Here is a 108,144-nt window from a genome sequence, read left to right as displayed (position 1 = left end):
CTGTTCTCATGATCATTGCAACTCCACGAGGTGTGATCTTGCATGGAGCCCCAGGCCGAGGGAGATTGACAGTTCTTTTATGTTTCTTCCATTGGCGAATAATCGCACCAACTGTTGTTACCTTCTCACCAAGCTGCTTGGCGATGGTCTTGTAGCCCATTCCAGCCTTGTGTAGGTCTACAATCTTGTCCCTGACATCCTTGGAGAGCTCTTTGGTCTTGGCCATGGTGGAGAGTTAGGAATCTGATTGATTGATTGCTTCTGTGGACAGGTGTCTTTTATACAGGTAACAAACTGAGATTAGGAGCACTCCCTTTAAGAGTGTGCTCCTAATCTCAGCTCGTTACCTGTATAAAAGACACCTGGGAGCCAGAAATCTTTCTGATTGAGAGGGGGTCAAATACTTATTTCCCTCATTAAAATGCAGATTCGTAACAGATTCAAAACTCCAAACATACAACCAAATTTTGGACTAAATTACCTGGAAGGATTACTACTACCAAGGATGTATTTTTCCAAGCTGTACAGAGGTTGCACTGGCAAAACAAACAGCAGAGACCTGAGGACACCATCCAACCTGGAACTGAGACAGACCAGATACAACTTCAATTCGCACTGCGATGTGAAGTGAAATGAGAGGTGTTGAAGCCTTTGAGCCAAACAAATGGCAGGAGTTTCTCACAGCCCACCCCAACCAAATCCAGAGGCCTCTGAAGCCCCCTCCCGCTGTTCAAAGACCATCCACTGGCATTTTCTACAAGAAATATGCCTCCAGAAATAAAAGCTTCTCCCACACCTACTCCCGTTGCCTGCTGCACGGATTCCACCTGGCGATCTGTTCACCGTCTGCCCTGGCCTGTCTCCCCCTGTCTGGTACAGGTACCCCCACCACACTCCCCCCTCTCTCCCAAGCTTTTACTCGCCTTCAGCACACACGCACTGTTGGGGCGAGTGACTATGAACCTACAATGGCTAGCCCCAAGTTGTTGTTTTTTTCTTGTCCATTTTGCTATTTTCCACAAGAGTCCTGCATGCTTTGTATGAACTTTCTTGTTTATAGGACAGACTGTTTGTTCCCACACTTGGGACTCTGACTCTCTATTGGTTACATGGACTCTTGGCCTCCCATCCTATTCTAACCACCTCTCGCCGGCTTTGTATTCATTTTACCTGATGAAATTGCTGTACAATATGATCCTGTTCCCATCTAATCAACACTGCAGAGCTCTCCCTGTCCTCTGCTGTGCCTTGATTGTATTACTCCTGATGATATCTGGAAATGTGCATGTACACCCTGGCCCATCTACTGTTGCTCGCCCCAATTCAGACTTGTGCTCTGATATCTGCTTGACTGATTTCTGCTCTCGTAAAAGCCTGGGTTTTCTGCACGTTAACACTAGAAGCTTATTACCTAAAATGGATCAATTGAAAGTGTGGGTTCACAGCTCCAATCCAGATGTGGTGGTCATTACTGAGACATGATTAAGAAAGAGTGTTTTGAAAATTGATGTTAACCTTTCTGGTTATAACCTTTTTCGGCAAGACAGATCTTCCGAATGTGGGGGAGGGGCAGTCATTACAAAGGAACACCTTCAGCGCTCGGTTGTCTCCACCAAGTCCGTCTCCAAACAATTTTGATTTGCTGGTTTTAAGCGTTAAACTTTCAAATAGCTCTTTGTTGACTGTTGCTGGGTGTTATCGTCCTCCATCTCCACCGGCCTGTACCCTACCTGCCCTAAGCTCTCTCCTGGCCCCTTACACTAAGTCTGAATTTGTTCTGCTGGGTGACCTGAACTGGGAAATGCTTAAACCACCTGACCAAGTCCTAAAGCAATGGGACTCTCTAAATCTTTCTCAGATTATTACCAATCCCACAAGGTATGACTCCAAACACCCAGAAAAGGCTACTCTCCTCAACGTTATCCTCACAAATAATCCTGATAGGTATCAAGCTGGTATTTTCTGTAATGACCTTAGTGATCACTGTTTTACAGCCTGTGTTCGTAATGGCTGCTCAGTGAAACGACCTGTCCTGATTTGTCATACATGCTTGCGTGATCTTGCAGAATTACTCCACCTCAAGAATTGCATTTGGTGAAAGGCTCGGCATAATTAGGTTGACTGGCTCTCATTCAGGCAAATGAGAAATAAGTGCACTCATGCTATCCGGAAGGCCAAATTGAGTTACTTAAGTAGCAGTTCTCTCTCTGTGCGTCTAACCCCAAGAAGTTCTGGAAAATGGTTAAAGACCTGGAGAATAAACCCTACTCCTCACAGTTGCCCATGTCCCTTAATGTTGATGTGGTTGTTACTGACAAGGAGCACATGGCTGAGCTCTTTAATCACCACTTCGTTAAATCAGGATTACTATTTGACTCAGCCATGCCTCCTTGCCCGTCCAACATTTCCTCATCTCTCATCCCTTCTAGAAGGAGCAATGGTGGCTCTAAACCCTCAGAGCAGGTTTTCTTAATTGAACTAAGTTCTCTATTGAGGAATTTCTTTCTTCTTAAACACTCCAACACAATCAACGTTGATCTCCCAAGGAAAACACAAATCTTATTTTTTTCAAGAACAAGGAACAGAGAGTATATTTAACCTGTTGGGGGTAGGGGGCAGTATTGACACGGCCGGATAAAAAACGTACCCGATTTAATCTGGTTACTACTCCTGCCCAGTAACTAGAATATGCATATAATTATTGGCTTTGGATAGAAAACACCCTAAAGTTTCTAAAACTGTTTGAATGGTGTCTGTGAGTATAACAGAACTCATATGGCAGGCAAAAACCTGAGAGGATTCTGAACAGGAAGTGGCCTGTCTGACAAGTTGTTGTTCATCTTGGCTCTTTTTATTGAAGACTGAGAATCTTTGCTGTAACGTGACACTTCCTACGGCTCCCATAGGCTCTCAGAGCCCGGGAAAAAGCTGAATGATATCGAGGCAGCCTCTGGCTGAAACACATTATCGCTTTTGGCAAGTGGCCGATCAGAGGACAATGGGCTTAGGCGCGTGCCCGAGTCGACCCCATGCTTTATTTGCTTTCGTCTGTTTACCTAAATGCAGATTCCCGGTCGGAATATTATCGCTTTTTTACGAGAAAAATGGCATAAAAATTGATTTTAAACAGCGGTTGACATGCTTCGAAGTGCGGTAATGGAATATTTAGAAATTTTTTGTCACGAAATGCGCCATGCTCGTCACCCTTCTTTACCCTTTCGGATAGTGTCTTGAACGCACAAACAAAACGCCGCTATTTGGATATAACAATGGATTATTTGGGACCAAACCAACATTTGTTATTGAAGTAGAAGTCCTGGGAGTGCATTCGGACGAAGAACAGCAAAGGTAATAACATTTTTCTTATAGTAAATCTGACTTTGGTGAGTGCTAAACTTGCTGGGTGTCTAAATAGCTAGCCCTGTGATGCCGGGCTATCTACTTAGAATATTGCAAAATGTGCTTTCACCAAAAAGCTATTTTAAAATCGGACATATCGAGTGCATAGAGGAGTTCTGTATCTATAATTCTTAAAATAATTGTTATGCTTTTTGTGAACGTTTATCGTGAGTAATTTAGTAAATTTTTTGTAAATTCACCGGAAGTTTGCGGGGGGTATGCTAGTTCTGAACGTCACATGCTAATGTAAAAAGCTGGTTTTTGATATAAATATGAACTTCATTGAACAAAACATGCATGTATTGTATAACATAATGTCCTAGGTGTGTCATCTGATGAAGATCATCAAAGGTTAGTGCTGCATTTAGCTGTCTTCTGGGTTTTTGTGACATTATATGCTAGCTTGAAAAATGGGTGTCTGATTATTTCTGGCTGGGTACTCTGCTGACATAATCTAATGTTTTGCTTTTTAAAGCCTTTTTGAAATCGGACAGTGTGGTTAGATTAACGAGAGTCTTGTCTTTAAAATGGTGTAAAATAGTCATATGTTTGAGAAATTGAAGTAATAGCATATCTAAGGTATTTGAATAACGCGCCACGGGATTCCACTGGCTGTTACGTAGGTGGGACGAAATCGTCCCACTGGCCCTAGAGAAGTTAAACTATAACATAAATCACAGGTGTGTCATCGCCTTAACGATCCATCCGTGGAGAGCTCCTTTCGGGTGGTCGTCCGGATCCGTAGTGACCCTCCCCAAGAGGTGGTGGGTCCCCTTCTCCCTTCCGAAAGGTACGTCCTCTCCTTTGTAGAAGCAAACACTCTTTTCTTTCTCCCCTCTCTGCTGGTTCCCTCCTCGTTCTTGTAGGGGAAAGAGAATAGCTCATTAGTACTGTCAGCTGTGCTTAATTGCCTCTGACCACCTCTGATCACATGCCGGGCTGGGCTACTGTCCATGGGAGCAGCCTGCTATCCCCGATGCTCCTCCCTCTTTTTCGCCTGCCCCTCTACAAAATTTCTCCCTGCAGGCAGTCACTGAGTCCGAGATGCTAAAGGAGCTCCTGAAACTTGACCCCAAAAAAACATTTGGGTCAGATGGTTTAGACCCTTTCTTCTTTAGAGGTTGCTACCCCTATCATCGCCAAGCCTATATCCAACCTTTTTAACCTGTCTCTCCTTTCTGGGGAGGTTCCTATTGCTTGGAAGGCAGCCATGGTTCGTCTTTTATTTAACGGGGGAGATCAAGCTGATCCTAACTGTTATAGGCCTATTTCTATTTTGCCCTGTTTATCAAAAGTGTTGGAAAAACTTGTCAATAATCAACTGACTGGCTTTCTTGATGTCTATAGTATTCTCTCTGGTATGCAATCTGGATTCCGCTCAGGTTATGGATGTGTCACTGCAACCTTAAAGGTCCTCAATGATGTCACCATTTCCCTTGATTCTAAGCAATGTTGTGCTGCTATTTCTATTGACTTGGCCTTTGCTTTTGATACAGTAGACCATTCCATTATTGTGGGCCAGCTAAGGAGTATTAGTGTCTCTGAGGGGTCTTTGGCCTGGTGTGCTAATTACCTCAAAGAGTGCAGTGTATAAAGTCAAAACATCTGCTATCTCAGCCACTGCCTGTCACCAAGGGAGTACCCCAAGGCTCGATCCTAGGCCCCACGCTCTTCTCAATTTACATCAACAACATAGCTCAGGCAGTAGGAAGAACTCTCATCCATTTATATGCAGATGATAGTCTTGTACACGGCTGGCCCCGCCCTGAATTTTGTGTTAAACACTGTACAACAAAGCTTTCTTTGTGTCCAACAAGCTTTCTCTGCCATGGACCATGTTCTGAATACCTCCAAAACAAAGGTCATGTGCTTTGGTAAGAAGAATGCCCCTCTCCCCACAGATTACTACCTCTGAGGGTTTAGAGCCACCAATGCTCCTTCTAGGACACATCACTGTACTCTACTCCTCTGTAAACTGGTCATCTCTGTATACCCGTCGCAAGACCCACTGGTTGATGCTTATTTATAAAACCCTCTTAGGCCTCACTCCTCTCTGAGATATTTACTGCAGCCCTCATCCTCCACATACAACACCTGTTCTGCCAGTCACATTCTGTTAAAGGTCCCCAGAGCACACACATCCCTGGGTCGCACGTCTTTTCAGTTCACTGCAGCTAGCGACTGGAACGAGCAGCAACAAACAGTCAAACTGGACAGTTTGATCTCAATTTCTTCATTCAAAGACTCAATCATGGACACTCGTACTGACAGTTGTGGCTGTTTTGGGTGAACGTAATTCACAACAGTCTTGCAATTCAAAGATTGCATGTTCGCGTCGCGTTGGGGACAACTGTAGCATTTTAGCTGACCCTTCTTAACCTAACCCTAATTCTAAATGTAATCCAATTCACCTAACCTGATATGTAAATTCTCCCTGTAATTCTCCTTTGTTCTTATGCTACAACAAGCAACCTGGTCTCAGATAACTGTGAGCAGACCAAGTACTTTGAGGTTGCTCTAAAGCGGAAAGGTGGAATAAACGAGTCAGGAGCAGGTTTTCTTAATTGAACAAAGTTCTCTATTGAGGAATTTCTTTCTTCTTAAACACTCCAACACAATCAACGTTGATCTCCCAAGGAAAACACAAATCTTATTTTTTTCAAGAACAAGGAACATAAGGAGAGTATCCGTAGTGACCCTCCCCAAGAGGTGGTGGGTCCCCTTCTCCCTTCCGAAAGGTACGTCCTCTCCTTTGTATAAGCAAACACTCTTTTCTTTCTCCCCTCTCTGCTGGTTCCCTCCTCACTCTTGTAGGGGAAAGAGAATAGCTCAATAGTACCATCAGCTGTGCTTAATTGCCTCTGATCACCTTGACTCACATGCCGGGCTGGGCTACTGTCCGTGGGAGCAGCCTGCTTTCTGGTGATCCTTCCACATAATGATATGCAATACTTTACATCCTCCAAGATGGTAAGATATATCCACTAATTCGTATGATATTGTACGATCGCTATTCCATTCATAATGTATCCTAATGTACTGTAACGTAACATATATCATACTAAATCGAGTTTCGCAGATTTACTTACAGAATCATATGAATTGCCCTGAGATCACGTTGTAGAGATGTGAAACAGGATATGTGTTTTACTTTTCTTCATGGTCCTCTAAAGACAACTTATCAGATGGTGAATTGAAGACTGTGTTCCTGACCTTTCTTTTCATAATATCATTGCAGGTATGGTTCTATTATCGAAGAATTACCACTTTATGATCTTTGTATTGAAAACGGTTTATTATTTTATTCTTTACATTGTGGCTATATGTATAAATTGTATGAATGATTGTGGAGTTCGTGATCACACAGAGAGAAATAACTTGTCAGATGTTACAATGAAGACTGTGTTCCTGTCCTGTCTTTTCATAATATCATTGCAGATCCACATAAAGGTCCTAAAAGACAGCCGTGGTGTCACTCTTCATTTCTAGATGGTTCTATGGTGCATATAAAGACTGCTAGCTACATCCGCCAAATTAGATTAACAGCTGTGGTTGCACTGGTTGACAAGTTTCTATAATAAGTTAAACTCTTAAAACCACATTTCTGTTGTGAATCTGCCCTACCTTACTGCAGCCTGCAAGAGAATGACATTGGCTTTTCGCCTCCCTCCTCACTTCCTACCAGACAGCCTGACACATGTAAAGCCGCTTTGCTGATACCCTGCTATCCTACACAGCGCCTCTGAATAAATCAAATGTTATTTGTTACATGCGCCAAATACAACAACCTTACCGTGAAATGCTTACTTACAAGCCCTTAAGCAACAATGCAGTTAATAAAATAATTGCTAAATAAACTAAAGTAAAAAAATAGTAACACAAGAAATGTACATAATAATAACGAGGTTATATACAGGGGGTGCCGGTGCCGGTACCGAGTCAATGTGCGGGGATACAGGTTAGTCAAGGTCATTTGTAAAGTGACTATGCATAGATAATAAACAGCGAGTAGCAGCAGTGTAGTATATACAGTTGAAGTCACAAGTTTACATACACTTAGGTTGGAGTCATTAAAACTCATTTTTCAACCACTCCACAAATTTCTTGTTAACAAACTATAGTTTTGGCAAGTCGGTTAGGACATCTACTCCTGCATGATACAAGTCATTTTTCCAACAATTGTTTACAGACAGATTATTTCACTTACAATTCACTGTATCACAATTCCAGTGGGTCAGAAGTTTACATACACTAAGTTGACTGTGCCTTTAAACAGCTTGGAAAATTGGACCACGCAGCCGTCATACCGCTCAGGAAGGAGACGCGTTCTGTCTCCTAGAGATGAACATACTTTGGTGCAAAAAGTGCAAATCAATCCCAGAACAACAGCAAAGGACCTTGTGAAGATGCTGGAGGAAACAGGTACGAAAGTATCTATATCCACAGTAAAACGAGTCCTATATCGACATAACCTGAAAGGCCTCTCAGCAAGGAAGAAGCCACTGCTCCAAAACCGTCATAAAAAAGCCAGACTACGGTTTGCAACTGCACTCTGGTCTGATGAAACAAAAATAGAACTGTTTGGCCATAATGACCATCGTTATGTTTCGAGGAAAAAGGGGGAGGCTTGCAAACCAAAGAACACCATCCCAACCCGTGAAGCACAGGGGTGGCAGCATCATGTTGTGCGGGTGCTTTGCTGCAGGAGGGACTGGTGCACTTAACAAAATAGATGGCATCATGAGGGAGAAAAATTATGTAGATATATTGAAGCAACATCTCAAGACATCAGTCAGGAAGTTAAAGCTTGGTCGCAAATGGGTCTTCCAAATGGACAATGACCCCAAGCACACTTCCAAAGTTATGGCAAAATGGCTTAAGGACAACAAAGTCAAGGTATTGGAGTGGCCATCACAAAGCCCTTACCTCAATCCTATAGAAAATTTGTGGGCAGAACTGAAAAAGCGTGTGCGAGCAAGGAGGCCTATAAACCTGACTCCGTCACACTAGCTCTGTCAGGAGGAATGGGCCAAAATTCACCCAATTTATTGTGGGAAGCTTGTGGAAGGCTACCCGAAACATTTGACCCGAAGTTAAACAATTTAAAGGCAATGCTACCAAATACTAATTGAGCGTATGTAAACTTCTGACCCACTGGGAATGTGATGAAAGAAATAAAAGCTGAAATAAATCATTCTCTCTACTATTATTCTGACATTTCACATTCTTAAAATAAAGTGGTGATACTAACTGACCCAAGACGGGGCATTTTTACTCTGATTAAATGTCAGGAATTGTGAAACACCTTAGCCAAATACATTTAAACTCAGTTTATGTAAACTTCCGACTTCAACTGTATGTCCTGGATGTCAGCTAGCTTGGCCCCCATGATGTACTGGGCCGTACGCACTACCCTCTGTAGTGCCTTACGGTCATATGCCGAGCAGTTGCCATACCAGGCGGTGATGCAACCGGTCAGGATGCTCTCGATGGTGCAGCTGTAGAACTTTTTGAGGATCTGGGGACCCATGCAAAATCTTTTCAGTCTCCTGAGGGGGAAAAGGTGTTGTCGGACCCTCTTCACAACTGTCTTGGTGTGTTTGGACCATGATAGTTTGTTGGTGACGTGGACACCAAGGAACTTTAAACTCTCGACCCACTCCACTTCAGTCCCGTCAATGTTAATGGGGCCTGTTCGGCCCTCCTATTCCTGTAGTCCACAATGAGCTCCTTTGTCTTGCTCACATTGAGAGAAAGGTTGTTGTCCTGGCACCACAGTGCCAAGTCTCTGACCTCCTCCCTATAGGCTGTCTCATCGTTGTCTGTGATCAGGCCTACCACGGTTGTCGTCAGGAAACTTAATGATGGTGTTGGAGTCGTGCTTGGCCACACAGTCGTGGGTGAACAGGGAGTACAGGAGGGGACAAGGCACGCACCCGAGGGGCCCCAGTGTTGAGGATCAGCATGGCAGATGTGTTGTTGCCTACCCTTACCACCTGGGGGCGGCCTGTCAGGAAGTCAAGGATCTAGTTGCAGAGGGAGGTGTTTAGTCCCAGGGTCCTTAGCTTAGTGGCACTATGGTGTTGAACGCTAAGCTGTAATCAATGAACAGCATTCTCACATATGTGTTCCTTTATAGGTACACTGTGTGCGAAGTTAGCGTGTTTTAATGTTTGCGAGGTGAGAGTACAGATAAAGGCGGGCAGGAGTGTTAGGTCAGTAACCCAAAGGTTGCTGTATCGAGTCCCCGAGCTGCGGAGATAAAAATCTGTCGTTCTGCCCCTGAGCAAGGCAGTTAACCCACTGTTAACCCGAGCGCAGATGACGTTGATGTCGATTAAGGCAGCCCCCCCACACCTCTCTGATTCAGAGGGGTTGGATTAAATGCGGAAGACACATTTCAGTTGAATGCATTCAGTTGTACAACTGAATAGGAATCCTAATTTCCCTTTCCCTAAAGAGAGAGACAGACAAAGAGGAAGCATGCAGGACTGTGGCCAGTCTTTGCCTATTTCAGTATACCTATTAATTTTCTGGCGCAGGCGTTCCGCTAGTGACCCACCTCGACAACACCCGGTGAAATTGCAGAGCGCCAAATTCAAAATACAAAAATAGTCATAATAAACATTCATAAAAAATACAAGTGTTATACATCGGTTTAAAGATTAACTTCTTGTTAATCCAGCTGCTGTCAGATTTCAAAAAGGCTTTACGGCGAAAGCATACCATGCGATTATCCGAGGACAGCGCCCCGCTTACAAAAGCATACAAACATTTTACAACCAAGTAGAGGAATTACAAAAGTCAGAAATAGCGATAAAATTATTCACTTACCTTTGAAGATCTTCATATGGTTGCAGTCACAAGAGTCCCAGCTACACAATAAATGTTCCTTTTGTTCGATAAAGTCCCTCTTTATATCCCAAAAACTCAGTTTTGTTGGCGCGTTTTGTTCAATAATCCACTGGCTCAAAGGCGGTCAAAACATGCAGACGAATACATCCTAATAGTACCGGTAAAGTTCGTCGAAACATGTCAAACGATGTTTATAATTAATCCTCAGGTTGTCAATTGTCTAAATAAATTGATAATATTTGAACCGGACAATAGCGTATTTGATAGAAAGGAAAAACAACGAAGGGCGCGCACTCGGTCACGCGCGCAAACCAGCACTGCATGATTCTACAGTCTACTGAAAGGTCTCATTCATCTTCATTTTTCAGAAAACAAGCCTGAAACCATGTCTAAAGACTTGACATCTAGTGGAAGCCATAGGAGCTGCAATCTGGTTCCTAACCCATTAAATACTCTATAGGCATTCAATTGAAAATACCCACATCAAAAAAATCCCACTTCCTGGATGGATTTTCCTCAGGTTTTCGCCTGCCATATTAGTTCTGTTATACTCACAGACATTATTGTAACAGTTTTGGAAACTTTAGAGTGTTGTCTATCCAAATCTACCAATTATATGCATATCCTAGCTTCTGGGCCTGAGTAACAGGCAGTTTACTTTGGGCACGCTTCTCATCCAGATGTCGAAATACTGCCCCCAAGCCATAAGAAGTTAACACACCAGAGGAAGACCACTGTTGGCTGATTAGCTCACAAGCCTGTCCTCCCTGTCGTCTCGCTCTCCCACAGATAAACACAGCGTGTTGTCGTTGCGTGCTATATTGCTCTGTGCTTCTCCATTGTGGCATGTGTTGTGTTCTGTCACTGTGTTCTAATCTAAAACTCGGCCTATTCAGAAAGTTGATTATTATCTAATTTCATAGCATAATTTTGAATTCCATCACTTTGGACTTGTCCTATTTCCTTGTAGTCTTTTGTGGTGTTGTGTCATGGCCTTCTTTCTCCGTGCTCTCTCTCTCATAGTGTTGCTCCTCTGTTGTTTTGCCAGCCCATTAAGCATCAGACTGCAGCAGCATAAGATAAGCCCCCAAGGCACAAAGTCATCACATGATATATGATCCAGCCCATAATCATTTGAGCAATCTGTGTCTGCCAGCATGCGATCCTCCTTCCCCATCAAAGCAGGGATGGTCGTCTGGCCGACTCTTTCCCCAAATCAGATGTCTAGGGGTTCCATGTTGTTTCTGACTAGTTAAAGTTTATGTTAAGGTGAAAGGTCACTCAGCCAGAGTGTAATTGATGTCAAACTTCAAAGGCTTTCTTAACTCACCTCATAGTGATTATTGAATAACAAATGCTGTATCCAGGGCTCTGAGGAAGATGCAGGTGTCTCTGACCAGTGTCTTTTCGTTTAAATAAATGTGAGGGGTGCTCCAGTATTAATACTCTATATTTGTCAACAAAAAAAGACAAACAGTATTTTCTGCCCCTGTGCTCTAAGACCTATTTGGACCGCCTACCACATAGATTCCTAGCTAGTAACAGACTTGGTCTAAAGAGACTGGTAGGTGAAGCTCAAGTATTAAGGGCAGCCATATATACTGTATTTCTTTAAAGACATGCTCCGGAGCGTTTACGAAAATGTTGTATTTTATTTAACCTTTATTTAACTAGGTAAGTCAAAAGGCAAAAGGCCTTCTGCAGGTACGGGGGCTGGGATTAAAAATAAAAACATCTATAAAATATAAATATAGGACAAAACACACATCATGACAAGAGAGACGACACTACATAAAGAGAGACCTAAGACAACAACATAGCAAGGCAGCAACACATGACAACACAGCACGGTAGCAACACAACATGGTAGCAGCACAAAACATGGTGCAAACATTATTGGGCACAGACAACAGCACAAAGGGCAAGAAGGTAGAGACAACAATACATCACGCAAAGCAGCCACAACTGTCAGTAAGAGATTGAGATCAAACTGTCCAGTTTGAGTGTTTGTTGCAGCTCGTTCCAGTCGCTAGCTTCAGCAAACTGAAAAGACGAGCGATCCAGGGATGTGTGCGCTTTGGGGACCTTTAACAGAATGTGACTTGCAGAACGGGTGTTGTATGTGGAGGATGAGGGCTGCAGTAGATATCTCAGATAGGGGGGAGTGAGGCCTAAGAGGGTTTTCTAAATAAGCATCAACCAGTGGGTCTTGCGACGGGTATATAGAGATGACCAGTTTACAGAGGGTTATATAGTGCAATGATGTGTCAAATAAGGAGCATTGGTGGCAAATCTGATGGCCGAATGGTAAAGAACATCTAACCGCTCGAAAGCACCCTTACCTGCCGATCTATAAATGATGTCTCCGTAATCTAGCATGGGTAGGATGGTCATCTGAATCAGGGTTAGTTTGGCAGCTGGGGTGAAAGAGGAGCGATTACGATAGAGGAAACCAAGTCTAGATTTAACTTTAGCCTGCAGATTTTATATGTGCTGAGAGAAGGACAGTGTACCGTCTAGCCATACTCCCAAGTACTTGTATGAGGTGACTACCTCAAGCTCTAAACCCTCAGAGGTAGTAATCACACCTGTGAGGAGAGGGGCATTCTTCTTACCAAAGCACATGACCTTTGTTTTGGAGGTGTTCAGAACAAGGATAAGGGTAGAGAAAGCTTGTTAGACACTAAGAAAGCTTTGTTGTAGAGCATTTAACACACAATCCGGGGAGGGGCCAGCTGAGTACAAGACTGTATCATCTGCAAATAAATGCATGAGAGAGCTTCCTACTGCCTAATGCTATGTTGTTGATGTAAATTAAGAAGAGCGTGGGGCCTAGGATTGAGCCTTGGGGTACTCTCTTGGTGACAGGCAGTGGCTGAGATAGCAGATTGTTTTACTTTATACACTGCACTCTTTGAGACAGACAGTTAGCAAACCAGGCCAAAGACCATTCAGAGACACTAATACTCCTTAGCCGGCCCACAAGAATGGAATGGTCTACTGTATCAAAAGCTTTGGCCAAGTCAATAAAAATAGCAGCACAACATTGCTTAGAATCAAGGGCAATAGTGACATCATTGAGGACCTTTACGGTTGCAGTGACACATCCATAACCTGAGCGGAAACCAGATTGCATACCAGAGAGAATACTATAGACGTCAATGTTGAGTTGATTATTGACAAGTTTTTCCAAAACCTTTGATAAACAGGGCAAAGTGGAAATAGGCCTATAACAGTTAGGATCAGCTTGATCTCCCCCGTTAAATAAAGGACGAACCGTGGCTGCCTTCCAAGCAATGGGAACCTCCCCAGAAAGGAGAGACAGGTTAAAAAGGTTGGATATAGGTTTGGCAATGATAGGGGCAGCAACCTTTAAAGAAGAAAGGGTCTAAACCATCTGACCCAAATGTTTTTTTGGGGTCAAGTTTCAGTAGCACCTCCGACTCAATGACTGCCTGCAGGGAGAAATTTTGTAGAGGGGCAGGGGAAAAAGAGGGAGAAGCATCGGGGATAGTCGCATTAGAAGGGGTGGAAGATGAGGAAATGTTGGACGGGCAAGGAGACATAGCTGAGTCAAATAGGAATCCTGACTTAATGAAGTGGTGATTAAAGAGCTCAGCCATGTGCTTCTTGTCAGTAACAACCACATCAACTTTAAGGGACATGGGCAACTGTGAGGAGGAGAGTTTATTCTCTAGGTCTTTAACTGTTTTCCAGAACTTCGTGGGGTTAGGCCCACAGAGAGAACTGCTCCTTAAAGTAACTAACGTTGGCCTTTCGGATACCTGTACCAGACAGGGGGAGACAACCGGGGCAGACAGTGAACAGATCGCCAGGTGGAATCCAAGCAGCAGTGCCTCAGGCAACAGGAGTAGGAGTCACACCCACTTGGGAGAAGCTGTTATTTCTGGAGGCAGATTTGTTGTAGAAAATGCCAGTCTCTGAACAACAGGAGGGGTCTTCAAGGCCTCTGGGTTTGGGTGGGGTAGCCTGCCATTTGTTGGGCTCAAAGGCTTCGACACCTCTCGCTTCACACGTCAGTACTAATTGAAGTTGTATCTCCATGTCCTAGCAAGCTTGGTAGCCTTAGCATTCAGTCCTTATAAAGTAAAATATACAAAGTATTTTTTTAACCTCCCGCTTTGTGCTGGATGTGTCAGTGTGTAGTTCATACATGCATAATCTATGAGCAGAATTACTGTTTTAACTCAATTAGCCACAAAATGGAAGCTGTGCTGCTCCATATTCCCATCATTTCCCTCCAAGTGGCCCAGCCTTGTAGAAATGTGAGTTCTAGCCCTTGCCATTTGAGTGACAGCTAGTAAAATGCACACACAGCAGAGCAAGACAGAGAGCAATGACGTGCTATACATATCTGCACGCATGTGACATAGTACTCAATTTTCAGGGGCCAATTTTGGCTTGTGAGTGCTACTTGCAGAACTACTGGCTAAAAAGTATACAAAAATATTGGAGAATCTCTTTTAGGGAGTCTGTTGTGTAGAGAGTATAGCTTGTCAACAGATGGTTGTAGGTTCAAAGATCATAGTTCAAAGATCTCAATTTAATCTCTAAATGATGTAACAGCTTTCATAAAAGAATCTTACATCTTCTGAGATGTTGATCGTAGGAAACATAAGGGGGCATTATGCAATTAAAGAAGGCACTCTCAAACCCCATGAAAGCCCTGGGACAAATGTCTATCATGCTGAGAGAACTTGGCCCAAATGTCAAGAGACAGCGGCTAGAGAGAAAAAGCTTTTTGTTCACTCAGCTTTGGGAGAAAACACACAGCTTTTTTTATACAGTCTCTGATCATCTTCCAAGAGGTCTACTAACTAGATGGCTGTGAGTTGGTGGTGCTGTACAAGTGTTGCTGCTGGATATGTGCACCTACTACATGTTTTATCTGAAAAAAAGATAAAAAGGTAAGATTAGATCCACATTTATTTTAGACTGATGGTCCACTGTCATTTCTACATTTTAAACTACTAAGTTGCCGTTCTACATTTTAAAGGAGGCAAGATCTGTGTTGTTGTCTTGGGGGGGGGTGTAAGTTATGTCATGTCATTTTTTGAAGTGGGAGGAAAAGTAAAGAATTTGTTGCAGTAAACCATTGCTAAAGGACGTTAGTAAATACCAATAGTAGTTAGTAGCATAATTTGGGTGTGAAACCACAGGGCATTTGTTAAGCCTGAAATACAGGGAGGGACAGCTAGAAGCCATAGACAACTTTCTAAGCCACAGCATTGAGGATTACATAAAAGTAAACCTACGCAACTAATAATAGTAACACATGAGATTGAACTTACCGTTCAACTTTAAAGTGGAAAGAAAGTAAACCGAATGATCCCCTCACGCTTTTAAGCCTCTGGAGTGGCTTATACTGAAGCATGTAATCTGTGTGACTATGCTGTCAGATAAATCTCTCTTGTCAAGAGACAGGGATCCACCACTCAGGACGACAATATGTCACTATTACAGGCCAGCCTAAAAAGAAAGCCTATTTTGAGAGTAAAAAAATACATTGAAGATGATGATGCTCTCCCAAGATCATGTGATGAAAAGTAGGGTTACGGAGCATGAGCATGAGTCATGAATGTTGCCAAAGCATACATTCCTTCTAGGATTAATTGTATAGTTATATTATACAGTGGCTTGCATATGGCTGCTTATAAATTAAGCTGAACCCGCTCACATTTAAATTAACTGCAATCGGCCATCTCGATGCTTGCCCTGTGGTCACATCTAGGGCCATTTTGAAGAGAGATTTTTGAAATGTAATTTTAGCAAGGAAATTAACTATTGTACATGTATAATGGAGACTACATGTAGCGCATTCTCAATGAACATTAACAGTCAGGTGATCTTATAGTAAACTTGTTGCAAACCACCTTCAATTGGGGCAATTTTGTGTAAGCCCTGTTCAGCAAATATTTCATGTTCTATGGATGGAGATGGATGTTTAATGGATGATGCTGAGGTAACTGAGCAGTAGTAGAGGGCATTATCTGCCTGCCAACAGAGAACACTCTCATGAGGGCAGCTCTGATATGTTAACATGTTGTTGGACACAAGTGCCTATATCCTCTCACTAATCTGGCTGGCCCTGATGGAAAACATTGGATGTCCAGATTGTGTTTCTTGACTGATTCAATATTAATAGATCAGTGTGTGATATTACTATACATCATAGGGCAGAGCAGATGCCTTTTTCATCCTGGCCCTGAGCCCAATATAGGATGGGCCTATAAATGTCACATACATCACTTGGCTGCTCAGAGGATAACTGAATTAGGAGTGTAATCCGAGCAGGTGAGAGTATAGATATCCTGAGCTCCAACAATCTGTGCCAGCAGCAACATTTGGTCAAATAGCCTATGCTGTGGCCCTTAGCTACAGTAACGCATAGATCTATGTCCATTGGTATTTCTCTAAAAGGTTTTGACATGAGAATTTCTGAAGTCTATCTCAAGAAGTAAGTTGTGTGAGCAGGAAACCACAATGTGAAAGCACAGAGACATTTTTGAATCAACTAGGCCATCTCTCAAATCATAGGCCTACCCTCTCTGTAGTTGAGGGTCGATTTAAAAAGGCAATACATTGCCATACATTTCTAATGGCAAATAATGGTGTATTTAACAACTGCCAGAACAGACCTGTTTATAATTGACATTTTGTATGGTAACAAAATATGTGCATGTCAAGCAAAAGCTATAGATAGTGTAGGCTACAATGCAACAAATACATTAAATCTCTATTGTTCCACGTGAACCATCCAGTTAGATAGCTAAAACGTTGAAAGGACGATGGGGACAATGAAAGGATTTTGATGCTACCATCGGGTACATAAAGGCAAACTGCAAACATTGCACACGCAACGGCCGAATATAATGTAAAAGCTGACTGGGAGAGTGCCACGTGAAGGTTTGAACAAATGAAAAGGTGCATTCAAGCATTCAACTCAATTGAAGTACTGGAGATAATCGCAAACGCAACATAACCATGTGACAGACCTACCATTGAGTCAGAGTTGCTTGGAGAGAAGAGAAGGGGCGCGAGCAATATGGGAGGGTGATTCTCGAACATCTTCAGCTAGCAGTTCTCATGATGATGGTCGGAAAAGTAGGGGCAATACGGTTGCGACCTTTTCGTTTTTTAAACTAGCGCTAGCTACGTCTAGCCTTTTCTACAAGAGGCAGTTCTGAAAAAGGGACGATAAGGTAACTACCATAAACATTAAAACGAATGTTTTTTTTGTAGCCTACTCTACGTTTTGAGAACGTCCTGTTTTTATACGACGTTGTGGTGAATGTTGTCTGGCTAGCTACGTTGTAACGTCTGCTAGCTAGTTAACGTTATCCAGTTTATCTTAGACAACCGCTATCTTGCATTGTTTCCAATCCATCTCATTGTCGTCTTCTAGCCAGCTATCTAAAGTAGCTAACCTAGGTAGCTAGCTATGTTTTTGTAAATTACTCAATCGTGTATCCAGTTTACATTCGTCGTTCCTAACCCTTGGTTGTGGTGATTTCGATAGCTAGCTAACGTTCAATCTTTAAGGCATAGAAACTGCACAAAACCCAACCGCGATTTCCAGGTTAGCAGGAGTGCCAATTTAACCTGTTACTGTTAGCTACAGTAACTAGTTATAAGAAGTTAGCTATCCGCCGTCTTATCTTTGTTGTGAGTTTTGGTGGATACAAACGTTTTTGAATTGTCTTGATAACTCGACTGTCAGGGAAATCAAATTTGTCTAACTAGCTAGCTAAGTTTACTATATGCATTGATGTTTGTATTGCAAAACGGCTGCATTCTGTATAGCGAAATGGGATTATGGGACCAAACAATACCGTTATTTTCCCTACGTGCTAGCAAGGCGAACCAGCCAACAAACCAGGCAGCTAGCGAGTTGCTTATGGCTCTGACGTTAGACTGGCAGTCAAGAACTATAGTAACGTTAATCATCAGGTACTTTATCTAAGGTTGGGTGAATATCCTCTCCCTGTAGTTCTCCCTCGTAACCATTACATCAACATTACCCAGTAGCTACTCCCTGTATTAAAGCTGTAATATGTAACTTTTTGGGCGACCCGACCAAATTCACATAGAAATGTGTTATAGATTTGTCATTCTCATACAGTGCGACCATTTTACTCGCATATGCGCCTACATATTTTGATGTGCGACCTGGAATTTTTATTTTGGAGCACCAGTGCGCCTAGAAAAATGTAGTTATTCTAGCTTTAATACCCCAAATATTTGTAATTGTTCTCCTAAATGTTGTATGCCTACATTTTTTTTCTTCTTCACATGTGCTCCTTGTAAAAAGGGTCAGCTTAGAGCCCTGTAGGCAACAGTATAGATAATAGACAGTTGTAGCAGAAGTGTGTGTGTGTGTGCCAGCTTGATGTTGGAGTTGTGCACAGCCACGCACTCATGGATGAAACGTGTAGTTGGTCAGCGTGGTAAATGTGTTGTTGCCTACCCTCACAGCTTTGGGGTGGCCAGTAAGGAAGTCCAGGATCCAGGTGTTCAGGGAGGTGTTCAGTCCCAGGGTCCTGAGCTTAGTGATGAGTTTGGAGGGGACTATGATACTCAAGTGCTGAGCTGTAGTCAATGAACAGCATTCTTATGTGACTCACCACCTGGATTCGGTTTTATGTAGCAACATTTGAATTTCATTTTTATTTTTTACATTGGATAAAAGTAGAGACTCAGCGCTACAAAATTGTATATCATACACTGCATTTTAGGAAACAATGGGAAAGTAATTCTGCTTTGAAAGTTCATCAATTTATAAACTCACTTTTGAGAGAACCGTCTTTCAATGTTTTGGTACTACTATTGGAGAGCCCTTCTTTGTCTACACCCATTCAGCATTATTCACACCCTCTTAAGCCTTAGCCCCACCCATCTCTTTAAGGGTTGATCCAACCGTTCTGTACTAACTTGCCAGCTACTTCCAGACATCTAAGAGAGCGAGCACAGCTCACTGAACATTACTCGCCCTATCGCTCTGTGGTTTCGCGTTCAGAGAGCACACTGGACACTCTGGCCAATAAGTAGGGTTGTTCCGAAAGCTCTGACCCCACAACTACAGTCAAGCACCCAAGCTAACATTGGCTAGCTACTCCCAGACACATAATGAGAGAACACCTCACTCTGACCATTTTACTCACCCTAGCAGAGCTAACGTTAGCTAGCTAAAAGTACACTTTAACTTGACATTAAGTTTATGCAGTTTTACTACGCAATATTTTTTTTTTTTAAAGCCGCGTTTGACACAATTACCTAGACATACTGACCAGCTCCAATAGAAAGACACGTGCTATGTGATAGACCAATTCAAACCCATCTCGGCATGTCCAGCCCACTCAATATCTCAGCCAATCATGGCTAGCGGGAAGATTGCTCTCTCTTTCTGGGGCTAAACCAACTGTGCTCGTAATTTAACAATTTTATTCATATTTACAGATGGCATACAAATTTGATATTAAGGCACATGAAAGTTCACATGTTAGAGAAGGCATTTCTGCCAAAAAATGCATTTTGGTTAAAAATAATTACGTTCAAACAGCTCTCCTGTGAAGTTGTGACTTGCGACATACGCCTAGTTTCCTTAATCAGGTTATATATAGGTACTATATATAGGTACTGTTCAGGGCCTGGTTTTCCAAAGCATCTTAAGGCTAAGTTAATCGTTAGAACCTTCATAGGAGCATCGTAAATCTCTGAGCTGTTTCCCAAAACCATAGTTAATAAAATTCACTTGAAAATGCTTATAATCTAACGCCTGCATCAGACCACTCGAAGAACAGCTAAGTGCGTTGTTTGATGCTTTTTTTGCCCTTACGTGTCACTTTATACGCAAGATATCCGCTTAACATAGAATCACATGGTTTGTCTCACTGTGACCACCGATAACTTCAGAACGAAGTTGACTACAAGTACAAAGTTGCCAATGTCTTTGCAATTAATTCAAACAAGCAATGTATAAAAATGTAATGGTTGATCAGTCGTCAGTATTGTGAAATATTTCTAATGTTAAGGTAAGATTTTAATTGAGAAAGCTGATCAGAGAGCAGCTGCCTTTCTTTTGATCCCCTCAGTATCGACACATGCTCCGACGATGCACTGTTCTCTCTGCGCGGTGTTTCTGGAAACGCATGTTACATCTTTGGCCATTGGAGGAAAGATGCATCGTTAAAACAGTCAATAGCCTAATTTCCATCGCTAGCAGGAGACCCGGTTTGGTGAGGGAATTATGGAGTGCAATAGAGATTGCATGATCTGTTGGGAATTGGAGTTGGTCCAGGGTGTCTGGGATGATGGTGTTGTGAGCCATGACCAGCCTTTCAAAGCATTTCATGGCTATAGATTTGAGTGCTACAGGGCAATAGTCATTTAGGCAGGTTACCTTGGCATTCTTGGGCATGGGGACTATTGGCGGTCTACTTGAAACAAGTTAGTATTACAGACCGGGTCAGGTAGAGGTTGAAAATGTCAATAAAGACACTTGCCAGATGGTCAGCCCTTGCTCTGAGTACGCGTCCTGGTATTCTGTGTGGTCCCACGACCTTGGGAACGTTAACCTGTTTCAAAGGTCTTACTAGCATTGGCTACGGGGCAAGTGCGATCACTGTCGTCTGGAACAGCTGGTGCTCTCATACATGGTTCAGTGTTGCTTGCGTCAACGAGAGCATATAAGGCTGTACATTTATAAAGCTGTCTTACGAAAACTCCTGCTGTACCTAATGTTATTGATATACAGTGCCAATTTGGACACAGCTCCTCATTCAAGTGTTTTTCTTTATTTTTACTATTTTCTACATTGTAGAATAATAGTTAAGACATCAAAACTATGAAATAACATATAGAATCATGTAGTAACCAAAACAAATTGTTCAACAAATCAAAATATATTTTATATTACAGATTCTTTAAAGTAGCCACCTTTTGCCTTGATTACAGCTTTGCACACTCTTGGCATTCTCTCAACCAGGTTCATGGGGAATGCTTTTCAAACAGTCTTGAAGGAGTTCCCACACATGCTGAGCACTTGTTGGCTGCTTTTCCTTTACTCTACGGTTCAACTCATCCCAAACCATATCTATTTGGTTGAGGTCGGGTGATTGTGGAGGCCAGGTCATCTGACGCAGCACTCCCCTTGGTCAAATAGCCTGGAGGTGTGTTTTGGGTCATTGTCCTGTTGGAAAACAAGTGATAGTCCCACTAAGCGCAAACCAGATGGGATGGCGTATCGCTGCAGAATGCTGTGGTAACAATGCTGGTTAAGTGTGCCTTGCATTCTAAATACAGTGGAAAGAAAAAGTATGTGAACCCTTTGGAATTACCTGGATTTATGCAGAAATTTGTCATAACATTTGATCTGATCTTCATCGAAGTCACTATTTTTTAAATTGTTTTATTTCAACTTTATTTAACCAGGTAGGCTAGTTAAGAACAAGTTCTCACTTGCAACTGCGACCTAGCCAAGATAAAGCATAGCAATTCGACACATACAACAACAGAGTTACGCATGGAATAAACAAAACATACAGTAGAAAAAAAGAGAACAAGTCTATATACAGTGAGTGCAAATGAGGTGAGTTAACCTGTTTGGGCTAGGGGGCAGTATTGAGAATTTTGGAAAAAATATGTGCCCATTTTTAACTGCCTCCTACACCAACTCAGAAGCTAGAATATGCATATTATTCTTCAGGTTTGGATAGAAAACACCCTAAAGTTTCTAAAACTGTTTGAATGGTGTCTGTGAGTATAACAGAACTCCTATGGCAGGCAAAAACCTGACAAGGTTTCATGCAGGAAGTGGCCTGTTTGACAAGGAGTCGTGCGTCTTGCATCTGTTTATTGAAGAGTAAGGATCTTAGCTGTAACGTGACAATTCCCAGGGCTCCAATAGGCTCTCAGAAGCCGGGAAAATCATGAAGGTTGACGAGGCAGCCTCAGGCTGAAACAGATTATCGCCTTATTCAAGTGTCCCATTAGGTGACAATGGAATGAGGCGCGTCGCAATTAGCCCCCCCGTGGAGTATTTTCATTAGGCTGTTTAGTTTATTGCAGATTCCCGGTCGGAATATTATCGCTTTCTACGAGATAAATGGCATAAAAATTGGTTTTAAACAGCGGTTGACATGCTTCGAAAGTACGGTAATGGAATATTTAGACATTTTTTGTCACGCCATGCGCCATGCGCACGACCGTGGATTACCATTCTGATAGTGTCTAGAACGCACGAACAAAACGCCGCTATTCGGATATAACGATGGATTATTTTGGACCAAACCTACATTTGTTATTGAAGTAGAAGTCCTGGGAGTGCATTCTGACGAAGAACAGGAAAGGTAAGAACATTTTTCTTATAGGAAATGTGATTATGGTGAAGGCTAAACTTGCTGGGTGTCTAAATAGCTAGCCGTGATGGCTGGGCTATGTACTTAGAATATTGCAAAATGTGCTTCATCCGAAAAGCTATTTTAAAATCGGACATATCGAGTGCATAGAGGAGTAATGTATCTATAATTCTTAAAATAATTGTTATGCTTTTTGTGAACGTTTATCGTGAGTAATTTAGCAAACTGTTAGTAAATTCCCCGGAAGTTTGCAGGGGGTATGCTTTTTCTGAACGTCACATGCTAATGTAAAAAGCTGTTTTTTGATATAAATATGAACTTGATTGAACAGACATGCATGTATTGTATAACATAATGTCCTAGGTGTGTCATCTGATGAAGATCATAAAAGGTTAGTGCTGCATTTAGCTGTGGTTTGGGTTTTTGGTGACATTATATGCTAGCTTGAAAAATGGGTGTCTGATTATTTCTGGCTGGGCACTCTCCTGACATAATCTAATGTTTTGCTTTCGTTGTAAAGCCTTTTTGAAATCGGACAGTGTGGTTAGATAAACGAGAGTCTTGTCTTTAAATAGCTGTAAAATAGTCATATGTTTGAGAAATTGAAGTAATAGTATTTCAAACGATTCAAAAATCGCGCCACTGGATACAGGTGGCTGTTACGTAGGTGGGACGAATTCGTCCCGCCTAGCCCATAGAGGTTAAGGCAATAAATAGGCCATGGTGGCGAATTAATTACAATATAGCAATGAAACACTGGAATGGTAGATGTGCAGAAGATGAATGTGCAAGTAGAGATACTGGGTGCAAAGGAGCATGATAGATAAATAAATACCGTATGGGGATGAGGTAGATAGATGGGCTATTTACAGATGGGCTATGTACAGGTGCAGTGATCTGTGAGCTGCTCTGACAGCTGGTGCTTAAAGCTAGTGAGGGAGATACGAGTCTCCAGCTTCAGAGATTTTTGCAGTTCGTTCCAGTCATTGGCAGCAGAGAACTGGAAGGAAAGACGACCGAAGGAGGAATTGGCTTTGGGGGTGACCAGTGAGATATACCTGCTGGAGCACGTGCTACGAGTGGGTGCTGCTATGGTGACCAGTGAGCTGAGATAAGACGGGTCTTTACCTAGCAGAGACTTGTAAATAACCTATAGCCAGTGGGTTTGGCGACGAGTATGAAGCGAGGGCCAACCAACGAGAGCGTACAGATCGCAGTGGTGGGTAGTGTATGGGGCTTTAGTGACAAAACGGATGGCACTGTGATAGACTGCATCCAATTTGTTGAGTAGAGTGTTGGAGGCTATTTTATAGATGACATCGCTGAAGTTGAGGATCGGTAGGATGGTCAGTTTTACGAGGGTATGTTTGGCAGCATGAGTGAAGGATGCTTTGTTGCGATACAGGAAGCCGATTCTAGATTTAATTTTGGATTGGAGATGCTTAGATGCTTAATGTGAGTCTGGAAGGAGAGTTTACAGTCTAACCAGACACCTAGGTAGTTGTCCACGTATTCTAAGACAGAGACGTCAAGAGTAGTGATGCTGGACAGGCAAGCAGGTGCGGGCAGTGATCGATTGAATAGCATGCATTTAGTGTTATTTGCATTCAAGAGCAGTTGGAGGCCACGGAAGGAGAGTTGTATGGCATTGAAGCTTGTCTGGAGGTTAGTTAACAGTGTCCAAAGAGGGGCCAGAAGTATACAGAATGGTGTCGTCTGCGTAGAGGTGGATCAGAGAATCACCAGCAGCAAGAGCGACATCATTGATGTATACAGAGAAGCGAGTCAGCCCGAGAATTGAACCCTGTGGCACCCCCATAGAGACTGCCAGAGGTCCGGAAAACAGGCCCTCCGATTTGACACACTGAACTCTATCAGAGAAGTAGTTGGTAAACCAGGCGAGGCAATCATTTGCGAAACCAAGGCTGTCGAGTCTGCCAATAAGAATGTGGTGATTGACAGAGTCGAAAGCCTGGGCAAGGTCGATGAATACGGCTGCACAGTAATGTCTCTTATCGATGGCGGTTATTTGCGACTGACAATAGACAGTCTGCTTAAACTAATAACACAAACAATTATACATTTTCATGTCTTTGTTGAACACAGTGTGTTCAACAAAGAAAAATTAAAGGAGAGCCGCACACTCTAGGAGCTCAGATGCAATAATCGAATAACCTAATATCCAACGTTTCAACAGACAAGCTGTCTTCATCAGGGTATAATGACAAACGCTGCGGGGTGACTAGTTTATATAGTGTCAAAGGACACACAGGTGTCTGTAATCATGGCCGGGTGTGGCCTGATCATTGGTTAATTGTCATATATTAAAATTGCATACAAAAAAACACAAATGGATAGCATACGATCATAGATACAATTTGGCTTCATAAGCCTACAAACATTTACAATGAATAGCAAAATCACAATAATCACAAGAATGGCTTCAGATCAAGGTCTACGTTGAGACCAAAGGGAGCAGGGGTCTTTAAATTAAAGATCCAGGCAGCCTCTTGTTTTACCAAATTGTCGAGGTTACCCACTCTCCTAGGGAGGGTGACATGTTCGATGCCAATATAACGTAGGGAGGAAATCGAGTGGTTTGCTTCCTAAAAGTGGGCCGCAACTGGGTAAGTCGAGTTTTTGCACCTAATGGTGCTCCGAGATTCGTACTTTTAATTCGCATTTTGTTTGACCCACACATTTTTACCACAAGGACAAGTTTTAAGATAAATAACTTCCTTAGTGGAGCATGTGATAACACCTTTGATTGGGATCTGTTTCCATGTTTGGGGGAGTTTGAGTGCCATTGCATTGAGCACAGCCATTACACATGTAGTTTCCATCCAGTAGGGGCGCAAATAGATGTTGGGCAGGGATATCTTGGGGTGGTAAATCAGAGTTTACCTATTGATTAATGCCCCGCGAGAATACGACCAAGGGAGGATCCGAAATCACATTACCAATACTGTCATCGGATCTTAGAATGTGCCAGTGTTTGTGAACGATTCCGTTAATTTGTTCAGAGCACTTTGAATAACGGGTAGTTAGAACGCCAGAATGCTTCTTTTTGCGAGACTGTCTGTTTGTCTCGCTCTCTATGTCCCAAGAAGGAAGTTACCCTACCTAAATAATGTAAAAGTTACATTTTGATTGCAGGATGCTGTCAGCCAGTAAAGGGGGCAGCGGACCATTTTGTGGTGCTGAAACGTAATGCTTCAACCGCAGCGCAATCAATAGGTGAACAGCGCCTGGTGCTGAAAATAAAGTTAACTTTAACTTTTTTTTGCACAGCAACAGATGGGGGGGGAAAAAACTATACCAGTCGAGTAATTCCTTTCAACAATCTTCATTTTAATTAGACTTTACAAACAACAAGGGGGCTTAAATGGAGTCCATTTCTTCCGAGCCTAGGTCTATATAAAATAGCCTACCTCAGCCAGTTAAGTTATGAGGCTCAACACCATTTTTCACAATAATAATAAAAAAACAAATATATATATATATATATATACACACACACTAAGTGGGATTTTTTTTAAGGCCTATTTACAATTGCACCTGGCTAAAAATGTAGCATCCTACATAAAACAATAATTTAAAGAAAAAAGCGATGTCTTGATCGGGATAGCCTGCAAATTAACGACAAAACAAACAGAAATTACTGTCAGCTTGAGACCCACTCACAATAATGTTTGTATTTACTAAATATAGTCATATAGGCTACTAAGTGACTTACTCAATGGGAAAAGTTGACGCGTGAGATGGGTGTGATTTTGATGGGCAGGCAGTCCTCGATTGACTTATGTGAATGCCGGTTCCTGTCGTGAGTCTATATTGTGTTCATAGAGGAAAATGAGTACTTGCAGGTGTAAGTCGATCCAAACGTTGTTAGCACACAAAATACAAGTTTCTTTATTGTGCTGTATTCCTCTGAGCATGCCACCCAAAACGCACACAAGGATTCGGCACTCCTGAGCACATCCCTGATGTGCTGAAGTGCAAGTAGCTTTCCAGATGGAAAGTCCAAATCGAACAACTCAAACTTCTTAAAGGCCTCACGTTTTTCCACCATGCCCACGACTGTTTTCCATGTAACTGCAGATTTAACCCATTTTAAGTGACAGAATATGTCAGGCCAAAAAGCTGTGTGTGTAGCTTGCACTTAACGCTTCAATGTTTCTGTGTCAGGCCTCTGTCTGGGGCAGGAAGGCCACTTTGAAAGTTCCATGCTTAGATTCAAAAAGATTTCTGAGATTGAAGTCTTTGTAAACAGCAACATTTTCATTGAAAATAAGACACACTGGCTTGGTATTAGGAAAAGATGGTAAGATTAACACACATCTCTCTGTACATTATTCTTTTGATATTTTTGACTTTTTTTTTTTCTTTTGACATTTTCTCTTGCTATTAGAGGTCGACCGATTATGATTTTTCAACGCCGATACCGATTATTGGAGGACCAAAAAAGCCGATGCCGATTTATTTAATAAATAAAAAAATAATAAAAAAAACTTTTTTGTAATGACAATTACAACAATACTGAATGAACACTTATTTTAACTTAATACATCAATAAAATCAATTTAGCCTCAAATAAATAATGAAACATGTTCAATTTGGTTTAAATAATGCAAAACAAAGTGTTGGAGAAGAAAGTAAAAGTGCAATATGTGCCATGTAAAAAAGCTAATGTTTAAGTGCCTTGCTCAGAACATGGGAACATATGAAAGCTAGTGGTTCCTTTTAACATGAGTCTTCAATATTCCCAGTTAAGAAGTTTTAGGTTGTAGTTATTATAGGAATTATAGGACTACTTCTCTCTATACGATTTGTATTTCATATACCTTTGACTATTGGATGTTCTTATAAGCACTTTAGTATTGCCAGTGTAACAGTATAGCTTCCGTCCCTCTCCTCGCTCCTACCTGGGCTCAAACCAGGAACACATCGACAACAGCCACCCTCGAAGCAGCGTTACCTATGCAGAGGAAGGGAAACAACTACTCCAAGTCTCAGAGCGAGTGACGTTTGAAACGCTATTAGCGTGCACACGGCTAACTAGCTAGCCATTTCACATCGGTTACACCAGCCTAATCTTGGGAGTTGATAGGCTTGAGGGGGTGGGTATAATTTGTGGAACGTTCCAACAGGAATCTGTTCCAAAAAACGTAAAGTAAAAGGTTGCCAACCAACAATGCATACAAAGTAGCAATGCATACAAACCTAGCTAACTAGCTGCCGAATAGGCAACAACTCACCACGTAGCTTATTCTTAATGTTTGTCCATAGGCAAACGGACATGTGAGGACAGACATTTTTCGGAATAAACGTGATGAGTGAAAAACGCAATGAAATAGACCACTCCCTACCCGGTATCTTATTCTGCCGCTATACAATTTTGTATGCGTTGTTTTTTGGGAACCTTGTTATATACGAAGTTTTTGGAATAGATTCCTGTTGGATCGTTCCACAAATTATACCCACCCAGGTTGAAGTCATAAACAGCGCAATGCTTGAAGCACAGCGAAGGGCATTTACTTCCATGATCTAGCCCTGTTTATTATTAAGATTTAAAATAATTTAAAAGACCATAATTCATGTTTTGTGGAGCTTTTTATTCTAATATATTATCACGCCGATTTGTATGCGTGTTTGTATGCACTTCCAGTAATACTGTGTATGGTACATAAACAGTATGACGTATGAAAATCTGGATACCGCCTAACCCTGCCGTAGTCTTCTGAAAAATAAGGTTTTAGGTTTTCAGCAGGACATATACTCACATGCCACAGACACACCAGAACGGCTTTCCAAGAGGTGGTGAGTTTCCAAGGGGGTGTGTAGACTTTCACTAGCAACTGTATATTTAGCTCTAAATGATGTGCACATGTTTTATGCTTAAATTCTAGCCTAGGCAAGACCTCGGTCTTTCCTTTACAGACTTGTTCACAGTCCTCATTTCAGGACTAAAGTCTAGGCTAAGACTACACACTGTGGGATGACCAGCTTCTTCATAGGTGTCAATCAGTTGTGCGTGGCAGCAGTCATATCTGGTGCTTTTCTGGGGATTGAGTGTGTTTGTGTTGAGTAACTTTGATTAGAGAACGCTGATGTGCACACTGGCTGGAATGTTCTGTTTTGACTCAACTGTTTCTGTGAGAAACAACTCAAAGCGGTGTCTGAGTCAGTTTACACCGTTTATTGAACATATGCTATGAGCAAGACCGAGAGACAAAGTTGTGTTATTAGTCGTTTTTTTTATGAATAGGTGCTGCTATATGAGAAGCCTAATCCTGCTATGAATAGTCCTGTCCTATAGAATCTTCTAGTCATAACTATAGAATCAGGATACAGTATGCCTTTTCTTTTAACCCCTGGAGAACATCTGTTGCTCTTTACATTTTATGCTGCTCCATCTCTGTTATAGTGGTTGCTGGGAAGAGGTAATGTAATCATATTTCTACACTAATTCAGCTCAGTGCACGTTGCCTCGCTCCACCTGGTTTTTAAAACCACCGTTAGCACATGCCTCCAGCTGTTCGAAGAGAGGAAAAAAAACACTGAAATGGAATTTGAATTGAGGTTCAGTTTTACATGTCACATCCCACAAATCCAAGGCATAATGTGTCTCCACAGGTTCTGTGCTAGTGTTGCACGGTATACTGAAACTTAAGTACTTTTTCAATAAATAAATACACTTTTTGGCATTAGAATTTGTTACGTTCAGTACTACTGTCAAATGTGTCTCACGTGACTGAGAGGATTAAGACTATCAATCAGTGCAGCCCCTTTATAGAGTAAAGAGCAGAGTGCCTGTGCCACCTACTCATTCATTGCTAGAGCTGTCTGGGCTACATTGTTAGCGCCCCCACTCATGCTGCACAGAAGTTAACCCACTTGATTAATGCAACACTGCATGTAGAAATGTTGAAACTGTTCATTACAGTTTGCAAAACAATGTCCATACAGGCTAGAACACTACAAAATAAGTCCTAAAACAAGCTCAACTCAATGCATGCACTGTGAATAGACCTAGACTACATCTTGATTTACCCAGTTTATCAAAAGATTTACCAATCAAATAAATGATTACGTTTATGAAATAAACATTTTGCATTATGTTTTGCTTTACAAAGTACTAGGGTAGTGAATTCAGCTGAAAGTTAAATTTGTTTTTAACCAAAGTCAAATTGATTGTATAAGCATTTCTCTACCCCTACCCCGGTCAACTGCCCAGCACCCTCCACAGGAACCCGTCAAAGCCCCCACCATTTCTCCTTCACCCAAATCCAGATAGCTGATGTTCTGAAAGAGCTGCAAAATCTGGACCCCTACAAATCAGCCGGGCTAGACAATCTGGACCCCATCTTTATAAAATTATCTGCCGAAGTTGTTGCAACCCCTATTACTAGCCTGTTCAACCTCTTTCGTATCGTCTGAGATTCTCAAAGATTGGAAAGCTGCAGCTGTCATCCCCCTCTTCAAAGGGGGTGACACTCCAGACCCAAACTGCTACAGACCTATATCTATCCTACCCTGTCTTTCTAAGGTCTTCGAAAGCCAAGTTAACCAACAGATTACCGACCATTTCGAATCTCACCGTACCTTCTCCGCTATGCAATCTGGTTTCAGAGCTGGTCATGGGTGCACCTCAGCCACGCTCAAGGTCCTAAACGTTATCTTAACCGCCATCGATAAGAGACATTACTGTGTTCATCGACCTGGCCGAGGCTTTTGACTCTGTCAATCACCACATTCTTATTGGCAGACTCGACAGCCTTGGTTTCTCAAATGATTGCCTCGCCTGGTTTACCAACTACTTCTCTGATAGAGTTCAGTGTGTCAAATCGGAGGGCCTGTTGTCCGGACCTCTGGCAGTCTCTATGGGGGTGCCACAGGGTTCAATTCTCAGGCCGACTCTCTTCTCTGTATACATCAATGATGTCGCTCTTGCTGCTGGTGATTCTCTGATCCACCTCTACGCAGACGACACCATTCTGTATACTTCTGGCCCCTCTTTGGACACTGTGTTAACCTGTCTGGGAACGTGGGACGCTTGCGTCCCACCCTAGTCAACAGCCAGTGGAATCGCGTCGCGCGAAATAAAAAAACTCATAAATGCTATAACTTCAATTTCTCAAACATATGACTATTTTACACCATTTTATAGATACACCTCTCCTGAATCGAACCATGTTGTCCGATTTCAAAAAGGCTTTACAGCAAAAGCAAAACATTAGATTATGTTAGAGTACCCTGCCAAAAACAATCACACTGCCATTTTCAAAGCAACTAGATGCATCACAAATACCCAAAACACAGCTAAATGCAGCACTAATCTTTGACAATCTTCATCAGATGATACTCCTAGGACATCATGTTACACAATACATGCATTTTTTTGTTCGATAAAGTTCATATTTATATATTAAAAACAGCATTTTACATCGGCGCGTGACGTTCAGAAAATATTTTCCCTCAAATGCTTCCGGTGAATCAGCGCTACAATTTACAAAATTACTAGTCGAAAACATTGTTAAAATTTAATATTGTCATTCAAAGAATTATAGATTAACATCTCGTGAATGCAACCGCATTGCCAGATTTAAAAAGAACTTTACTGGGAAATCACACTTTGCAATAAACAACGTGGTATGCTCAGAAAAATAGGCTAGGCGATACATGTTAGCGCCATCTTGGAACCATCTAAAATCAAATATACTATTGTAAATATTCCCTTACCTTTGATTATCTTCATCAGAAGGCACTTCCAGGAATCCCAGGTCCACAACAAATGTAGTTTTGTTCGAAAAAGTTAATAATTTATGTCCCAATAGTTCCTTCTTGTTAGCGCATTCCGAAGGCTACTCATAATGTACTGAAGCGCGCGGGACTTGTCGTCACGAATGTGCAAAAAATATATATTTCCGTTCGTTCAAACGTTGTATAACATAAATCTTTAGGGCCTTTTTCAACCAGAGCTTCAATAATATTCAAGGCGGACGATTGCATTGTCTTACTAAACATTTCGGAACAAAATGTTCCCATGGGCGCCCGCGTCATAGTAGTAATGGCCCTCCCCCTGTGACCAACTTCCCAAGCCTCTCTTTGGGTCAGTTTCTACCATAGAAGACTCAAACAACTTTGTAAAGACTGTTGACATCTAGTGGAAGCCTTAGGAAGTGCTAAATGATTAATAAGTCCCTATGTGTTTCAATGGCAAAGGTTTGAAGTGATTCCACACATCAGATTTCCACTTCCTGTTAGGATTTGTCTCAGGGTTTTGACTGTCATGAGTTCTGTTATACTCACAGACACCATTCAAACAGTTTTAGAAACTTTAGTGTTTTCTATCCAAATCTACTAATTATATGCATATTCTAGTTACTGGGCAGGAGTAGTAACCAGATTAAATCGGGTACGTTTTTTATCCGGCCGTGCAAATACTGCCCCCTATCCCCAACAGGTTAACTAACCTCCAGACGAGCTTCAATGCCATACAACTCCTTCCGTGGCCTCCAACTGCTCTTAAATGCAAGTAAAACTAAATTCCCGCACCTGCTCGCCTGTCCAGCATCACTACTCTGGACGGCTCTGACTTAGAATACGTGGACAACTACAAATACCTAGGTGTCTGGTTAGACTGTAAACTCTCCTTCCAGACTCACATTAAGCATCTCCAATCCAAAATTAAATCTAGAATCGGCTTCCTGTATCGCAACAAAGCATCCTTCACTCATGCTGCCAAACATACCCTTGTAAAACTGACTATCCTACCGATCCTCGACTTCGGCGACGTCATCTATAAAATAGCCTCCAACACTCTACTCAACAAACTGGATGCAGTCTATCACAGTGCCATCCGTTTTGTCACTAAAGCCCCATACACTACCCACCACTGCGATCTGTACGCTCTCGTTGGTTGGCCCTTGCTTCATACTCGTCGCCAAACCCACTGGCTGTAGGTTATCTACAAGTCTCTGCTAGGTAAAGCCCGCCTTATCTCAGCTCACTGGTCACCATAGCAGCACCCAATCGTAGCACGCGCTCCAGCAGGTATATCTCACTGGTCACCCCCAAAGCCAATTCCTCCTTTGGTCGTCTTTCCTTCCAGTTCTCTGCTGCCAATGACTGGAACGAACTGCAAAAATCTCTGAAGCTGGCGACTCGTATCTCCCTCACTAGCTTTAAGCACCAACTGTCAGAGCAGCTCACAGATCACTGCACCTGTACATAGATGGGCTGTTTACAGATGGGCTATCTACCTACCTCATCCCCATACTGTATTTATTTATCTTGCTCCTTTGCACCCCAGTATCCCTACTTGCACATTCGTCTTCTGCACGTCTACCATTCCAGTGTTTCATTGCTATATTATAATTACTTCGCCACCATAGCCTATTTATTGCCTTAACTCCCTTATCTTACCTCATTTGCACTCACTGTATATAGACTTTTTGTTTTCTTTTGTTCTACTTTATTATTGACTATGTTTTGTTTATTCCATGTGTAACTCTGTTGTATGTGTCGAATTGCTGTGCTTTATCTTGGCCAGGTCGCAGTTGCAAATGAGAACATGTTCTCAATTAGCCTACCTGGTTAAATAAAGGTGAAATAAATAAATGAATAAAAGTATAATAGATTAATTAATGCATATATGGCTGTCTCTAAATAATAGACATAAAGTCTGTTAAAAAGTAATGGTATTGAGCTCCAAAGATTCCTAATGATTGAACAGGGCCTGGTTTCCCAAAAGCATCTTAAGACTAAGTTCGTTAGAACCATTGAGCTCGGACTGGTTCATCGTTAGAACCGGTCCCAGAGCAGTTGCTGAGTTTCTGTCTGGATCAAGTGCCATTCTGTGACTTTTATCTAATATGCATTCTTTTTTTGTTTGTGGTATCGTGATACTAAACCAGGTACCGGTATCGAAGTTAAAATTCTGGTATAGTGACACTATTCTGTGCATAATAATAGTCAATGAAGATGATTGGAAGTTGCAGGTGTGACAAAATTGCTTTGTTGTTGGGTTACATTTTTTTTGTTGTGACATCCGGGCCGGGGTGATTGTAAACCGCACAGAAGAGCTAAATGAATGCGATTTAAGAGATGGGTTCATATCCCAGATATGACCACCATCTCTTCACTCATCAGTGCTGCATTCAGATCTCAGGGCATGAGTGAGTGGGCATAGTGCCTCTTCCTTTGTCAAGGTGGAAACAATGTGGGAGCTAGAGGTCGACCGATTATGATTTTTCAACACCGATACCGATTTATTGGAGGACCAAAAAAAAGCCAATACCGATTATTCGGACAATCTTTTTATGTGTGTGTGTGTGTAATGATGACAATTACAACAATACTGAATGAACAAGGAACCCTTTTATTTTAACTTGATATAATACATAAATAATCTATTTAGCCTCAAATAAATAATGAAACATGTTCAATTTGGTTTAAATAATGCAAAAACAAAGTGTTGGAGAAGAAAGTAAAAGTGCAATATGTGCCATGTAAAAAAGCTAACGTTTAAGTTCCTTGCTCAGAACATGAGAACATATGAATGCTGGTGGTTCAATATTCCCAGTTAAGAAGTTTTAGGTTGTAGTTATTATAGGAATTATGAAGTGTCGACTATTTCTCTCTATACCATTTGTATTTCATATACCTTTGACTATTAGATGTTCTTATAGGCACTTCAGTATTGCCAGCCTAATCTCGGGAGTTGATAGGCTTGAAGTCATAAACAGCGCTGTCAAGCATTGCTAAGAGCTGCTCACAAACGCAGTAAAGTGCTGTTTGAATGAATGCTTATGAGCCTGCTGCTGCCTTCCACCGCTCAGTCAGACTGCTCTATCAAATCATTGACTTAATTATAACAAACACACAGATTCGAGCCTTTGGTCATTAATATGGTCACATCTGGAAAACTATCATTTAGAAAACAAAACGTTTATTCTTTCAGTGAAATACGGAACCAACCCTAAGTCTAAATATTGCTGTTACATTGCACAACCTATGTTATGTCATAATTATGTTAAATTCTTGCAAATTAATTACGGTCTTTTTTAGGAAGAAACGCAGTTCACAGCGAGCCTGGCGCCCCAAACGGTTGCATATACCTTGACACTGCTTGCACTGAACGCAAGAGAAGTGACACAATTTCCCTAGTTAATATTGCCTGCTAACATGCATTTATTTTAACTAAATATGCAGGTTTAAAAATATATACTTCTGTGTATTGATTTTAAGAAAGGCATGGATTGTTATGGTTAGGTACATTTGTGCAACGAATGTGCTTTTTTTCACAAATGTGCTTTTGTTAAATCATCACCAGTTTGGCAAAGTTGAAGTAGGCTGTGATTCGATGATAAATTAACAGGCACCGCATTGATTATACGCAACGCAGGACAAGCTAGTTAACCTAGTAATATCAACCGTGTAGTTTGTTTTTTATAAGATAAGTTTAATGCTAGCTAGCAACTTACCTTGGCTCATTGCAGCCACATTGCAGCCATAAGGTTATTCTGACGCTGCACCCCGCGTAACAGGTGGTCAGCCTCCCACGCAGTTTCCTCATGGATTACAAAGTAATCGGCCATAATCGGCGTCCAAAAAGGCAGATTACTGATTGTTATGAAAACTTGAAATCGACCATGCCGATTAATCGGTCGACCTCTAGTGGGAACCAATGGTTGGGGAGGCCAGTTGGATCATATTACCTCAGTTATGGATAGTTTTTGGAAATGTAAAAATGTCTGTGGCTCAGCCTAGTTGGATGTTTGCTCAGCAGGAAACGTTTTGTTTACTAGACATTGTTGACTAATTTCAACAATTGCAGCTGACAAGTAGTGTGCGCCACCTTCTGCAACACACTGGCTTTTCATCTTCTACTCTCTCCCCACCCCCCCAGCCTAAGCCATTTCTTACAGCCAGACAGCCTATTTGCACACATTACTGACTCCTCCTCATTTCCCTTGTACTTTCACTTCTCTGCATCTCCTGTATCCTTGTAGGTGATGTGCTGCATGGTGCCATGTGAATGACAGAACCACAATGAAGTCGTCACACAAACTGCTGTTCGTCCTATGCCCCATGCTGGTCCTGGGCTTCATCTACTACTCCTCTGGGAAGCTACACCTGCACGTATGGGGCCAGAAGCCACGTGAGTTACACTAGACGGCCTACGCCTCTCTCCACTCATCCATCCATCCATTTTTCTATTGAACTGTCTATGTTAGAGAGGAGACCGACCAGCAATCTATCTATATACTTTTCAGCCTTTTGATTTACTCCTGTCTTTCAGTGTCTGTCTCAGCTTGTCAGTCAAGATCTGTGTCACTGGCCTACAGACAATAACCTCATAATGTCAAAGTGGATTTATTTTTTTATCCAAATTAATAAAAAATAAAGCTGAAATGTCTTGAGTCAATAACTATTCAATGCCTTTGTTATGGCAAGCCTAAATAAGTTCAGGAGAAAACATTTGCTTAACAAGTCACATTGGGGAAGGCTGAGGTTTCATAGTTGCTACCCATTGGTCAGAAACTGGTTGAATCAACGTTGTTTCCACGTCATTTCAACCAAAATATTCAATGTGATGATGTTGAATCAACGTGGAAAACTGATTGGATTTTTTTTGTCTTCAACCTAAGGGAATTTTGTCTCTTTCACCAAACTTTTAACCTAAATCCAATAACATGGTGACATTTCGTGTTGATTTCACATAGCATTCAACTCAACCAAATGTAAATCAAAACTAGACATTGAACTGATGTCTGTGCCCAGTGGGTAGTGTTATTACAAGGACTGTGATTGGCTATGTTACTATGGCATATCAGCAACCTTAAACTCTAAGGAAGATTTTCAAGCAATAAGGAAGTAAGGAAATTAAACAGAATAATGTTTTTTCCTGTAACTGAACATGAGTTCTTAGGTTCTTATCTTTGGTGGAAATCAAGATGACTAAGTCTTACACTTCCTGTTCAAAGACCACAATGTTTCTCATGATGTTCAATGATCAGTACACAAGGTGCCTTTGGAAAGTATTCACACCCCTTGACTTTTTCCATATTTTGTTGTGTTACAGCCAGAATTTTCAATTGATATAATTGAGATTTTGTCACTGACCTAAACACAATACCCCATCAAGTGGAATTATATTTTTTACAAATTTATAAAAAATAAAAATCTGAAATGTCTTGAGTCAAGTATTCAACTACTTTGGTATGACACACCAAAATAAGTTCAGGGGGGAAAAATGTGCTTAACAAGTCACATAATAAGTTGCATGGACTCAATCTTTGTGCAATATTATTTAACATGATGCCTGAATGAATACCAAATTTTTGTACCCCACACATACAATGATCTGTAATGTCCCTCAGTCGAGCAGTGAATTTCAAACAGATTTAACCACAAAGACATGGGAGGTTTTCCAATGCCTCGCAAAAAAGAGCAGTTATTGGGAGATGGTTAAAAACGGACATTGAATATCTAATTGAGCATGGTGAAGTTATTAATTACACTTTGGATGGTGTATCAATACACCCAGTCACTACAAAGATACAGGTGTCCTTCAAAGTTCAGTTGCTGGAGAGGAATGAAACCACTCTGGGATTTCACAATGAGGCCAATGGTGACTTAAAACAGTTAGTTTAATGGGTGTGATAGGAAAAAAACTACAACATTGTAGTTACTCCGCCACACTAACCTAATTGACAGAGGGAAAATAAGGCGCTAAAGTAAAACGGCAAAACATTTAGCAGGGAAATGAACTTTATGTCCAGAATGCAAAGCGTTATGTTTGGGGCAAACGCAACAATGCTGAGTACCACTCTTTGCATTTTCAAGCCTAGTGGTGGCTACATCATGTTATGGGTATGCTTGTCATCGGCAAGGACTAGGGAGTTTTTTTTAAGATAAAAAGAAATGGAACAAAGCTGAGCACAGGCAAAATCTTAGAGGAAAACTTACTTCAGTTTGCATTACACCAGAGACTAGGAGAGGAATTCAACTTTCAGCAGGACAATAACCAAATATACACTGGAGTGTCTTTCCAAGACCGCATTGAATGTTCCTGAATGGCCTAGTTACAGTTTTGACTTTAATCGGCTTAAACATATATGGTAATAGTTGACTACTGCTAGATAACCATTTTCAACAACCAGCTTGAATAATTCAAAAAATAATTGTGGAAATATTGTACAATCCAAGCGTGTAAAGCTTAGTCTTACCTAGAAAGACTCGCAGCTGTAATCACTGCCAAAGGTGATTCTAACATGTATTGACTCAGGAGTGTGAATACTTATGTAAATGAGATATTGCTGTATTTCATTTTCAATAAATGTGCATGTTTTCACTGAATTTCTATGGGGTATTGTGTGTGTAGATGGGTGAGTTTACATTTTGAATTACATTTCTGAAGGGACTGCGCATGTATAGATTCATGCTACACACACAGTACAACTGCCACTTATTATACTGCTCAATTTGTACACTGCACCCACCCCCCCCAATACACATGTACATATTGGACTATAAATTGTTCCTTCCTTCCTGTTCCTAAAGTTTTTATTCTATTCTACTGAGACATTTACTTTATGTTCATATTCTTTTATTTCTTATTGTTGCATTGTCGAAGGAACCTGCAAGTAAGGTTTTATGGACGATGTATACCATGCGTATCACATGCATCCGACTAATAAAACTTGAATCTATATATGTGTGTATTGCCATTCCCTAAGTAGCCGAAGCCCATTTCTCAAATGTATTTCCTGTAGTTGATGAGGACTAAAGTTCCAGCTGCAGAGTACTACTGAAGGCTGTGAGAGCCCTGTGGTCAGCTCTGTACCCGCCTGGCATGTTTTGGGTGTCGGTTGGTTATGAATCAGGATTGGTAATGAAGAGGGCTACGTAATGGTGGAAAACCTGACTCTCCCAGGGCGTGGATGGTTGGGTGATTTTTCACTGCTGGGTGGTCACTGAAATGTGTCTTTGTAACCAGCAGAGGGTGCTAAAATATTTCCCATAAACATTCCCTGGAACTTTTAGAAATGGTCTATCAGTAGGAAACACGGTAGATGCACTTTTCACAGGAAGTGTTTGAATGGAAGTTGAAGTTTGTGCTTTAGACTGTGGTTGCCTCTGAGTAACTTATAGCCTGAGACATTGAAGGAAGCTTGAGAAGCTAAGAGGGACATTTTGGAACACAGGAGGGCGTTGTAATCCCACAGTGAGCCTGGCATCCGAGAGGGGCCCAAGCTTCTTCTGCAGTATAAAATAATGACTTCTTTCAAGTTATCAGAAGCTCCAGTTACGCTGTCTTGCTCCCATTACATTCCCAGTAAGCATTGTAATTTGCAATACGTGTGCCCCTTCAAAATAACTAATTTGAGTCTTTTTCATTTGGCTCAAGTTGTCGTCATTTTAATTATTTCAAAATTATTAATGTCCTTTTGATTTGTTCATAGATGATTCTGAAGTGACTGTTTCCAATTATATTTCTCAACACGAAGACCATAAACATTTAGTCCAGAAAAACACTGGATTTGGGAGTTGTGGCTTTTTGCACACTGCTGCCAGATGTTAAGGTTCGGAGGTCTGTTTGTCCAAGAGGACAGGGAGCATGTTGACGTCCCTTTTGTGTACTCTCCCCAACTCTGACTTTATCTGTTATATCACCACAGAGGATCAAACCCAATAATCCCTGTTCTACACTTTTGAGGTATTCTACTCTGGGAGTCTTTAAATCACCGTTCAGCACATTGTGTTGTGTATGAGTTATGGTGGAAGATACCCATTTTTGAACTATTCTTATGTAAATATTTATCCCTACAGTGTTAACTTGCTGACCACCAGTGAATTGACTTCATGTTTTACAATGTAAAGCACTAAACTGGTGTGTCACTAATGGTCAACAGAGCAGCTAGGCCACAGGGCTGAGTCATGTTTGAACCCTGATTGGCTATTTCTTAGCATTTTGGACATGATGTACCTGACAACTTGAACTGCAAACAAGTTGATATGGCTGTTTTTATTCCCACTGCAGCAACTCCAGAGGATGTTTGACACTTGAAGTTTCTGTGACAAGACCCCTGTGTGCATTGCCTTTACACTGTCAATATTTAGGGTCCCCAGTTTCCCCCTCTAATTTCAGGACTAGAGTAGTGACGATGGCCCATATAGTCTGGTTGTAGTGTCAAGAGACTGAGCCCCTTCTCACAAATCTAAATGACCACTGATTGGGAACTTTCTCATAAGATGCATTGGGTGGATTTGAGTGAGTGCTTCAGTCAGTCTGTCAGTTTGATATCAGAGCCTCTCGAGGCCTTGCAAAATTATTCAGAACCCATGGATTTCTTAACATTTTGTCTTACAAAGTGGGATTAAAATTAAATTGTAATTTCTTTTGTCAACAATCTAAGGGGTCTGAAAACTTTTGCAAGGCACTTGGGGTGGCCGAAGACTGAAAACGTGACGTTGATGGATCCCCTTCAAGAGAGGAGCTGATGATCATAATGTTTGTGTATATGACAGTAAAACATTCTTACTATGACTATATACATTTGTTGGCACCTTCAATTCTTGCGCTTTTTTTCTCATAAAAAGGATAATTCAACACTTGGCCGCCCAGGCAAATTTGCTGAACTTCTAAACTTTGGGCTACCGAGTGGCGCAGCGGACTAAGGCACTGCAACTCAGTACTGGAGGCACCACTGCAGACCCTGGTTCGATTCCAGGCTCTATCACAACCAGCCGTGATTGGGAGTCCCATAGGGCGGATCACAATTGGCACAGCGTCGTTAGGGTTTGGCTGGGGTAGGCTGTCATTGTAAATAAGAATTTGTTCTTAACTGACTTGCCTAGTTAAATGAAGGTGTAACAAAAAAAATGGAACCAATCAGCAATGTGCAATACATTTAAGTCATTTAGCAGACGCTCTTATCCAGAGCGACTTACAAATTGGTGCATTCACCTTATAATATCCAGTGGAACAACCACTTTACAATAGTGCATCTAAATCTTTAAGGGGGGGTTAGAAGGATTACTTTATCCTATCCCAGGTATTCCTTAAAGAGGTGGGGTTTCAGGTGACTCCGGAAGGTGGTGATTGACTCCGCTGTCCTGGCGTCGTGAGGGAGCTTGTTCCACCATTGGGGTGCCAGAGCAGCAAACAGTTTTGACTGGGCTGAGCGGGAACTGTGCTTCCTCAGAGGTAGGGAGGCGAGCAGGCCAGAGGTGGATGAACGCAGTGCCCTTGTTTGGGTGTAGGGCCTGATCAGAGCCTGAAGGTACGGAGGTGCCGTTCCCCTCACAGCTCCATAGGCAAGCACCATGGTCTTGTAGCGGATGCGAGCTTCGACTGGAAGCCAGTGGAGAGAGCGGAGGAGCGGGGTGACGTGAGAGAACTTGGGAAGGTTGAACACCAGACGGGCTGCGGCGTTCTGGATGAGTTGTAGGGGTTTAATGGCACAGGCAGGGAGCCCAGCCAACAACGAGTTGCAGTAATCCAGACGGGAGATGACAAGTGCCTGGATTAGGACCTGCGCCGCTTCCTGTGTGAGGCAGGGTCGTACTTTGCGAATGTTGTAGAGCATGAACCTACAGGATCGGGTCACCGCCTTGATGTTAGTGGAGAATACGTATTGTCTTGATCATATAAATAGTTAACTCCGTAGACAATTTTTTGAAAGATAGCCAATGCTATTAGATTTACACGCCTTATCCTTTTAGATTTGTGGTCTTAAATTATTACTTGGAATAAACTGATAGCTAAACGCTCCTTGACCCGGAATGACATCATCGATGGTGATAAAGCTATCTTCTTCTGCTATATAGCAACAGATCTACGTGTTGTAATTAGATTGCTAGCTACATTACTAAGGTTCTTTGGTTTCTAAGTTGGTAGTCATTTTACAGCTTACATTGATGGTATCATGTTTCTGTAACTAAATAGACTACACATTTAAAAAAAGACTACCTGGTAGCAGTTTGTCGGACTGAGTTCTCTCTCGAGCTGTAATCACCAGCTGTCTACTACCTTAGATACGAATAATGTGATTGGCAGACATGATCAGCAGGGAGTACCATGGATAGTACACAACTTTTGCTTGGTTTACAGTTGAGTACTCAGCAGCGTTCGCCTGTCCCAGCTAGCTAAGTATTGCAATTTAAATTTTTGTAATAAAAAATAAATTGTTGCAAGATTTGTCATTGCCAAGAAACAGAAATGTGTTCAAGAAATAAATGTACACCTGCTCCTCCCTCGACAGAGATCGATAACTAAAGCAGATGGTTTGCTACGGCCCACCACCTAAGTAGTCCTCCACCACAGACAAATGAATGTACAGTGACGGGAAACAGATTGAGGGTGTGATATGAAGTGTGAGAACATTTGCGCACACTAATTTTTGTATGATGTTGGTGTAGTTAGCATTGTAGAGGAGCTGTTGCTAGAGAGAAATGTAGAGGACAGCTCGACGTGTTCTTCTCCCAGCCATCAGCGCTGCTGCTTGCTGCCTGCTACCCTCAGCACTGTCATGCAAGTGTGACTGAAAGTGGACACCCACTGTTTCTATCTGCTGGTACATCACCTGAGGGTGTCAACTGTGAAAGGCCACACCTGTGCCGGGTGTTCTCTGGATCAGTAAGGGGTTTAGGTGGTGGAAAGGCTTGGGATTTTAGGGGGAAGGGCATTTGGTCTTCAATAGGTGTTCAATCTGCCAGGGCACCAAGGCCATTAACCAAAATAGCCAATTAAATTGATTTGGAAACTGAAAAAAAAACGTTGCCGGAGAGGAAGAAAACCGCTCAGGGATTTCACCATGAGGCCAATGGTGACATTTAAAAATGGTTACAGAGTTTAATGGCTCTGATAGACCGCTGTGCCACTTGGGAACTAAGGCACTGCATCTGTAGTGATGCCTCTAGCACTGAGACACGGCCTGGATTCAAACCAGGGTATCACAATAGGCCGTGATTGGGAGTCCCATAGGGCGGCTCACAATTGGCCAAGCATTGTCCGGGTTTGGCCGGGGTAGGAAATCATTGTAAATAAGAATTTGTTCTTAACTGACTGGCCTAGTTAAAGGTTAAATAAAAAAATTATATTGAGGATGGATCAACAACATTGTAGTTACTCCACAATACTAACCTAATTGACAGAGCGAAAAGAAGGACGTCTGTATAGAATACAAATATTCTGAAACATGCGTCTTGTTTACAATAAGGCACTATAGTAAAACTGCAAAAAATGTGCCAAAGAAATGAACTATGTCATGAAAACAAAGTGTTAGGTTTTGGGCAAATCCAACACATCAAATCACTGAGTAGCACTTTTCATATTTTCAAGCATGGTGGTAGTTGCATCATGTTATGGGTATGCTTGTCATCGGCAAGGACTAGGGAGTTTTTTTTTAGGACACAAAGAAACGAAATAGAGCTAAGCACAGGCAAAATCCGAGAACTTAGTTGTCTGCTTTCCAAAACGAAAGATGCACAGACATTTTTACATTTTTAAGCCAATATTCTGCAATTCTTCACATTTTTCAATAGAACTGAGAGAATTTTGCGGTTGTAAAAGCTAATTTCCTGCAATTCTATGCATTTTTCCATGGCTAATGCTGTGTTCTTATGCTCAAACATAACAAAATCAATACTGCTAAATTGTTTTTGGGAATTTTCAATTCTCCCTGACTGTTTAGCTTTTATTTTGTAGATTTATTTATTTTTGTTCTCAAAGATGTTATTATTTAAAACTATACTGGTTCATTTTATTTTCTACTCCCTTTATCTGGTTTTAGTTTTAAGTCGACAAGATATTTTTCCATCCTGAAAAATGTATTTTTTTTTTATACAATAATAATATACACTATATACACAAAAGTATGTAGACACCCCTTCAAATTAGTGGATTCGGCTATAAAATCGAGCACACAGTCGTGCATTCTCCACAGAGCTCCGTGAATTTCAACGTGGCACCGTCATAGGATACCACCTTTCCAACAAGTCTGTTCCTCAAATTTCTGCCTTGCTAGAGCTGCCCTGGTCAACTGTAAGTGCTGTTATTGTGAAGTGAAAATGTCTAGGAACAACAACCGCTTAGCCATGATGTGGTAAGCTACACAAGCTCACAGAATGGGACCGCCGAGTGCTGAAGCGTGTACCGCGTAAAACTCATCTGTCCTCAGTTGCAACACTCACTACTGAATTCCAAACTGCTTTTGGAAGCAACGTTAGCACATGAACTGTTCGTTGGGTGCTTCATGAAATGGGTTTCCATGGCCGAGCAGCCTCACACAAGCCTAAGATTACAACGCGCAATGCCAAGCGTCGGCTGGAGTGGTGTAAAGCTCGCCGCCATTGGACTCTGGGGGCAGTGGAAACGTGTTCTCTGGAGTGATGAATCACACTTCACCATCAGGCAGTCCAACAGACGAATCCGGGTTTGGCAGATGCCAAGAGAACGCTACCTGCCCAAATGCATTGTGCCAACTGTAAAGTCTGGTAGAGGGGAAATGATGGCCTTGGGCTGTTTTTCATGGTTTGGGCTAGGCCCCTTAGTTCCAGTGAAGGGAAATCTTAACGCTACAGCATACAATGACATTCTAGACTATTCTGTGCTTCTGACTTTGTGGCAATAGTTTGGGGAAGTTCCTGTTTCAGCATGACAATGCCCCCGTTCACAAAGTGAGGTCCATACAGAAATGGTTTATTGATCGGTGTGGAAGAACTTGACTGGCCTGCACAGAGCCCTAACCTCAAAACCATCGAACACCTTTGGGATGAATTGGAATGCTCACTGCTAGCCAGGCCTAATCGCCCAACGTCAGTGCCGACGTCACTAATGCACTTGTGGCTGAATGGAAGTAAGTCCCTGCAGCAATGTTCCAACATCTAGTGGAAAGCCTTCCCAGAAGAGTGGAGGCTGTCATAGCAGCAAAGGGGGGACCAACTCCATATTAATGCCCATGATTTTGGAATGAATGTTCGACAAGCAGGTGTCCACATACTTTTGGTTATGTAGTGGATAGATGTATATCTTTTTTTTTTTTTACACTGGACTTATGCGGCCCGCCCAAGGCTTTTAAACTGCTATGTTTGGTCCATCACTCTCTTGTGGTAGACTGGCTCCTGTGATGATGCCTTACACATGACTAGGTTTTAATTTGGGCAAGGCAGCAAGCACGCTAGGCTATACAATTAGGTAACTTCCTAATTGAGTATTTAATGTGTTAACACCGACTTGTTACACCATTGAGGGATAGTTTGTTTGGTAAAATGGCAGTTTTAGTGCAGTCTCCACTTAAATAGTAGGATAGTACCAAACAACCCAGTGTTTGTCGTCCTAGAATCCCCTTGCCCCCTGCTCTGCTTTCATGTTCTTACAGACTGCAGTGTGTCTTCCTTCTCATTGTTCAGCAGAGGCCTGTTGGTTGTGTTTAATCATCAGCAGTTAGATAAAAGAACACGACAGCTGTCCTCTGCTTATTTTGATAGAGGAACATTTTGTTGCTTTTGAAGACCTGGGATGGTTCTGTTTGAACTTGAGCCTCGTTATGCAAGAGTTCACCGTTTTTATCTCCTTTGAAATACAAATTAAAAAGACAAATATGTACGGGAAAGTGGAAAGGAAATGTGGACCTGTTGCCAACTGGTAAAGATAACAAACAACATTCGTAAACGGTGCAGGGGGATTCACAGGTCAGGGTGGGTCCGCAGTGCCTTAAAGCCATTTCTTTTCTTTTTTCTTTTTTTACCCACTTGATGGGCAACAGTTGCATTTGAGTCCAGCGTTCTGTAATGGGCCAGTTCAACCTGCCTAAAAGTCTAATAGATTGTAGGAGTAGCCGCCTCTGTCTTAAAAATACTTTGTTGTGTTGGGCAAAGAAACAATACTTTCAATAAGATGCGTCTCTGTTAATGAGTTTTCTATCTCACTGTCTGTTTGTGCTGGTTTGTCCTTGTCTGCTCTACCTGACTCCCAGGCCTACTCTTCCTGTCCAGCCCTCTCGGTCTCATTTGCTGAGCGGACATTCTGTCTCATCTGACGTCCTCTCTAACCCTTCTGTTTGCAGAGATTGATTCGGAGTCCACTCTCATAGTCCCGACTAAAGGTCAAAGCACCACAGGTAGACTGAGGCGCTAGCCCCCTTTACATTGAGTGATGGTGGGAAAGTGGTGCAACCGGGCTGCTTAGGGGCTCACTTTGGAATAACAACTTTCCACTAACACTACAACAGAAGCCTTGCATTTGATCCTCTCCTCTTGTTTTCTGACCAGAATGTACTCATTCACTCATGTACTGTGGTCTTTGCTGGTAACTTTCAGAAACCACAACCAATACTAAAATAATCGTAAATGTGCATTTCGTAGATGATTACCAGCACAGTGGGTAGGCATCTTGATTTGGGGGATCCAGACTCTTGGTTTTTAATGGAACTTTGGGCTACTAATGTCACTAACCTCTTCCTCCTTGGCCTCTGTGGTATTAGGGATTTGTGTCTTGTGCACATTTCCTGCCTAAACCTATTGGGCTGCGGACACTGGTTGCTGTGGTTACCCCCACCGGACCGGGCCTAACTGACCCTTTTTGTGTTTCAGAGTTGGAAGCGGACGTTGCTCTCACCGTGGGACAAATAGTAGGCTCAGGTACAAACCTTCCCCCTCCCTCTCCACCCCTCTTTAATAATACAGCTCCATGTGCCTCCTGGAACACATCACACCCCACTGGCCAGGTTGGGGGCGTTCCTCATCTAGAAGATGTTCATGCTTCTCACAAAGATAATCCTACCCTATTTTGTTTCTTGCAGAGAGAGCTTCTCTGCGGTCGACATCATCCCAATTACAAGTTATGTCTTCAAAGGTTAAAGGTGTAATTTATGATGAAACTGTATCAGTAAATCGGATCTTTGACAGATGGCAAGTACTACAGGGTGGGACATGGTGCCTGGCCAGACTCCCTGCAAGGCTCTGTCGCTGACCACTTATTTTACAAAGGTCCCATGCTTGGCTCCCTTTCCCTGGAAAGGGCTACTGGACAAACTCCCAAACTGTTTTTGAAATGTGTCCCATTGGCATGGCGAGAGAAATGAGTGTGACAGGCAAATGTGACTCTGTTTCTCTTCAACCTTTTGAACCAAGTCAACAACACCACAGTCCCAGACATCGGACGGCACTGGTGTCCGTGGGGTTTCAGTTGGTTTGATCATCCCAATGTGAATGGAGCAAATAAAGCACAGCTGAATCATTCATGTCACTCCATTGAATGATGCAACAGCTCCCTCTGTTGTTGAGCATAGAACAGCAGCTCTGTATCAGCCTTTTAGAAAGGGGCATCAAGTTAAAGGTTAAGCAGCGACACACAGTCTAAAGGGTGTCTGGTACTAGGTGGTTTCAGTGGCCGAGGTTTATAATACAGGCAGGGTCCTGCTGCTTCCTCTGCTCAGCTCTGGCTACGATGCGCTTCCTTCCACACACATGATAAACACACACACTCATAGCTGCTGCATTAAACCCCATGGCCCATCTTTCAAGGCAGCCTCCTCCTCTTCTCTCCTCTAGAATCCCTCTGAAGGCACAGTGCAACCTCAGGAGCGCTGAGAACTGCTTCCCTTTCTCCCTTTTGCTTATTGTGTTATTTTGATGAGGGGTCATTTATGTAATTGCTGTCCTTACATGTTTATTCAGTCACAGATATTCAGTATCTACTGGCTTCATCAGAAGATGCTGTTCAGTTATAAGTAAAGGTCTGGATAATTGCAGGCTGTAGTATCTAGTAGAGATTCACTAGTAACACGTCTTCACTGTGTTTCACAGATCAATGGAAATAGTTCAGTAGCAGTAGGTTCCAGAGACCTGGGGCATTCTGTTGACCTAACGCTTTGACAGAATGACAGAATGATATATGAACTAAGTCGGCATGCCTCGTAGTGTATTGGAGTCATGCCGAATCACATCCAGGTCACAATGATGGATACGTGTACACAAACGGACTGAAGTGGAATTCAAATATCTGTCTTGCGGAATTGATTTCCCTGTTGAAGGACACTATTACTAAGCTGTTAACCGTTTTCTCTTGTCCAAGCAGAAAACAGCAGGTAGATCTTTTTAAAGACGTTATGCTTTCGCTTCTTTCCCCTTCGCTACTAAAAAAGCCTAAATGCTGATGACGCTTGAAACGGCACCTATGGACCGACCCCACATGGTCCTCCTCCATAGATGAACCACAACTGCTGTTTTTAACTTATCATTTGCACTTGAAACACGCCGGAATGTTTTTGGCTGGCTTTCCCCAACCCCCGCTTGTTTGACCGGCTGCAAAGATCTCTAACCTGCTTTCAAGAGTGTTTTACTTTGGTTTCTTTTCTTTATGAAAATCCACAGGCTGTTTACTTGGCGAGAGATGGTCAACTATCGGCATCGTAGCCATAGTTGTATATGTTCAAGATGAGGATGGATGATCACTCTGTCTTCGTCTATGGGATGAGTCTTGGTTCATAAGCCATTTTGAATCATGTTTGTTCATTTCAGTTTTCTTACCCCTTTTCTGTCTCTTTCTTTCTTTATAGTGTATGATAAGCAGGGCTTTCTGCTGAAGCTGGACGGAAAGTTGTAAGTAAAATTACATTTTGTAAAGTAAAATGTCATTTTAAACCCAAAGGGAAACATCTTTCATCTCCAACTGATTGTTGTAGCAGATGCTAAATATGCTAATTTAGCAGATGCATATGCCATTTATCAGATGCTAGTTGTCTGATCTTAAGAATGGGCTATATTCAGTTTTAACAAATCAGAAACTGAACTGGAACTTGTTGCCTGAATATTCATATTGTGACCTATTAATCTCATTTGCATCGCTAGTCAATTCAAATAAACATGATTAATTGGAATTGTTTTAGCCAACTTTACACCAAGCAATTATGCTGGGTCGAATTATTATAACCACTCATCAATCCCTATATGACTAATAAATGTCGATGTGTGTTTAGATAAATAGGTGTTGGATTGTGCAAAAAAAAAGAACAAAAAATATTTAACCAGGCAAGTCAGTTAAGAACAAATTCTTATTTCCAATGACGGCCTAGGAACAGTGGGTTAACTGCCTTGTTCAGGGGCAGAACGACAGATTTGTACCTTGTCAGCTCGGGGATTCGATCTAGCAACCTTTCGGTTATTGGCCCAACGCTGTAACCACTAGGCTACATGCCGCCCATTTATTATTTTCAAAATTCTTCAAGCTCTGTCAATCTGGTTGTTGATCATTGCCAGACCACAAATTCAAGTCTTGCCATAGATTTTCAAATAGATTTATGGAAACCGTAACTCGGTCACTCAGGAACATTTACTGTCTTCTTGGTAAGCAACTCCAGTGTAGATTTGGCCATGTGTTTTAGGTTATTGTCCTGCTGAAAGGTGAATTCAACTCCCAGTGTCTGGTGGAAAGCCGACTGAACCAGGTTTTTCTCTGGGATTTTGCCTGTGCTTAGCTCCATTCCGTTTTATTTTTATCCTGAAAAATTCCCCAGTCCTTAACAATTACAATCATACCCATAACGTGATGCAGCCACCACTATGCTTGAAATATGGAGAGTGGTACCCTGTAATGTGTTGTATTAGATTTGCCACAAACACAACTTTTTGCCCTGAATACAAAGTGTTAATTGCTTTGCCATTATTTTTGCAGTATTAATTTAGTGCCTTGTTTCAAACAGGATGCATGTTTTGGAATGTTTTTATTCTGTACAGTCTTCCTTCTTTTCCCTCGGTCAATTAGGTTTGTATTGTGGAGTAACTACAATGTTGTTGATCCATCCTCCGTTTTCTCCTATCACAGCCATTAAACTCTAACTGTTTTAAAGTCACCATTGACCTCATTGTGAAATCCCTGAGTGGTTTCCCTCCTCTCCGGCAACTGACTTAGGAAAGACGGCTGTATCTTTGTAGTGACTGGGTGTATTGATACAACATCCAAAGTGTAATTAATAACTTCACCATGCTCAAAGGGATATTCAATGTCAGCTTTTTATTTTTACCAATAGGTGGCATTGGAAAACCTCCCTGGTCTTTGTGGTTGAAAATGTGTTTTAAATTCACTGCTCGACTGACGGACCTTACAGATAATTGTATGTGTGGGGTACAAAGATGAGGTAGTCATTCAAAAATCATGTTAAACACTATTACACACAGTGACTCCATGCAATTTATTATGTGACTTAATGACATTTTTACTCCTGAACTTTATTTTGGCTTGCCATAACAAAAGGGTTGAATACTTATTGGCTCAAGACATTTCAGCTTGTCATTTTTAATTCATTTGTAAACATTTCTTAAAACATAATTCGACTTGACATTATGGGGAATTGTGTGTAGGCCAGTAATAAAGCGTCACCATTTAATTTATTTTAAATTCCGGCTGTAACACAACAAAATAGTAAAGGGATGTGAATACTTTCTGAAGACAGTCTCACTATAGGCACAACTTCAGGAGAGGGTTTAAATGCTAGTTCTCATCTGGACCTGCTAATACAACTGCCTACAGCAGTGGTCACCAACTGATCACTTCCTCTGACCTAGCAAAGATGGCATGTTAGCAAGAGACTCCAGCCCAGTCCAATCCAGCTGTAGCCTGTCCATGCACGCACCCCCTTCACCCTGCCCTGCCCCCATCTCATCAACACTCCCTATGTGTGACGGATAGGCCTCCCCTGTTTATTTGAACTAGTCACGTGCCATATAGCAGTTCATTCATGAGCATGATAGCAATGAGGAGGTGGTAAAAGGGGCTGCTGGATGGAGTGTTAGAATGTGACCTCTCTAGTCCTACTTTACCTCAGGATAGGACCAGCATAGGATGGAGGGTTAGAACGTGACCTCTCTAGTCCTACTTTACCTCTAAATAGGAAAGGACCAGCATAGGATGGAGTGTTAGAATGTGACCTCTCTAGTCCTACTTTACCTCTAAATAGGAAAGGACCAGCATAGGATGGAGTGTTAGAATGTGACCTCTCTAGTCCTACTTTACCTCTAAATAGGAAAGGACCAGCATAGGATGGAGTGTTAGAATGTGACCTCTCTAGTCCTACTTTACCTCTAAATAGGAAAGGACCAGCATAGGATGGCGTGTTAGAATGTGACCTCTCTAGTCCTACTTTACCTCTAAATAGGAAAGGACCAGCATAGGATGGACGGTTAGAACGTGACCTCTCTAGTCCTACTTTACCTCTAAATAGGACAAGCATAGGATGGGCTAAAGGGAACATGTTGATTTTATTTATTTTCTCCTCTCCACATCTCAAACAATTTTTTTGTTCTTTCTTCCTGGGAGATCTTTGTCTAAATTGGATTGTGTGGAAGTGCAGTGTTATCTGGTCATGTTGTTCTCAGTCTCATCTAATAACCTTTTGTCCTCCCCTCTTGGTGACATTTGCAGGTCAGCAGAATTGGCGTACAAGTATGGCAACCTCAGCGAAGGAGTGTGCAAGCCAGGCTACGCAGCTGCCAAGATGACTGCCATCTATCCAAAGTGAGAAACTCTCTCCAGGGTTTGATTAGAGTCCTTGGGTGCATGTTGAGTCTTAAGAGGATTCCTCTCCTTGTCTCCATTCCTTCGTACTTTGCACTGCTGAAAAAAACTGGTCAGGTGAAGCCAAATGTTTTATATCAGTTTAGTGCCATTGGAGGAGAGGAGTTCAGGAGAGGCAGCAACTCTAAGCTATTGAGACGTACCCCTAGACGTTATGACATTACTCCAGCCAGCATGGCCTACGGGGATCAACTCAGGAATAAAAGCCCCCACGTTCCCACACAATCTTTTAGTCATTCATTTATATCCTCACTACACACACTATACCAGGATCAACTACATTCAGCCGCAGGCAGATGGTCAGGGGGCTGGAACATAATTACAAATAATTTGTAGACTGCAAATTGACTGCAGGAAGCCCAAATGGATATAATATTTGGGCTTTCAGGCGTTGCTTACATTTGTATACGATCACAGATATCTCTCTATTATGCGTGGGAATTCTTGGGGACAAATAGAATCGGGCTGCCAGCTGAGGAACCTTGCACTATGCCATGTCCTCATCAGCTTTCCGAACACAAAAGCATCTCTGTTGGTAGAGCGTAGCCCCCGTCCTACCCCATTTAAAAATGGATGCCAGAAATTAGCCTTTTGTCGGAGTGGCAATGACTTCCTGTCCAGGAGGGCATGACTCATCACATCTTCCTTCACGGAACACTCGACGGCCCTCTGTGATGTCACTGGGCCTTTGATGCCATCCCTACACCGTCTCCTCTCCAGCCATGGGTCATTGTCTCATGAGTGCTCAGCAGGTCTGGCTAGTAAAGGGGCATGTTCAACATAGCAGAACAATGGCCCGGGGCATTTTTCCTCTGCTGCCCCTAAATGTGGAAGATGGCGACTCCATCTTAACATAATGTACGATGATGCTGTGATGATGCATAGTCTGCAAAAAGACAGCTAGTAGTGGTACAGAATGCTTCAATTGGGTTAGACAGTTTTGAATGACGAAGAAGACCAGCAATGACAGGATATTTCTTGTATTTTGTGTTTCTTATTCTTTCTGAAACAACATATTTGTATGGTTAACTATGACTCATACAGAAACCAAAAGGAGTCGTCATGGCGTGTTACACACATAGTCTTAGGCCTTTTCTCTGGAGTCAGATAGTAATCATAACTTTGGGCGAGCTACGTTGGGGCGCTGCTAAATTACAGCAGTCGTTAAAGAAGAAGCTGTCTGGTTTTCAGGCGGGTTTCAGGCCCTTCCAACTACGAGGCTATGTGTTAACGATGTCTCCCAACGACTTCCTCTAATCAGCCACACGTGTCGGTTCAGAGTTCCCTACAAACAGCCCCCTCTGGGACAGCATTGATTATTACCACATTCACTTCAGTAACACAGTTCAGTTAGTACAATTAATGACTTATAGTGACAAAGTTGCGTGTCTGTTAGATGTCCTGTTAGAGTTTGATGAGTGCAATGTGTGAAAAAGCGAAGTGTCTGGTTCGTTCATACATGACATGTGCAACCACAGATACCAAATCTAAATAAGCAAATGGCTACCTCTTCTTGGCCACTTTGCTTCCCTGTCAGCCCACTCACATAGATGAGTGGCATCCCCAGCTCCGTATGCCACAGCTAAATCCATTTTTTGGTCTCACTCTCATGACCAAATAAGTTGATGATTCACGTAAAAACGTGGCCTAATTTTTCTTCTTGGCAAACTGAATTCCACATGAATTATTTAATCTGTAGTAGAAACAAAGTGTATATACACTGACAGTTGTTAACTTGGCCTTGACCTCCTGAAGTGAGGCCCCACCCCCTCAACCTCCTGAAGTGAGGCCCCACCCCCTCCATCCTCCTTGTTTGTTCTCTTCCAAAAGGCCCTGCCCCACGGAATACAATATTTTCAACACCTCCCCTCACGCCAAACTGTTTGTATTGGAGCCCTAAATCAAGTGTTGGCGGTGAACTTCAGCGGAGCGGTTATGAAAATATGGCCCCCAGTGAGAGGAAATGAGCACAATGTGCCCTGGCCTCACGTGTTGGGAGCCCTCTCTCTTTAAGACAAGCAGACCAGATCCCTGTCTGTTCTTCTGTCCATGGACTAGGAGACTCTTGACTGTCCCAGTTATTTATTCCGCGGCTGGGCCCCTGTAGCCACATGTTGATGAATTGCGGTTTGTTTTGGCAAGGGTCTACTTCTCTGTCAGGTGATGTGAGGAGAGAGATGGAGAGTCAGACATTACTGACTTTTTCATTTTTCTCCCTTCTGACACTGGTACAACTTGTGACTCAAGTGCAATTAAGGTGTTTGGGGGAAGCGTAACATTTTGGGAAGTTGAAAAGCGGCTCTTCTTGTAAAACATGTTTGGTCATTGATTTCAGACACGCTTTGTAGGAAGTGAAGTCTGGTAATCTGATAGCGGACTCGGATTCCTTTGGTGTCCGAGTCATCTTCCGCTTGACTTGTCACAATTAACTGGCGGCATGTAGCCTAGCGGTTAAGATCGTTGGGGCAGAAACCGAAATGTCGGGGGTTCAAATCCCCGAGCAGACTAGGTGAAAAATATGTCAATGTGCTCTTGAGTAAGGCACTTAACCCTAATTGCTCCTGTAAATCGCTCGGGATAAGAGTGTTTGCTAAATTACTAAACTGTAAACTGTGGGCAGCCATAACTAGAGGTTGGTTAAAATGGCTCATGACTGTGAACACAGCCCCACTAGGGGTTAGTTAAGCCACTCTGAGTTCTTCCTTCAGATGTTGTGGTTTGCGCCCCGGGCCTGTGAGTTGTAGAGAATGTTTTGTTATTGTCAGTGTAAACTGAGAAGCTACCTGTGTTGTATAGACATATCCTAATTATATCTTGTGGAGTGTTAAGTTTTCATGTGATGCCAAATTAATTGTACTTATTAGGAAGGTAAGTACTTAAAATGGGTTTATCATGTAATTAATATTGCATTTCATACATTTTCTGACTAGAATCACCAAAATGTAATCAACTTTACCACACTCACATTTTTTTTAAATAGCTACTAATCATACAAATCCTTTCTCCGCAAGAATAGTGTCTGACATAAACCATCCTAGGACCAGTAATGTCCTTGTTATCCCCCTCTGTTTAAATGCCAGTCTGCGAGCTTGTTGTGAAAACCTTCACTGCGAGCTGTAAAAGTGGAGCATTGTAGCTGCAGGCTTGTTAAACGACAACCCCTGTGCTCTCCCTAGCGAGACAGCGGGTCATAAAAACAGACATCCATCGTCCAGCCACACTTCCAGAAGCAGTACGTACAGCCCAGGTCCGAGGGGCCTGACCGGGGGAAGTGGCTACTTCTGATTTGAGAGGAGGGATTTATCAAAGGGGGGTCGTCACAGCCAGGGGCCAGGGGTGGAAATGCTTAAATGTACTGTGTACCCTTAACAGTCACAGCTTCTTTTGGTATGCCAAACGCGATTTGTTTTATTTGAAGCCTCCGAGGGCAGGGGAAAGTGGGTTTATAATGTCATGGCACATTTTCCTGGAGTCTAAAAATGTTTTAAGATCTTCAAAGGATGATTTTTGTTGTTTGCTTGGTTTCTGTACATCTAACCCCAGTCTGTATACCTGTAACTAACTAGGTTGGTGTCGGAACACTTTGCTAGTGCGCCAACTGTTTCTGCACAGATTACCAATCAACACTGCCCTCTTGAGTAAAATGGCCAGGCCCCTTCCTCAAAACAGCTAGGCCCCAAATTATCTGGGACAGAAAAACACTGACATCAATACATCGTCAGGACACGTATACCCAAACTATGCGTCAAGAATGATTTAGAACTTTTCCTGGGAAAAAAAACTTGGTCAATGAGGGTACATGCAGGAGGCTTGTTCTCTTTCTCCCCTGTGTTATTTATTTTCCTCCCATGAGCCAACCCGTTTTGCTCTCTGTGTGTGCAGGATTGGTTTGGGGAACGGGGCGAAGCGGAAAAGTGGGATGACGTTGTTAGATTGATGAGTGGAACAAGCGTCTCCTCTTACGGCCCAGTGTCTTTAACTCCTGGCAGGACATTCACACCAGAGCCCTAGGGGTCACGGCAGAGATGAGTGGGGGCCACGTCCTTCTCAGGGAGAACGAGAGAAGAAACGCTTTTAGAAAAAACCTAGTGTCCTGCGAGACATTGTGGTGGTGTACCCCAGACACATGTTCTCCGCTTGATCACTCACTCACTCACCCGTGCATGGACGTTCAGGTCAACTCCGTTGCTCATTGACGAGTGTCAATCTAACTTGATTAACACAGCACGTTATCTGGAATAGGACAAGGGTTTGGCTGGCTTTTGAACTATGCATCTGGAAATGAGAGGGTGCGACTAAGTCAACACAACACACAAGTAGGCCTATTTTGTTTAACTTTAGTCCTCCTGGATCTGCTCATGGGTGAACAGACAAACTGAAGTCCTCTAAAATATAATCTTTCCCGTTCTTCTCTCTGCTGTTCTTCTCACAGGTTCATGAAGCCAGCTCCCATGTTTCTCGACCGGAACTTCAAGCGTCTGGCCAAAGTCAGCAGTTACTTACCTCCATTTGGATTCAAAACACAAGGTAAGACACATTGCGTGTCTAACGTGCGCAAATTGGATTATGCCCCCATCTGTCAATGTGCCCTTGAGCAAGGCACTTAACCCTAATTTCTCCTGTAAGTCACTATGCCCCCATCCATGTATCTCATTGATGGCAATGGATGTGTCATGAACTTGTCATGGTGGTTTTGGAACTGTGTATGGATGGTGGTTTGGGCTGGATAGGTAAACTAAAGAGAAGAGGGTGCCAGGGCTCTACCATCCTTATCACCACGCGTCAGTTAGCACATCTGTACTCTTGGTGATAGAGCTGGCAGAACAGCCCTCCTGGCCTACTTGGTCTAATTCTGCTCCTGTCATGCTCTCTGATGTCTCCACACACTGCCTCTGACCGTGCCATTACCTGGGGTGGGGGGCAGGTTAGAGGGTGAGAATGGGATGCATGAATACTACACAACATTTCTTGCTACGGCCACATCTGGATAGCGAGACGGCTCTTTTCAGTTTCTCTGAACTTCTACAAACTTCTATGGCATTTTTCAACTTCAACACTCATCCTAAATGTATGGCGAAATGCATAAAACTACTTAACATAATAATAATTTATCAGACGCTCTTATCCAGAGCGACTTACAGGAGCAATTAGGGTTAAGTGCCTTGCTCGAGGGCACATTGACAGAGGTTTCAGCTAGTTGGCTCGGGGATTCGAACCAACAACCTTTCGGTTTCTTGCCCTACACACTTAACTGCTAGGCTACCTACTGTTCTTTCCCCGACTGTGAAGTAGTCATGTCTCAATACGGGGTTAGGTAGCTCACTGACTGCGACAAGACTGACAAGAATCTATGCATTTCACGAATCAAACTTCAGCACATCCGAATTGGGAAGATGAGGTAAAGTGTGTGTGGCCTGAGTGCATCCTCTCGCATATTTTCCAATACTTATGAACGAAGTGAGTGTAAAGGTACACTGAATGTTACCTATGTGCTCTGGCAAGGGCCCTCGGCCCACTCTCACACGCTGGTTTTCAAAGGCGAGCACCTTGTGTGCACGCTACACCTGGTTTCTGTTTTCTCCACGGATGATGACTGCAGTACTGTTTCCCTTTTATCTGTATGGAGAGGATCTTGAATAGCGCTCCACAAAGGATTCCAAATGAGAATCCCGAAAAAATGTTAAGCATGAAAATAAACATTTTATTTGAGCTTTTTTTTGCTGCCAAGCTGCCATGGAGGTTTACCTGAAACACGGTCTTGTTCGCTAGACTTGATGCAGGTGAAAACCCCTCCATCATGCTATAAGCCAGCATGGGGAACATTTTTTTACAGGGACCTTTTTTACCACCTAAAGCAAGGGGTTATTAACCATTTCCCCCCCAGGGACCCCTATTTCATGCCCTCCCCCAACGCCCAATTCATTTTTCATTTGTTTAGCTTTTTTGTTTAGGGAAATGTCCGTTTTTAAGCTAATTCCCTGCAATGTTACATTAACATGACTCATGACATCTTTTGGATAGGGATAGTTCATTCAGGATAATAAGGTAAAATAAAACCTAGCCCTGATTCTTTTTAAATGTTACTAATATGTTAAAATATTATTTATATACATTTAATTATCAATTTAGTTGCATTAAGGGAATAGCTCAATTATTGCTACAGAGTCACCCATTGTTTAAGATGCCTTCCCATTCAAAGCAAAGTCCATTTGAATTATTCTCCTTTTTGTACCCCTTGACTTTAGCTAGTCATGTCTAAGCCTCTGACTGTCATATAGACAAACCAAGGATATCCCCATGTGCATCGGAGCTAAGCTTTTAGATTGCCTATACCAGGGTTTCCCAATCACCGGGCTGGGGACCGCTGGCCTAGACCAGGGTTTCCCAATCACCGGGCTGGGGACCGCTGGCCTAGACCAGGGTTTCCCAATCACCGGGCTGGGGACCGCTGGCCTAGACCAACTGACCAGACCATAATGCACCTAGAATAGATAGTTTGATAAAGTTGAGATATTTCTGACCTGTATAAAATTATGCTCTTTGCCAATCCCAAGTGATTCATAAGCATTGAAGATGTATTAATGTTAGACTGACCAGTCTTTGGTGTTTACCTTTTGTATACTCTGCTCTATAGCTGCATGCTGTAGCCGAATTATCAGAGACACCTCCAGTCCCTCTTCCATATTTCAGCTGAAGATTTTCATCGCCAGAACCGTGTACGTCAAGGCAATGGTTATTTGTCTGAGCTGCAGCCCAGACATACTTGGCTGAAGTGTTTATCCTAGTCGCTAATAACAATTAGCCGTCATGAGTTGGGTGTGGTCTGGTCTTCTGTTTTTGCTACCCGAGGTGATGCTTGATGCCGGACATCGACACCTTGTCCAAACAATGGGCCGCTGCTCTTTTTCTGCTTTTTAATCATTAGAGGGGATAAAGCTGTAAGCCTGCTGCATTACTCTTGCAAGAGACCCATGTAGCTGCTTAAATGTGATTATACGCTATATATACAAAAGTATGTGGACACCCTTTCAAATTAGTGGATTTGGCTATTTCAGCAACAACCGTTGCTGACAGGTGTATAAACTCGAGCACACCGCTATGCAATCTCCATAGACAAACTTTGGCAGTAGAATGGCCTTACTGAAGAGCTCAGTTACTTTCAACGTGGCACCATCATATTGAAAATAATGCCAAACATGTCATAGGATGCCACCTTTCCAACAAGTCAGTTCGTCAAATTTCTGTCCCGGTCAAATGTAAGTGCTGTTATTGTGAAATTGAAACGTCTACGAGCAACAACGGCTCAGCCACGAAGTGGTAGGCCACACAGCCTCGCAGACAGGACCACCGAGTGTTGAAGCGCACAGCGTGTAAAAATCATCTCTCCTCGGTTGCAACACTCACTACCGAGTTCCAAACTGCCTCTGGAAGCAACGTCAGTACAAGAACTGTCCGTCTGGAGCTTCATGAAATGGGTTTCCATGGCAGAGCAGCCACACACAAGCCTAAGATCACCATGCTCAATGCCAATCGTCGGCTAGAGTGGTGTACAGCTTGCCTCCATTGTTCTCTGGAGTGATGAATCACGCTTCACCATTTGGCAGTCCGACGGATTAATCTGGGTTTGGCGGATGCCAGGAGAACGCTACCTGCCCCAATGCATAGTGCCAATTGTAAAGTTTGGTAGTGGAGGAATAATGGTCTGGGGATGTTTTTCATGGTTCAGGCTAGGCCCCTTAGTTCCAGTGAAGGGACATTTTAACGCTACAGCATACAGTGACATTCTAGACAATTCTGTGCTTCCAACTTTATGGCAACAGTTTGGGGAAGGCCCTTTCCTGTTTCAGCATGGCAATGCCCCCGTGCACAAAGTGAGGTCCATACAGAAGTAGTTTGTTGAGATCGATGTGGAAGAACTTGACTGGCCCGCACCGGACCATGACTTCATCCCCACCGAACACCTTTGGGATGAATTGGAACGCCGAATGCGACATATCCCAACATCAGTGCCGACCTCACTAATGGTCTTGTGGCTGAATGGAAGCAAGTCCCCACAGCAATGTTCCAACATCGAGTGGAAAGCCTTCCCAGAACAGTGGAGGCTGTTACAGCAGCAAATGGGGGGGATCCACTCCATATTAATGCCCATGATTTTGGAATGAGCTGTTTGACGAGCAGGTCTCCACATACTTTTGGTCATGTACTGTACATGCAAGTGAGTGATTCTTTCTAATATTACTTTGTTGGATAAATTGGACGAAAGATATACACTACCGGTATAAAGTTTTTTTAAAACACCTACTCATTCAAGAGTTTTTATTTTTACTATTTTCTACATTGTAGAATAGTATATATTTCTACATTGTAGAATAGAATAGTGAAGACATCAAAACTATGAAATAACACATATGGAATCATGTTGAAACCAAAAAAGTGTTAAACAAGTCAAAATACATTTTGAGATTCTTCAAATAGCCACCCTTTGCCTTGATGAGTAATGCCAGATATGTAAACAGTAAGTGGCTAAGATAACAGAATACTGTATATACATATGAGATGAGTAATGCCAGATATGTAAACATGATTAAAGTGGCTAGTGTTCCATTCCTTACAGTGGCCAGTGATCTCTGGTCTATGCCTATAGGCAGCCTCTAATGTGCTAGTGATGGCTGTGTAACAGTCTGATGACCTTGAGATTAGAAGCTGTTTTTCAGTCTCTCGGCCCCAGCTTTGATGCACCTGTACTGACCTCGCTTTCTGGATGATAGCGGGGTGAACAGGCAGTGGCTCGGGTGGTTGATGTCCTTGATGATCTTTTTTGCCTTCCTGTGACATCGGGTGCTGTAGGTGTCCTGGAGGGTGGGTAGTTTGCCCCCAGTAATGCGTTGGGCAGATGGCACCACCCTCTGGAGAGCCTTGCGGTTGCACCAGGTGGTGATACAGCCCGACAGGATGCTTTCAATTGTGCATCTGTAAACGTTTGTTAGGGTTTTAGGTGATACGCACATTTCTTTAGCCTCCTGAGGTTGAAGAGGCTCTGTTGCGCCTTCTTCACCACACTGTTTGTGTGGTTGGTCCATTTTAGTTTGTCAGTGATGTGTACAAAACTTGAAGCTTTCCACCTTCTCCACTGCAGTCCTGTCGATGTAGATAGGGGGGTGCACCCTCTGCTGTTTCCTGAAGTCCACGATCATCTCCTTTGTTTTGTTGACGTTGAGTTGGCCGTTATTTTCCAGGCACCAGAGCCCTCACCACCTCCCTGTAAGCCGTCTCGTCATCGTTGGTAATCAAGCCTACTACTGTTGTGTCGTGTGCAAACTTGATGATTGAGTTGGAGGCGGTCCTCATGAGAGCCAGGTTCATCATAGTGCTTGATGGTTTTTGCGACTGCACTTGAAGAAACTTTCAAAGTTCTTGAAATGTTCTGTATTGACTGACCTTCATGTCTTTTTGCGTATTTGAGCTGTTCTTGCCATAATATGGACTTGGTCTTTTACCAAATAGGGCTATCTTCTGTATATCCCCCTACCTTGTCCAAACACTACTGATTAGCTCAAACGCATTAAGAAGGAAAGAAATTCCACAAATTAACTTTTAAGAAGGCACACCTGTCAATTGAAATGCATTCCAGGTGACTACCTCATGAAGCTGGTTGAGAGAATGCCAAGAGTGTGCAAAGCTGTCATCAAGTCAAATGATGGCTACTTTGAAGAATCTCAAATATAAAATGTATTTTGATTTAACACATTTTTGGTTACTACATGATTCCATATGTGTTATTTTATAGTTTTGATGTCTTCACTATTATTCTACAATGTAGAAAATAGTAAGAAATTAAGAAAAGCCCTTGAATGAGTAGGTGTTCTACACTACCGGTCAAAAGTTTTAGATCTCCCAATAATCTGGCCATGGTAGATCTATGACTATGAGAACCCAAGAGGTGCTAGTGGGCTGTGGGGGTGAAGACCAATATGTCTTAAACACCAGAGTCATGACGCCTCCAGAATACCCTCTGGAGCATGGCAGGAATGCACACTATGGCTGAACAGCCCTGTATCTTACACCACCAGACCCATCTCTGCGTCGTCCTGATGAGAGAGCCCTAGCACAGCACACTTCAACTGGGAGAGTGTGCTTGTTTGAGAAGGACCGCATTCCTCACTGAGTGGTTTTATGGACAGAGCTGTATCTGGATTCATCTGTCCTGAAAGCAGTGACTGTTTTACAGCGTTAGTCACCTGGCCTGTGGCTTATCCTTATCTGTTATTGAATAAATGTGGGTGGATGTTCTCTTCTCCAGACCTCCAACTCTCACAAGGACCACCTAGCCTGCTACAGCATTTTTTGGGAGTTGAAGTTCTCGACAGTTGGTTATTGAAGAGGAGCTATTAATCATTTTCATTATTTTGGTTGTCTGTGAACTAGCAATAATTAATAGTAGTTGATATCTAAACTGTCTGTTTTTTTCTTTCTTTCAGAAACAATCATAGACATTATTCTAACTGCCACAAAGAACTATGGGCTGGGTCAAGACGTTGACGGGTAATTACCACGGGAACGAAGTAAAACTCTCACTCTCTCACTCTCTCACTCTCTCACTCTCTCACTCACTCTCTCACTCTCTCACTCTCTCTCACACACACACGAAGTCGGAAGTTTACATACACCTTAGCCAAATACATTTAAACTCAGTTTTTCCACAATTCCTGACCTTTTAATCCTAGTAAAAATTCCCTGTCTTTGGTCAGTTAGGATCACCACTTTATTTTAAGAATGTGAAATGTCGGAATAATAGTAGTGATTTTATTTCAGCTTTTTATTTCTTTAATCACATTCCCAGTGGGTCAGAAGTTTACATACGCTCAAATTAGTATTTGGTAGCATTGCCTTTAAATTGTTTAACTTGGGTCAAACATTTCGGGTAGCCTTCCACAAGCTTCCCACAATAAGTTGGGTGAATTTTGGCCCATTCCTCCTGACAGAGATGGTGTAACTGAGTCAGGTTTGTAGGCCTCCTTGCTCGCACATGCTTTTTCTGTTCTGCCCACAAATTTTCTATGGGATTGAGGTCAGGGCTTTGTGATGGCCACTCCAACACCTTGACTTTGCTGTCCTTAATCCATTTTGCCACAACTTTGGAAGTATGCTTGGGGTCATTGTCCATTTGGAAGACCCATTTGCGACCAAGCTTTAACTTCCTGACTGATGTCTTGGGATGTTGCTTCAATATTTCCACACCATTTTCCTACCTCATGATGCCATCTATTTTGTGACGTGCACCAGTCCCTCCTGCAGCAAAGCACCCCCACAACATGTTGCCACCCCCGTGCTTCACGGTTGGGAGGGTGTTCTTCGGCTTGCAAGCATCCCCCTTTTTCCTCCAAACATAACGATGGTCATTATGGGCAAACAGTTCTATTTTTGTTTCATCAGACCAGAGGACATTTCTCCAAAAAGTACAATCTTTGTCCCCATGTGCAGTTGCAAACCGTAGTCTGGCTTTTTTATGGCGGTTTTTGAGCATTGGCTTCTTCCTTGCTGAGCAGCCTTTCAGGTTATGTCGATGTATGACTCGTTTTACTGTGGATATAGATACTTTTGTACCTGTTTCCTCCAGCATCTTCAGAAGGTCCTTTGCTGTTGTTCTGGGATTGATTTGCACATTTCGCACCAAAGTACATTCATCTCTAGGAGACAGAACGCGTCTCCTTCCTGAGCGGTATGATGGCTGCGTGGTCCCATGGTGTTTATACTTGCATACTATTGTTTGTACAGATGAACGTGGTACCTTCAGGTGTTTGGAAATTGCTCCCAAGGATGAACCAGACTTGTGGAGGTCTACAAATTTATTTCTGAGGTCTTGGCTGATTTTGTTTGATTTTCCCATGATGTCAAGCAAAGAGGCACTGAATTTGAAGGTAGTCCTTGAAATACATCCACAGGTACACCTCCAATTGACTCAAATGATGTCAATTAGCCTATCAGAAGCTTCAAAAGCCATGACATAATTTTTCTGGAATTTTCCAAGCTGTTTTAAAGGCACAGTCAACTTAGTGTATGTGAACTTCTGACCCACTGGAATTGTGATACAGTGAATTATAAGCGAAATAATCTGTCTGTAAACAATTGTTGGAAAAATGACTTGTGTCATGCACAAAGTAGATGTCCTAACCGACTTGCCAAAAGTGTAGTTTGTTAACAAGAAATTTATATGTGGGACGGTAGCGTCCCACTCGCCAACAGCCAGTGAAATAGCAGAGCGGCAAATTCAAAACAACAAAAATCTCATAATTCAAATTTCTCACACATACAAGTATTATACACCATTTTAAAGATAGACTTCTCGTTAATCCAACCACAGTGTCCGATTTCAAAAAGGCTTTACGGCGAAAGCATAGCATTAGATTATGTTAGGACAGCACCTAGACAAGAAAAACCACACAGCCATTTTCCAAGCAAGGAGAGGCGTCACAAAAACCAGAAATACAGCTAAAATTAATCACTAAACTTTGATCTTCATCAGATGGCACTCATAGGACTTCTTGTTACACAATACATGTATGTTTTGCTCGATAAAGTTCATATTTATATCCAAAAACCCCATTTTACGTTGGCGTGTAATGTTCAGAAATGTTTTGCCTCCAAAACTTCCGGTGTATGAGCACATCAATTTACAGAAATACTCATCGTAAACGTTGATAAAGTATACAACCGTTATGCATAGAATTAAAGATCCACTTCTCCTTAATGCAACCGCTGTGTCAGATTTCAAAAAAGCTTTACGGCGAAAGCACACTTTGCAATAATCTGAGTACAGCGCTCAGTCACCAAAACAAGCCATACAGATACCCGCCATGTTGTGGAGTCAACAAAAGTCAGAAATAGCATTATAAATATTCACTTACCTTTGATGATCTTCATCAGAATGCACTCCCAGGAATCCCAGTTCCGCAATAAATATTTTTTTGTTCGATAAAGTTAATCTTTATGTCCAAATACCTCCATTTTGTTCGTGCGTTAGATTCACTATTCCAAATGCAGAAGGCGCGGGCACTAATGTCCAGGCGAAAAGTTATATTACAGTTTGTAGAAACATGTCGAACAATGTGTAGAATCAATCTTTAGGATGTTTTTATCATAAATCTTAAAATATTCCAACTGGACAATTCCTTTGTCTTCATAAAGGAAAGAGAACTGAGCTCGTGCTCATGGCCGCGCGCGTAACTAAAATAATGGCCTTCTGCCAGACACCTGACTCAAACAGCTCTTATTCCTTCACCATTGACAGTAGAAGCCTGAAACAACATTCTAAAGACTGTTGACATCTAGTGGAAGCCTTAGGAAGTGCAATATGACCCCATAGACACTGTATATTGGATAGGCAATCACTTGAAAAACTACAAACCTCAGATTTCTATACTTCCTGGTTGGATTTCTTCTCAGGTTTTTGCCTGCCATATGAGTTCTATTATACTCATAGACATCATTCAAACAGTTTTAGAAACTTCAGTGTTTTCTATCCAAATCTACTAATTCATATGCATATTCTAGCTTTTGGGCCTGAGTAGCAGGCAGTTTACTCTAGGCACGCTTTTCATCCGGATGTGAAAATACTGCCCACTACCCCGATGAAGTTAACAAGAAATTTGTGGAGTGGTTGAAAAATGAGTTTTAATGACTCCAACCTAAGTGTGTAAACTTCCGACTTCAACTGTACATACTAGCACTTACACACATACTTTCTCTTTTCAAACATTCTAACTGGCCAGACATTCTTCTCTTCCAGTTTAATTTGTAAAAGATGCATTATCGTGGGCAACGGTGGTATCCTGGCTAACAAGTCTCTTGGCTCCCGAATCGATGATTACGACATTGTGGTGAGGTGGGTCTTTACTTCTAATGTAAGGGCAACAAGATGCCAGTTCCAGGGGTAAAAAAAAAAAAGAGGTCCTTGTTGTTGAAATTCTTACACAGGGACACTCGAAGTCAATCTTAAATCAATCATCATTTATTGTCAGCACGCTGGAGAGGTTCCAACCAACTCAAAGCACCATAGTACATGTCAATTTATGTATTTTATTTCATATTTTTAACTAGGCAAGTCAGTTAAGAACAAATTCTTATTTACAATGACTGCTTCCCGGGGAACAGTGGGCTTACTGCCTTGTTCAGGGCCAGAACAACAGATTTATACCTTGTCAGCTCGGGGATTCTATCCAGCAACCTTTCGGTTACTGGCCCAATGTTCTAGCCGCTAGGCTACCTGCCGCCCCAATAAATCAGGAGCTCTGCTTGGGCAGTCCCAACAGTTGTCTTATATATATGGCTATACATAAGACAAGTTATATTTGTGATTTAGCTTGATTAATCATTACCATTTTGTTTCATTCATGTGACCAGCTGGTTCATAACATGTGACAGACCAACACCTCACAAGGCTTCTTCTCTTTAAGCTGAGACCTTGAAACTGAGAGATCTTTCGTCCTCCAAACAAGGTCTGGGCATACTGACAAATTGCAGATACTGATAAGTGAGGATTCGTTCAGTCAGTCACTTGCATGAATACAGAAATTGGTTATTTGAACAGCGCATGAATAGACGACAGAAATTAGTTATAAGAAAAGCACAAACGTTAAAATTCCAATAACACTGAATTTGATTTGATTACATCCTGCTTATTGTCGATTCCTGAACTCTGAAGCTTGTTAATGTTGATTGACTTAGGTTAGGGCTTAGATTGATAACTTTCCTTGCATGAGTGTAAACCTACTGTTTTATCAGTACACTATGAAGGGTACTGGGCATTTGTTGGCAAGCCCCGTATCAGAAAGAAACTAAATAGAAGCTAAATGACCAGTTATTGTTTCGATTGCCAGAAATTGTAGTCATATTTGAGAGGGAGTGAAACTAAATTCTCAAGTCCCCAGTCTTGTTGTGATGTCAACACACAATGTATAGAGCCCCACAGTGGAGGTGTCATAATACCCATAAAACCTGCGGTCAAACAGGGAATGGTTTCAATTGTTTTTCCACCATTCATTTTTCCCATAGGGAATTTTAGAAACATTTAAGATCAGGGCTGTGTTTTGTGTAGGCTTACCCTGGTGTGATGTTTTGATAACCTTGTAAATCTCTTAGACAAGGTAACTTTAATCAATATATTTGTCTCTATTTACTCTCAGATTCGAAAATGCTAATTAGCATCAAAGTAGACAACATTCAAGACTACAAATCACAGCAAGCTCCCGCACGTCATCTTTGCTAATAGTATTATGTAAATTTAAAACTAGCAAGAGACGGTTCACAATTGTCAATTTAAAGAAATTTAGCCAACTTATTCATGACAAAATTTTGCTATTAGATAGTTAATCCAGAGATTTTTACCTTTGCCTTGATATGGCAGTCTTGTCCAGATCGTCATGGCATTTGTAGTTCTTTATGATAGCCACATTAGCAGCTAATTAGCATTTCATATTTGGGGGATAAATACAGGCAAATATATTGATAAACGTCATGTTGTCCTATAGAGATTTACACGGTTCTCAAAACGTCACGCCAGGGTAAGCCTACATGAAACAGCCCTTATTTTAAGTGTTTCTAAAATCCCCTATGGGAAAAATGAATGGTAGAAAAAGGATTTTTGTTTGACTGCTAGGTTTTATGGGTAGTATGACTCATACTGTGGTACTCTATTCGCCCACATAGCGTTTCTTCTCCAACCGCAGGTTGAACGAGGCTCCGGTGACTGGTTTCGGCAAGGACGTGGGCACCAAGACCACCATGCGCATCACCTACCCCGAGGGGGCCATCCAGAAGCCTGAGCGATACGAGAAGGACTCGCTCTTCGTCTTCTCTGCCTTCAAACCGCTGGACTTCAAGTGGCTCAGACAGATGGTCTTCAGAGAGAAGCTGGTGAGGCATAAGTCAAGGCTGACTGTTGTTACCTTTGCTCATTGGGACCACTAAGAAATCCATCACACACAGTTAGTTGGTCATGTTAGTACGAGCTTGTGTGCATTTCCACTGCCCTGAAAGATGATCATTATTTATTCTGCATATTGTCCAGCCCCACCTCCTTTCTAGGTCTTCCATTGCTTCATAACATTGAAGCGACCACATACGCATGAATCCCACTGGATGTTTTGGCTAGTTTGAGTGCTTTCTGTGGCACTGAGTCGCCATTTTGTGGCACTGAGTCGCCATTTTGGTCGTAAACAGACAATGTGTCTTCTGTCGCAGTCACTTGCTCCTCCTGTGACACTCAATAGATGTGGTTGTGAATTCTCACAATGCTTTCCCATTTTCTCATGAATATGAAAATCACTTTAAATTGTGGTTTTATAGAAAAAAACGTTCTGAATTCGGTTTCTCTCTGCTTTTCATTCTGCCATGACATAAAACAATTTTCCCATTTTAAGGACCTTTTGACAAGACACTGACTGCCACGCTTGAGTGACAGCCTGCGAATTGGCCTCTTAATCTATGGCTGGGTGACTGAATGGGTCTTTCCTTATCTCTGACAGGAAGGATGGCAGACATTTTAATGACTCTGAGAGAGGACACAATCTGTTATCACTGAAAGAGCTTGCACAAGCACTCTCGCTTGTCTGTAGTCACTCCACCGCAGTCAGGGTAGGGTATGCTCAATTCAAGGACATTCCCGATGGAGCAAAAACGGTGCCTGCCTTTGAACTTCAATCTTGGCTGGGTTGAGTTTCTCCATATAGGGAGAAACTCATTTTCTATAGGGATTCTTCTTGCAAATCTGGCAAGCCAGTGTCTTGGGAACCCACTTCCTATCCAGCACAGCTGTGTGACTTTCAGGGACCAGTGGCCAGCAGGAATTTTTACTAGGTGCCATTTTTCAAAATACAAGCTTCTAGAGAGATGGAGGGGTTAGGAGGAGGGAGAGATGAGGGGGTAAAATAAGGGTTAGAGGGGGGTACTAGTAAGTGAGAGAGAGAAATAGTTGGCTGCTTGATAGTCCCTTAGCCTTTTGAATTGGGCAGATTTGTCCGGACTAATCAGCTGGTAAGTAGCGGGACAGTGGAAATGGCGGACGGAGATAATTGATCTGGCCTCTGGCTCCTGACAGATCAGCCTTTGATCTGCAGGGGAAGGAATCATTTTTCTCATGAAGTAAATTACTGGTCAAAAGTACCGTCTCTTTTCCATGACAGCGTTTTAGCTGTGATGGTGCGCATGCACTGAACTCCTAGTCACACCAACTCACTATAGCACTGAACTCATAGTCACACCAACTCACTATTTCACTGAACTCATAGTCACACCAACTCACTATTTCGGGTTGACCTTGCCCCATGGACCTCATTGTAATTAACAAATGTCTGAATTTTAGAAGCTGGACTTTTTTATTGAAACTGCGGAAATCACTGACAACCATAATAGGGCTCTGAGAACAATGCGAGGCATTATTTTTATTTATTTAACTAAGCAAGTCAGTTAAGAACAAATTCTTATTTTCAATGACGGCCTACCAAAAGGCCTCCTGCGGGGGATAGGGGTTGCAATTTAAAAAATATAGGACAAAACACACATCACGACGAGAGACACCACAACACTACATAAAGAGAGACCTAAGACGACAACATAGCATAGCAGCAACACATGACAACACAGCATGGTAGCAACACCATAGCATGGTAGCAACACCACATGGCAGCAGAACAACGCTAGCAGCACAAAACATGGTACACACATTATTGGGCACAGACAACAGTACAAAGGGCAAGAAGGTAGAGACAACAATATTACACTAGTTACCCAAGATAATTTGCTTTTTAATTGAATACTTTGTAAAGTATTTTTAGCGTTTTACTTGTAACTGTGTATCAATTCTACTGACACACACAGACCGGGACAGCCGCAGTTGTACACCGTGTTTCCAGCGAGTCCACTTCAATGCGTTCGTGCATGTATGTAGTAAGTGTATCAAGGTTTGAAGTGTCTTTTTAAGTGTTTTGCCACTTGACAAATGAGGCCCATCATTGTGAATTCCTGCTGATGAAAAATGATCCTAGATTCTCTGTTTGCTCCTAGAGATGGATTAGCATTTTACACATGCGTGCGCGCACACATTCCATTTATTGCCGCAACCAGTTTCTCGGCTTGTTTAACTTTGGACGTGTTTTTTTCTTTGACGGGTAAATAAAAAGGAAGGGCATTTAGATGTTCAACCAGACATTCAACTAATATCAGGTATTTACATTCAATTAACCTGAGCAGAGACAGTATTTCCCTATGGGTGATTTGGGGGAAATGAGTCATGAAGATGCTTAACATGATAAATTCTCAGTAAACAACCAGTTACCATGGTAACAGTGTAGGCAGTCATATCTGTTGACTGGAAACTGTTTAACTGCATCTGCTTTTTAGTCATTTTGGAAACCCTCATCAGAAGACGAGTAAATCCTGTTGTGACTATTAGCGTAGCTTCATTGCTACAGAAGTAACTGAAGTAACAGAAGTAACTGCAATAAGTGGCCTAAACTATTGCTATGGAAATATATATATATATATATATATATATATATATATATATACATACATACATACATACATACATACATACATACATACATACATACATACATACACACACACACACACACACACACACACACACACACACACACACACGTACGTGTTATGTCTTCAGGGACTGCGGCTAGCAAGCCTCATTGTGCTGTCATGTTTTTAACCCCTCGCATTTTCACCTCTAATACCAGAGCATGAGCAACTGTACAAAGACCACGAGCTTTAGAAATATCATGTTTTTGGACTCCCGGTATACTAATCCCTACACACACCCTCCTCCTCCCTTAAATATAACTTTGAACAGTTGCTCTGTGGGAGCTTTGATGTGGCGTGGCCGCTGACAGGTGAAAGGAATGCGAGGCCCTTTCATGATGCCTCTCTCTCACCAGGTTTGAAAGGGAAGGTTTCTCGTTGCTTCTTTAAGGTGGGTGGGAGGTAATAATGCTAATTAAAGTGACTCCCTTGTCATGGCAGAAGTGTTTGGATGAGTAACTGACTGAAACCTTGTTACTAAAAGACATCACAAAGGTTGAAGAGTAGTAACCTTTATTGCCCAGAGGGATTTGGAAATGCCATAATAATTTGCAATGATGTTATTCAGTGAACTGTTATTTAGAGACGTCCCATGAGAAGTCAGGAAGTTTGACGTTGCAGTAAAAAATTGAGTAAAGTGAATGAATTAAAATTAAAGGTGTTGAATACACTACATAAAAAAGTGTTTGGACACTTGCTCGTTGAACATCTCACTCCAAAATATTGGGCATTAAATGGAGTTGGCCCCCCCTTTGTGCAGTTTGCACTGTTCTGTGAAGGGAGTAGTACACAGCGTTGTACGAGATCTTCAGTTTCTTGGCAAATACTCGCATGGAATAGCCTTCATTTCTCAGAACAAGAAAAGACGGATGTGTTTCAGAAGAAAGGTTTTTGTTTCTGGCCATTTTGAACCTGTAATCGAACCCACAAATGCTGATGCTCCAGATACAAAATGAGTGTAAAGAAGGCCAGTTTTATTGCTTCTTTAATCAGGACAACAGTTTTCAGCTGTGGTAACAAAAGGGTTTTCTAATGATCAATTAGCCTTTTAAAATGATAAACTTGGATTAGCTAACACAACGTGCCATTGGAACACAGGAATGATGGTTGCTGATAATGGGCCTCTGTACGCCTATGCAGATATTCCATTAAAAATCAGCCGTTTCCAGCTACAATAGTCATTTACAACGTTAACAATGTCTACACTGTATTTCTGATCAATTTTATGTTATGGACAAAAAAAAATGCTTTTCTTTCAGAAACAAGGACATTTCTAAGTGACCCAAAACTTTTGAACTTTAGTGTCTATTGTTATATCATAGCTTGTCTATTGTGCAGATCAACAGTAGATACTCCATAGCTGAGAACACAGCCTGGGACAGAAATAGTATCTATATTGATCTTTCTCACGACCACTAAAACATCTGTAAAGGAACCAAAAGTAGCATGCTTACATGCATAACACACACACTTACATACCAGTAAACAACTAAGCGGTATCTGCGGAAATGCAAGTAGTCAAATCCTGACCAGCATCCAGATTATTTTATACAAAGCTGAATCAATAACTTAGCCAGCTAACTTTAATACACCTTCAGATGTAAGCTAGTGTTTAATTCCCTGGTTTTGACAGAACACTGGGTTATTGAGTCTTGATGGTGACACTTCTGAATATTATTTTGAAATGATAGTTGGCTAATCATTGAACAGTTTTGAGGATCAGGGGACTGCTGTAGTCGGTTTGCTGTAAGTAAACAGCTCCAGACCCTGCCAGTTGTAGAACAGGGGTCGTAAACAGCTCCAGACCCTGCCAGTTGTAGAACAGGGGTCGTAAACAGCTCCAGACCCTGCCAGTTGTAGGCCAGTAGAACGGGGGACGTAAACAGCTCCAGACCCTGCCAGTGTAGGCCAGTAGAACAGGGGTCCTATCAAATTCACTGCGGCCAAGTAGTTCACACAAGTCCTCCTTGGGGTCGGAATGCTGTCAAGTGTTCCCTTTGTTTTCCCTGTTTGCCATCATGGGAGTGCTGGCACGGGTTTCGCACACCGGATAACCCCAGAGAGACTGGGAGAAGAGAAACTGCCATGACCCTCAGAGTGCAGAGGTCATAGTGTGCGTCAAGAAAAGCAAAAGCAAATTGGCCAATGCTTAAGATTCCTCCCAAACAAAAGGGAATAAGTATCAAAGTACCTCCCAAGTGTAGACTCTTTAGGTCTTTGGTAACTGGTCTGTCTGACCAACTTGATATTCTCTAGGCGAGTGCTCCTCAAATACCCCCCCCCCCCATACATCTATCTCAAGAAGTTCCTTCCCTGTGGGAAATTGTGGCGAGACACTGAACCTCAAACGCTGAGTCAAACATGTACACCATGCTAATGACCTCCAGACAACCTTAATTGGGTTTGTTTGTAGCTCGGTGCTGCTATTTAGACTTTAGTTATTTATGTATCCCTGTGGCCTGCTCTAGTCTGGTCAAAAAACATGTCCTGACTACTACCCATTCAGTTATTGCAGAGTGGAAGGAACCTGAATGGTGTAAGCAATATGGCGGAAGCGCTCCTAAGCCCGTTGGAAGCGCTCCTAAGCCCGTTGGAAGCGCTCCTAAGCCCGTTGGAAGCGCTCCTAAGCCCGTTGGAAGCGCTCCTAAGCCCGTTGGAAGCGCTCCTAAGCCCGTTGGAAGCGCTCCTAAGCCCGTTGGAAGCGCTCCTAAGCCCGTTGGAAGCGCTCCTAAGCCCGTTGGAAGCGCTCCTAAGCCCGTTGGAAGCGCTCCTAAGCCCGTTGGGGTGGCAGGTAGCCTAGTGGTTAGAGCGTTGGACTTGTAACCGAAAGGTTGCAAGATCGAATACCCGAGCTGACAAGGTAAAAATCTGTTCTGCCCCTGAACAAGGCAGTTATCCCACTTCCTAGGCTGTCATTGAAAATAAGAACAAATTCTTATCTGACTTGCCTAGTTAAATAAAGGCTAAAAAATACATAAATTAAGCCCATTGGAAGCCCAACACCTATCACTTACAGTACACCTACGGTGTAGCTGGGCCCTCCAGACCTTCAGAACACCCAAGGAGTAGGGCTACTGGGATGGGGTTTGAGGGTTGTTTTTGGACAGGGAGGCAGCATCCCTCTCCCTGCTTCTCTCTGGTTTGCTGTTACCCTGTCCAACTTGGACTGACTGTCTCGGCTGGCTGCTTGTGGCTGGGTGCAGGGTGAAGCGTGTTTGTTTTCATTTGCATAGGGGGGCCTTATGACCATCTGCGTATGGCCTGCAGATGTGAACGCTCTAACTTGCTTTCCCCTCTCTCCCTTTCTTCCTTTTGCCTTTCCTCCTTCCCTCCCTCCCTCTCATTCTAAAGCAATGACTAGTTAACTAGAATACACACCGTATAAAAACGGCTAATTTCACTTTAACAGTGTTTTCCTGCTATTTATGAACTGAAATGCAAACAGGACGCCATATAGGCTAGACATCTCCAGGGTGTTCTATTCTGGGGTCGCCTTCATCCCATTGAGAAGAAAAACAACTTGAGTGGCTTATCGTCAATTGCACATCTATGGAGGGAATGCACGGAATGTTATATTGTGTTTATGTGGATGTCCACCCTGAGTTAAGTAATTGCCTGCGAAGCACCTGCGGCAACTATTAGGCGTTTTAATTATATTTTTATGACCCCCCCCATCTCTTTTCGGGCTTATGTTCCAAACTTTTAAATTCTTTTTTTGACACTGGATAAAAACTCAGAGCTTCAACATGGTATATCACACGCTGTAATTGGAGGAACAATGGGAAAGTAATGCTGCTTGGAAAGTTGATCAACTTGTAATCCCACTTTTGAGAAATGGCCCTTGAAAAATTTTAGTTCAGTTTTTACACTTCTTTGTTCACACACATTCAGCATTGTTCACACCCTTTTAAGCCTTAGCCCCACCCATCTCGTTAAGGATTCACATGGGAAGCCATGTGCTAAACAGAGTAAGGTAGTGTAGTAAACAACCAAAGATTTCAAGACCTAAAAGTGGTGAAAGTAGTCTACTATAAGGGAACAACTCCAGGTAAAAATACACTTTACAAAATAATGTAAGAGCAATAAAAGTTGTGCAAATCATGTTGGTGGTAAATTAAATAATCAAAATGTTGTTTATGCTTTACATACCAAGTGTTGTCATCGATTCCTTATAGAGACACCACACCGCTGCGTTTGTCACATGAGATGGCAGCAGCTTTCCACCAAACTTTTTGTCCCGGGTGGCGCCCTGGTACTACTATTGCATTATCCTCTGCACAATTATTGATGAAGTTCACAACTCGCTGCAAGTCTTCATGCTTCAGGTGTGACCTATGCTTGCTTGGGCCGGCTCTCTTTTTGATGGGAGGCATTAGACTGTTCTCCTTGTATGACTGGTGGAGGAGAGTCCGGTGTGTTCTGCTAATGCTGAAAGACAAATTATAGATACACATTTTATCATTATTAGCCGAGGCTTACCAAGACACACTTGTCTAAATTGATGGGTCATGTGAAAGAGCAGCTCTAACCACCCACATCTAGCTAAGTGGATGGGTCTCTGTTGTCTATACCTGTTCACATGTTCATGAAATACAATAGATGGCCGTAATCACCCCTAGACACCTGGCTAAATTGATGGGTTATTTCATCATCAGGCTATAACTAGCAATGCAAACGGCTTTCTGAGATTTGATTAATATTACCAAACTCAGCAACAACAACAAAAAACATCCCTTTTTCAGGGCGAAGATAATTAATCAAAGATAATTTGTAAAAATCCAAATAACTTCACAGATCTTCATTGTAAAGGGTTTAAACGCTGTTTCTCATGCTTGTTCAATGAACCATAAACAATTAATTAACATGCACCTGTGGAACGGTGGTTAAGACAGTAACGGCTTACAGACGGTAGGCAATTAAGGTCACAGTAATGAAAACTTAGGACACTAAAGAGGCCTTTCTACTGACTCTGGAAAAACACCAAAAGAAAGATGCCCGGGGTCCTGCTCATCTGCGTGAACGTGCCTTAGGCATGCTGCAAGGAGGCATGAGGACTGCAGATGTGGCCAGGGCAATAATTTGCGTTGAGACGCCTAAGACAGCGCTACAGGGAGACAGGACGGACAGCTGATCGTCCTCGCAGTGGCAGACCACGTGTAATAACACCTGCACAGGATCGGTACATCTGAACATCACACCTGTGGGACAGGTACAGGATGGCAACAACTGCCCGAGTTACACCAGGAACGCACAATCCCTCCATAGGGGCTCAGACTGTCTGCAATAGGCTGAGAGAGGCTGGACTGAGGGCTTGTAGGCCTGTTGTAAGGCAGGTCCTCACCAGACATCACCGGCAACAACGTCGCCTATGGGCACAAACACCCAGTCGCGGGACCAGACAGGACTTGCAAAAAGTGCTCTTCACTGAGCAGTCGCGGTTTTGTCTCACCAGGGGTGATGGTCGGATTCACGTTTATCGTCAAAGCAATGAGCATTACACCGAGGCCTGTACTCTGGAGCGGGATCGATTTTGGAGGTGGAGGGTCTGTCATGGTCTGGGGCGGTGTGTCACAGCATCATCGGACTGAGCTTGTCATTGCAGGCAGTCTCAACGCTGTGCGTTACAGGGAAGACATCCTCCTCCCTCATGTGGTACCCTTCCTGTATTCTCATCCTGACATGACCCTCCAGCATGACAATGCCACCAGCCATACTGCTCGTTCTGTGCGTGATTTCCTGTAAGAGAGGAATGTCAGTGTTCTGCCATGGCCAGCGACGAGCCCGGATCTCAAACCCATTGAGCATGTCTGGGACCTGTTGGATTGGAGAGTGAGGGCTAGGGCCATTCCCCCCCAGAAATGTCCGGGAGCTTGCAGGTTCCTTGGTGGAAGAGTGAGGTAACATCTCACAGCAAGAACTGGCAAATCTGGTGCAGTCCATGAGGAGGAGATGCACTGCAGTACTTAAACCCACTGTTCCCCGGTTGGCTGTCATTGGAAATAAGAATTTGTTCATAACTGACTTGCCTAGTTAAATAAAGGTTAAATAAAAACATTTAAAACATTTTTCTAAAGATTGCTGTTCACTGCCACTCCCCATCTAATTTAACAGTTTGAGAAAATCTGAAAGGAAGATGTGCAAAGCTGACACAAGACGATTCAAAGCTGTAATTGCCACCAAAGGTGCTTCTACAAAGTATTGACTCAGGGATTTGAATACTTACAAAGACGCATGTAATTTATGTATTTCAATACATTTGCAAACAATTCTAAAAACATGTTTTCATTGTCATTATGAGGTATTGTTTGTAGATGGGAATATTTAATCAAATCTTGAATTCTGGCTGTAACAACAAAATCTGGAATAAGTCAAGGGGTATGAATATTTTCTGATGGCACTGTAGCTGTGACCATCTGGCTAGTACTGTATCAACAAGGGTTTCTACAAAATAGCAACATTAGCACAGATAGCTTGAAACCTAGGCCATAAGCAATACGCACAGATATGTATGCAAAACAACACTACTGCCACCTTCTGGCTTGGAGTATTTTAACAAGTTGATTGCCTGACTACTTCTAAGGTCTTTGCTGTGTGAACACAAAAGAGATTGACTGCCGACACTGTTCAGAGGTGCTAAGTACTGTCAGCAGGCAAACGTTTGACAATCCTACCAGTGTGTCTGAGCTTTAATTTCTTGGCCTCCTACTCAATGTAGCCGCTTTGACTGTCTCTAAAATCATCCCTCTTCAACAGTCTCAATGCACAAAAAAACCTAAGAGACTGCTTAGTTTAACAAATCTGAGTAAAAAAAACGAATAAGTCATTTCATATCTACTCTAACTGCCAACAACAATCATAAAACAGGTGCAAGACTTGGTAAGGTAAACACTTTCCCATGATTAACAACAGGTTTGTCTGTGGAAGACAGAATGTGTGTATGGATGGTAAACACTATTGACCCTGAGGAGATACATTCCCAGAAATGCTCCCATTTTAGAAAATTGTGTTGAGGAGACCTAACAAATATCAAAATGTCAAGTAGTGTGTTCTTTTTCTGGAGACTAACTAGGAATGTCTGGATACTGTTTGTATTTGCACGAATAGTCTAATACTTGAAAAACATTGACTGCCTCACAAATCAACTGCTGAGCGCACTACAACAGAGGCTCTGGTAAGTGGCTCCGTCTAGGAAAAAGATAAACCTACACAAGAGAGTCAAGGGCAGGATTAGAGCAAGACAATGCCAGACCCGGGAGAATAAGATGTACAGAAAACAGGGGATCAATCTGAGTGGGAAAAAATTATGGCATTCATCAGTCTGAAAGTGGTGTTTGAGGACAGGTGTGTTGAAAAGACAAAAATGGCACAAATCCCAAACAAGATTTTGAAATCCCTCACTGGAAAAAGTGGTGGAGGAACATAAGCATCTAAACACCTGAAGTGTATGGAAGATTTCCTCAAAAAGGTCTGCATGTTCCTGACTGATTTGTAATCGCAGCGATAACCCTTCCAGCCTCTACGGCCCACAAATCCACCCCCAGAGAACATATGTGACCTGTTACAGAAAGCTGGGCATATGACAGCCTTCTTGAACATGTGAACTGTCATGTCCCTTAACACATTTATGTAATCTGTAAATCCGAATACAAATGTTCAATTACGAGCCTAGTTGTTTAGAAACGGAAAAGACAGGAACCTTCCCGCTACCTTCTGTCTATAACATGAGCTGCTCAGAATCTTTGCTACCACGGGTTTTTGAAAGATATAGCCATGGAGAATTGCGAAAGTGTTGCTACCGCTCTCAGCAACATTGCTGCCCTGAATTTCGCAGGTGGTATCGACAAAGACCAGCTGGAAAAAGTTGATGGACTACTTTCTGGAGGACGATCATGCCATGCTGACTCTGAAAAAGGAATCCCTGACTTAAGTAAAAACATTTCAATTTAACCAGACATTGTAGAGTCTTCGGATGACAGTGATGGGGACAGTATTGTCACGGAAGAAATTGACAGAGTTTTGAAATCAGTGGAATGCCCGGTGGAAGGAGTATGAGAAAATTCTGAAGTTTGATTGAAAATGCGGAGGGAATCGAAAAGAGAACACAGAAGGCTGTTGTATAAAACACCCGTCGTCAGATTACATCTTCAAACTAAAGGTAACCATGTCAGTGAAGCATTCATCCAAGTATACCTGTAAGAGTCAAGCTACATTTTCAGATATTATACATTTGTAATTTTGTCATTGCAAGTTAAAGCTAATGTTTAGCTGGCTGGCTTGCCAACTAAGTGTATGATCTTTGTAAACTCAGCAAAAAAAAAAGAAACGTCCTCTGTCAACTGCGTTTCTTTTCAGCAAACTTAACGTGTAAATATTTGTATGTACATAACAAGATTCAACAACAAGACACAAACTGAACAAGTTCCACAGACATGTTAAGAGAAATGGAATAATGTGTCCTTGAACAAAGTCAAAATCAAAGGTGTGGCCACCAGCTGCATTAAAACTTCTTCGGGATAGGGGGCAGTATTTTCACGTCTGGATGAAAAGCGTGCCCAAAGTAAACTGCCTGTTACTCAGGCCCAGAAGCTAGGATATGCATAGTAGTATTGGATAGAAAACACAAGTTTCGAAAACTGTTAAAATAATGTCTCAGTATAACAGAACTGATTTGGCAGGCGAAACCCCGAGCACAATCCATCCAGGGAAAAGAATTTGAGGTCATTGTGTTTTCCAATGCAGTTCCTATGGCTTCCACTAGATGTCAACAGTCTTTAGAAATTGTTCAATGTTTTTCTTTTGAGAAATTAAGAAGTAGTCCTGTTAATTCCATGTGTCACTCAGAAGGTCTCTAGTCTTTTGGTACTCGTGAACAAGAGCGCGCTCCGTGGTGTTTTTCTTCAGTATTGGAAACTGTTTATCCCGTCTTAAATTTGATCGATTATTTACATTTTAGGGTACCTGAGGTTGGATTAAAAAAGTCATGTTGGGTGAGTTGGAACCGGTGCATTTCTGAATCAAACGCGCCAAATAAATGGACATGTGAAAATCCTTCCAGGAAGTGGGATTTTTTTTGATGTGGGTATTTTCAATTGAATGCCTATAGAGTATCTAATGGGTTAGGACCCAGATTGCAGTTCCTATGGCTTCCACTAGAAGTCAACAGTCTTTAGACATTGTTTCAGGCTTGTTTTCTGAAAAATGAAGAAGAATGAGACCTTTCTGTCAGTGGACTGAGGAAGAATGCAGAGCTGGTTTGCGCGCGTGACCGATTGCGTGCCCTTTGTTGTTTTTCCTTTCTATTGAATACGCTATTGTCCGGTTGAAATATTATCGACTATTTAGACAATTGACAACCTGAGGATTAATTATAAACATTGTTTGACATGTTTCGACGAACTTTACCGGTACTATTAGGATGTATTCGTCTGCATGTTTTGACCGCCTTGGAGCCAGTGGATTACTGAACAAAACGCGCCAACAAAACTGAGTTTTTGGGCTATAAAGAGGGACTTTATCGAACAAAACAAACATTTATTGTGTAGCTGGGACTCTTGTGACTGCAATCATATGAAGATCTTCAAAGGTATGTGATTAATTTTATCGCTATTTCTGACTTTTGTAATTCCTTTACAGGTGAATGCACCAATTTGTAAGTCGCTCTGGATAAGAGCATCTGCTAAATGACTTAAATGTAAATGTTGTAAAATGTTTGTATGCTTTTGTAAGCGGGGCGCTGTCCTCAGATAATCGCATGGTATGCTTTCGCTGTAAAGCCTTTTTGAAATCTGACAGCGGCTGGATTAACAAGAAATTAATCTTTAAACCAATGTATAACACTTGGATTTTTTATGAATGTTTGACTATTTCTGTATTTTTTAATTTGGCGCTCTGCAATTTCACTGGATGTTGTCGGTGGGTTGCTAGTGGAACACCTGCGCCAGAAAGGTTAACTACCGTGTTCAGGTGCAGAATGATAGATTTTTACCTTGTCAGCTCGGGGATTCGATCCAGCAACCTTTCGGTTACTGGCCCAACGCTCTAACCACTAGGCTACCTTCCTCCCCAATCTTCAAGTTTTTCCACATATTTTCAGTGGGATTCAGGTCTGGGCTTTGCTTGGGCCACTCAGACATTCATGTTCTGAAGCCATTCCAGTGTTGCTTTGGCTGTATGCTTGGGGTCATTGTCCTGCTGGAATGTAAATCTTCCCCCCCAGTCTAAGGTCGCTTGCACTCTGAAGCAGGTTCTCATCAAGGATTTGCCTGTATTTGGCACCATTCATTGTTTCCTCTATCCTTACCAGTCTCCCAGTCCCTGCTGCTAAAAAGCAACCCCATAGCAGGACGCTGCCACCACCATTCTTCACGGTAGAGAGGGTGTTAACCAGGCACAGCTCATCACCTGTCTTTCTCCAGATGTAGCACTTTGCATTCAGGCCAAATAGTAAAATGTTTCTCATCAGACCACACAATCTTTTGCTTTATTATTTCAATCTTTCATGTGCCTTTTTACAAATTCCAGATATGCTGTCATGTGCCTTTTTCACAGGAGTGGTTTCCGCCTAGCCACTTTCCCATAAAGCCCAAATTGGTGAGTGCTGTAGAGACTGTCCTTCTGGCTGGTTCTCCCATCTCATCCAAGGAACTCTCTAGTTCTGTCAGAATGGTTCTTGGTCACCTCCCTGACCAAGGTTCTTCTTGCCCGGTTGCTCATTTTGCATAGAGCTGGCCGCCCGACCAGAGTCTGGGTAGTTCCATATTTTTTCAATTTCCGATGGAGACTACTGTGGTGTTGGAAACTTTCAACACTCTAGAAATAGTATTTTATTTATTTATTTTACCCCTTCTCCAGATATACTTCATCACGATTATATCTCTGAGATCTAAGGACAGTTCCTTTGACTTCATGGTATAGTTTCTGCTCTGACGTGCACTGTCAACTGTGGGACCTTACACTGAATATACAAAACAAATCTTCTCTTTCCATCACACAGACTGACCAGGTGAAAGCTATGATCCCTTATTGATGTCACATGTTAAATCAGTGTAGAGGAAGAGGAGACGGGTTAAAGAAGGATTTTTAAACCTTGAGACAAGGATTGTGTATGTGCCATTCAGGCGGTGAATGGACCAGACAAAATATTTACGTGCCTTTGAATGGGTTATGGTAGTAGCTGCCAGGCGCCCAGGTTTGTGTCAAGAACTGCAACGCTGCTGGGTTTTTCACGCTGTATCAAGAGTGGTCCACCACCCAAAGGACATACAGCCAACTTGACACAACTGTGGGGAGCATGGAGAGGGGGTGAAACTCCATAATAGAAAGGTGTTCTTAATGTTTGGTATACTCAGTGTACACACTAAACACACACATGCATAATTGACGCCACACACAGTCACACTTCACATTGGCTGCTGCTACTCTGTTTATCTATCCTGATTGCCTAGTCACTTTTACCCATACCTACATTTACATTTGAGTCATTTAGCAGAAGCTCTTATCTAGAGCGACTTACAGAAGCAGATATGGTTTAGTGCCTTTCCCAAGGGCACATCGACCAATTATTCTTTTCCCCACCAAGTCGGCTCAGGGATTCGAACCAGCGACTTTTCAGTTACTAGCCCAACGTTCTTAACCGCTATGCTACCTGCCGCCATGTACATATTACCTCAACTACCTTATACCCCTGCACATTGACTCGGTACCGGTACTCCTTGTGTACAGTCGTGGCCAAAAGTTATGAGAATGACACAAATATTAATTTTCACACAGTCTGCTGCCTCGGTGTCTTTAGATATTTTTGTCAGATGTTACTATGGAATACTGAAGTATAATTACAAGCATTTCATAAGTGTCAACGGCTTATTGACAATTACATGAAGATGATGCGAAGAGTCAATATTTGCAGTGTTGACCCTTCTTTTTCAAGACCTCTGCAATCTGCCCTGGCATGCTGTCAATTAACCTTTGGGCCACATTCTGACTGATGGCAGCCCATTCTTGCATAACCAATGCTTGGAGTTTGTCAGAATTTGTGGGTTTTTGTTTGTCCACCCGCCTCTTGAGGATTGAGCACAAGTTCTCAATGGGATTAAGGTCTGGGGAGTTTCCTGGCCATGGACCCAAAATATTGATGTTTTGTTCCCCGAGCCACTTAGTTATCACTTTTGCCTTATGGCAAGGTGCTCCATCATGCTGGAAAAGGCATTGTTCGTCACCAAACTGTTCCTGGATGGTTGGGAGAAGTTGCTCTCGAAGGATATGTTGGTACCATTCTTTATTCATGGCTGTGTTCTTAGTGAGCCCACTCCCTTGGCTGAGAAGCAACCCCACACATGAATGGTCTCAGGATGCTTTACTGTTGGCATGACACAGGACTGATGGTAGCGCTCACCTTGTCTTCTCCGGACAAGATTTTTTCCGGATGCCCCAAACAATCGGAAAGGGGATTTGTCAGAGAAAATGACTTTACCCCAGTCCTCAGCAGTCCAATCCCTGTACCTTTTGCAGAATATCAGTCTGTCCCTGATGTTTTTCCTGGAGAGAAGTGGCTTCTTTGCTGCCCTTCTTGACACCAGGCCATCCTCCAAAAGTCTTCGCCTCACTGTGCGTGCAGATGCACTCACACCTGCTTGCTGCCATTCCTGAGCAAGCTCTGTACTGGTGGTGCCCCGATCCCGCAGCTGAATCAACTTTAGGAGACGGTCCTGGCGCTTGCTGGACTTTCTTGGGCGCCCTGAAGCCTTCTTCTCAACAATTGAACCGCTCTCCTTGAAGTTCTTGTTGATCAGATAAATAAATGGTTGATTTGGGTGCAATCTTACTGGCAGCAATATCCTTGCCTGTGAAGCCCTTTTTGTGCAAAGCAATGATGACGGCACGTGTTTCCTTGCAGGTAACCATGGTTGACAGAGGAAGAACAATGATTCCAAGCACCACCCTCCTTTTGAAGCTTCCAGTCTGTTATTCGAACTCAATCAGCATGACAGAGTGATCTCCAACCTTGTCCTCGTCAACACTCACACCTGTTAACGAGAGAATCACTGACATGATGTCCGCTGGTCCTTTTGTGGCAGGGCTGAAATGCAGTGGACATGTTTTTGGGGGATTCAGTTCATTTGCATGGAAAAGAGGGACTTTGCGAACTGAGGCAGCAGACTTTGTGAAAATTAACATTTGTGTCATTCTCATAACTTTTGACCACGACTGTATAGTCTATTTTATTGTTACTATTTCCTTTTACTTTTGCAAATTTTTGGTTCTTTTTAGCGCCGAGTTGTTGGGAAAGTGCTCGTAAGTAAGCATTTCACAGTAAATTCTACACCTGTTATATTCAGAGCATGTAACATACAATTTGATTAGATTTGAAAATGCAAAACCCTGTATGGGATTATTGTTGGAAAGGACAAAAGCTAATTTATTGTACTGTCAGAAGATGGCAGCGTGTGTAGTAGAACAGAGACAAAAGGGAAAAACACATCTGAACCGCACCCACCAAGAATTTCAGGATAAAGGCGAGGTGAGGCTGCTATTATTTTATTTTTGGAATACGGTCAGGATTAGTCTCCTGGTATCATATGAACACATAAGACATGGAATTTTTTTTTAATTTCAGGAAATGTGCACTAAAATTGCTAACTTTTCTCCACTCAATGACATAATGTGTAGAATTGCAGAAAATGTGCTTTTAAACTGCACATTTTTCTCTGTCAACAAGAAGGGTGTAAACACTTTGGTGTCGCGTGGGCTGTGAGATGGGGGTTTGTTACTACGCCGATCATTTAAAAAATATATATTTAACTAGGCAAGTCGGTTAAGAAAAAAATCTTATTTACAATGACGGCCTAGGAACAGTGGGTTAATTGCCTTGTTCAGGACCAGAACGACAGATTTTTAGCTTTTCTGCTCGGGGATTCGATCTAGCAACCTTTCGGTTACTGGCCCAACGCTCTAACCACTAGGCTACCTGCCGCCCCAATGACTGACTATATATCCATCCGGACCTTTGCCACCTAGGAAATTTGTGTGACTCGACCATCTAAAATAGTGCTTGGGTATGTACCACTGCTGTAAACCTACAACTCATACACTACATGTCCAAAAGTATCTGGACACCCCTTCAAATTAGTTGATTTGGCTATTTCAGCCACACCTGTTGCTGACAGGTGTGTAAAATCTGGCACACACCTATGCAATCTCCATAGACAAACATTGGCAGTAGAATGGCCGTACTGAAGGACTCGGTGACTTTCAATGTGGCACCGTCATAGGATGCCACCTTTCCAACAAGTCAGTTCGTGCACCAGTCAACTGTAGGTGCTGTTATTATGAAGTGGAATTGTCTAAGAGCAACAACGGCTCAGCCGCAAAGTGGTAGGCCACACAAGCTCACAGAACGAGACCGCCAAGTGGTTAAGCGTGTAGCGTTTAAAAATTGTCTGTCCTCGATTGCAACACTCACTACCAAGTTCCAAACTGCCTCTGGAAGCAACTTCAGCACAATAACTGTTTGTCTGAAGCTTCATGAAATTGGTTTCCATGGCCAAGCAGCCGCACACAAGCCTAAGCTCACTATGCGCATGTGTCGGCTGGAGTGGTGTAAAGCTCGCCGCCATTGGACTCTGGAGTAGTGAAAACTCATTCTCTGGAGTGATGAATCACCATCTGGCAGTCCGACGGACAAATCGGGGTTTAGCAGATGCCAGGAGAACGCGAGCTGCCCGACTGCATAGTGCCAACTGTAAAGTTTGGTGGAGGAGGAATAATGGTCTGGGGCTGTTTTTCATGGTTCGGGCTAGGCCCCTTAGTTCCAGTGAAGGGAAATCTTAACGCTACAGCATACAGTGACATTCTAGATGATTCTGTGCTTCCAACTTTGTGGCTACAGTTTGGGGAAGGCTGTTTCCTGTTTCAGCATGGCAATGCCCCTGTGCACAAAGTGAGGTCCATACAGAAATGGTTTGTTGATCGGTGTGGAAGAACTTGACTGGCCTGCACAGAGCCCTGACCTCAACCCTATCGAACACTTTTGGGATGAATTGGAACGCCATCTGCGAGCCAGGTCTAATCACCCAACATCAGTGCCTGAACTCATTAATGCTCTTGTGGTTGAATGGAAGCATGTCTCCGCAGCAATGTTCCAACATCTAGTGGAAAGCCTTCCCAGAAGAGTGTAGGCTGTTATAGCTTCAAAGGGGGGACCAACTCCATATTAATGCCCATGATTTTGGAATGACATGTTCGACGAGCAGGTGTAGATCATTGTAGTGTAAATCTTTCCTAGCCTCCTATGCCTCCCTACATTCTGTCCCTAACACTTAAAACAAAAACTGAAACTAAATAAAATATATTTTATTTTTTTAACTGAAACTGAATAGAAACTAGTGAATCATGTCTGAAAACGAACTGAAACTGAATATCAAATAAAAATCTGAAAACAAATGGGGGGAAAAAAACAAATAGAAAATCACAACTATAATAACCTTGGACCCAAGAGTTTGGTCTGCTTTTTGCCATGGAAATTGTTTTGCAATACAAACACCACAATGAGTACATACACTTGTGGCTGCTGGGGCTGTGGAAGAGGAATTGATGAGCCTTTGTTAGGCGTTGAAAAATGGACACCTGGTAAGCCAAGGTCAACACTGGTGGAACTGAGGTAGTTTGGCCAGATCTGAGGCCCTTGTCTGGATGAGAAATCTTAAACGTGCTCCCATTCTCTCTCCCTGCTATGCAAACAATTACCTCTCCAATTAAGGGCTGTTTTAACAGGTGCCAGCGTCAGGGCACAGCCTCGTGCACACACTTCAATCTAATAATCCAGACTAATTTAACCATAAACCTGCCGTGAGAGAAGGGAAACAGCCATTTCCTCACTGCCATCGCCCAACAAGCCATACACACTCCTGCTCACCCCAGTGTGTGTGCGCGTGTGTGTGTGTGCGCGTGTGTGTGTGCGCGTGTGTGTGTGCGCGTGTGTGTGCGTGTGCACACACATTCATCTGTGTGTAAGTATGGTTGACTCAGGTTTAGTATGGCGTGTGAGCGAGTAGGACAGGATCAATCTGCAGCTTCCTGTTTTATCTTTTCAAACCGACCATCAGTTGAGTTTCTCCTGACTGACTGGTCCAAGGGTCACAGCGCAGGGGAAATCACTTCCTGTCCCCCTATTCAGAGACTGTTCTCTGGCTTCTGAGTGATAGAACTTCATTCGATATGGAAACCTGTATCTCATTTGATGTTATAGGCCTAGGTAGCTTCATTGGAAATGATTAGTGTGCATTGAAAAGCAGTGCTGTTACCTGCTAATTAGCTGTCCTCTTGGATGTATCTTTCTGAACCACTTTCTCTTATTACACATTTGTCTGACTCCTACGTCATACGTTTCACTCTTGTCTGTACTGTGTATTTGAGTCGGCACCGTCCCTGCTCTCCACAATAAAAAGCATTACTTACAGCTTCTGCAGCGCTTCTTGCCAAACAGATCCCCAAACACAAGCAGTATGTTGACAGGAGAGATTAGGTTTTCCTGCCACGGCTTGCCGAGGGGGCGGAGGCCCCTGGTTGAAAACACGCTGCTCAAAGCCACCCAACTGCCTCTCTCATTACCCCCCCCTACCAATATCAAAGGCGGCGGGGCAGGACTATTTGAACAGGTGATTGCCATTTACATCTGCTGACCCCTTTGGCTGTGTGCCAGGTAGTCAGTCAGGCAAGCAGGTAGGCAAGTGTGTCAGCCAGTGTTTGTGTCAGAAAGCTACTGTAATTTGTGTGGGACATCACGCCTGATGATGAGGGATGTTGACATACAGAGGACTAGGGCTAGCCGTAGCTACTTGGCTAACGTTATAAAATATTATTGTGGATTTGGAAGATATATATTTTTTTAAATGTACTAATCAGATTTGAATGTTAATATTCTGGCTTTAGATTTTTCATGTGCATTGAGTGAAGTATGTTTTGGCATTCTGGAGCATATGAAGTCAGACAATGAGCTGGCAGCCTTACGAGGATTAACACGCTTGAATGACTTACATACGTACTCCGTGGAGATCGTAAGAATGTAGCCCTCATTGTCCTCAGGGACTCTCCTCAGCAGCTCAGTCATTTGCTTGAAAAAGGTGTTTACTGTAGCTCATCCAGAAGGGCAGCATTGGTGTCCGCGACATGGCCGGCTTTCCTTTTGTAATCCGTGCTACTTAGAAGCCGTGCCACATACGCCTCGTGTCCGACCCACTGAATTGTTCCTCCACTTTGTCCCTATACTTGTCTCGCCACCTTGATCAATGTGCGTAGGTTGTATTTGTGCTGTGTAACCATACTGTTGTCCCTGCTCATCTTGCCCTGTTTATAAGCAGCATGTCTCTTCTTCAATTTCCTGACAAGGCTGCCATCAATCCACATTTTTTTGATTTGGGTGAAAAAAAAGTTGAAAGATGCCATTGACATCGCATCCTATGCCTTTTTTTATGAATCCGGTGACTGAGTTGGCGTATTCATTGATGTTCTCACCAGAGGCAACCCGGAACATGTTGCAGTCCACGTGATCAAAACTGTCTTGGAGCATGTATTCTGATTGGTCTGACCAGCATTGTACTGACCTGACAGCCGGAACTTCCCTCTTGAATCTTTGTAGGCGGGGGGGAGCAAAATGGAGTCATGGTCAGATTTGCCGAAAGGAGGACAGGAGGGCCTTATACCTGTGTTGAAAAGAAGTGTAGCAGTGGTCAAGCATGGAGTTTCCGCGAGTTGGATAGCCAATGTGTTGATACTAATTCTGGAGCATGGTCCTCTGATTACTTTTGTTAAGGTCCCTCACGATAATGAAATCTGCAAATGAAGATCTTTGATTAGCATTTTTGGTGTCAGTTTGGGGCTTGATGTACACATCCGTGGGAATAATCCCTGAACTCTCTTGGTAGGTAAAAAGGGTGACATTTAATGACTGAGATTGGCCTTCCTCCATGTTACCCCCAAGGCGCTGAGCCATTCTCCCAATCAATGTAGGGAGACTGTTTGGAGGTGGGCCTCTCTGGGTGACTTGACCTGTGGTTCTATGTCAATGTTATTGAAGATAATCTCTTTGTTTAAATCTCTGTCTACCTCATACTTAGAAGTACTCCTTTTTACCCCCAAAATGATCAATTGAATGACAATTGTTACTTTCAATGCCTCCTGAAACTCACAATCTCTTCTTTTCTCCCTCTCTCTTAGCGTGGTACGGAGGGCTTCTGGAAGTCAGTGGCCCGTTACGTCCCGAAGGAGCCCACAGAGATGCGCATCCTCAACCCCTACTTCATCCAGGAGGCTGCCTTCCAGTTCATCGGCCTGCCACTCAACAATGGTCTCATGGGGAAAGGGGTGAGTGACACTCAGACAGAAACCCGCTCTAGTTGGATAGAAATATAAACGTATCAAACAATTTCTGCATTGGAAGGTTCTGAGATGAACCATCAGAATGTTGGCAGAACCCATGTATGGTGCTATGTAGACGCTTGAGGAAAGTATGATGTCCGTCACCTGGTTTATGGTTGATAAACTCGGTTTGCAGTCTGCACGCAAACACGTATGCAGACATGCATTCACGCATGCAGTACTTGGGGCGGCAGGTAGCCTGGCAGTTAGGAGCGTTGGGCCAGTAACCGAAAGGTTGCTGGATCGAATCCCTGAGCTGACGAGGTAAAAAATCTGTCATTCTGCCCCTGAGCAAGGCAGTTAACCCACTGTTCCCCAGGCGCCGAAGGTGAGGATGTCGAATAAGGGAACCCCCCGCACCTCTCTGATTCAGGGGGGGTTGGGTTAAATGCGGAAGACACATTTCAGTTGAATGCATTCAGTTGTACAACTGACTAGGTATCCCCATTTCCCTGCAAGAGTGCATAGCCTCTTACTCACACCCATGTATATTAAGTTCAAGAATACATACACAGGCACACCCTGACAGACGCAATCCTTCTTTCAAACATTAACACACTCACACACATGCTACGAAACGGTACACAACCCATATGCAGCCCGGGAGTTGACGACCGACTGCACAGTCATAACCAAAGTGTGTTTGACACACTTCAGGCCCCAAACTCAAACCTCGCTGCCACTAGAACCCCTGTTCCTATGACAACCGCAGCAAGGCAGCACCTTGCCATGCCATCACAGGAAATTAAATCGTTAAAACAACTCTGCTAGATCAAGGGTCGGGAACCCAAGTGACAGGAAGGGACACTTCTTCAAATGTTCACAAAAACCTTGTGCTCTAGTAGCTGCATTGGATGAACCTCAAGATTCAGAGAGCGAGACAGAGACATTGGGCGCACCTGAATGTATTTCAAACTAAAGGAAACATAATTTTTTTATAGTTTGTCATGGAGCCACAAAGGGGTAGCTAAAGAGCCACATAAGGCTCCAGAGCCACACGTTGCAGACCCCTGCTCTCGATGTAAAGGAGAGATTTATGGAGGGAAAATGAAGCTTCGGACATATTACCTCATTAACTCCTCCTCATTTTGGTTTTGAGGGGGTTATCAGATGACTGTAGATTCTGGACTGCCACAGGCTCTACTGCTTTTCTTCTCTCGTTGGCACGTAACTAATCAATCAAACGCATTGATTGGCTTCATGAGGCCACTTACCTGATTTACCAGGACTATGGCTGGTTGATCAAAGGGAATAGGTTAGATAAAGACCAGCAGATGCTGTCACCCCTCCTGGACTGGAACTATGCAGCAGACTAGCTTGAGAGGCTGATGAAGTTCTACATAGGAGTGCAGGGGGTAGGGAACATGCTTCAACAGGCATTAGAGGGATGGGAAGGGGTACAAGGAGTGTGTACAGCCTTCTACCCTGAAGGGGCGACCACCAGGACACCCTTGGCTGAACTTTGGTGTACAGGAGGAACATGTGTGGAACATGTGGGTTGCCCTGGTGTTGGGGGGAGTTGTCTCATAATACTGATCAAGGCGGGATACAGCCTGACACATCCTTCCCCTAAAATGCCCGCCTGTCTTTCCCCTGATTAGTGCGGTGTGTTTGTATGATATGTGTGTTTGCGGGTTCACACAGCAGGGGGGGCTTAAGCTACACCTGCCCTTAGGGCTTCAAAATCAAGGTAATGATTTAGACCCCCCCTATCTCCTCCCCATTAGGCCCTAGGGTTTGAGGAAGTGGAGGTCTGCCCTCTCAAACTGCTGTGTCATTGTGTGGGTGCGTCTGTTTAAGCAAATTGTTAATCACTTTCAGCTCAGGACGAGTTAACAACTCCGGCCCAGAACAAAGCCAGGACAGGAAGGGAGGGAAGGGAGGGTGGTGCATACCTGTCACAGACTAGGGCCAAGATGGTGGCGGTAAAGGAAGATGAGGTTAATATAGATATTTTCAGTTTTTATTGCATTTTCAATGCTTTCTTTTACTATATACTACTGTTAGAGGTAAGGGTGTTGGCTTGTTTACACACTCTCATCTCCCCTAATAATAATGCTTTGTTCCTATAATGCACCCCAACATAAGATACGATATACAGGTAAATGCCAAAATAAAGTAACACCAAGATAGGGTGTTGAGCCACCAGAACACCTTCAAAGCGCCTTGGCATAGATTCTACAAGTGTCTGGAACTCTATTTGAGGGATGTGACACTTTTCTTCCTTGAGAAATTCCATAATTTGATGTTTTGTTGGAAAATGCTGTCTCAGGCGCCGCTCCAGAATTTTCCATTTTCCCGTGTTCAAATTGGGTTGAGGTTTGGTGACTGAAAGGCGCTGCATGGTCAATCCGATGTCTGCATTGGCCGTGCAGCATTTGGCCTCTGCATGCCTCCGGAGGCACCGCAATTGCACCCCCCCATGCTCCTTTGAGACCCCTCTTTCAAAGACTGAGATATCTTCTAGCCATGGTTTGTTTGTTCATTTGGTTCCTCTCTTCCTTGGATCCACAACACAGGACTTGTAACAAAACACTGATAGAGAAGGATTGTCACAAATAATGGTAGCAAAAATCATGGGCAACTGAGTGTTTTTATACGTGACCCTAAGCATGATGGGATGTAAATTGCTTAATTAACTCAAGAACCACACCTGTGTGGAAGCACCGGTTTTTAATATACTTTGTATCCCTCATTTCCTTAAGACTTTCCTTTATTTTGGCAGCTGGCTGTACTACACACTAAAGAAGTGACATGGCCACCTTTTTGTGCTTTTCCCTCTTCAGAACATTCCAACCCTGGGTACGGTCGCCATAACGATGGCCCTGCATAACTGTGACGAGGTGGCGGTGGCCGGCTTCGGCTACGACATGAACACACCCCACGCGCCCTTGCACTACTACGAGACGGTCAAGATGTCCGCCATCAAAGAGGTGCCTGTTTTTGTTGCATTCAAATCCACTGGAAATGGGACTTGGAGTGGTGTTTCCTCTCCTTGTCTACACGTGTCAAAAAAATGAAAAGGTGAAAATGCATTCTCAGTAGACAAGCCCACCTTACTGTTTACAGGAAAGTGCAGATTAGAGAGACTATATTGTCTCCCCCTTAAACCTATTAGGCTAATGAGGGTGTTATTCCATTTTCTGTGCCTTTTTTGATTGGCTCTCTCATCCCCCTCCTCCCTTTCAACTAGGACCAAATAAATGACCCCAAGATGGAGCCTTTTAATCCTCCACTCCCGACTGCTCAGTGTTCTATTATGCCAGATGTCACAGAGGGCAGCTGAAGTATGAACTCAGAATGAGAACCTTTGTCTGAACTCCCAGTGAACTCTTGTCATGTAATCAATGGAAACCTCATCTAGTAGGTCTATCGTCATTGGAATACTGAAAGACTTCCGCTCCCTCATGTCATGTCCTTCCACTGGTGGTAATATGCTGAGGTCACCTCTCAGGGGGTGCTGAGATGCAGTAGTATCCTTACTCACTGTCGGACTTGAACCAGTCCCCTCCTAAAACAGGGCTACTCAGCTTAAACTCAGGATTGATCCAGGTGCTTCAACTTTCTGTAGCTCGATGTGAAGGGACCGAACAGGAGTGCATGTAGAATGCCACATTGTTCAGTATGTCAGTACACACCATTCGTATGTGTTCTGTAGATGCCAGCATGTTAAAGAGAGCGGGAGGTTGTTAACGCGTCATCCTCTCTCTGACCTAGCTCGTCATCCCAGACCGCAAGGCCTGAAGACACACACACACACACACACACACACACCCTGGTGTTACTGCTCACATGGCACTCCTGGCCCTGCTCCCTGTAGTAAAGCAGTGAAACCCTAGCCATGGTTCTGTGTATGAGTGTCATCCGTCACAGAGTCAGGGCCAGGCCAATCCAGACAGGCCAGTGGCTCTCAGGAGAGGCTCAGCCCTACAGCCAGGACCCAGGCAGGGCTCTGGGGCAGCTCTGGGGCCCGGTTCAGCCCAACCCAGCCAGGTCCTCCCACTCTCAGGCCACAGAGCCACCCACAGGAATACCGGGCTCTGGTTACACACTGCCGACCAGACTGCGGGCCCGGAGCACACTGGGGAAGGAAACTGACCCAATGTGGCTCCACTCTCACACAAACAAACAGACACACACACTCTCACTACAAACTCACTTTTATCACTTTTATTTTAAAAAATAATTGGGGGGTCAATCAGCTTTAATATTACGGATAGATTGATGCTTCCATCAATGTAATTGTCTGCATCATTTCCAATCCCCATATATTTTTGGGGTATATAGATATCTATCTATTTATCTCGCTCTCCTCATTCATACATACATACACACTTTTTTTGTTTTGTTGAATATACCTTTATTACTCCCTGTAAACCCTACCACCCTTCCCCCAATTTGAGTAAACAATACCACTTAGGCTTCTACCTTCAGTTTATACATCTTATACACGTTTTACAGACAATCTATTTTACAATAGTTATATTTTGTTTGTTTTTAGTCCTTCCTCTATTTCTGATGTCCGTCCAGTTTGATTTCTATTTGTAACTGCTATTTCACAAAAGCTGCTTAACCTATATACATTTTACAGACCCCGTATGTTTTACATTGGTTATCTTATTAGTCCCACCCTTCCTCTCCATTCAACCCCTCCCATCTATCTCTTAACGCCATCCATTCCCAACTATTTTGCCATTTTTTTGGCACAGCTGTCAATGTTTTGGTCCTTAAATGAAACTGGTATATATTTTTATTTATCCCAATTGTCTTTAACCATTTTTGGTCTTTAAAACAGGGCCGACAGACAAGTTCCTTACTTTTTCCCCCTTCTACTTGCCTCTTCCATTTTTGTGGTAATGCTGCAATTAGTTGGTTGTAAATTTGGGTAGAGCAGACATTTCTATATGTCTGAATGACAACTCCACCAGTCCTATTTATGATATAATTTACAAAAATTATACTTTTTTGTTTTTTTTAAATCGAAAATACTTTACATTTTTATCAATTAGTATATTTTAGTTTAACTACAATATTTGTTGTATTATTTGTTTTGTGTTTTCAGGTGGATTAAACTGAAATTGCAACCAACTTTCTATGGCTTGTTTAAAAATAATGATATTTTTGAGATTATTTCGTTTTCAAATAACCGAAAGTGAGTGGTTGTAATCTGAATAACGGGAAAAAGGCCATTCTTGAACATGGGGTGAGACATTCTTACTAATTTACTGGAGAACCATTTTGGATTTAAGTATAACTGTTGTGTGACTGATGCCTTTAGTGAGAGGTCTAATGCTTTAATATTTAATCATTTCTGCCCTCCGAATTCATATTCATTATATAAATAGGCCCTTTTAATTTTGTCTGGCTTGCCATTCCAAATAAAATAGAATATTTTTAGTTCATATAATTTAAAAAGCAGGTCACTAGGTGTAGGCAAAACCATAAGCAAATAGGTACACTATGATATGACTAAAGAGTTAATCAGGGTGATTTTTCCACAAATAGACAGGTATTTTCCTTTCCATGGTAGCAAGATCTTATCTATTTTTGCTAACTTTCTATTCAAATGTATTGGAGTGAGAATTTCTTTCTTTCGGGATTTGTATACCGAGTATGTCCACATCTCCATCAGACCATTTTATTGGTAAACTACACAGTAATGTAAAAGTTGAATTTTTTTGTGATCCAATACGTAATATAGTACACTTATCCAGAGAGGTTAGAACAAGTATCTAGATCCTATATGAGGCTCTGGAGGGATTCTAATTGTGGTTTTAAAAGAACTTGAATCATCAATGTACAATGACACCTTTGTTTTTAAGCCCTGGATTTCTAGTCCCTTAATATGTTGGATCTAATTTTAACAGCTAACATTTCGATGGCAATAATAAATAGATATGCCGATAGTGGCAACCTTGTTTTACTCCTCTTGACAGTTTATGAGATGTAGACATTATTTACTATTTTACACCTAGGGTTACTATACATAACTTTAACCCATTTTATAAGAGATTCTCAAAAATTGAAATATTCCAGGCATTTATGTATAAACTCCATTCGTTCTTTATCAAAAGCCTTTTCAAAACCAGACCTGGTGTCCCTGATATTTCATAGTATTATATTGTTTCCAGTACTTGTCTTATATTGTCTCCAATGTATCGTCCATGTAAAAAACCTGTCTGATTATGATGAATAATATCTGACAAAACCTTTTTTAATTCTATGAGCCAAGCATTTTGCTAGGATTTTTGCATCACAACACTGAAGTGTAAGAGGCCTCCAATTTTTTAAATGGACTGGATCTTTATATATACACACCACTTGGATCCTGTTTCAGTAATAATGATATCAGACCTTGTTGCGTGTCTGATAATCTACCGTTAATATAGGAGTGGTTAAAACATGCTATAAATGGTCCTCTGAGTATATAGGGATGGTATGCCATCCAGCCCTGGCGTTTTCATATTAACTAGAGAAAACAATGCAGACATTACTACATATGACAATGCTCTTAAAACCAGTTGAAAGTATAAATGGTATGATGTAGAGCGTTAGAGAAGGCTGTTTTCATCCCTTGTTTTCATGCAGTGTTGTCTGGAATAGAAAACGAAACATTTCCTTCATAGGTTGTTGAGACCCAGTTCTTGTCTTTAACCCTGACCCCCACTGATCTTTGACAATCTTCTTGTTTCTCATCTTGTTCCCCTTCATCTCCCCAGTCCTGGACACACAACATATCCAAGGAGAAGGAGTTCCTCCGCAAGCTGGTGAAGGCCAACGTCATCACGGACCTGACCAACGGCATTTGAGTCTAACTGTCCCAGAGCTTTGCCTTTTTCCAAAAGAACCACATGACAGAGGATTCTGGGAATGAACCTGGATGGATGGATGGATGGGTGGGGGGTGGGTAGACCCTGGTGGTCTGCATACTGCCTAAGTTTTTATAAAGAGAAGATTTAAATGGACGGCTCAGTGGAGAGACGCACATACGTGCCTTCTGACCCAGAGGCTCCTGTGTCAGGAGAGACATAGGCCTGGATCGGACGTCTTCAGGACAGTCAACGGACGACCCGACAACCGGGTTTACCGTTTCAATACCCCTAAAAATCACGAACGGAAAAGTGGTATGGAAGAGGATGATGATGATGATGATGAGATGGAAGGCCCGACGGACAGCTGTAGAGTCGGATAATCTGCAAAAGAGAGGGTCAGATGGTTACAGCAGTGCCAAACGTACGTACCTCGTTACAAAGGGGGGAGCAGATGCCCTCTCCCTGTACTGCCTGAATGTATTCACAAAACAATGTAAATATCAAAGATTATTACCGTGCTTTTTAACAAGCTGCAGCAACCCCCCATCCGGGCATTGGCGAGCCTCCCTCCATCCGGGCATCAGCATACAGTACATATCCCACCTTAGACCCACACAAGGCCTTTTTTAAAACATCTTTGTCTCTCCCCCTTATCGCTTCCATATCAGCAGGCCTTTTTGAGGCCCTTTATTTTGAGATTCTCATTACAGATGTTAATATCCAGAAAGACAAGAGGCCTGGATTATTTTATTTAGGTTTAATTTATTTATAAATAGGCTGAGAATTGGTGCATTATCCTTTCCTTGTTCCAGTTCGCCACGATGTGCTTCCTCAATGACTCACTGAGGTGTCATTAGTTGTTGAGTGGATATCCCTCAAACCTGGGCTGAGACCCTAGTATTTCCAGTATGGCTTTAATATAAGCCCAAGTCCAAGTCAGTATGATCATTTTTGGCCCCACATGTACAATCTTTCAGTCAGATTTTTGTGTTGTATTATGAAATGTTTTTTTTATGTTTTCCTTTGTGTGCTCTAATGAACATGCCCAAGTATCACAAGATGAAGCCCCAACAGACCAGTATTACAAAGATAGAGAGAGAGAACCACTGGTCTGGGAATAGTGTTCCTGTACACACCCAAGTGTTACAGAATAATTTGCCACTTGTCCAGTATTCATGGAGGTGCATACTTACTGTACACCTGTATCCACTTATCTTCCTGACCATTAGTAAGGTATATCAGGGTTGTGTTAATTTGGCGAGAAATATAAGAAAACATACGAAAACGTTGAGACTGACTGGACTTCAAATGCTAATTTGTGTTCTATTGCAAAAGGTTTTAAATAGTTTTATTTTGTGTGCTGTAATGAACACTAACTTGTTTCAGAGAGGTGTCACTGATCTGTCTTGCTGTGCTCCCTCAACAAAACTTTCTCACTTCTGTTCACGATGGGAAAATAAAACAATATGGAGGAATCTTAACCTAGCCTACCATATTGGTGTTACAATACCTATCCAGGCCCTTCAAATTAGTTAGGGGAAAGTAGGCTTCTTTTACACAGGCAGCCCAATTCTGATATTTGTTCCACTAATCTGTCTTGTGAAAAGATTTGATTGGTCAATAGACAAATTAGTGGAAAAAGATCACAATTGGGCTGCCTGCGTAAATGCAGCCTTTGATCCCTTCCCTCCAACCTAGATAACAATCTTTCAGAAATGGAACCCTGCATAGGACTTTCACTGCTAGGGTACTAAGAACAGCTTACCAATGCACTACCCACCTGGCGAGGCCCACTCAGGCTGCGTTTACAGGGTTGGAGTCAATTCCATATCAAATATAGACAGGTTAAATAGTCAGTCATTTTCAATGAGGATTTTTTTCATTAATAAAACATAAATGTGTGTCCTGGATTGGGCAGGAATTGAAACAGAATTGACCCCAGCCTGGTCTGTAGGTAGAATGTCATTATTAGATCTGGAGATGACAATGACATCATACAGGAAACCTCACCATATCATCCAACAAGAGCGGTCAAAATCAGTCATCACCTTGCCCTAACACAATCAATCACTGGCAAGGTCGGTACAGATCAAATCACAAGTGTTACTGTTTCTTTTTATATATTATATGAAATCGAGACTTTGTCATATCTGCAACTTGTTAATAAATACGTTGACCCTTTTGTCGCTTTGTAAGGTGACTGATGGTGTATTTCTTTGTTTTTATGTGATCATACAAAGCACTGTCAACGGGTGGTCTATGCTATGCAGGCAACACTCTGCACCAAATGTAAGGCCTTTATGGGGTTACAAGGCCCTGGTGTTCTTTCCTGTTGTGCAGCCCTCATACTATAGCTCTGTCCATTATTCTGTTGGAGTTTATAGACTCCACAGGAAACGTAGTGTCCGTTATTCTGTTTAAGAGCTTATGGACTCCACAGGAAACAGTGTTAAGATGAAGAGGATGGGTCTAAGCGTAGAGAAGGATTTCCTCTAATTCCCTCCCACCTGCTGAGAGAGGGGAAATAATGGTTCAATCCCCTATCCACTCTACTTCCTTTCTAGCACTCTTGCTGTCTCTCACACTCATTCTCTCTCTTCTTCACCTGCCAAACCCATATGAGCATCTAGTTTCATTGTAGTGGCCCTGAGGGACCCATCCAAACCAGGAGAGACACACTGTTGCAGTGATACTTTAAGACCCACACACGTACATTAGCACACATATATGCAAACAGAAGGGGGGATGAGAAAGCACAGCTGCTGGTGCTGTAAGTGAATAGCGAGTGGGGGATACTGGAGCTCTTTAAAGGGCATTTGGTGCTGTTCCATCCTGCTGTTAAAAGGGTGCCAGTAACACCCGGCCCATTGCGCTGCTCTCCACCAAAACTCTGCACTGACAGCTCTGACTCCACAGACCTCACTGTCCTGCCGGCGAGCCGTAACAATGCTTCGGCTCTCGGCGGAGCCTGCACCCCTTCAGCAGACTCCCCTTTTATTCCTGGCGACAGGTTCTGCACTCCGCCTCCTCTCCATGGGCTTGGAATGGGAAGGCCGTGACCCCTAGGCTGAAACCTAAACTCCCGGTAAAAGTCGGAGTGCTGGAAGGGAAAGAACATGCGCGTGCACACACAGATGGGAGAACAACATCTGTCTTTCACTCGGTTTAATTTAGAGATGGAGAGCAGTCTCTCTGTCCTCTCTTTTTGTCTCTCTGACCTCACGCTGTCTGTCTTTGTACCCATCCCTCTCTTCGATCCATATGTAATCAGTGTCAAGGTTAGGACTTTTTAGGGAATACTGGATCGACCGTGTGACTAACGATCTCCGGAAAGCTTTTTTCCCCCCAATACTGTCTGTAATTGGCACCCCACTGACATTCACACATACTTTAGGGCTAAATATAACCATATTCTCAATTATACCGTATTCTCCTCGTCAGTATTTAATGTAATACTTTACAAAGAGTTGGTTCTTTAAAGTTTCCCCCTGGCCCTCGGTGATTAAAATGGCCACAACAGGAACCATTCAGAAAAAGACAGAGAAACATCTGGAATAGTATCGTCTGTCAACACTGGAACATTCACTAATTACCATTGCAGTGGTTGACGCACTACCAAGGCTTATGCATTCAAAACAACTTTTTATTTCCCCCAAAATACTATTAATACAAAGTGGCAGGGTTGGTTCGTTAGCTTTTCCAACCTTAAAGAATCCCCAATAGTGCTCATGATCATGGTGGGATTACAGCCTCGTAAACAAAGCCATACAGTATGTAGGCTGTATTTTATTGTCTGTTTGCATAAACACTACCATAAGTCTTGGGACTGCACACTTGAAATATCATTCATGAAATGAAAACACCCAGAGTAATTTCGTAAACTGAGGACTGAAATGACTTAAATTGGGACTGTTTTGAGTGACTTTGATGGAGGTTCCCACTTGTAAAGAGAAAACAAACTTGCACAGGACAGTTGGACAAGACCCAAGGAGGAAAGGCACCTTGGGATATACGAGGGTGGGGCAGTGAGTGGACCTGTGCATTAGATGAAACTGGAGAAACCCAAAGGGAACCGAATTCTCTTAACTGTCCCTCACATCTGGAGTGTGCACCACACTCCTTCTAACCCCCTCCATCTTTCTCATCATCCCCCCCATCCTGTCTGGAAACATGGCAGGGACACGGTCAGGTCCAACGGCCCAGATGTCCATCCGGTAACCGTGGAAACTGCTCTGGACAACCCCCTGCTGAGCAGTACAGGGACTTGAGAACTCCGCGTCAGCAAAGAAGCATTTTTGTAATAATGAAGTATGATAGTCATCAATTCCTTATATCCAACCATGTCCAAAAGACAAATCCTTTAGAAGTCCTAGAGAAGAATCTTTTGAAAATGTAAGCCCATCCCTGTGTTGCCTGAGCTTTGCCAGCTTCCCAACCAATTTCCTTACACATGCCGACTCAATAAATAAGCAGCAGACAAATTGGGTAGATTGTGTTCAAAGAGGATCACAAAGGCGGAGAACTCCTGTGCGCTGGAGCGAGAAGCCCTCTTAACAGGACAATGCCTTTGCCTTGCGGCTGGCCGGTGACTTGCCAACTGTTTCATAACTACAATACTGTTAAGTCATTCAGCTTTTCATCTCAAAGGATTTTTCTCTTTTAAGTGACTATCTGCAACATTTAATGCAAAGTGTGATGAATAAATTAGTTTCAAAGTATAAGTAGTCTATAGAATGGGAATCAGCATGTTAAACTGCAGTGGTCATCAACTATACTGAATAAAAATATAAATGCAACATGTAAAGTGTTGGTCCCATGTTTCCTGAGGTGAAATAAAAGATCCCAGAAATGTTCCATATGCACAAAAAGCTTATTTCTCTCAAATGTTGTGCACACATTTGTTTACATCCCTGTTAAAACCTGTTGGGGATAGGGGCAGTATTTTCACGGCCGGATAAAAAAACGTACCCGATTTAAACTGGTTACTACTCTTGCCCAGAAATGAGAATATGCATATAATTAGTAGATTTGGATAGAAAACACTCTAAAGTTTCTAAAACTGTTTGAATGGTGTCTGTGAGTATAACAGAACTCATATGGCAGGCCAAAACCTGAGAAGATTCCATACAGGAAGTGCCCTGTCTGACAATTTGTTGTCCTTCTGTTGCATCTCTATCGAAAATACAGCATCTGTGCTGTATGGGGTGTCTGCTGTCTCTGGGCAAAGTACAGCAGCAGAGTTTGTAAGTGGTCAGCCTGGGGACAGTGAGAATGAGATGCGCGTTCACGAGACTTCTAAATTTTTTTCTTTCAGCCTTTGAATGAATACAACGTTGCCCAGTTGGAATATTATCGATATTTTACGAGAAAAATAGCATAACAATTTATTTTAAACAGCGTTTGACATGCTTCTAAGTACGGTAATGGAATATTTAGAAATGTTTTGACACGAAATGCGCTCGCGCGTTACCCTTCGGATAGTGACCTGAACGCACAAACAAAACGGAGGTATTTGGATATAACTATGGATTATTTGGAACCAAAACAACATTTGTTGTTGAAGTAGAAGTCCTGGGACTGCATTCTGATGAAGAACAGCAAAGGTAATCCAATTTTTCTAATAGTAATTCTGAGTTTAGTGAGCCCCAAACTTGGTGGGTGTCAAATTAGCTAGCCGTGATGGCCGAGCTATGTACTCAGAATATTGCAAAATGTGCTTTCGCCGAAAAGCTATTTTAAAATCTGACATAGCGTTTGCATAAAGGAGTTCTGTATCTATAATTCTTAAAATAATTATTATGTATTTTGTCAACATTTATCATGAGTAATTTAGTAAATTCACCGGAAGTTTTCGGTGGGTATGCTAGTTCTGAACATCACATGCTAATGTAAAAAGCTGGTTTTTGATATAAATATGAACTTGATTGAACAAAACATGCATGTATTGTATAACATAATGTCCTAGGAGTGTCATCTGATGAAGATCATCAAAGGTTAGTGCTGCATTTAGCTGTGGTTTTGGTTTTTGTGACATATATGCTTGCTTTGAAAATGGCTGTGTGATTATTTTTGGCAGGGTACTCTCCTGACATAATCTAATGTTTTGCTTTCGCTGTAAAGCCTTTTTGAAATTGGACAATGTGGTTAGATTAACGAGAGTCTTTTCTTTAAAATGGTGTAAAATAGTCATATGTTTGAGAAATTGAAGTTAAGGCATTTTTTAGGTATTTGTATTTCGCGCCACGCAATTCCACTGGCCGTTGACTAGGGTGGGACGCCAACGTCCCACCTAGCCCATAGAAGTTAATGAGCAGTTCTTCTTTGCCAAGATAGTCCATCCACCTCACAGGTGTGGCATATCAAGAAGCCGATTAACCTCTTATATCTAGACGTTCCTCTAGCGGAACACCTGCTCCAATATCCAATGATAGGCATGGCGCGAATTACAAATTCCTCAAAAATACAAAAACTTCAATTTTTCAAACATATGACTACTTCACAGCATTTTTAAGACAAGACTCTCCTTTATCTAACCACACTGTCCGATTTCAAAAAGGCTTTACAGCGAAAGCAAAACATTAGATTATGTCAGCAGAGTACCCAGCCAGAAATAATCAGACACCCATTTTTCAAGCTAGCATATAATGTCACAAAAACCAAAACCACAGCTAAATGCAGCACTAACCTTTGATGATCTTCATCAGATGACACTCCTAGGACATTATGTTATACAATACATGCATGTTTTGTTCAATCAAGTTCATATTTATATCAAAAACCAGCTTTTTACATTAGCATGTGACGTTCAGAACTAGCATTCCCACCGAAAACCTCCGGTGAATTTACTAAATGACTCACGATAAACGTTCACAAAAAACATAACAATTATTTTAAGAATTATAGATACAGAACTCCTTTGTGCAATCGAGGTGTCCGATTTTAAAATAGCTTTTCGGTGAAAGCACATTTTGCAATATTCTGAGTAGATAGCCCAGCCATCACGGCTAGCTATTTAGACACCCACCAAGTTTAGCCCTGACCAAACTCCGATTTACTATTACAAAAGTTTGATTACCTTTGGTGTTCTTCGTCAGAATGCACTCCCAGGACTGCTACTTCAATAACAAATGTTGGTTTGGTTCAAAAGAATCCATTGTTATATCCAAATAGCGGCGTTTTGTTTGTGCGTTCAAGACACTATCCGAAGTGTAAATAAGGGTCACTAGCATGGCGCATTTCGTGACAAAAGATTTCTAAATATTCCATTACCGTACTTCGAAGCATGTCAACCGCTGTTTAAAATAAAATTTTATGCCATTTTTCTCGTAAAAAAGCGATAATATTCCGACCGGGAATCTGCGTTTAGGTAAACAGACGAAAGAAAATAAAGCATGGGGTCGACTCGGGCACGAGCCTGAGTCTCACAGTACTGTGACCAGCCACTACCCAAACGCGCTACTTTTTTTCAGTCAGAGCCTGCAAAGCCACGATTCAGCTTTTTGCCGCCTACTGAGAGCCCATGGGAGCCGTAGGAAGTGTCACGTAACAGCAGAGATCCCCTGTAATGGATAGAGATAATCAAGAAGGGCCAAGAAATTGTCAGACAGGGCACTTCCTGCATGGAATCTTCTCAGGTTTTGGCCTGCCAAATGAGTTCTGTTATACTCACAGACACCATTCAAACAGTTTTAGAAACTTTGGAGTGTTTTCTATCCAAAGCTAATAATTATATGCATATTCTACTTTCTGGGCAGGAGTAATAATCAGATTAAATCGGGTACGTTTTTTATCCGGCCGTGAAAATACTGCCCCCTAGCCATAACAGGTTAAACAGCATGATCATCCCTGTCACAAACTCCTGTCACAAACTCGGATACCTCCTGTGCCTCAACCTGTTTTTTTTTACTGTTTTATTTTGTTTTGTTTTTATTTTGTTCGTAAGTGTTTTTGTCAACACCTGCTACCAACTAGTTAGCTAGCTATAGAGCCCGCTTCGCCTGGAGTCTTGTCCAGGACAATATTGATAATCCGGAGTTCCAATGCGGCAATTGTTTGCTTGCAGATGATTACAGGAATGAGGTGGCTATCCTTATCAAGCAAATTTCAATTCTGCGCAAACTTATGGGGAAAATGCAAATTGGAACTTTCTCATTCTCAACTCCTGTGGCTGGACGCCGCTCGGGCTTAATGGATGGACCTTAATGTGCTACTTCTTGAGCCACTCCTTTGTTGCCTTGGCCGTGTGTTTTGGGTCATTGTCATGCTGGAATACCCATCCACGACCCATTTTCAATGCCCTGGCTGAGGGAAGGACGTTCTCACACAAGATTTGACGGTACATGGCCCCGTCCATCGTCCCTTTGATGCAGTGAAGTTGTCCTGTCCCCTTAGCAGAAAAACACCCCCAAAGCATAATGTTTCCACCTCCATGTTTGACGGTGGGGATGGTGTTCTTGGGGTCATAGGCAGCATTCCTCCTCCTCCAAACACGGCGAGTTGAGTTGATGCCAAAGAGCTCCATTTTGGTCTCATCTGACCACAACACTTTCACCCAGTTGTCCTCTGAATCATTCAGATGTTCATTGGCAAACTTCAGACGGGCATGTATATGTGCTTTCTTGAGCAGGGGGACCTTGCTGGCGCTGCAGGATTTCAGTCCTTCACGGCGTAGTGTGTTACCAATTGTTTTCTTGGTGATTATGGTCCCAGCTGCCTTGAGATCATTGACAAGATCCTCCCGTGTCGTTCTGGGCTGATTCCTCACCGTTCTCATGATCATTGTAACTCCACGAGGTGAGATCTTGCATGGAGCCCCAGGCCGAGGGAGATTGACAGTTCTTTTGTGTTTCTTCCATTTGCGAATAATCGCACCAACTGTTGTCACCTTCTCACCAAGCTGCTTGGCGATGGTCTAGTAGCCCATTCCAGCCTTGTGTAGGTCTACAATCTTGTCCCTGACATCCTTGGAGAGCTCTTTGGTCTTGGCCATGGTGGAGAGTTTGGAATCTGATTGATTGATTGCTTCTGTGGACAGGTGTCTTTTATACAGGTAACAAGATCAGATTAGGAGCACTCCCTTTAAGAGTGTGCTCCTAATCTCAGCTCGTTACCTGTATAAAAGACACCTGGGAGCCAGAAATCTTTCTGATTGAGAGGGGATAAAATACTTATTTCCCTCATTAAAATGCAAATCAATTTATAACATTTTTGACATGCGTTTTTCTGGATTTTTTTGTTATTCTGTCTCTCACTATTCAAATAAACCTATCATTAAAATTATAGACTGATCATTTCTTTGTCAGTGGGCAAACGTACAAAATCAGCAGGGGATCAAATACTTTTTTCCCTCACTGTACATATTACCTAAATAACCTTGACTAACCCGGTGCCACCGCACATTGACTCTGTTCTGGTACCCCCTGTATATATCCTCACTATTGTTATTTTACTGCTGCTCTTTAATTACTTGTTACTTTTATTTTACTTTTTTTTTTACTTATCGATTTTTTTAGTTAACATGTTTTTCTTAACTTCTTAAAGCATTTTTGGTTAGGGCTTGTAAGTAAGCATTTCACTCTAAGGTCTACTACACCTGTTGTATTCGGCGCTTGTGACAAATAACATTTGACTTGATTTAAAGATGGATTTTAAAGAACTGATTGGGTCTCTGCTTGACACCAACAAACACCCCATAATATCTGGCCCTGTGCCCTTCCTAAATAGTGGCATTGAACGTTTCAGCAGACTTTAAGACTTTTAGCCCTCCCGCTATTGCAAATCTGTGGGTGTAACATTTATTGACAATTTTGATACTTTCTGGAAACAAAGCTCATTTTATATGGAGATGGGATCCACCCAAATCATTTGGGTTCCTGGATCCTTTCACAGCATTATAAGGCTGCATTGAGACAATAATTGATCAATGACCTCAGCTCAGTTAATCCCTACTATTGTGTCGCTGAGCTGTCAAAATGTTACAGCAAATGTACATTATCCTAGGGGCGTTGGAAGACACAATGTAAGTAATCTAATTTATGTCCTTCTCACTGCCCTGAATGCCTCTGCTTATCCTACAACTATTGTATGCAGTAATCATGTGCCTATGAACTAGAGTTATACTATTAGCACTGAGGCGGTGTGCACTAGTAGGAAATCCACTGTGTGCAGCTCACCCTGCACTAACATAAATAACATGAGCATGTCTACTTCTGCTAAGCTTCCCAGTAAAGCAATAAAAACAGTCAAGCATCCCAGAAAAGTTCTACAAATAGCCCATGTTAACATATGTAGCTTAAGAAACAAGGTTCATAAAATCAATAATTTACAGATGACATTCATATTCTGACAATCTCTGAAACTCACTTAGATAATACCTTTGATGATACTGTGGTAACAATACATTGTTATAACATCAACAGAAAAGACAGAAATGCCAAAGGTGGAGGTGTAGCCGTTTATATTCAGAACCACATTCCTGTAAAACTTAACTTAAACTAAATACTGTTGAAGTAATATGGCTACAGGTTCATCTGCCTCACCTAAAGCCAATTTTGGTGGGAAGCTGCTATAGACCACCAAGTGCTAACAGTCAGTATCTGGATAACATGTGTGAAATGCTTGATAAAGTATGTGATATCAACAGAGAGGTATATTTTCTGGGTGATTTAAATATTGACTGGCTTTCATCAAGCTGCCCACTCAAGAACAAGCTTCAAACTGTAACTAGTGCCTGCAACCTGGTTCAGGTTATCATTCACCTACCAGTGTAGTTACAAACAGCACAGGAATGAAATCATCAACATGTATTGATCACATCTTTATTGATGCTGCAGAAATTTGGTTTAAAGCAGTATCCAAATCCATCGGATGTAGTGATCACAATACAGTAGCCATATCTAGGAAAACCAAAGTTCCAAAGGCTGGGCCTAGTATAGTGTATAAGAGGTCATACAATACGTTTCGTAGTGATTCCTATGTTGTTGCTGTAAAGAATATTTGTTGGTCTGTGGTATGTAATGAGGAGCAACCAGACGCTGCACTTGACACATTTATGAAATTGCTTATTCCAGTTACTAATAAGCATGCACCCATTAAGAAAATGACTGTTAAAACCATTAAATCCCCGTCGATTAGCCTCCCGAGTGGCGCAGTGGTCTAAGGCACCGCAGTGCTAGCTGTGCCACTTGAGATTCTGGGTTCGAGTCCAGGTCACGACCGGGAGGCCCATGGGGCGGCGCAAAATTGTCCCAGCGTCATCCGGGTTAGGGGAGGGGGTTTGGCCAGCAGTGATGTCCTTGTCCCTTCGCGCACTAGTGACTCCTGTGGCGGGCCAGGCGCAGTGCATGCTGACACGGTCGCCAGGTGTACGGTGTTTTCTCCTACACATTGGTGCAGCTGGCTTCCGGGTTAAGTGGGCATTGTGTCAAGAAGCAGTGCGGCTTGGTTGGGTTGTGTTTCGGTGGACGCACGGCTCTCGACCTTCGCCTCTCCCAAGTCCATACGGGAGTTACTGCGATGAGACAAGACTGTAACTACCAATTGGATACCACGGAATTGGGTAGAAAAAGGGGTAAAAAAATCCCTGTGGATTGATGAGGAATTGAAAAATTGTTTGGTTGAGATGGATGAGGCAAAATGAATGGCAAATAAGTCTGGCTGCACAACCAATTGACAAAAGTACTGAAAATGTAAGAAATCATGTGACTAAACGGAATAAAAAGAACTAACTATAAAATGAAACAAACATAAATGACATAAAGAATGATAGTAAAAAGCTTTAGAGCACCTTAAATTACATTTCGGGCAAAAAGGCAAACTTAACTCCATCATTCATTAAGGTAGCTCATTCATCACAAAACCCACGGATACTGCCAATTACTTTAATGATTTTTTCATTGGCAAGATTAGCAAACTTAGGCATCACATGCCAGCAACAAATGTTGACACTACAGTACACATAGAAGTATAATTGATCAAATTATGAAACGCAAGCATTGTAATTTTTTGAATTCCGTAAAGTGAGTGTGGAAGAGGTGAAAAGATTATTGTTGTCTATCAACAATGGCAAGCCACCGGGGTCTGACAACTTGGATGGAAAATTACTGAAGATAATAGCGGACAATATTGGCACTCCTATTTGCCACATTTTCAATCTAAGCCTACTAGAATGTGTGTTCCCTCAGGCTTGGAGGGAAGCAAAATTAATTCCACTAGCCAAGAATAGTAAAGCCCCCTTTATTGGCTCAAATAGCCGACCAATCAGCCTGTTATCAACCCTTAATAAACTTTTGGAAAAAATTGTGTTTGACCAGATACAATGCTATTTTACTGTAAACAAATTGACAACAGATTTTCAGCACGCTTATAGGGAAGGACATCCAAATAGCACGGCACTTACACAAATGACTGATGATTGGCTGAGAGAAATTGATAATTAAAAGATTGTGGGAGCTTTTTTGTTGGACTTCAGTACGGCTTTTGACATTATCGACTCGTAGTCTGCTGGTGGAAAAAAGTATGTGTTATGGCTATACACCGTCTGCTATATTTTGGATAAAGAGTTACCTGTCTAACAGAACACAGAGGGTGTTCTTTAATGGAAGCCTCCAGCATAATCCAAGTAGAATCAGGAATTCCCCATGGCAGTCACCACAAGGAGTTGCTAGAGCACGATGTACCAAGTAAAGCCCCCCCCCCCCAATCCAAACCCTCCCCTAACAACGCTGGGCCAGTTGTGCACCGCCCTATGGGACTCTCAGTCACGGCCGGTAATGATACAGCCCTGGATCGAACCCCAGGCTGTAGTGACACCGCAACACTGTGATGCAGTGCCTTAGACCGCTGCGCCACTCAGGAGGCTCCCTTTACTTTTTTCAATCTTTACTAAGGACATGCCACTGGCCTTGAGTAAAGCCAGTGTGTCTATATATGCAGATGACTCAACACTATACACGTCAGATACTACAGTGAGTGAAATCACTGCAACACTTAACAAAGAGCTGCAGTTAGTTTCAGAATGGGTGGCAAGGAATGAGTTAGTCCTAAATATTTCTAAAACTAAAAGCATTGTATTTGGGACAAATCACTCGCTAAATCATAAACCTCAACTAAATCT

At 42.4% G+C, this 108,144-nt stretch overlaps 1 protein-coding gene across 7 annotated transcripts; it reads left to right on the top strand.

Moving 5' to 3' along the window:
* Positions 1-15,048: 15,048 nt before the first annotated feature.
* Positions 15,049-97,230, top strand: LOC106598945 (CMP-N-acetylneuraminate-beta-1,4-galactoside alpha-2,3-sialyltransferase). Of its 7 annotated transcripts, none has more exons than XM_045714530.1 (13): positions 15,049-15,182; positions 35,648-35,796; positions 45,710-45,763; positions 46,236-46,283; positions 48,203-48,245; positions 51,064-51,156; positions 55,649-55,743; positions 61,695-61,758; positions 65,003-65,098; positions 66,942-67,128; positions 88,018-88,164; positions 91,005-91,151; positions 94,938-97,230. In XM_045714530.1, exons 2-13 carry the CDS (start codon positions 35,688-35,690, stop codon positions 95,025-95,027), a joined length of 1,173 nt encoding a protein of 390 aa, XP_045570486.1. In that variant the 5' UTR covers positions 15,049-15,182; positions 35,648-35,687; the 3' UTR covers positions 95,028-97,230. The 7 variants fall into 7 exon arrangements, with proteins under 7 accessions (XP_045570486.1, XP_045570488.1, XP_014045449.1 ...); XM_014189974.2 differs by lacking the exon at positions 15,049-15,182 and adding an exon at positions 17,223-17,477; XM_045714531.1 differs by lacking the exon at positions 15,049-15,182 and adding an exon at positions 22,602-22,622.
* The last annotated feature ends 10,914 nt before the right edge of the window (positions 97,231-108,144 follow it).

This window comes from Salmo salar, chromosome ssa03 (assembly GCF_905237065.1).
Source record: "Salmo salar chromosome ssa03, Ssal_v3.1, whole genome shotgun sequence".
In the NCBI taxonomy this organism is placed as follows: Eukaryota; Metazoa; Chordata; class Actinopteri; order Salmoniformes; family Salmonidae; genus Salmo; species Salmo salar.
Note: the sequence above shows the minus strand (reverse complement) of the source record. Positions and strands in the feature narration are given on the sequence as shown.

What these genes read in the sequence shown, in the direction of transcription:
- LOC106598945 (XM_045714530.1), top strand. Translation starts at nt 35,688, where the DNA reads ATGAAGTCGTCACACAAACTGCTGTTCGTCCTATGCCCCATGCTGGTC. An exon ending in CGTATGGGGCCAGAAGCCAC is followed by an intron (nt 35,797 to 45,709) that starts GTGAGTTACACT and finishes TTCTGTTTGCAG; the next exon opens with AGATTGATTCGGAGTCCACT. An exon ending in ATGACTGCCATCTATCCAAA is followed by an intron (nt 51,157 to 55,648) that starts GTGAGAAACTCT and finishes TTCTTCTCACAG; the next exon opens with GTTCATGAAGCCAGCTCCCA.